General features: G+C 33.9%; 2 protein-coding genes across 2 annotated transcripts; one reads left to right on the top strand and one right to left on the bottom strand.

Moving 5' to 3' along the window:
* Positions 1-57759: 57759 nt before the first annotated feature.
* LOC123655029 (U3 small nucleolar RNA-associated protein 18 homolog) lies at positions 57760-59464 on the bottom strand. Its single transcript, XM_045590877.1, has 2 exons — positions 59247-59464; positions 57760-59123 (listed from the first exon to the last, which is right to left on the bottom strand). Exons 1-2 carry the CDS (start codon positions 59285-59287, stop codon positions 57854-57856), a joined length of 1311 nt encoding a protein of 436 aa, XP_045446833.1. The 5' UTR covers positions 59288-59464; the 3' UTR covers positions 57760-57853.
* Positions 59465-60812: 1348 nt separating this feature from the next.
* On the top strand, positions 60813-129452 carry LOC123655396. The gene is made up of 10 exons (XM_045591210.1): positions 60813-61744; positions 86514-86637; positions 106366-106507; positions 117592-117701; positions 118941-122899; positions 122978-123188; positions 123917-124001; positions 124784-125152; positions 126746-126998; positions 128858-129452. Exons 1-10 carry the CDS (start codon positions 60813-60815, stop codon positions 129087-129089), a joined length of 6417 nt encoding a protein of 2138 aa, XP_045447166.1. The 3' UTR covers positions 129090-129452.
* Positions 129453-144179: the final 14727 nt, after the last annotated feature.

Raw genomic sequence — 144179 nt, 5'->3', positions numbered from 1 at the left:
AACACAGTGATCACGCTGCTCCACTGCGGGTTGGCGGATATATTCCCTACTATGAGTAACGATCGCTATCAGGTGTATATGGTAACAGCCGGGACCGCCAGCTTAACGTGCTCTTTGAGGCACCACAAAGACAAACCATTACCATACATATCAGACCTAAACAAACATTTGTACAAACACAAATATCCAAAACCCGCGACCGTCGGTGTTTGCCACCGACACGGCACACACACCATTACACCAGAGCGATCATCATTTATTAGCGTATTCGGTGCGACAAAGCCAGCCCTGCGGTCACCAACCCGCCTGCCCAGCGTGGTGACTATGGGCAAAACACATGAGTTCACGTTATTTTTGGCGTAAACTTGTGGAGGCCTATGTCCAGCAGTGGACTATATAGGCTGTAATGATAATGATGATCATCATTTGATACCTACCGATATTAATCGACTGCGTAAAAATGGTGAGGTTCTCTATACGACTGCATTTTTTACTCAAAAATTAAAAATATCTTTATTCAAATAAAAAAGGCAATCTTGAACCGTTAAATTTGTGTTACCTACCTACTTCGTAAATTTTTACTGAGCGTACCAGATATTTATGAATTTTCTTCTTGATTTGATGACTATCCCGAATGATTCATACCAACTTTGATATTATTCATTTTATTACTAGTCGAGATAAATTTAAGTCGGTTTTTTTTATTTTATAATAAACACAATTATTGTCATATTTTAAAACTATGTAAGGAAGAGGGATATTTTAAAGTATATATGTATGTACAGTCCTTAGGGGGTCGTCCATTAATCCAACGAGATGTTTTAGCAACTTTTTAACTCTCTGCCCCCCCCCCCCCCACCTTGGTGATGTGTGCTAAAATTTTAGTCTATCCCCCTACCTTCTTGTGGTTCGACATTAACAAAGTAATTTCAATTTTAAAAAGGTTGGAAGAATGGTTTTCATAAATGGTAATTTAAATTTAATCGTAATATTATTTCAGTATGAGCTCAGCCTATTCGAGTCCATAGGCTTGGACATAGGCCTCCCCAAGTTTGCGCCAGACATCCGCAATCCTCATCCACCCTACACCGGCAATCTTACGTAGATCGTCGGTCCAACGGGCCGGAGGACGTCCCACACTGCGTTTGCCAAGACGCGGTCTCCACTCCAGGACCCGTCTACTCCAACGACCATCGGTCCCGCGACACAGATGACCAGCTCACTGCTACTTCAACTTGCTAATTCTGTGGGCTATGTCGGTTACTTTCGTTCTCTCGCGGATAGTCTCATTTCTAATCCTCTTTGAGAGAAACCCCAAGCATAGCCCATTCCATTTCACGTTGAGCGACTTTAAACTTGTGGACCTCCTGTCCTTCGTCACTGTGTGAAGACTCGACGAAGCCTGCCAAACGCCGCCCAACCCAACCGAATCCTCCTATCGACCTCCTTCTCGCAGTTGTTGCGGCCCAGTTGGATAGTATGGCCTAGGTAAATATAATCGTGAACAACTTCGAGAAGGGTACCATCGACCGATACCGGTCTCGGTGTGACTTGGTTGTTAAACATAACTTTCGTTTATCCAAGTTCATACAGAGACCGACACGTCGCTAGGGCTCGTTTATGCCGGCCAGCATTTGGCCTAACTCATCCAACGTCTCCACAAATATGACAATATCGTCAGCGAAGCGAAGGTGAGAGATGAATTCACCGTTGACGTTGATGCCTCGTTCCCAATCCAAGATCAAAAAGACATGCTCCAGCGCAGTGGTAAACAGTTTCGGTGATATTACATCTCCTGTCTTACCCCACGACGGGGGGAAATAGGTATTTTCTTTGTTCCTGGACATGAACGGTCATCGTCGCCGCGTCGTACATACATTTCAGTACCTCGATATATCGCCAGTCGATATGACATCTCTGCAGAGAGTCCAGGACAGCCCAGGTCTCGACAATAACTGCATTCTTATCCAATTCAGGCAAAACGTCTTGAAACCAATTTTAAAAGAATTAGCCGACCATATCTTGGTGGTAGTCCAGTTTTATTAAATTCAAAATATTTTCATCCTCCTACAAATCGGGTCAACTGAGTGTGCATGCAACTACAGCTTTTGTGTGAAACGGACTCTATGTTGAACCAGTAACAACGCAGTCAAAATACTCGGTATTCATTTATTATTAAAAAAAAAAACATTGTACAGCTGTGTTATTTGACTGCGATTTTCTAAGGTAAGATTGGGGTACTTCCCCAATAGGGCTGCTCCAAAATTTCGAACACCATATAGAAATATTATTTCATGCTGTAGCTGCTGCTAGGTAGGTTACCTATCCAGAATTTTAGAACGAGTCAAATACACTTGATTATTAAATAATAGTAAAGCGTGTATCATATCGGAAAAAAAAACCCTTAACAAACACCTTCAATGCGATATTTAATTAATATATCATAAAACTAAATACAAATAAATTTAAAAATAATTATTCTGACGTAAATAAAATTAGCAAATCGATTATTACATTTGTTTTAAAGGGCAGTTGCTTTGTTTATCTATAAACAAAGGTATCATATACATTATACGCGATAAGTGTATTGTTTTAATTCCATAATAATATAAATCCAAATAACTGTCTTAATTTTAATTACTTACAAATGATCGTTAGATTAATCAGTAGTCAAGAAATCAAATTTTTTTGGCATTGAAAAGATAGCATAACATTTTTCTATTAATCAAATTCGTATCAGGGTCACATCAAGCGTTAAAAACGCGTATATAACTGGTATTTAAAATGGAATATAAACGAAAGTTGATAAATAAATGTACAGTATATAATAACTTAATCCTTTGATAAAAGTGGAATGAAGAAAAATGGAAATTTAATATATTTGAAATTCGTAGCTACGTTACATTAAAATGTTATTTTAACTACTTAATAATATTCTTTTAATCTTGTCGTGGCATCTAAGAAATATATCTTCTTCTATCTTCTTTTTTTTATATTTACTTCTCTGTTACATCCAATAATTTTTTAGGTGTGATATTAAAAATATTCTGAGACTTTTTACAACTAATAGGTTGATTTGTATATACAAACTCACGAAGTAAGAAACTTCGAAAATTCACGAGGTTAAGAAATAATTTTCTTCATCTAACTTGTCGCGTGCATATTGTGTTGTGTATTTATTAGTCACTAGGACAAATGAAGACTTCGCGAATAAAGCCCGCCATTTATGCCAAATTTGTAAAAGTCAAGTGTCCGCATCTGCTAAGTTTAAAAAAAATTATACCACAAAAGGTAATTTATCAAATCCTTAAAACTCAATAGTACACACGTAATAATAAAAATTAAAATAGATAAAAACACGTATCAGTTAATCAAACAAGTAAATAAATCAACCAAAAATATTAATTATTTATTATAGAAGTAATATTATTCATGAAAAACTCTATAAAAGGTTAAAATTGATGACGCAAAAATATTTCTAAGTAAAGATTAATCGCGTTGTACATCGGTATAATATTTTAATTACTTAACTAGAAAAATAATAAACTTGTTTGTCTGAAAGGTACATTTCGCGGTGAATATCGACAAGGTTATCGCAGAAATCAGGTTACTTGTCTAACGTTAATAAATTTACTGTGTAATTTTCTGTATAACACTATGAATTAATTAAACATTATTTTCCCGTTAAATTAACGTATAGTTTCATATAATTTTGGCCACGTAAAGCCTCTAGATACAAGGTGAAACTAAGAAAATGTGGCATTAAAATTATTTTGCTGAGCGTTATGTTTATATAAAAATGAAATAAATATTTAAAATATTATCAATCTTTTTTTGTGTCAGTTTATATAAGGCTACAAATATACTTAATAAGTCCTCAAAATTTAATAGACGTTCTCGACCACAGCGAACAATCTCCGTTGTGTGTGTTTTTTATTTCACATGGCATACATTACTGGCAAAACAAATTACATGAAATTGGCACAACTAAAAGCTGTACATCAAAGAATTATAAGCATGTTATATACAAAACAAAGAACGCAATATTTTCAATTACCTATTATTTTTACACGAAAAGACAATGGACACATCCTGCTCGAATGATGATTATCGTCACAGTCATACGAATTGAAGTTGCATATGGAACAGAATATGCACACATACCGTATTATAGACTGCTTTGAACTAGAATACTTTAGGTTTATCACAATAGGAGACAGACAAAAACGTGTCTTTAAAAAAAAATCGAAAAAACATTATATAATTTTGCGTTGTTGTTTCTTTGTACAAATGCGCAAATGTTATAGCCAACATCTCCTTATTTTTATTTGAGCGTTTTGCGCAGCATCGCTTTTTGCATCTGATGTAGCAAGCGGTAATTTTGCTAACACAAAAATCTCTTCCAGGCAACTTTTAGGCAGAGGTGTACCTAACGTAAAAGTGTGGAGATTTCTGCCCTCTCAATACTCCATATTTTTTACTTTATCTGTATAAAAAAGATAAGAAAGAATTATAAATAAAGAAACAAAAATAGACGCTATAAATAAGATCACATACGCAAATACATAACCACATACATACATACTTATCTGATAAATTAAATAAATATTTTTTCAGATAAAAAGTTAGGTTTAGGCTATAAAACATCACGCATCTGGCAGATAATCAATGCTACTACGAGAATTAATAAGTGCATCATAACACTAAGTGTATTTTGTATTTAAATGTCATAATTATATATAATTACATATTAATGACCATAATTGTTAATAATACTTCTATATAAGAGCGTAATGATGTCGTGGAAGGGATTTTCCATAAAAATGACGTAACGAGGAAAAACGTGTAAAAGAGAAACAAGCTTATTTTCATGATTTAAGGTTATTATTTGAATAATAATATCTTAAGAATTATTGTCATTGGTTTGACGACAATATATTACTAATTTGCGGATGTTCATACCTTTCAAGTAAATAAAAGGCGAACCTAAGGTTTCGTGCGTCACTCAAATTCTTTAATGTCTAATTTCAAGAACAAGTTCGTTTTTATGGAAGGTGTGACAACTGTTTACAATATTTCTACCGTATTAAATACGTTTTTCGATTACTGCTAATGCTGATATATAAGTTTGTTTGTTTTGTAATTTTTAAGTTTGTTTGTTTTGTAATTTTAAAACACCGCTGAAATATTTATGTTTGTAATGTTTACGAAATGTATATACCAATTCTTGTTAATATTGACAATATTACAGATAGTTCGACTATCAGACACTCTGTCTACTATTAAAGAGGTAATAAGAAAGGCAATATACTTATACATATATGTCATTTAAATAATATTTTTATTTATGATCATATTGGCCAATAGACTATTATTCGCCAGTAAACTGTAAATGGAGCCACGGGAGGTCGTAAAACCTTAAAAAATACTAATAATTTATTTCCGTTTTAGGTGTTTTGCGCGTAAAAACATTTTAGTGGCTATCTATAAATAAAAATTAATCACCGAAATGAATGTATGTGTAAAACTTCCGACGGTAAACATGCACAAATAATGTTTAACCTTTTTTTTTATATTTTAGGTTCTTGTTTTTTGAAGAATGATCTAAAAAGACTTCGCATTGGCGCAACGGTCACAACCACGGATTGTACCTGTTTCGTTGGCGGTTGCGGGTTCGATCCCCGCACATGACAAACATTTGTATTGGCCATACAGGTGTTTGCCGTGGTCTGGGTGTTTGTGCAGTCCTTGTGGGTCTCCCCACCGTGCCTCGGAGAACACGCTAAGCCGTCGGTCCCGGTTGTTATCATGTACACCTGATAGCGATCGTTACTCATAGTATATCCGCCAACACTCATTGGAGCAGCGTGGTGGATTAAGCTCTGATACTTCTCCTACATGGGGAAAGAGGCCTATGCCCAGTTCTGGGATATTACAGGCTGAAACAAGATCTAAAATTTGAAATAAGGTTTTATGTATTATTCATCTCATTAGGACTGTTCTTTTAAAATGTAATATTAATACCAAAAAATAATAATTGAAATTATTTAAAGAATTTTTGGTGGATCAAATTGGAGACTTACATATGATAACATAAATATATAACATATGATATATAGACCTGCGTATGTTACACGTTGAACTACAAATCTCATTTCTCAGTTTAACTTAATGAGATCGGGAATTTTCATTGTAAAGGTCTAATCGCATACCAATTATCTTCAACGGTGTCAAAGTATCGACTTTCTGGTTCGACGAATCAGGCACATTTCGAGCATTTGCCATTAGCAATTAACCCTACGCTTCGCAATATGATCAAATTAACGCCTATTAAGGTTATCTTGTGCTTTATTCTAAATACATACCAAACGCCTAGCTAGTCATATAGTTTAATTATAAAAGAACATGCCAAAGTGGGAATCTGGAACTATCATTACCCTTTTTATATCTTTAACAGATTACAGCCAACTGATATATTTTTTTTTGATAAATATACATATAAATAAATATATTGTAATATAATCAAGCGGGAATCGAACCCACAACCCGCGGAGCAGAAAGCAGGGAAACTACAAACTGTGCCAACGGGCTAGTCAAAAAACATTATGTCGTCACTAGTGATGGAAAGATCATCCAAATGCATCCTAAAAATGTAATTCATTAAATTTAAATGCAGTGATGCTTTATTTCAATATATCTATATTCTTTTCAACTATTCTAGTGTTATGCGGAAGTTCGAATCTCAGGAATATGGGAACGCAACCCTTTTAGTTCGTTATACTATTTTTATGTGGAATTTGAAGTAACAAATGTGCTTATCAAAAAGATACCGGTTTTTAAGTTTTGTCATAGTCACTTGTTTTACGTTCGTTATTTTGTACGTATGTGTTAATGACGTATTAAAAGTGACATACTATGACTATCAAACTATAGTATTACGCGTATACCTGACGTCGAAATATCCAAACAGCGCACAAAAATATTTTTTTCGTGTAAATTAATGGAAAAACTATGGCAGGTATGTTATTCGTTAAATAAACATTTTACGCGCAAAATAAAACGGGTTTTTCTACGTATTCTTCTCAGTCTATGATATTTCTGTCGCTAGACCTTATTTGTGTAATATAGTCATGGTAAACATCACCGGAACGGTTATAAAAGTAATTAAAACTGTCAATCATCAAGATGCAATTAAGCCGGACTGGGGTAGTACCTCGACCTTACAGAAGATCACAGCAAAATAATACTGTTTTTAAGCAGTATTGTGTTCCTGTTGGTGAGTAAGGTGACTAGAGCTCCTGTGGGAATTGGGGATTGGGTCGGCAACGCGCTTGCGATGCTTCTGGTGTTGCAGGTCTCTATAAGCTACGGTAATCGCTTACCATCAAGTGAGCCGTACGCTTGTTTGTCGACCTAGTGACATAAAAAAATGCATGTAGTTGTCTTAGTTATTATATTATTCGTATTTGCCGATCATAAATGTCTTGTTATCGATAGAAATAATTTAAAAGAGACGTGCGAGTTACTGCAGTTCAATTTTGACAGTCTGTCAAAATAGTGTCATGACTACAGAGGCATGTTACTTAAGTCAAATCCTTGTTCTAGACTAGAAAAAAAAACTATATTCATCTATATCAAGTCACTGTATCTTAATTCGCATCTTCACCTTCACTCACAGTCTCATGGTCATAAATATGTCCTGTCTATTCCATTGGATTCAAATTGTCACATAGTTGACCTCGATTACTCTCACACATACCTTGGTCGTGTAGTTGGTAGCAGGTTAAACTCAGTTTGTTTTGATGATGGATGACAAGTAATTTTTATTTCTTTGCATTAAGGACAAACCTATGTGGTTTTTGTAATGTTGTTATTCATACCTGTAAGTTTTTGAAGGGAATCTTCTTTAAGCGCATGAGGGTAAAATTTGAGAGAAAGGCAACGCGGCAACGAGTCACGCGTCAGTACTGGGATGGGTGACCGCCTGGTTTATACCACGTTGAATACACCGGTTTTCTTCCGATCACCGAGGTTAAGCAAGCGGTCATAACTTGGATGGGTGACCGCCTGGGAACACCGAGTGACATTTGTTTTTTTTTAACCGACTTCCAAAAAAGGAGGAGGTTCTCAATTCGACTGTATTTTTTTTAATGTATGTTACTTCAGAACTTTTGACTGGGTGGACCGATTTCGACATTTTTTTAATCGAAAGGTGATGTGTGTCTTTATTTGAGATCTAACAACTACTTTTCGAGTTATATCTAATAATGCGTTTTTACTTGACGCTTTTTTCGTCGACCTACGTTGTATTATACCGCATAACTTTCTACTGTATATACCAATTTCGATAATTCTTTTTTTGTTGGAAAGGGGATATCCTTAGTTTGGTACCATGATAAGGAAACCAGGATCTGATGATGGAATCCTAGAGAAATCGACGGAAACTCTCAAAAATCCGCAATAACTTTTTACTGGGTGTACCGATTTTGATAATTTTTTATTTAATCGAAAGCTGATGTTTTTCATGTGGTCACATATAAATTTTATGGAGATCTGATAACTAATTTTTGAGTAATCTTTGATAACGCGTAGTTACTTGACTATTTTTTCGTCGATCTACGTTGTATTACTACGATGTAATTGAAGTCGGTGTTTTTTCGTTTGCGAGCAAACAAAATTATTTCATCTACCTACGTTGTATTATTGTCGATGTAATTGAAGTCGGTTTTTTTCATTTGCGAGCAAATACAGCTATTTATTTGTTTTTTCAATCAGTAAGACGTTTCACTTCTGTCGTGTTGACTTTTTTAGGTATGTAAAAAAAAAAAATGCTAGCGATTGTGAGTTTGATTCGCAGTCGTTCGGCACGTAAAGTTGCTGGTCCCTGTTGTTATTATAAACACCTGATTTCGATCTTTAATCAATATAGGGCATTTGACAACACGTTGGCGCTATAATAAAATCGTTTGCTAATACGCTAGGGGTCGTAAGTTCGATCCCCGCTCTTAACAGACATTTATTTCGGCCATATAGATGTTTATCACAGTTTCGGCGCTTGTGCTTGTGTATTGTGTTTTCGGACCTCCGACACAGAAGAAATTCGTACTGACGGTCATTGAGTGTGAAGCTTATAGGGTAAGGTAATATATACGAGTACATATAAGCTTATAGGGTAGAGTTAAGTAAGCTTATAGGTTAAGGGGTAAGTTTATCAAGTTATGAATCAAGAGTGAATAAGCATCTTCAAGGCAAGCGTGTACCATCCTAGGCTGCATCTTCACTTACCATCAGGTGAGATCACGAGCAAGCGCTGGCCTATATATTAAAAAAAAATGTTGAGTAATTATCCGCTAACCTCTAAAGCTCCAAGCCTTCTCTTTTATTAGTATCTCCAGAGATAATTATGTGGCTTTAAACAAAGAAAATATTATGACTTAAAATATTAATTTATATAAATTTGGCCTTAAAATATCTTAGACGTATAAATATATAAAGAAAAACAACACTGCTATAATTGTGTTTGCTCGCAAACGAAAAAAAAAACCGACTTCAATTACATCAACTAGTAATACAACGTAGATCGACAAAAAAATAGTCAAGCAACTACGCGTTATCAAAGATTACTCAAAAACTAGCGATCAGATCTCGATAAAATTTATATGTGACCACATGATAAACATCAGCTTTCGATTAAATGAAAAATTATCAAAATCGGTACACCCAGTAAAAAGTTATTACGGATTTTCGAGAGTTTCCCTCGATTTGTCTAGGATCCCATCATCAGATCCTGGTTTCCTTATCATGGTACCAAACTAAGGATATTCCCTTTCCAACAAAAAAAGAATTATCAAAATCGGTACATCCAGTAGAAAGTTATGTGGTATAATACGACGTAGGTCGACGAAAAAAGCGTCAAGTAAAAACGCATTATTAGATATAACTCGAAAAGTAGTTGTTAGATCTCAAACAAATTTAAATGGGACCAATTGGTACACAAAACCTTTCGATTAAAACAAAATTTGTCGAAATCGGTTTACCCGGTCAAAAGTTCTGATGTAACATACATAAAAAAAAAAAAAAAAAAAAAAAAATACAGTCGAATTGAGAACCTCCTCCTTTTTTGGAAGTCGGTTAAAAAGAGTCATCGGCCACACTTTCAAAACATGTTCACATTGGTCAGATTAATCGAAATCCATTCAACGGAATAATTTGAAGTGGAAAATTTTCCATACAACCAGAATAATGAAAGTTTTATTAATTCAGAATTTAATTAATTCCTTCCTTTTTTAATATCAATAAAAGAAACGACGCCTGCAATACCAGAATCTTCAGAGTCGCATTGCCCTACCCCTGCTGTCAATACGACGCCAAGTATTACACTAATTTTTATTAGTACACACAATACTGCTTGAGAGCACTTATTTGACTATAATTTCTGTAAAGTTGATTTACATACCCACTTAATTAAAACACTAACTAAAGGTAATAAAACTGTTAGATCTAATACATTGTTAAGAAGTTGATTGTAGGTATTGAAGCATGGAATGTTTGATCTTTAACTTACCTGTGACGCCCGTTTGACTTGACCCAAACCGTCACAATCAAGTTAATAGTTCCTAAGTCACGCCAGGGTTATTACACCGTTTATAGATGTTTTCTTTAGAACTGTTTGTTTCTTTTTACATATAAAGTTTTTTTTAAATCGAAACAGTATATCTGCATCGCCAGTATTACCAACTTATTTGATAAATAGTTTACTGGATTTTTAATAAACTATATATAGTAGATTTCGTAATAAGACCGGCTTTTGTAAATTTATACATTTTTACTAGCTGACCCAGCAAACGTTGTTTTACCATATATTACTGAACCCTTAATCCCCCCCCTCCCTTTTAACTTAGGGGTATGAAAAATAGATGTTATTTGATTCTCAGACCTACCCAATATGCACACAAACTTTCATGAAAATCGGTCAAGCCGTTTCGGAGGAGTTTAACTACAAACAACGCGACACGAGAATTATATATATTAGACTAGCTGTGACGCGGCTTCGCCCGCGTTTAAATCATCACAAAGTTTTCCCGGCAAACTTGCCACGATGTCCTTAGATGGCGAAGTGGCTTCTTCCGGACCTGGACAGATATATTATCATAAATAACGGTTCGTTATTAAACAGGTTTGTTATTTTTGTTGGCGTCCTGTCGTGTTGGCGCATTGGCGCGTTGGCACGTTGGCGCATTGGCGTGTTGGCGCATTGGCGTGTTGGCGTGTTGGCGCATTGGCGTGTTGGCATGTTGGCGTGTTGGCGTGTTGGCGTGTTGGCGTATTGGCGTGTTGGCGCATTTGCGTGTTGGCCTGTTGGCGTGTTGGCGCATTGGCGTGTTGGCGTGTAGGCATGTTGGCGTGTTGGCGTATTGGCGAGTTAGCGTGTTGGCGTATTGGCACATTGGCGTGTTGGCGTGTTGGCGCATTGGCGTATTGGCGTGTTGGCGCATTGGCGTATTGGCGTGTTGACCTGTTGGCGTATTGGCGTGTTGGTGTATTGGCGTGTTGGTGTGTTGGCGCATTGACATGTTGGCGTGTTGGCGTGTTGGCGTTTTGACGTGTTGGCGTTTTGACGTGTTGGCGTGTTGGCGTATTGGCGTGTTGGCGTATTGGCGTATTGGCGTGTTGGCGTATTGGCGTATTGGCGTGTTGGCGTGTTGGCGTGTTGGCGTGTTGGCGTGTTGGCGTGTTGGCGTATTGGCGTGTTGGCGTATTGGCGTGTTGGCGTATTGGCACATTGGCGTGTTGGCGCATTGGCGTGTTGGCGTATTGGCGTGTTGGCGCATTGGCGTGTTGGCGTGTTGGCGTATTGGCGTGTTGGCGTGTTGGCGTGTTGGACTGTTGGCGTGTTGGCGTGTTGGCGTGTTGGCGTGTTGGCGTGTTGAACTGTTGGCGTGTTGGCGTGTTGGCGTGTTGGCGTATTGGTGTGTTGGCGTGTTGGACTGTTGGCGTGTTGGCGTGTTGGCGTGTTGGTGTGTTGGCGTATTAGCGTATTGGCGTATTGGCACATTGGCGTGTAGGCGTGTTGGCGCATTGGCGTGTTAGCGTGTTGGCGTATTGGCGTGTTGGCGTATTGGCACATTGGCGTGTTGGCGCATTTGCGTGTTGGCATGTTGGCGCATTGGCGTGTTGGCGTGTTGGCGTGTTGGCGTATTGGCGTGTTGGCGTATTGGCACATTAGCATGTTAGCGTGTTGGCGCATTGGCATATTGGCGTGTTGGCGTATTGGCACATTGGCGTGTTGGCGTGTTGGCGCATTGACGTATTGGCGTGTTGGCGTGTTGGCGCATTGGCGTATTGGCGTGTTGGCGCATTGGCGTATTGGCGTGTTGACCTGTTGGCGTATTGGCGTGTTGGTGTATTGGCGTGTTGGTGTGTTGGTGTGTTGGCGCATTGACATGTTGGCGTGTTGGCGTGTTGGCGTTTTGACGTGTTGGCGTGTTGGCGTATTGGCGTGTTGGCGTATTGGCGTATTGGCGTGTTGGCGTGTTGGCGTATTGGCGTGTTGGCGTGTTGGCGTGTTGGCGTGTTGGCGTATTGGCGTGTTGGCGTATTGGCACATTGGCGTGTTGGCGCATTGGCGCATTGACGTATTGGCGTGTTGACGTGTTGGCATGTTGGCATGTTGGAGTGTTGGCGTGTTGGCGTGTTGGAGTTTTGGCATGTGGCGTCTTGGCGTATTGGCGTGTTTAAGTTAAGCGGACAATAAAATAAATGTCGATGTTTAGCCCGGACGACGACTACTGCGCTCAGTCAGGCGTTATACACATTATATAATTTATATGTATGTATAGCCGGTAGAGATAACTCTAGAAGAAGTTTCTTCCTGCTAACCTGCGGTAGTTGTTTTATTTATTTTTTATTTTATTACTGGACTTTCATTTGGACAAAATATCTGTGTTGTTACGGCAATAAAATATATAGCCGCCCCCTATCTTCCCGTGGGTTTCGTAAGAGGCGACTAAGAGATAACATAGTTCCACTTGGTAACTACCACCTTGGAACTTAAAAAGCCGACCGGTGGCGGGATAACCATCCAACTGCTGGATTTGAAATACACAGGCTGAAGACGGACAGCAGCGTCTTCGGTGCGATAAAGCCAGCCCCGCGGTCACCAATCCGCCTGCCCACCGTGGTGACTATGGCAAACACATATGAGGAGCTTGAACTTGCGGAGGTGGCTTGTCCAGCAGTAGACTGTATCAAGCTAAAGTGAAGATGATGATGATGATGAACACGGAATCGAATATCTGTTTAAGCGTTATATCAAGTCAGTCAGTCAGTCCACTGCTGGACAAACTCCTCACTGAGTTCGCGCAAGACATCCCGGTTTTCCGCAATGTAACAATATTTTTATATATAATTACTAGCTGTGCTCGCGGCTTCGCCGGCATTTAAATCAGTGAGTCACAAAGTTTTCCCGGTAAACTTCCAGTGAAACTCAAAATCTCATCAAAATCGGCTTAGTCGTTCCGTAAACCTTCCTCTTGAAGCCCTCTCTCCATTGGTAAAACCGCATGAAAAGCCGTTCAGTAAATTTTGAGGGAATCGATCACATACACTTTTGGGGACTTATTGTTATAATACACTATTGCCCGCGACTACGTTCGCGTGGTTATGAAGATATGCATTACTATCAAGATGTTTAAGTAAATTATTTTTTTATTTCAGTCACTTGAAATGCTTATCACGCTGAGTAATTTTTTAAAAGGCACAATTTAGTATAATGTTTTAGTTATTTTTATAAAACCTCTCTATACACCACATTTTTAGTTTTATTTTCAGGCTGCAGTATAAATAACCTAGCAGGCGAACTTGTAGCTGCTGTATATGTTTCATAAAAACTATCAACCCCAATCAAACGCTCTTAGCAGTAGAATATCAAAAAATCCGTTCTTAGCGGACATTTAATAACTATAATCTACCTCCCTGCTAAATTTCATCTTTGTCCATCCTGGATGGATGGACCATCCAGCGGTTTTTGAGTTCTCGTGATGAGTGAGTCAGTGACCTTTCTCTTTTATATATATATAGATTACGATGCATTATTTGGACTCCTTTTCACCATCTATAGAGCATACATTTTAAATTTCGTCTCTTACTTTAAAAACATAGGCCTTTCATACAAACTTCAGACCCCCGTTTTATCTTTTACGTCCTATACAAAACCTACTTGCCAAATTTCAAGTATGTAGGTGTTATAGTTTCAGAGATTTCGTGATGAGTGAGTAAACCTACCATCCCCCGTTTTAACCCCAAAAGGGAGTTGATTTCTAAAGATACATTATTTGGACACCTTCTCATCATCTATAAGGCTGCTAATTAACTGAGGTAGGGCACAGCAGGAATTTCATGCTCAAAATATGGAACAGCCCGACTGGGGTAGTACATCGACCTTACAGAAGATCACAGCAAAATGATACTGTTTTCAAGCAGTATTGTGTTCCTGTTGGTGAGTAAGGTGACCAGAGCTCCTGGGGGGATTGGGGATTGGGTCGGCAACGCGCTTGCGATGCTTCTGATGTTGCAGGTGTCTATAAGCTACGGTAATCACTTACCATCAGGTGAGCCGTACGCTTGTTTGCCGACCTAGTGACATAAAAAAAAAAAAAATAAGGCATACATTTTAAATTTTCAGTCTCTTACTTCAAAAACATGGGACTTTCACACAAACTTCCAACCCCCGTTTTACCCCTTTAGGGGTCGAATTTCGTAAAATTCGTTCTTAGCGGATGTCTACGCTCTATAAGGAGCCTTCCTGCCAAATTTCAAGTTTGTAGGTGTTATAGTGTGCTGTGCGGCTACGGCACTAAAGAATTTAGCCACCCCCTCTCTTCCCGTGGGTGTCGTAAGAGGCGACTAAGGGATAACAAGGTTCCACAACCACCTTGGAACTTAAGAAGCCGACCGATGGCGGGATAACCATCCAACTGCTGGCTTTGAAATACACAGGCCGAAGACGGGCAGCAGCGTCTTCGGTGCGACTAAGCCAGTACTGCGGTCACCAACCCGCCTGCCCAGCGTGGTGACTATGGGCAAAACACATGAGTTCACGTTATTTTTGGCGTAAACTTGTGGAGGCCTATGTCCAGTAGTGGACTGTATAGGCTGTAATGAGGTGTTATAGTTTTGGAGATTTCGTGATGAGTGAGTCAACCTACTATCCCCCGTTTTAACCCCAAAAGGGAGTTTATTTCTAAAGATACATTGTTTGGACACCTTTTCATCATCTATAGAGCATAGATTTTAAATTTCAAGACTCTTACTTCTAAAACATAGGACTTTCATTCAAACTTCCAACCCCCGTTTTACCCCCTTAGGGGTCGAGTTTCGTAAAATCCGTTCGTAGCGGATGTCTACGTCCTTTAAGAAGCCTACGTGCCAAATTTTAAGTTTGTAGGTGTTATACTTTCGGAGATTTCGTGATGAGTGACCTTTCGCTTTTATATAATGTATAGATTATAGATTATAATAGGTACTTTTATAGTTATTTATTTATAATAAAAAATTCTTGTATTGTATTACAAATATTATTGTTTATTAAATTTACGTATATTACGTTATTTACGTTTATTTTTTTTGTATAAATGTACGCTTTATAGGCTACACCTACTAAATCTCATTGCATTATGTCTACAGCTGTCATTAACACCTCTCTACCAAGCTTACAACACTTAACTAAAATAATCTTCAATTGTTCTTCAACACCTGTATTTGGTTATATCGCTAGATTAACGTAGTACCGGTCGTCTAGACAACGAAAAAAATTTAATCTAAACATTTACACTAACTTTTAATTACTTATTGTAGTTATGTAAAGCATTGTGTACAGAATTCAATATAATGTCGACCTATGTGTATATTAACGGAGGTAAAGCACAGCAGAAAATTTCTTGCTCAATGGAGCAGCCGGACTGGAGAAGTGCCTCAACCTTACATCACAGCTAAATAATACAGCTTTCAAGCAGTGTTATGTTCCTACGGTGAGTAAGGTGACCAGAGCTCCTGAAGAGAATCGGTGATAGGGTCGGCAACGGGCTTGCAATACTTCTGGTGTTGCAGACGTCTATAAGCTACGGTAATCGCTTATCAGGTGAGCCATACGCTTATTCGCCGATCTAATTATATATAAAAAAATAAGGCTCTCCAATTAGATATTGATCAACACCTTTCTCCTTTTTTTGTTGTTATGTGTATATATTTACACATACATACTCAAAAGCCCATTATTTAATTTTAATACTTATAATAATATAAAAGATTTGCAAATACACAGTTGCACTGTTTGTATAGGAAAATTCCGAAAAACGTCATATTTAAACAGAAAACAAAACGTCTTATACTATTTATTTATAAATATAAAATACATATTTATACTTAACTATCAGTGACGAATTTATAAATAAAACTTAAATGGAATAATACGTTGATATATAAAATCAGCAGACAAGTTGCCTACACCTATTGGACTTGACCTTATATTTCGCAAGCGTGCCGCCTTCCCCAGTCGAGGCACACTCACTCAAACAGTGTTAAACGAGCAACGCGCACGAAGACTAACCATGTTTCCAAATCCGTTCAACAGAAAACATTCGACAATAAGACAAGTTTTCGATAGATTCCTGGACGGTAACAAGAGTGCGCGGAAAAATGCTTTATCTAGAAAGGACAGTAAGTGTAGCAACAGTTCGTCTTGTTCTAACGCTTCGACGTCTAGTCGAAAAATCTTCGGTTTTTCGATTCGTTCAAAGTGAATACGTTTCGTTTCGTCGTAAACCTGGCTGCAGTTTTATGTAATTCGTTCCTCAACCTTTGGTAAGTGACATTCTACTTTACTTTATTTAATAAATATATTGTAAAAATCGCAGAGTATTTCTCCGATACATTCGCAATATTTAATTTTAAAATTCATTTCGTTGCTCAGTTAGTGGCACAGATTATGTACACCTGTGTGACATGAGAGCCCACTTATTGTACGTAATGATTTATATTTTTCTTTTTTTTTTTCTTTTTTCTTTATTTCATTGTACACCCAGATCTGATTACCAAACTAGCCATCCTCTGCTTCTAGTTACATAATCTAATACTCAAGGTACACGAATAAAAGATAATTTTTAGACTATTATTTCTTAGAATATACTTATGTATAATAAATATAAATATTTTTTATGTTACAAAACAATAGGTATCGATAAACTGTGTAAAATATAATAATAATATGAGTATTGATTATTGTTATCGTTTATTCTAGGGTTAATGGTTTTATGAAATATAAACAAAAAAAAGTAATAAAACTCATTTGTTGTCTAGAATTATTTATATCTAATAAAATAAATAATTTATTCTATGTTTATATTTACTTCCTCGTTACATGTTTTAAAGAACTATAAGTTCAAAATTAACATTACAAACGTAGTTAAATGTTATTTAACCTATTAAAATAATTTTTAATATTTAAAATTGCAAATGAAATAATCGATTATTTATTTAACGTTTTAAATATACATATTCATTGATGAAACGTTTTGTTGACATTGACGTGATTTTACAATGTTTGAAAACAAGGTTTTTATGTCATTTTTACACCGATAAACGTCATCCAAATTGAAATTGAAGTAAAACTTCCTTCTTACGCACGCTTGACTTGGGTAGTGAACTTATGATGCGTGACAAGAGCGTTACGAAAAGTGATCAGGCGAGGTGATTGAAAGTTTAGAGGAAGATATGTTAGATGGAGCTAAATAGGTTTTACTTCAGTCGTGTGGTCTAAAGTATACTCGTTTTTATTATCTATTTTTCTTTCTGAATGTCTTAAATTCTAATGTTATTTTTCTAAATCATATTTTTTTTTTCATTTCATTGAAACCTTCTAGAAAATATTACAAAACTCAAAAATTAAAATTAGCGGAAATAGATCCTAACGTTCCCAAGTTTTGTGCCAAGTCTTGCTATATAATATATATCTATATAGTAATTAAAATGTTATCAAACACAATTTTAATAGGTTTAAATATATTGTTGATAAAATTATCTTAAGCGGCCTCTTAGCATTGTGTGTCAGATAACCTATTTGTAGTCTCAACTGTTGATAACAATAAATATCTTCAGACGGTCATAAACAATACATTTAACTTACACTTACATAAATATCTGTGTTATAAGCTGTTAGAATTAAATATATTTTTATTTGAATTATATTTACTTCATAGGTTCGTAAGAAAATATTTTAAAGTAACACGAATACCATATGATTTGACTTGATTCAACCTGTACATCCCACTGCTAAATAAAAGCTTAAGGGTTGACAGATTACCATAAAATGTACACACATCAGCCTATCGCCGTCCACTGTTAGACATAGGCCTCCACAAGCTCGCGCCATTAATGGCGTAAACTCATGTGATTTGCCAATACTCACCACGCTGATCAGGTTGGTGACCGCATATAATCTATAGTAATATTATAAAAGAAACAACTTGCTTGTATTTTTTTACTGATAAACTCTGAAATGTTTGTGCCTTTTCTTTGTATATTCATCATGTAATTTTGCTTATTGGGGTACGTTTTATAATGCGCAAATCAGATGAGCAAATCCGCATCACAAGAATCTTGCATAGGCTATAAACACTTATTTTATAGCTCATTATAAGTAAACAGTAGCCTTAAATATCAATGCGTGTTGTAACATAACATTTATTAGCAAGCAATAATAAAAAACAATATTTTTAACATACACTCATGGTCGTCTATTCCTATAACACAAGTATCAGCAACTTAATACGTCTAGTGTTATAGGTGGCGGTGGCGGCTGATATAGCTACATTTTTTGATAATTACATATAAATAATACATAACCCCTCTGAATCCACAACTCCTGGAGCAGAAAGTAGGGTCGTTGTAAGAGAAAGCTGCGCCAACGTGCTAGTCAATTATCATTGGTATGCTATGATACTCTTATAGAAAAACTTGAAAATACAGTCGAAGAGATTTATAATTTTATTTGAAATATTCGCTATTATTTACGTGTTAATCAAGTAAGTAAATTGATATGATATCGATAAGCACCGTGTATAAAGACAGACAGTACTTGTGAAAAGTAAATAAATACTTATTATATATAGCTTATGATGTCGTACAATATGGTTTTGTACAAAAATGTCATAATTTAACAGGTATGTTGCGAATAACATTAAGTAAACAAAGTTTACGTAATTTTAACGAAGCGTGCTAAAACAGCGAAAATTCGAATCTACGCAAGACTACAATAATATAAAACAATATTATCCGTAATAAAAATGTTTTCTACGTCAACAACAGACACACCCCCAAAAACACCCACAGCCACACACACGAACGCACGTAAATACGCACACATATGTATATACATACATATACAACAAACTAGTTTACTTAAATTTGGGCTGTTATCTGTACTGCTATTAAAATTTATATTTACATATATATTACGATTATGGCACTATAAAACATTCATTAATAATAAGGTTAACTGTGGCAGGGCACAGCAAGAAATATGTTGCTTAAATCTGTAGCAGCCCGACTGAGGAAGATTTCGAATTTACAGAAAATCACAGCAAAATAACACTGTTTTAAAGCAGTATGGTCTTGCTGAGGTGAGTAAGGTGACCAGAGCTCCGTGGGGGATTGGGTGTAGGGTCGGGAACACGCTTGCGATGCTTCTGGTGTTAGACGACAATAATCTACGGTAATCGCTTACCATCAGGTGAGTCGTACGCTTGTTTGCCGACCTAGTTCTATAAAAAAGATAATCGTTATTAGTAAATTTACTATGTTGTTATCCCTGTGTCTATTAGAAGCTTAATATTTATATTTAATTTTTTTTTTTGTATCGTTTGTTATGTTCCGTCTATTGCCACTGTAAAATAGCAGACAAATACAATATATGCAAATTATACTGATATGATTATGTATTTTTCTTTTACCGTCGAATTGTACTACATTCATGAGATATTTCTATTCGTATATACTAATCTTAAAGTTGTAGGTTACTAATTAATATTAATTTACTAATTGAGAAGAAACAGGTCCTACTGGCCTGTTCTTTCTCCCACTGTCAAAGTTTATTACGTCATCCTTCAAATAACGTTTCCACAACTGGTGAAACAGGCCAGGCTTTAATAACAAAGTTATTAAGTACGACAAGATATTATACAATAATGCACAAATTTAAATATGACAGAACCATTTACAATTATTTAATAATATAATTCCATTTTTAAAAATTATTTTTTAAACAGCTACAAATTGTAAAAATATACTTTTAATTTTGCACTTTTCGTACATTAGTGTATATTTCATAGTTATTACGAAAGCATCTCGTTTAAATTTGGCAATGATTTTAAACTAAAACTTGGCGCATTTCAACGCAAATGTGATTTTGTAAGAACGGCTAGACTGTGCTGTCACTAGCATAGAGGTTACGGAGCTCACACACTGATCGCGGTAACGCGTTGTGAGGGACAGACGCTATCAGTGTGAATGTGTGGCTTTTAATTCAATGTTCCCTGGCATATTCTATATTGTACCGTAGTAGTCGAAATTTTAAACTACCAACGGCTGGGCTAAGTTTTTTTTCTCCTATTATTTAAGAAGATGAATCACAATGGTACTGTGTTGCGTTCTTTTTCCTTTATTAATATTCATTCGAACTAAATAATGTTTACGTCTATGCACATTTTATAATCGTTTTATGTTACCAACAATTTTTACATCTCTCATGTTCGGTAAATAGGTTCTTATTACCTCTAGATGGGACTTGTAGGTGACTAATTAGCGCTCTAGGGTAATAATGTAGCTAAAAAAGCCCTAGGGCGGTAAGTAATTAAAATAAAAACTACTTCTTGCTTTCAAAAAGTTCGCGTACATCTAACCATCATACTGGCAATAGACATCATGCATTCAGTCCAATGACCAAAGAGGTCGCTTTGCTATTCAACCTTGTCTTAGTGTGAGTATAATAGTCATCAATTTTAAATATCGAACGGCGAAGCTCAATTTCGATTTTGAAAAAAAAAAAAGTTCTTTACTTGATTCTTTTTAATGATAAAATGTTTTATTCTTGTAATGCTGGTTTTTTTCTACTTACCTCACAATCGAGATTTAAAGCAGAATAGTTAGCTCGGGTGTAAGCATCAATTGCACCCTCGAACTATACGCTGTATATCGCTGCGCTCGTGCGCCTAAATATCTCGGGCTGCGATTGATGCCTTACAGCCCTTAGCTACTAATCTACTATAAATATTGATCATCCTAGTTGAAAAAATTCTTACTTGCAAAAATTTTACAAAAATTTTTAATAAAGAAAAAAATATTGGATATTTTTTAACTATAATTAATCGCAATATTATTATAGAGACATAATTAGATAATCGCTAGCAATTTTTGTTGACATTTCAATATAAGTAGAACCTTCCATAAAATTCTCAGTTCGACGAAAAAAATTAACATTTTTTACGAGTACGGATGTACTCATCTAAAAGGTCAATGCACTAATGTAAAAAATAAAGATCATTATCGACTGACCTCTGATGTAGTTTTATAAAAAAAACAATGTAGCTTTTTACGGTTGTAATCATTTGTCATCTCATCTTAAACAATGGTTAAACATGTCTGAAGTACTTCACGACGCAAAAAATTGTTTCCCCTGACATGTTTAAGACTCTTCTTATCGTATACTTGTCATTTATACAACTTAGTACTTGTTTTAATAAACTAGTTGACCTGACAAACTTGGTATTGCCATTTCTTTGATGAATATATCGATTTTTGTTTTCATTTTATTTTCTTTACAAACCTGGCCAAATAAACTAACAATAACGTACTCAAAAGAAAGAATTATCCTATTTTTAATTTTTATTTATATAGACATAACGTACAACACATATAAGTATATAATATAACGAATAACTTAACTAGTTATAATTCTCGCTTTTTTATTATTATTTAAGGTAACATTTTTTAAAGTAAATATAAAATAAGATTTTAAATTAACATAGTTATTTTTGGAGCTCGATATTTCGACATTATTGAATGTGTTACGAGTTGGTAAATATCCCGTTTTTAAGTAATTTTAGTAATAAATATAGCATATTGTTATTTATAATTTTTATTGTCAAGGTTTTATAACGAACCTAATGATATTTTCTCAATTAACATATTTTTGTGAATTTTACGTTAAGTATTGATAGGATTAGGATTTTAAGATTACTGGTTCTATAACAACTACTTCACTTCTGCCTTTATGATTTGACTTACACACATGTATGTAAAAATAAAGACGTCCACTCGACACTTGCCAGGGGAGGATGAAAACTTGTACCGGCGATTTAAAAGTACACAAATCATCGAAATCCCCATACTACAGAAAAGTATATCCCCATACTACAGAAAGTATTGTATTGCATATACAAACTTTTGTCTAAATGGAATCGACTTATAAATAATTGTCAACGCTCTTCACAAACGTATCTCATGCATTTTACCAAAAATAAATCTCAATTTCCTTAAAAACGTAAAAGTTATTAATTCTTTAATTACTCTTAATTTTACTCACGGTTTAACATGTGAAAATATTTATACAATGCATCGACAATCTTAAGTTAAATGCAAAAAAAAAAGACAAAGAAACGAACTTTTTTATAACATTAGTAGAGATGTATGGATAAATGAGAATATGATAATCGTCGACCTCCACTCAATAACATCCTGTCTCTTATTGCGTGACGAAAGTTATTATATACTCATAATGGTATATAGGTTATATAATAAATAATTGAGTAACTATGAACAATCCTTACGAGATTATACGGCTATTCAATAAACTTTTTGTATATATAAGTAAGATTGATAGCCTTTTAATAGATGAATATAAAAATTGTATTTTATACGTAGTAACTAATAATTGTGTTTAATGGGGGATTTTATTGTTGTTTAATGTTACATTGTTTGAAAATGTTATGGTATTGAAATACACAATACTTAGTATTCCTGTACTTGTACACTGGTTATGAGTATTTTAAACCGACTTCAAAAAAGAGGAAATTCTCAATTAGACTGTATTTTTATTGTGTGCTTCAGTAAGTTTTTACTAGGTGAACCAATTATAGATTATCCTTTTTTACCGAAACGTGGTGCTTGTCAAGTGATCTCATTTGAATTTTACGTTATCTATAATAATAAGTATTAGCTTGACTATTTTTTCACCAACCCACGTAGTATTACTTGTCGATGTAACTGAAGTTGGTTTTTGTTTTAACTAAGCGTTGGCGCAGCGGTCATAACACTGGCTGTTACGCTAGCGGTCGCGGGTCAGATTTCCCCTATGTAGGTACTTGTATCCCACGTGACCCTCCACGAAAAATGAACTTACTATCAGAAAAAAATATAAGATTAACGAATGCAAATGAAACCTTTGTATATTATAAAGTGTTATAAACTAATATACAGAACGTAATTTCCAAGTTAAAATTTAATTTAAAATAGTATATCACCATTTATTCCTGTTTAGTTTAAATTCATCGTCAGCCTAATTAAACTTGATTAGTTCCCAATTCTCAAATCAACTTAATCAAGTTTAAAATTTTAAGATCGTAAATCAAAACCTCTAAAAATATGTATATCCTCAAACGCTGTCACGTGCGTATTAATTTAGTCGCGTATTTCGAGCAAAACCTGTTTTAATTAATAAAACGTCTAATAATATTATTTATATTATCTATAAGTAATAGTTAATAGTTAAGTAGCCTTCATAAACTTTATTATTTTGCGGTTGTCCGATAAAAGATTTTAAAAAACGTTAATTATAAATTTAAATTATTTTTTCATATTATCAATATGTCAAAAAATATTTCTTGACATTGTTTAAACTTTTTTTGTGAAAGAAAAATTTCCATTAAAACCTAGAAAGGTTGGAACCTTCACGAATGCTGTATACATACAATTGAAAATAACTGATTTCTGCCAAGGATTATTGACAAACTTCCTTGCGTTGGCTCAACATCAGCATTTGTGTTAGACGGTTCTGGAATTGAATTGCATTAATGCGGTAATGCAAGTAATTCACAATTGGTTCAAGGCTGGAAAAATGTATTACAAGTTAAAATAAAAATGTATAATTATGTGTATACTCAAACAGTGTCACTATTCAGACTGTGTCGCGGTACACAGGTGTGTCTCGGTTTAGAAGTCGGTGTGTTTGTCACATAGTTAAGTTACTTTTAGTCATATCCTTTAAAACGATATAACAAAAGGAGATCTCAAAATATATATATAGTCAAAGTTGAATAAGATATTTATTCATTCTTAAAAAAAAATTCAATTACTGATATGTATATATGTATATATGTATATATGTATATATGTATTTATAACTTAAAACATAATTATTGAAGGTTTCCGATTCCAATATTCGGATATAATAAAATTCATTGTGTAGTTGGATTGAATAAAATTGATTGTGTGCATAGAAATTTTTTAGTCTCCTTAAAGAAATAAATTTATAAACAGCTTTTTGTAATCGAACTTGTTCACAAAATGTTCGATCTTTGATAGTAATAAACAAATAATTACAAAATAATTTCAGCATATAAAGCGCAGACAGCTTATTTCGTATATCCCAAATAATATATATGTGCCATTTGTAGATAATACTTCAAACTTGGAATATCAGTGTTAAAATATGCTAAAAGTATTATAACGTTATGTCTTATGCGACAAAAGCGCTATTGCACTTTTAGATGAGAATCGGTATTGCGATTAAACGAGAAAATGCTGTCAGCATTCTCGGCACCATTTCACATGGACGTGATTTATACCACATTTATCAGAGAAGATTTACTTTTTAAATTTTCCTTGCAAAAAGTTTTTATTATTAATTAAATTAAAATCTAATTCAAATATACAAATGCTTCTATTTAAAAAAAAAAAAAAAAAAGAAATATAAATATATAAAAATGTTTCTATTTTGTTTTAAATAGTACAAAAATTGAAATAAAAAGTCAGTTAGGGCAATGAACTCTGGTCGATTGCTCACTTGCGTCGATAAACTGGTCTGATAAGCGTGCAATAGGCTGACTGGCTGTCGAAACTTTACTTTCTCGCGATTTATATGGCCCGGAAGGTTTGCCCTTGGACACGTAACATCAAAGACGTTTTATAACATTACGCTGCCCGGTGGGTTTACATGCAATCCTGTAACGTTATAAATACAAAAGGTTGTGAGGGTACATTTACCCTGCGGATGTTTGTTAATTTTTTATGGTAAAAACTATGGCACTGATTGGCGCGAAATTTGGCGCGTAAATGGCCGGAGTTACAAAAAAATTCAGAGTCAAATTTTACCTCCATATTAAAGCTACGAGGGTGGAACCGCGAAGATCAGGTAGCAATATCCTACTTCACGAAAGTTTGTGAGGATAAGATAAATGGACGTTTGTTACTTTTTCTCACAAAAAATAATAATTAAATCTTAAATTCATTCTTAAATTCTTACGAGGTTGGAAATTAAAGGAAAAATCGAGATAGATTTATCTAGATGCAGCCACTAATTTAATTGTTTTGTTTTATTTTACATGATCGTATCTTCAAAACTATTGAGTTCATATGTTAATCAAAATAATTACTACTGCCGCATTAACCAAAGATTATAAAAATAAGAATGTTGAGAAATCAAAATTTCCCACACCAGAACCGTATTTTTTGTGTTATCTAAAAAAATATAAAAAATCTTGAAGCTTATATAGCAGGTTATGCGAAAAAAATATGTCTTCCAGAACCCGATGAGTTCTGGAAGACATATAATTTATTATTGTATCTCTACCAATAATATATTTTATGACATATGTATATTTTTGTTAATTTAAATACAATAAATAATTAAGTGATTATTTTATTTTATAAATCTCGTGAAAAAATAGGTAATTATTAGATGGACTATTGCAAACAGATCAACTAGCCTTATCGACAAAATCTCTTACTATTTTCTGTAATATTTATTTACTATCTTCGATTAAATCTTTATTATGAGTATTATTCTGACTTATACATATTTTTTGTCTGACTTATACATGTTATTATATTTTAACGAGATTTATAATATTGTTATATTTCGATATACGATAGGCAAGATTTTAATTACCAACACTTATTTTTTATTTCATTCTAATCGCTAACACAGATCAAATTTTGAAAATACAAATTATTGATAAAAAGGAATAGAGATTAGGAATTTTATCAAATCGATTATCAACATATAAATATAAATAAAGTGATAAATGTGATAAACCAATAGTTGATGCCATTTGCTGTCCAGTCGCCGACTGTTCGCTAGCTATAAATTTAGAATAATCGAATTTGAATATCGAATTTCTCGACTAATCGGTCAGTTGGTGTGACTATAGTAATCATATTAAAAAGTTGCTTTGAATAATTTTATTGCAATGACTGATATTTTATCTTGTACCTACTGCCAGGAAGTTCTACCCTTGGATATGAGCTGATAGTTCTCAATCAATCAAAGTTTGCTTATTTATATAAACACTTTTATATTTAAACATATATATTATCGATATATGTTGTGTCGTTACGACAGTAAAGAATATAGCCACCCCCTCTCTTCCCGTGGTTTCATAAGAGGCGACTAAGAAATAACATAGTTCTACTACCACCTTAGAACTTATAAAGCCGACCAACAATGGCGGGATAACCATCCAACTACTGGCTTTGAAATACACAGGCCGAAGACGGGCAGCAGCGTCTTCGGTGCGACAAAGCCAGCCCTGCGGTCACCAGCCCGCCTGCCCAGCATGGTGACTATGGGCAAAACATATGAGTTCGCGTCATAATTAATGTTTGACATGAACTTGGGCTTTGACCTATCCAGCAGTAGACTGTCATAGTCTGAAGTGATTATCGATATATGTTGGTGCATTTGGCAGTGACTTGGCTATGCGCTTTAGGCTCGTTGGTCTATCTTAACCTCAATTCTAGGTATAACATTTATAAATGTATGTATTTATTTTTAAAAAAAGTTTTATTTTAAAAGAGTAGATCAGTCGGCTGCTACTTAAAACACCTACGTATGTGCCTATGTTAAAGATACATACATATTTATTTCCTTAATTTATTGTTAATGTTTACGCTGTTAGAATCTTTTTCAATATTTTTAATATATATTTATATGTTAGAATATTTAGCGTATTTGATAACATCACTGAAATAAGTTACCAAATTGCTTGATAATTATTGAACAACTATTTGTATTTCTTTTATATTAAAATGTTTAATTATGTATCGTTAATTTAAAGACAAAAACGGCTAAAAATTCCTTTTATCCTATTCTTTACAATTAAACAACTTTTTAAACATAATTGTGTTTGCTCGCAAACGAAAAAAAAACCGACTTCAATTACATCGACCAGTAATACAACGTAGATCGACGAAAAAATAGTCAAGCAACTACGCGTTATTAAAGATTACTCAAAAAGTAGTTATCAGATCTCAATAAAATTTATATGTGACCACATGATAAACATCAGCTTTCGATTAAATTAAAAATTATCAAAATCGGTACACCCAGTAAAAAGTTATTACGGATTTTCGAGAGTTTCCCTCGATTCCTCTGGGATCCCATCATCAGATCCTAGTTTTCTTATCACGGTACCAAACTAGGGATATCCCCTTTCCAACAAAAAAAGAATTATCAAAATCGGTACATCCAGTAGAAAGTTATGCGGTATAATACAACGTAGGTCGACGAAAAAAGCGTCAAGTAAAAACACATTATTAGATATAACTCGAAAAGTAGTTGTTAGATCTCAAATAAATTTAAATGGGACCAATTGGCACACACCACCTTTCGATTAAAACAAAATTTGTCGAAATCGGTCCACACGGGCAAAAGTTCTGATGTAACATACATAAAAAAAAAAAAAAAATACAGTCGAATTGAGAACCTCCTCCTTTTTTGGGAGTCGGTTAAAAATAAACAAATAAAACTACGGAGTCAAAGCATCTGATAATATTAAAAATAATGATATGTCTCGTATATTTGTCGTAACAAAATCAATTGTCCCCATCTCCTGTAGTTGTTTAATTTCTACGTCACCCCCTCGTTATCAATAAAAACAGTTCTAGGAATGAACTACAAAGTTTTGTGTATTACAAAAATATATTTTAATAAATGCAATGGATCAATAAAAAATAATGCTATCATTAGTATGCTATAATTTTTTTATAATTTTATATGTTTCTATAGCATGTTGTATTTACCGTTATAATTTTAATTTTAAAACTAATTTTTGCAATGTTATCTGTGACAAATATCGTAATAGTGTTATCTAATTGTAAAAATAGCTGGTAAACTTTAAATAAATACAATAAAAAAAAAACAAGTAATGTATATTAGTTTTGACAACATGTCGAAAACGATGAAACAAATCAAATAGTTGAAATAATTTTATTCATCAAATTAATTTCAAGGCTCAAAGAGAGCGAAACCAGAACGTTTCATATGTCGAAGCAAATTGTGGTATATTCTTATTATACAAATTTAAATCAAATATCGTCTAATTTTATTGAGGTGTTCCACAGTAGGAAATATCCCATATTATAAAAAATAAAACGTATTATATTTTGTAAATAACTAAATTGTAAACTTTACTTTGCCGCAAGATAACTAAAAATATAACTTATTACTTAATATTTATGCTTATGACACAGTAAGTTTATATTATTGTGTCTGTATAAATAAAATCGAATCGCTAAAATGTATGTAGATACGCGCATAACTTTTGTGTTTTGAAAAAAAATAATAATAAATAAATAATTATGTACGCACGTAAGAAGTTATACTTCATTAGCTAGCTAACTTCATCAATTACTCTCATCATCTATAACGCGCCAAAAAAGGTATAACTTTAAAAACGGCCAACGCCATTAGTATTTTCTCCTGTGTCCGGAGGTCCGGCAACATACACAACACACAAGCACAAACGCCCAAATCACTACAAACATCTAATAGGTATATTGTCTGTCGTGAGCGACGGTTGAACCCGAAATAAAATCGATATAATAACGCCGGGTTACCTAAATTTAATTATAAAATTATATCATAAAATTCTGCATATTACGAAGTATAACCGTGTTTATACATCAATAAGATAAGGTTTATTATACTTTTATGTCAATTTGATAACACATACTTACAATTAGTGAAATTACTATTTATTTTTATGAACAAATAGGTTATCAAAGAATGGGGTAATTAATGTGTACACATTTTTTTAAAAGGTCAACAGAAGATATTAACCCGAATAGAAAACACTGATAATACATTTGTAATTTAAAACAGAGCAACGGTCACACTTTTTCGAGATAAACGCAACTGGAAGTGACAATATATTGCTATATATTTGTCAGTAGCTGCGCCTGCGACTTCGTCCGCGTTTTGGGTATTTACACGTTCAACGTGATTATTTAAATCAGCATAACTTTTTTATTTATACAGCGATTAACATGAAACAAACACTAAATGTTAAGGGAAGCGAAATTATTATTAGTGAAAACCACATCTAAATTGGATTAGCCGTTTCTGAGATTAGCTTGCACAAACGCACAGGCAAATAGACGAACAGACAAAAATTCTAACAATCATTGTTTTGGGTACTATTTGCGTTGATAAAGGTCTTAAAAATATTTTTTTCTCGTATATCTTGTACAGATAGCAATCCGTTACATTTTTATTACATGTAACGGACGACGACATTAGACTTGCAATGGATAGTCAAAATCTTACGGTGTTGACGCTGCTTGACTTTAGCAACGCATTTAGTACAGTAGATTTTGATTTATTACTAGCTGTCTTGTGCTCTCTTAACATATCTCTATCAGTAATTGATTGGTTCATACTTACTTGTACGGGCGTCGGCAACGGTTGCGTGTCCAGGATTCATACTCTGACTGGTCAATCTGAAACGCTGGCGTGCCGCAAGGTGGCGTGTTGTCTCCCCTCCTATTTTCAATTTTCATAAATTCAATATGCCTCCAAATATCTTCTTTCTACCACTTGTATGAGATGATCTTGAAATTTACTGCCATTCTAAATTGAGTGATCTGCCTATCTGTATAAATAAGATAAACAATGACTTGGACACAATCTATAGTTGGAGTACCTCATATGGACTAAATGTTAATCCTGAACAATTTCAAGTAATTGTAATCAACAGTCCAAAACTAGCTTGTCGAAAAGATTGGTCACTTGTTTCACTTGTCATCTTTAACAAAACTGCTATTAACTTGATGTGATGTGATAACTTGGTGTGATTTTTGATAACTGTCTCTCCTGGTCACCTCAGCTGAACTAGTTGAGCCGTAAGATGTTTGCTGCAATCAATTCCCTTCGTCGACTGCAATATTTCCTTCCACTACCCACCAAAATTGCGTTAGCACAGTCACTCCTTCTAACAATTCTTGACTATGCTGATACTTGCTTTCTCGACCTTAAGGAGGAGCAATTAAATAAACTTGAGCGTGTCCAAAATCTTTGTATACGGTTCATATTTGGTCTTCGCAATATATATAGTTATTTATAGTTAGTTACATATGTAATAATAATAAGTCGCTATTAAAATAACAATAGTATTTAAAAATATTAATCAAATCCATTCTTCTTTTTCAGGAACTCGAAATACTAAACTGGTCTCAGGCGATGTAATGCGAAGTAAAGTAGTAACGGGACACTAAACCCGGTTAAAGAACGGTGTCTCAAGAGGTTTACCGACGCTCCGGTGAGAAGAATAAAAAAGCATTGAGGACCTTTTTGAATAAATCAAATATGTTATGACGATGGTTTACTTTGGCCAAGATGGAGCTAAGCTCTTACAAACATAACAGTTTTTTGAAAAAAAGTTTCATGTTTTATGATAAGGTATATCAATAAATTTTACCGCAGTTCATCATCAAGCATGAAAATGGACGCTTTTAGCGTTAATGTTTTTAAAATGTTTTATTTCGGTGTTTTGAAAAGTGTGTTATAAATTTTAAAAAACATTTTACAAATTACTACACACTGTGTAACATTATTTATCCATATATTCCTTCTGTCTGCAAAGTTTTAACGCCAAATTATAAGTAAAGTTTCCTTGTGTTATTTTCAAACTCCTTTCAAAATGAAATGAACAATTTTATTTTATTATTATTTTTTTTTTTATATATATAATTAACCCAATATTTTTAGATTGTGTTGATTAAATACTTTTATATAGGAAACAGAACTGAAAATAAGAGATTTAATTATTCATATATCTTGTACTTAATTATTATTATTATTATTTTGTTTTTAAATGTCGTTTTTGAAGATCACATTTTACATTTTTTACAAACATTTTTTCGTATTGTACGTCTCTGTCAGTATGTATTTTTAGTTTTCGCACATTTTTTATATAATCTGTGCCATAAATTATAATTATATTAATATTTTGTATATTTATGTATATAATCTTTCTATGATTTTTTATCTTATGTAATATTTGTTTATTATTAATAATTGTCGTGTTGTAAAAAACTGTTATATAGTCATATATAATTATTTATACACCCGCACACACATTTATAAATACTTGTATGTATGTTATACACTTTTTTATTTTAGTTTATGTGTGTATGAGTTAGACTCCAAACAAGATAATAAGCATACTTAGTCGTAAACATATCGTTAGCCAGTCGTTAAGATTTATTATCAAATAAGTGCACGTCTGATGGTAAGGCGGTACCGTAGCTTATGGACTGAGCCTGGAAGCAGTTTTATGTTCCTTGGTGACTAAGGTGGCCAGATGTGGTCGGCAATAGATTTGCGTTACTTCACGTTGTTGCAAGCCTCTGTATGCTACAGTAACTACATACTTACCACCAGGTGGCTCGTGCGCTATAAATAAAGCATCATAATCGCGTTGACGATTCTAATTCTAAAGCTTACTAGCGCTTCATATTCCATTGTATGTTATATAATCTAGGCAAAATAAAATTAACGTATTTACTTTTAACGTTAACTCTTTGAAACAAATAAATTTCAATTGTACTAATTTGATATAGAAAAATGTCCACATGTTTATTCGTATCTAAATAGATATTTAGGTGACTTCCTCAGGTCACGTTGTCATTAAAAATTGGTCAAACTATATTTCAACAGATGCATATACAATACAATTATAACGTTTGTATATTTATGTGCATAACGCATAATTTAATTGATTCTTTATAACTTTAGTATTCAAGTACTTTTATTGTGTATAGCGAAACAATAATATATCGAGGGTGTTATCGACCCCTTTACTTGAACAATCATCTTACGTTCACAAATAAATGAACATGTTATAACATAGACACATATTGGTGGATAGTTGATAATTTAAAAAATTGTCAAGGGACTTTGTTTTTATAAATTTTACCTGCAAATAAAATGTAGCTTATGTTTATGTCAACATTTGCCAAGTCTTACAGTTTTCTGTCTTACCTGCAGGTATTATATAAAGCCAACGTACATTATTTTTTCACTTATGATCAAATAAAAGCACATAGGTATACCACGATAATTACTATCATAGACGTTTATAATTGTACATGCATAAAAATACCTCTAAAATTTCTGTATATAATTATCACATTACATAACACAAAATAAAATCACAGTAAATAGAGATATTTTAAACTATTTTTGTATTGTATAATTACAATTGCTTATTTTTATTTTTTGTTAAATATGGTAATCTCGTGTCATATACGTGTATATTTACGCAAATAATTATAAATTTTGTTCTTCATTGTTGTTTACCTAATGTATATTATTATGTGAAAATTACTTATGCCATTTGTGAAGCTTTAAATAGTGATTAACTATTAATAATGTTAGTTATTTTAAGAATTATAATAAATTATGATATATTTTTTCAAATTTGATTTTAATTTAACGTTATAAAAAGTAAAAACTTTCAAAATACGTAATATTTTTCACTTAATTTACATTAAAAATATTTTTAGAACACATTGTATAGGAATTAAATCTAATAATAACCGTTACATATAACATGGAGTCATGGAAAATAACGTTTATAAATTAAAGACATTTTAGTTCATATTTATTAGTATTGCTATATGAATACATTATAAGGAAGTTATTTTCTGTGGTAGTTTTAAAATTATTTCCTTCAGCATGTGATGTTTTGTTAGATGTTTTTTTTTAAATTACTCTTATGTCAAAAAGTCCCATTACATAAAATGAAAAAAAAAACTGTACCTATTATACAGCTTTTTATCTATTTTTTTTTTTTATCAAAAAAGGTTGAAGTAATACTTACTGAAATAAAAGCCAAATAGCGATATCGCATCAGAGTGGAAGTCAGTAATGATTATCAATTATTTATAGATTCAAATGACATATAAATTTAAACTTAAATCACTTATACATAAGTACGAGAATCGCTCAAATAATTGAAACAGGATGCAATATACCGGATCGAGTTGCGTTCAAATCGATGCAAGCATTACCTTGGTATAGTGAACTATATGTGCAATTTGTGTTAAAATTAATAATTTAGTTTCATACGCCTAATCTATTTTACCAATGAACATAACTATTCATTTATGTTTCACTATCAATTAAGTTGCAAAATAAATAGTAGTTCAATAAAATATTTTAAATTCACAGTTTTGGGTAAGTATAATGCAAATCAATTTAATTAGAAAAAAATGTACGTGTGTGTGCGTGTGTGTGTGTGTGTGTGTGTGTGTGTGCGCGTGTGCGTGTGTGTGTGTGTGCGTGCGTGCGTGTTTGTGTGTGTGTGTGTGTGTGTGTGTGTGTGTGTGTGTACTGGGTGTGGTACGGTATAAGAAGTTATACTTCATTGGCTAGCTAATTTCACGTTGCTAACTTCTTTTTCGTTGACTAGCCAACTTCAGCGTGTCGGTTTTCTGTAACGGTGTGCGCGCGCATCGTAAAAATTTACTCTCATAATTTTTCCCTAATGCAACAAAAGAAGTATAACTTTAAAAATATATAATAAATAATATGTATTTTTTTTTAATTGTAGTTTATAGATGCCTACAACACCAGTACAGCAAGCGCATTTCCAACCATACCCCCGAGTCTTTCCAGGAGCTCTGGCCACCTTACTCAACACAGAAACACAATACTAGTAGAGAGGAGCATTATTTGCTGTGTGATCGTCTGTAGAATTGGGTTACTTCTCTAATAGGGCTCAATAGAATTTATTTACAATAACATCAATCAACTTTTGGACAACTAACTTCGTCTCACAAGTTACGTTATAGTATTCAGACCACTGATAGTACCTTGTCAAAGAAGGTTTGACTATAAATCACAACTAATTAGACTGATTGGCTAAAACACCGTACAAAGCTATTATAAGTAGCGATAGGGCTAATTTGAGTAAATGAATAATATTATTGTTTGACAAAATATTACTAGTCGAAGTAAGAAGGGATTCACCGTGATCATCATCTGTAGATACGAGATATTTTGACGACGTTGCATACTTTACGATCACTTAACGATTTTTAAGGTTTGTTTAGTCCTAACGAGATATTCCTATGGAAAAAAATAGTTTTGTTCCATACGATTAGTAAGAGAAAAAAGAAAAAGAAGTAGTGAAAAATAAAATCAGGCCTTATCTATTTCAAAGTGTATCTAATCTTAAGGAGCTTTGTAATAAACATTTAAAAAGTTTCTTTAAGAAATAAGTATAATTTTTACGATATTTTCATATAATACAATATGCATATTATATACAATATGCAATGCATAGTGCATAAATTTAAAAGTAGAAGAGGATATAGGAACAATAATTAGCACTTGTCTAATGTCTTGTCTTATCTATAATTTGATCTTCGTTCTTCCTTCGTTTTATTACAAGAAGGTAGCGTGAGGCCAGAAACTCTGTGGCCTATAATGGCATATTTACGATTCACCGCCATCTGATTTATAAGACATATTTTTAATAAGCGACTGCATAGATCGCCAAAACAACTTTGTTTTTCTCAAATTTACTAAAGACAATTCTGCTAGGACAAACTTAAAACCAACGCTAATTACAAAAGTCTGTAAAAGATTAATAATATATATAACTAGTTTCAAATATGCAAATAGCAAATGAGGTACAAGGCTGATCAATAAAACGTATATCGTGCAATAATTATTAAATTTACTGATGTAAATTACACAGGAGTTAACTTACATACCAGGATACAACGATAAAATGCTTAAAAACAATATTATTATATAACATTTAAAAATGAATTTCCATTACATTACTTTAATGTTTACACGTTCAGTGTTATGTAATAAGCTAAGACATTGATATACATATTAAATTAATAGTTTTCCTATCTCGTGTTTATAGTTTATGACCCTTTCATTCGACCTAGATAAATTTTCCAATAAATACTACGGCTCGACTAATATTGACACACGCAAAATATAAACCAGCCGATTTCAAAAGATTTGTAAGGAATATTGCTTATAAAGTATTACATATCATATTATTACCCGAGTACGCCAAGGTCAAAAGAAGGATTATAACTTTAGCAGTCTATGTATGTGTATATGTTCATCTATTCCCTAATTTTTCCCAAAGTACTTGTCATATTTAGACAAACGAGGTGTTAGACTGGTGAGGTAATAGGCTACATGGTGTTACGTTATATCGAATGTGGCGCCTCTATTGGACTTAAGTAATGTACAAAAATATTTTTGTCGTAGTTGGTTTTTAGTTTTTAACTATTTTCTTGTTTCAAATAAGTATTATTAAAAAACTATATTAATGTTCTATTTTATTTTTATATAAATATTAATATCAATACATTGGTGATATTGTACATTGTATTTTGTAATTCTGCCTAGGTATCAACTAATTTAATTTTCTAATTCTATTTACAAGTATGACTTGTAACCTACTCGTATATAAAGATCGACTTTTATGTTAGGGGTCGTCTGTTACTCACCTAAGGCTCGGAAGGGAGGCCTTCCTCCCCGATTCGGACAAAATCACGGAATATCACAAAGATTTGTAATAAGATGTCACCTGTATTTATTTTTCTCTGAACGTACGATTTATATACCAAAAAAGCAACCAACAAACACCCTACAACTTTAGTGTCAGTCCGGAAATTTGTATCGTGATTTGTAATCTTCCAAAATTTAATTAGATTATACCATGATTATACCAGTATTTATTGGTAATATTTTGAAAATTTCATTATATTTTGCACAAAGGTAGGTATTCTCGACTCAGTGCTTATATATTTTTTATTATAGTCTAAGATCCCGATGCAAAATCACGTAGATAATCAAACTCAAAGGAGATGGGGACTTTTGGGCCAAAATATAATGAGTAGAGATATGGTTTAAAAAATTGGTCATATTTTTTTATTTTAAAATATAAAATATCAGCTCAATTCTGAATCTGGAAGTGGAGAAAATTGAGAAAGATAGTTTTCGTCAAATTATTTCGGTATCGATTCAACAACAATCGATTACAGAATTCAAAATTACATTAATAGCGAAAATATCAAGTAATATCTGATAAACCAAAATGATTATCGATTTCGTATTGATTTAAAATAAATCATATTTTTAATGACTGCTTTGACAGCTGACTAACAGTAATACTGTGTTCGTCACTCGTTTCATGTTTACTGTTTTCCAATGCATTCTGAGTCCTTTCCTGATATTTATTTATGGTTTCAAGTGTATACCAATATTTGTAATGAGTTTTCAAAAATTCTTTACTAAATATAAAAAACATTAGTGCTACAAGAACTTAGTGATCGGGGTTTTTTATAGACATTGTAACATAACCTCACTTTTACAAAAAGTCTAATAACTCCACTCTCAGATAGCCGAAATATAGATAATTTTCAGCGAGGGATCAATAAGCCTAAATGCATTAATTGGTACCATTTTCATTTCATTACATTTTCGTTATCGTTATATATTTATTTATATATTATATCGTTTCCATCTCCTTTCTACAGTTTGAATATCTACGTGATGAATGTAGTGATTTTGTGACGGGATCTTAGACTATTACTGCGTCACTTCAAATGTCGTAGGTTCAAAGTGTAACATTTTTTACCATACCTTTATAACAGTATTTTGACGCTGTGTTTTTCTTGATATTATCGTTATTTTTCGTTATACGAGTATTTGATTATACTGTGAATATTTTGACAGGGAAGTTAATGGTACTGTTCTGTGTCATTCTATTATATTATTCCAATGTCAACTACGAGTGCAAAAGACACGAAGGTGATTGTACAGTGAGTTTGCGACTTGTTGACTTTGCGAAATCAATTAAAATGGCAGACTTTTCGTTATTAAATCACAACTTAGAATAACTCAAATAGTAAAAAATAACTCTTATATTTTGCACAAGCAGGAACCAGAGACAGGCCACAAACGAAAGAATAACGTAGTTATGACAGATCTCATCACAAATATAAAATAAAACTAATTTAACAAGTTGCTGATAAAATTACCATATGTATAAACGTAGTTTAAATATACAAGCTGTCTCAGCGTACATTCTTTATTTCTTGTATATATTGCTTATTTTTTTTATAATACCGCCTTTGGCCTGACAATAATGAACACAAAAAAAACTATTTTTAAAAAGTTAAGCTCACACGTTGTATTACTTGTCGATGCAAACTGAAATCGGTTTTTTTTTCGTTTTGCGGGCAAATACAATTATTTATTTTATTTTATTTATTTATTTATACACCTACTGATAGGTGTATAATTTATACACATTTATGTAAATTTTAGAAATAATAATTTAACTAATTTCGTTATAATAATTTAAGCGGACATGATTCATACCACAATTATCTGTAAATATTTAGTTCTTAAGGTGTGAATTGTAATAAATGTATATACTCGTATTTCTACTGGCTGACCCAGCAAACATTGTTTTGCCATATATGTTATGACCCTCTTAATCCCACCATCTTATAACTTAGGGGTATGAAAAATAGATGTTGGCCGATTCTCAGACCTATCCGATATGCACGCAAAATTTCATAAAAATCGGTATAGCCATTTTGGAGGAGTAAGGTAACTAACATTGTGACACGAGAATTTTATTTATAAGATTTACGTTATAAAGTCAAGGGTACAATATTACAGTTCTTAAATAATATAATTTTAAAGCGCTAAAAATGACTTGGCAGTAAAAAGTTTCACATCTCTCGGTCAAGCAGATGGATCAATACAATTTATGATTTTCATAACTCACATATCGTTATTTTAAAGGTATACATTATCTGTGATTCAGCCTTGCTTGGAATTGTGCAGTCATAAATACAAAAATCGATTTTTATGTCAACCGCGTGATATCAAGCATGCACGTATGTCATTTTTAACAAGAAACCCAAGGTTCGATGACGACGAGATAAATGTGTATTTTTGTAGTTATTACTACTGAGAAATTTTTAAAAAGAGTGACTGAAGTTTTCGCCGATAATTCTGAACTGAATCCTGGCTACCATAATTAGTTAATTACAGACGAATACACTGATAATAATTTGTAAAATTACAAGTCAAAAGTGCTTTTAAAGTTTATTTGAATAAAGAAATTATTCACTTTATTGTATACAATATGTTAAATGTGCGTGAGATCAAATTGTTATTGTGACAAAAAAATTTAAGATTAAAAAATTTAATGTTTACTGTTTCAAATTCTTATTTCTTACTTATTATAAAATTTAGCCTGTAATCAAAGTATTTGGTAGTTTCATCGAGTCAAGTCAAAAGGAAAGAGAAAAGAAACAGTCATTACTATTTATATACCTGAGGCATAGATCAAGTAAAAAGAATAGATAACGCACTTAGAACAAAAAAGTGAAACCACTTTTTTAAATATGTGTGAGTGAGTGAAGTGTTGACACTTTTTAAAAAAAGTCCCTGAAAATTTTATTAAATGGGGTTAAACACAATTAATTTAATATAGGTAAAATGGGTATGCGAAAATAAAAATCTGTTTATAGTTTTAAATTTATTTACTCCTTTTTTGCTTCAAATTGTTAAATAAATCTATTGCAGCCATGTTTTGATTTAATGAATTATATAAATCTGTGTCAATGAAAATTGCGTTTTTAAGTAATTGATGATTCCTCTGAAGGGCAAGTTCCTGTTTTAAAGACGTCTAACTCTTTGCTGTAATGATTTAATTTTTTTACATTTTTTTTTTTAAATAAAGTTCCTGCTTTTTTAACTTTTCTCTTAGTTTATGTTTTCTAGGTGTATCAAAGATTGAATCTTGGTTAACGACTAATTTAAGACTCATCCGGTAGGTCCTAGAACAAAAAATTCAACATTAAAATACCTAGTAGTAAGTAGTATATACGTGATGGTACTCTGCGAAGTCCACGTTTTGTACCGTACATGTCAGCTTTATCAAAATGGTTTGAACAAACCACACTAGATGAGGATGGCTGTCGTTGTAGTTCATTTCAGCTCAGTCGCACAGCAGCTACCTATTCTATCTATCTCCTATTAAAATATTCGTTGGAAACCTAAAATCATGATATTTAGTAGTAAAATATGAGTAGTTAATTCACAAATTTAAACAGACACAAACGAGTTAAAAATTCATATTGACTTCAATTTAGGTAAAACATAAAATCACACGATAAAAAAAAACAATAATGATGTCCACTTTCTACTTAATTATTTTTCTATGATTGCCTACAATTTACTTCCCGCATTTTGGGCTAATGGAAATAAGAATTACTGGTAACACTCCCTTGGTACGTCATTTCGGGGCATAGAAATTAGAAGTTCCGAATAACCTCAATATTATTTTGGAATAACAAAAAATATAAAGTTTTGTATGTACTTACGTGTGAAACGATATTTCTTCAGACTTTTTGTTCACTTTGGTATTGTTTTTGCACCATTTAATTACAAAAGAACGGCATTTTATAGGCAAAGTTACTGTACGAGGCCCCGTGAGATACTAACGAAAATGAGCGTAGTTTGATGCATATGTGTGCGTGAGTGCGTGTGTTTACTTGAAGGAGCCGAGTTTTGTGGCTTCACTAACAACAAAGGCCTATGATCAAATATCTATGACCTGAGGTAGGGCATAACAGAAAATTTTCTGCTCATAATTTGAAGCAGCCCGACTGGGGAAGTACGTGGACCTTACAGAAGATTACAGCTAAGTAATATTGCTTTCCAGGAGTATTAAATTCCTGTGGCGAGTAAGGTTATCTCCTGGGGGGAATTGGTAGTAGAGTTGGCAACACGCTCAGGATGCTTCTGATATTGCAGGCGTCTATAAGCTACGGTAATCGCTTACCATCACGCGAGCCGTATGCTAGTTTGTCGACCTGCTAGCATAAAAAAGTCTTTGATATGGAAGCATTTCAACCCTTAGTAATTCAGAAGCATTGATACTTATATTCATAAGAATATAAAAAATAAAGTGACGAAGAAAAAAGTGGCTGGAAAACATTTTATGGTATATCTACATGTTATCTGTAGACGAAGAAAGCCAATTTTTCAAGGATGACCAGTGTTTAGGTATATTCTGTCCACCGTCAAGAAATTGCTATCCACCAGGTTATCTCAAATTATATTTGGGAAAGATCATCAGACCACAAAGATACATCAGCGCCATATGCGTGTTATGATTTGATTAATTGAACGATATATTTACATTGATGATATAAATAACTACTGTGAAATAAACAAGTTATTATTAACTGTAAGTTGTAGTATTTATGCCTTGAGATACAAAGAATCAATCGTATTACAAAGAATGCGTTTTTATGCAAAATACATTCATTTTTGAGGTGAAACTTTTTTAGGCGCATCAGGGTAAAACTTTATACGGATGAAACGGCAACGTTTTGATGAAACGGCTATGTTTTTTTTCGATGGCGCTGGAACGGAAATCTAAAGCTTTAAGATTTGTATAAATATAAACGACTTAAAAATTAGTTTGTCAAAGAAGCTTCACTCCTGACATGTGTACTTTGTACGTACGCACATTTTTTTAAAAATTCACTGCTTGTCCTAATTTAAAATAATATATCTCATCATTAAATAACAAGTTTTATTTTTAATAACTACGCGACATAAGCACGTGTTGATAAGGCAGCAACTGCCACGTGACCAATAAATCAAAAGTAAATATTTACGGCATGAATTCGATAATATTTTAACTAGCAAATTTAATTATTTTGTTTATCATTAGCTGTTTAGGACGTTACGAGTTCGATTTTCGTGACATTTATTTAAATTAATAAAACAATATTACATAGGTGAACGGATTTTGTTTCAATTGGTATTAAATTATCCTTAAGGGCTTTCTGGATTCCTTCAAAAGTAATTTTTATGTTTTCATTTTATTACAAGAATGTTTTTGGACGTTAACTCGTCTTTTAGGCAAATTTCATATTAAAGTATTTTTCCCTGGTACGTTCTCATTTTCGTTTATCAAGATGGTACACTCAAGCAGTTTCACTTTTGTCAATATTTTATGCGAGTATTTTGTTACCTGGCATAGAGTTCTTTAGAACATACATACAGAATTTTGTATAAATTATATATATTAAAAAATATATAATTAATGCTCTTCCTAACCTTGGATATTGATAAATTAATTACAATGATATATTGTTATAAAAATAAAAATCAAAAGAGAAGAAAAGCGGAAATAATTGTTGACAGAATAATAACTACTTACGTATAAATTGAAACCTCTGATTAATGATTTTGTTACTTTGTTTAAACTAAAAAAGTAAAATACATTTCAATAAATAAAAAATTACTTTCTTTAAATAATAAATAATTATTTTATTATCTCAACCGGAAAAAGGAGATTAAGTGTTATGTAACTCTTATTCATTAAAACCAAACTAATAGATTTAACTGAATTGAAGATTTTTTTGTTTATTTAGACATATTATTTTCTAATGTTTACGCGAATTTCACTCATTATAATGAAACAACTTTTTCGGATTTTATCGCGGTTTATTAGATTTTTTTACATGTCCAACGTTTCAGATACTTTACTTTTTTCGGTTTCGAAGTCCCGTGACCATGGTTAGTGATTTATTTAGACATTTTAGTCTAAAAATTAAATAAATATATATATATATATACTTTTTAACTTGTTAAGAAGCTGTCTCATAAATGGCGTTCGTGAGTGGTTATTAATTTTAGGGAAATCTAAATGTAGATAAAAAGATAAATTCCAGATAGTATCGAGCTTAAAAGATTATGTAAATTAATTATTTATATTTGTGTTGGTAATCGTCTACGTAAATAACAGGATACATAACTATAAATTCATATTCATTAAATATTCCACTGACATATATAACCCTCTCCACTTCCACAAATTGACCTTACTTTGAAGTTTCACGATACATGCATCGTGCATACAGAATCACGAAACTTGCGATTTAGGTAAGGAAGTTATTAACGCTTAAATATAGCCTTATTTACTCAACGGCCCTAATGATCTTATCTAGACAAGTAATAATTATGGTAATTGTATTATCAAATGTAACTAACAAAAAACTTTAATGTTTAATATTAATGATAGAGATGTTCGAAGTGAAAAGGTTTGGATTGAATAATTATGATTTAAAGGTTACATGGTATTAAAAAATAAAATTTAAAATGTATTTAAGCTTAGCTACAAAATATTCAAAGATATAAAGATTCGACTAGATCATATATAATTATATTCGCAACAAAAAAAATTACTTTTATTTGCATCAAGATGTAACAAAATAAGAACATTTCCAACGTAGGTTGACGAAATAATACGGGCACTTTCTAACAATGCGTATTTAACTGAATATTTTCCCGACTAATTCCATTGCAATAAAACACGATTATACAGGTACTTTTCCACTTATTGTTGTTATTTAATTTATTTTTTCTTACAAAACTGTTTAATAAAGAGAATTTTTATGCTCTCGTTGCATCCATATTGTATTTTATTGTAAAAAGAGGTCTTCTATAGGTTTCATATTTTTAAATTCAGTGATACACCTCTCTTGTACTAAACTACCGTTTCTATTTTTACTGACTTTTATGATTCAATATAATATTTAATATTCCTTTTCTGAGAAAATTTCGCATTTGACAAACGAACCTTCTTTTGACTGAAGACCATTAAAAACTCTTTTTATGTCAACACAATTAGCTTAAGAATATTTCTGTTTATGTAAGACAAGCAAGTTATGTTTTTATCAATTAAGTAAAAATACTCAAAAAATTTAACCGTCATCAAAAAAGGAGGAGGTTCTCAATACAATTGTATATATATATTTTAAATGACTTAAAAAAGAGGAGGAGGTTCATGAGGACTTTGAATGTGTTTGTTGACCAGTGTGATTCCCTACCAATGTATCGATGGGTGCAGCTTCAAAATAATTATGTTTTGGCTCGCAAACGAAAAAAAAACGACTTTAATCACATCGACAAGTGACAAAGTAGGTAGACGCAAAATAGTCGAGTAAATACGCGTTATCAAAGATTACTCAAAAAATAGTCATCAGATCTCGATCAAATTTAAATGGGCCACAAGACAAGTTAGTATCAGCTTTTGATTAAAACAAGAATCATCAAAATCGATATAACCATTGAAAAGTTATGCTGAATAATACAAAGTAGGTCGACAAATAATAGTCACGTAAAGGGGGTAAAGTTATTCGCGTCCGTAGGTACTACCTAACCACTTGCCCCTACACGTGCCCCCTGGGTGGTGCTAAATGAATAACAAGTCGAGAGTGCCTGCGCTAGCAAACCTTGGGCAGTGCCGGCGCGGGCACTCCCGTAACACACTTACACACACATAATATACTCACCTAGAACACCACATTTACACTACACAGTTACACTCCCACAGGCCCCCACACGCGCAAGTGCGTACATACTAAACATGCACCCATACACCTTCTACACACAATAGACACTCACAACAAGGTTTTAACATAACACTTCTGCAGGGATGGTGTGGTCAAGTTCCTGCGGACCTTCCGTCGCAACAATAAGCGAGGGTTGGCCCCAATTGACCACCCGCGTGTTTGTGCCGTGCGCGGGGACCCGTAAGGGGGGATGAAGGAATCCTGGTGGCTGAGCCGAAAGAGCGTCGGCTGTTGTACGTCTCCAAGGCAACACTCCACTTTGGTCTGGATTTCTCCTGACACGGGAGGCCGGAGGCTAGCCACCTTCGGTCAATCGGCTGCGACGTCCCGTCAGAGGGCCGTCAGGCGAGAGCTCTGTCCCGTCGGGGGTGGACGACGGGTGGGACGGTGAAGATCATCTCGCCCAGCTCGGCCTGCTTCCTAGCGGGGTGGGGCTCTATATCCTGAGGTGACTTCTGGCGCTAACAGCGTCCCCACTTGAGGGCTCCAAGGAGGGTGGAAGCACTCTCAGGATGAACTTTATACTACCACTTATGGCTAATAATAAAAATAAAAACAAAAAACACAACACCAAGGCCGCACCCGGGGCGAACAACCCTGCTGGAGCGCCTACTACCAACCAACCGGCTGCACCTCAGGCTCATAACCTGAGTGTTGCGCCAACAATCGAACCGGCTGCACCTCGGGCTCACAACCTGAGTGCTGCGCCAACCCAGCTACTGGCTGCACCTCAGGTGCAGCACCTGAGTGAGGCTAGTACTAGTACTATTGACCTCACTTCTCTGAAGGCAGCAATGCCGACAGCCACCCAACCCTGGCAGGACGAGTCTTGCTGGAACTTGGTGACTGTTAAGAGAAGAGAGGTCAAAAAACGTGACCAGGTGTCGGCTCGCAAGGGGAAGCGGGCTGTAGTCCGTGCGGAGGCGCGGCGAACGCGACGCCCGACTGATGACGGGAGTAGGCCGCTTGAAGCTGCCGAAGGGAACGAAAGGACCCACGCTGCCCCTGTCAGTGTTGCGCTGGTCCCTGGCGAAGCCGGGTCAGCTGCACCTGTGGGGGCACCCTCGGAGGTTGTGGCAACTGCTGCTGCCTGCGCCTCCAAAACCAAACGAGCCAGACGCCGAAACAAGAACGCGACGAAGGTGAGCCACGGGGAGCATCCAAGTCGGTCGAAACCCGCGAAGCGGGACCGACCGGACGACTCCTTCACCCCTCAGGGTAGTGGCAAGCGTCGCAAGCCTACCCATACCATCGGCTCCATCAAATACGCTGACGCGTTAAAGTCTAACGACTACTGCGTCGCGATTATGATGGAACCCTACCACGACCTCTCCAAAGAGCAGGCTGAGGCAATTGAGAGGCAGTTGCAGGGGGTGATGGACGAGGAAATATTCTCGCCCACCACTTCCGCAACACCCGTCGCTGCACCGCAGTTTAGGGGGAAAGCCTTCCATAGTGAGGGCACCCTTAAGATGTGGTGCAGGGACGATTTCGCCCTTCAATGGCTTCGCCGCTCCATAGGGAGGATTTCGTCACCACGCGCGGGAACCAGACTGGTTGTAAGAAAGCAGTCCGAGATCCCGCGGCGCGTCAAAGTAGGGCTGTTGATCCCGCAGGTGGAACCGGAGGATACTCTGGATAAGATCCGCCTGAGGATCATGTGCCAGAACCCGCAGTTCCGCGTCTCCAACTGGGCGCTTTACAATGCGGTGCCAACGGAGGAGAAGGCGACGATGTATCTTCTCCTTGGCATCCCGGAGGATGACGCGGAAAAGCTGAGGGAAGGCGAGCGTAGAATTTACTACAAGTTTGGTAATATCTACGCTCGCTTCCACGATGACCGCACTACTGCACTGCCGAATCTCGGTGCGGACGAGAAGGTCCCTAGTGACCTAGGCAGTGCGAATAACAATGTGGTGGAGGGACAGCCGGGCTCCAGTAAGGAGCCTGTCGTCGACACCGGCTCGTCTGAAGTGGATCCCCAATTTGATCTGGGTGATCTTTCCAAGGATGAGCCAGGTGATCTTGACGACGCCATCCTATCCAGCGATGATGGCGCTGCCAGCTCCACCTAGTAACCAATTAAAAATCACCCAAATCAACCTCCAGCATAGCCAGACTGCGACGGCTAACCTACGCAGATTGCTGGAGGGAAAAACGAAGACCGTGGCCCTGATCCAGGAGCCGTGGATCAGGAACGGGAGAATCTGCGGTCTAAACAACATTGGAGGTAAGTTACTTCTAAATAATAACGTATACCACCCACGCACTTGTATTTATGCACACAGGGACGTGAACATCACCTTAATAACCGAGTTCTGCAGCAGAGATCTTAGAACCGTTAGGCTCCAAAAGGAACCCTCTTCGGGCCTGCCTGATGTGGTGATGGCATCCGCCTACTTGCCGGGCGATGCTGACATCCCCACTCCGGAGCTGGCCGCGCTTGCTGAGTACTGCGAGCGCCAGGGTCTGGAGCTCATCATATCCGCTGACTCCAATGCGCACCATGCGCTATGGGGCAGCAAGGACAACAACCAGCGAGGTGAGGATTTTGTTTCTTTTTTACTCGCAACTAAGCTTAATGTTATTAATAGAGGATCGGAACCAACCTTTGTAACTTCGAGATCCCAAACCATCATTGATCTAACTCTGGCGACAGAGCATGTGTCCGAATATATTTCAGATTGGCATGTGTCTGACGACGTGTCGTGCTCTGATCACCGGTGGATCAAATACAACCTAGAAGTCACGCTGACGTCACCTACACCCCGCCGTAACCCTCGGAAGATGGACCGCGGCAGGTATGAGCTTCTGACAGCGGAGAAACTCAAAGGTGTCGAACTACCCGATAACCATGAAGGCACGGAGGACATTGATAATCATATCAACCAGATAACTGACTGCCTAATCACCAGCTTCGAACAAACATGCCCACTTTCATCACCTAGAGCGCGGCAGTTTTGCAAAGGGCACTGGTGGGGACCGGAGCTCGAAAAGCTACGACGCAGGGTGAGGAAGTTGTTCAACAGAGCAAAGAATACTCGTCTAGAACACCACTGGGATGCCTACAAGCAGGCCCAATATCACTACAAAAGGCGCATCAGAATAAGGAAGAAGGAGTGCTGGAGGCGCTTTTGTACCAACATAGAAACGAACAATCAGGCGAACAGAGTTAAGAATATATTGTGCAGCGAAACGGTGCACAACCTGGGTAACCTGAAAAAACCGGATGGAACATACACCAAAACGGATCTGGAAACTTCAGAACTGTTAATAACTACACACTTCCCAGGATGCCAAATCGAAAGAATTGCGGCATGGGAGGAAGAGCCAAAGAAGACACCTGTAATGGTGGACTGGATCACCGCCAAGAAAATTGTCACACATGACAAAGTAATATGGGCCATCAACAGTTTCTTACCATTCAAGTCGGCAGGACTGGATAAGGTGTTTCCAGGTCTGCTAAGATGGAGTGATAGGAAACTTATCGACCACCTTGTCTCCATATATAGGAGTTGTTTAGCCTATTGCTACACTCCAAAGTTATGGAGGGAAGTGAAGGTAGTCTTCATACCTAAACCCGGCAAAGGAGACTACTCACAACCAAAATCATTCAGACCTATTAGCCTTACCTCCTTTCTATTGAAAGTTTTGGAAAGGCTAATAGATCGGGAGCTGAGGAGCACAACTTTGGTTGAGCAACCCCTGAATCCCAACCAACATGCCTACTCAATGGGCAAATCAACGGACTCTGCCCTACATAAGGTTATATCCTATATAGAGGGCAATCTCCATCACAAAATATCAACCCTAGGCGCCTTTATTGACATTGAAGGGGCCTTTGATAAAACTAAGTTCACCAGCATAAGCCGTGCCCTGACCAAGCATGGAGTCAATAACACGATTGCCGGGTGGATTGACAGCATGCTGAAGTACAGGGCCATCCAATTCACTGTGAATGAAATAACTAGAGGCGTTGTAGCGAGGGGGTGTCCGCAGGGGGAGGTCCTTTCCCCACTTCTGTGGAACATAGTGATCGACGAACTGATCACCTTGCTCAACGACCGCAGATTTCTCACAGTGGGCTATGCAGACGACTTAACTGTACTCATCAGTGGGCCATCTGAGAGGACAGTCTGCGACCAAATGAGGGCCGCATTAAAAGTCGTTGAACAGTGGTGTACGGACCACGAACTAACAGTGAACCCCGCAAAGACGGAACTTGTGATGTTCACAAATAAACGGAATTTAGGGAACCTTAAACTCCCTAAATTATTTGGCACCAGTCTTGCCCTAACCAAGGAGGTCAAATATCTTGGAGTAATCCTAGATAGTAAGCTTCTTTGGAACAGGCATTTAGACTCAAAAATCAACAAAGCCAGCATAATCCTCTGCCAATGCAAAAGGCTCCTCGGCAAAAGCTGGGGCATATCACCTAAAATTACTCTATGGCTTTACAAAACTATTGTGAGGCCTATAATCACTTACGGTGCGGTTATCTGGTGGCAGAGAACAGAACTTACAACCGTTAAAAACAAACTCCAGCGGTTTCAGAGAATAGCATGCTCTGCAATCACTGGCTGTATGCGTACCGCCCCCACAGCAGCTCTTGAGGTTATGCTTGACCTGGCACCGCTTGACTTGTTCATACAACAGGAGGCGGCTATGTCAGCTATCAGGCTGAAACACTTGGGCTTGTGGTGCAACCAGGAGGGTCCACACAATAGACTTTGGAGCAACCTTGTGAGCTATGAGCCACTACTTGCTGCTCCTTGTGATAGGATTCCCAAACAACATATTTTCGAAAGAAAGTACCATATACAACCGTTTGAGGCTGAAAGAGACCAATCCGGCATACGCGAGGTCCGCATCTACACAGATGGCTCCAAAATGGGGTCTGGCACCGGTGCCGGAGTGTACTCACAAGACCTCAATATCACCTTATCACTAACGCTGGGCCAACACAGCTCCATCTTTCAATGTGAGTGTGTTGCGATAACCCATGCAGCCACCGCCGTCCTGTCAAAAGGCATTACGGATTGCAATATCCGTATTCTGTCGGACAGCATGGCCGTACTTAAAGCACTAGAGAGCAATTCGACTAACTCTAGTCTTATATACGAATGTCATCAAACCCTGGAAGTATTAGCCTCACATAATGAGGTAATCCTCCAGTGGATAAAAGGACATAGTGGATCGCGCGGAAACGATGCTGCCGACGAGCTTGCAAGACAGGGGTCCAATACAACGGTTGCCGGCCCAACCATCTTATTGCCGCTACCATTTGGACAACTGCGCTCGTGGGTAAGGCAACGTACACGTGCAAATCACAATGCCCTTTGGGCAAACCAGACCGGCTGTAGACAGTCTAAATTGGTACTCACGGAAGTATCACCGCACCTAGCGTGCCGACTGCTCAGTCTCAACCGCCTGGACATCAGAATAGTTGTTGGCATGATTACCGGCCACATGGCACTCAATCACCAACTATTCATCATGAATGCAACAGACAGCCCTCTTTGCAGGGGCTGTCTGGCTGCTGAAGAAACAGCCGCCCACGTAATCCTGGAATGCGAGGGAGTGGCCGCACACCGGGCTACCATCCTTAAGGAAATAAGGACGCTCCGAGAAGCCTGTGAACGCCCCAGGAGGCTTCTGAGCTTCTGGAAGGAGCTGGGCTGGCTGAACTAGTCGGCCCACTTTTCACGCATAATGGACCACTTTTGCGTCTAAATGCGGAAAACCGAGCCCACTACAATACAATACAATACAAATAGTCACGTAAATACGCATTATTAGATATAACTCAAAAAGTGCTTGTTAAATCTCAATAAAAAGTAAAGGGACATACATGACACACGACTTCTTTCGATTAAAGTAAAAATCATCGAAGTCACCCAGTGTAAAGTTCTTAATTAACATTCATAAAAAATACGATCGAATTGAGGACCTCCTCTATTTTTGGAAGTCAGTTAAAATAGTCAAAGACCTCTTTCTCTATATAGGCGAAGTCTCAGAGCTTAATCCATCATGAGTAACGTTCGCTTTTAGGTGTCTTTAATAACAACCGGGACCGACAGCTTAACGTGTCCGCCGAGGCACGGTGGCAAATAAATAATTGTACAAATACAAATAGGTACTCACTCCAAGTAGGAATCGAACCTGGGACCGCCGGTATGTAGGCGCTAACACAGAACGCTTATCACTAGACTAGAGCGGTCCTCTTAATATGGACGATGCAATGATTTATCTAGGTATAAAATATACATTTCCGGCAACAATATTTATAACATTATATTCGTAGGACACAAATACTCGATTTTAATAAATATCAACCAAGTGTTCGAAGTAATCTTCCGTTATCGTAAACGCTAATTAACGGCTTGGGAAAACCCGTATTTATACATCTGTATGAATGATCGAATATTACGTTCTCGTAACTGACCACGACGAAGGCCGCACAAAGGTAAACAATTTTATTAACATGTCACAGGAAAGTTCGTTTTATGTATATTTTTTTAACTTGATAAAGCAAATTTTGTTGACTGTGAAGTAACTGACATTTTTGTTAGTTAATCATACTCTTTAAATCTTTTTTTTTTTTTGCTGGACATAAGCCTCCACAAGTTTACGCCAAAAATAACGTGAACTCATGTGTTTTGCCCATAGTCACCACGCTGGGCAGGCGGGTTGGTGACCGCAGTACTGGCTTTGTCGCACCGAAGACGCTGCTGCCCGTCTTCGGCCTGTGTATTTCAAAGCCAGCAGTTGGATGGTTATCCCGCCATCGGTCGGCTTCTTAAGTTCCAAGATGGTTGTGGAACCTTGTTATCCCTTAGTCGCCTCTTACGACACCCACGGGAAGAGAGGGGATGGCTAAATTCTTTAGTGCCGTAGCCACACAGCACATATATATATATATATATATATATATATATATATAGATGGATAGATATGTATAAATTTCGTGTCACGATGCTTGTGGGTGAAAAACTCCGAAACTACTGAACCAATTTTTATCAAATTTTGTAAGCATCTGTAATTTGGTCCAATTCGGGAGATAAGGTAGTTTTTATGTCAATTGGATCCGGCAGGTGACGCTGCTATCGGTATGTAAGCAATCAAATTTTGTAGCTGTTTTCCGGGCAGGACAACAGTTACAAAATAAATAAATTGCTAAAATGAAAGTAGCCTAAGCTACTCCTTATTACATCAGCTATCTGCCAGTGAAAGTCCAAATGTCAAAATCGGTCCAGCCCTTTCAGAGATTAGCCGGAACAAACAGACAAATAGACGGAAAGACAGACAGACAGATAGACAAAAATTATAAAAAATATTATTTCAGAATATGTACCATGTACCATTATGCATTTAATAAAAAGCGTTTATTTTAATATTACACACAAACACTCCGATTACATTTATTTGTATAGATATACAGTTTTATTTGCAATGGTAGAGCTATAAATAATGTTGCTTATACGCCTAGTCATAACTCAACCTTCAAAATATCATTGTAAGTATTTATGATTAAACGCGGATTAAACCGCACCGGTCAAGTAGTTTATAAATTAATCGAACCGGTCAAAAAAACAGGAAAACAGGAAGTACCTACTCTAAAGTTACATTTATTGCAATTAAAATACTAATGTTACAAAAATTAAATCTACTATGACCATGTATCTACTTCCTGAGCCCATATAGAATATTGTAAAAAAAAATATAGAGGTTTTGAATCATTACAATTAATTTCTATTATTTATATGTATTTGCCTGGGACTTCGTACCTATCTTTCGAATTTATTCTTTGATATTAAGATATCGACTGTCGGTTGCACGCGATTATATCCACGCGAAAATTAGTTTACCCAATTTCTGGCCTACATGAGGGAATTTAAAAACGCACACGCACAAGGCGTACATATATTAAAATTTAATTCTTCAATTAGTCAAATAATACAAAATTTGTACACACTCGGTCCCTATTTGACACACTTTGTAATTTTCAGGACATATAGTCATATAACTACATTGTTTTTATTCTTATTACATTTTAAAATACTATATTTTTTAGCATTTAGAATACTATTTGTTTTGTCTGCAACATTCTTGTTGTGAAAATGTATGTGTGGTATGGCACAGCAGGAAATATCGTGGTCAAAATATCTAGCAGCCTAACTGGGGAAGTACCTCGATCTTACAGAAGATCATAGCTAAATTTTGAAATTGCTTTTAACCAGTGTTGTATTCTAGTGGTGAGTAAGGTGACCAAAGCTCTTAGGGGCGTTGGGTGAAGGGTCGGCAAACCGCTTGCGATGCTTCTGGTGTTGTAGGCGTCTATATTCTACGGTAATCGCTTATCATCAGGTGAGCTGTACGCTTGTAAAAAAAAATGTTACTGGCCAGTTGATTGCTTTATTAAAAAAAAATGAATATAATAAAATTTATCTACTCTTTCAAGAGTAATGTGCATTAATTTTTTAATTTTTTTTTTTTTACTTTTATTATTTATTAATGTGTGTGATTTGTATCAATGCTATAAATGTAAAATTAAGAAGTACAATATATTTCATTATTATAAATAGGTATATTTCATTTTAGTTCCTATTATGAGCTATCAAACTTTATGTATTTAGGTATGTCAATACAAATATTTATCATACGCAACAGCCATAAGCCAGTGCTGTGACCGTTGCGCCAACACGTCGTCTTAAATGACATTGCTGACCAAATTTCATCTATCTAAATATGATATGATATACAATTATGTGACTAGTCAATCATGGCCAATTAATTGTAAGCTGTATGTATTTTGAACATATAAATAAAATTAATATATATAATAAATAATATTGAAATATTTTTTTTGCTTACAATTATGATTGCTCGTAAACGAAAAATCGTCGTCTTAAATTACAAAAGTAGCTATCGATCTCAATGAAATTTAAGAGCCATTTCACAAAAATCGGTAACAATCCGCGAAATTGTAATATTTTGACGTCGTTAATCTCAGTGTTGGATGCAATAATGTAATTTATATTCTTGAAATATAATAGAGCAACCTTTGTTGTAGTCCATAGTCAGATCAGAATTTTGATTTATATTATGTGTATAAAATTATTAACCTTTTCATCAGCCTCCTCCCTGGGTAAACGGTCGCAATGTATACTTTGAAGTCCTACTTTTCAATAACCTCTACGTTGAAACCATTTTAAAAAAATATCATAATATGTGGAATATAATTTTGTTGTCCACTATCATAGATTTTTATTCCATTTGTATCTCTATTAAACGATAAAAAAAATTTAAAGTTACGAATATTTTCCAAATAAGTACAATTTTAAAAGCGATATTTCTCTTAGAAAACTAAGAAATTTTAACGAACTATCTTCATCAAAATAAACTTACATCATTAAGGAATACAAAAAAAATAATTAAAAGATGTAATTATTTTTAATACATTTTATATTAAATAATAAAATGATAGTATATATTGCCACGCATCAAGCCCGGTAAATCAGTCGAGCGCTAGCGCTCTTAGAGGTAAGATCCACGCCAAATTCTGCGCAGCCGTCTCTTTCGCTCACACGCGCCAAGCGCCTGTTGTTATAGCGGATAAAACGCATTTGATACTTTCATAATAAAATATAAATAAAATAAACATATTACGAAAATGACTGTAAAATAATATAATGATAATTTCTGTAAACAAATGTATAATTTAATTTTCTTTACTCACACTATCAATACAAATAGGCATTTCAATCTGTTTGTCTTGTTATTTGTTAATTAATATGTTTGTCGGTGTCGATGTCATTAAATGCTTTTTTATTCATATCGTAAATATTAGATTCATTCGTAAACTGAAAAAACTAAATCAATTTAAAAAAATTGTTTAATAAAATTGATTTTTTTAATTTTATTTTAAATTTATTGACTGTTGTTATATAACATACTTGAAATTTTTAACAAATTAATTATGTAAAAAACATTTTATACCATAGTTGTAATTTTTATTATACATCAGAAAATGATCACGATGGTCTTCTGGTTGTCACACTATACGTACTAGCACAAAGATCGCGCGGCTCGTACGACTCGCGCGATGCGACCAAATTTACCTAAACTTGCAGAGCGTAAAATTGTGAAATGGCTCTTAAATGGGACCACAAGACGCCCACCGTGGAGGAATGCGTCAATAACGTAGCTCGCGTTATGTTCGCTCGCGCTGACAAAGTTGCGTGCGTACACCTACATGGGATTGCCCCGCTTCATGTCAGACCGCCGGAAGGGCGTTCTCTACCTCGCGAGCTCCTGCAACCACCACCGAGCCGACCCAGCGCGGACAGCGGTGGCAACGATTCGCACGACGCGAGGGAGGACATCCCGTCGTAAATTTGACAAAGAGAGGCACCAGCATTTAGGGATTGACCGACGGTAACGCGAAGACCCCAAGGGCTACAAGACCCTGGCCCATTAGGGCCGAAACAATGTGATCCCGGAGGCAAAGCCCGGTGATAAAAGCTCGGGTAAAGAGGGTGATCCTCGAGGCCCGTACCCAGACAGGCGCTCAGGCCTGCCAGGAAGAGCCACACACATAAGACAAGCATCAGATTAAAATAAGAATCATCTAAATTATTTATAAACAATAAATTGCCACTGCCCTCTAGTGGATAATACAGGTAGCTCACAACGTAAGACGATAGTTCGAAACGAAAATAACGCCATCTCTCGTTACGACAACGACGCGTACGCACCGTTACATAAATACGCGTTTAAATATTTACCATTTTTAACCGACTTCCAAAAAAGGAGGAGGTTCTCAATTCGACTGTATTTTTTTTTTTTTTTTTTTTATGTATGTTACATCAGAACTTTTGACTCGGTGGAGCGATTTCGACAAATTTTCTTTTAATCGAAAGGTGGTGTGTGCCAATTGGTCCCATTTAAATTTATTTGAGATCTAACAACTACTTTTCGAGCTATATCTAATAATGCGTTTTTACTTGACGCTTTTTTCGTCGACCTACGTTGTATTATACCGCATAACTTTCTACTGGATATACGGATTTTGATAATTCTTTTTTTGTTGGAAAGGAGATATCCCAAGTTTAGTACCATGATAAGGAAACCAGGATCTGATGATGGGATCCCGGAGAAATCGAGGGAACTTCTTGAAAATCCGCAATAACTTTTTATTAGGTTTACCGATTTTAATGATTTTTAATTTAATCGAAAGCCGAAGTTTATCATGTGGTCACATTTAAATTTCATCGCGATCTGATTACTACTTTTTGAGTAATCTTTGATAATGCGTTGTTTGATAACGTGTTGTTGTTGCGTGTTTTGATAATGTTGTTGTTGCTTGACTATTTTTTCGTCGATCTACGTTGTATTACTTGTCGATATAATTGAAGTCGGTTTTTTTTTCGTTTGCGAGCAAACACAATTATTAACAGCCAGAAACGCTTATTTGTGTCTACATTTAATTAGACAGCCGTATATAATAATAAATAAATACAAAATCGCTTTAATTATTTAAATAAATCATAAATTCGTTATGAACGTATAAACGTATCGAAATCGTACCTGTTTTAACAGGCTGTTTACATCTGGCTGCGAAGAGGTGCGGCCAGGTGCACAACGGCAACGGTGATTTTTCAGAATCTTTATATATATTACCGTGATGTAGACCACATTTTGTTTAAAAAACGAATGAATGGAATTTTTAAACGTAATTCCCCCCGAGAACTGTCGTCAGATCGCGACACAGCACCGCCGATCTCGGACACACCTCGAAGGTGTGCTGGACGGGGTCCACCGCCGCGCCACAATTTTGAAATGAAGTTTTCCCTAAATATTCATGTTCATGCAGTATTCTCCCAATACTAAATATACATAATTTTTTTTTTTTAGCAAAACTTCGATGAATCCACTAGTTGGCACTGGGATCTTAGACCATAATGCGATAAAAATAAAGACAAAACATTATTTTTGTGTGATTAGTAGCGTAAATTAGGTGTATAGATTTTCACATAACTAATAATTGTTTTTGCTCGCAAACGAAAAAAAACCGACTTTAATTACATAGACAAGTAATACAACGTAAGTAGACGAAAAAAATAGTGAAGGAAATGGGAGTTATCAAAGATTACTCAAAAAGTAGTCATCAGAACACTTTTATTCTTTTACGCCACCTTTGAGTCTTGATAGGAACTACGTGTAAGTCGTATGAAAATTAATTTCTATGGGTGCCATCTATCAACGATATATACGCAAAATTATTTTGCGTTGAGCAACAATAGATGTCGTAAATATTTTTTAGCTTGTGTAATGTGTAATCTATCTAAACTGTAACGGTGCTTATTCCGTAAAAGATCCAATGATAAGCAAAGGTAAAACACCGCCTTTTTTTTTTCAAATAAAGAACATCTTAAATCTTAATTCACCACAATGCTCCATTATGGATGGACTGTATTTTAAAAACATTTAGCATTTCGTAGACGTATAGGTATATTATCTCAGCGGTGCTTAAACTATTTAAAACCACAAACATCTCATCCATTTCCGTGCACTATCCGCTGCACCTGGCTAGACAATTTTTGCTGTCTAAATTGAAAGAACTGAAAAGGGGAAAAAATATTTCAGTCCCTATGCGAAATATTTAGTTGTAATTGGTATATGTTTACAAGTAATCGTATATTGCAATATCATCTTAATAATTATTAAAAAAAAAATTGAACAAACTCTTAGCATGCTTATCTAAACAATTATTTGTCTAACTTATTCATGTACAAAGCTGACAATTATTGAAGCAGATTATTATTAGACATTTAGGACGATAACCGCTATATTTATAAATTTTATTATTCAATACGCAGAGACACTTTCAATCTCTTCCTCGCAGAGACATTTCACGGTATAGCCACGTCACTCTCAGCGTTACTGTTTCACATGGTTCTTTTAACATATTTTTGGAGTTTACTCCTTGATTTTCATATAAGGTATGAAAAAAATATGAGGAGTAAAATCTACTGAACGTATGACCTCGTTATGTTTTTGTTAACGCCATCTATAGTAACACAATCTATCTGATCGATCGGAACCCTTTTCGATAGATGACGTCATTTGATTCGTTTACTTACTACCATTTGATAATATGGTATTATTCTTTTTACTAGCTAGTAGCTATATTATTACCGTTTCTTATAGAGTAAACTCTACTAACAAGAAAATGCAAAAAAGTAGTTCTAACTTTACAATTCAAACTATTAACAGTGTTACTTCTCTTTTTTATAACTACACAGAATGTATAAAATAACAGTCTTAGTATCGTTATTAATTAACAATACTTTTAAAACAAAAGGAATATCTATAAATTAATAAAAAGCATATCATTTTTTTAATTTATTTATTGAGTTTTTACAAATAAAAAAATAAAGGCGAACCTTTATAAGGTACAGATGAAAACAAATTAAAGAGCCAGTAAGAAAATTTTTGTTTGTATGAATAATTTCAGTCACTTTTTTGTTGAAAAATGAGTTTAAGAGAGAGATGTGGGAAAAAGCTAGGCAGCAGCGTCTTCGGTGTGACAAAGCTAGACCTGCCGTCACCATCTTGCCTGCCCAGCGTGGTGACTATGGGCAAAACACACAAGTTAACGCCATTTTTGGCGCGAGCTTGAGGAGACCTGTGTCCAACAGTGGACTATATTAGGCTGCAATGATGATGATGATGATGACATATCACATAATATGATTTAGATAATTTAACTTTTAAATTTTTAGCTAAATTTAGAAGAGTAAACATTCTAGTAATTTTTGTAATGTTTCAATCTATATAAATAGGCACAGTTCTTATTATTTCCAAGTGCCATATAACCACTGTTAGGTGAAAAACTTACTGTTTCAACATTTTGCAAATTTTGTTTAGGAAAATTGTGAAATATGTGGTATGAAGGTATGTGTACAAATTTCACGGCGTTGGGTAAATACCATGACGATACTGACAATATTTCCGTTGTAGAGTTAAAGGAAAGATTAGTTATTTTAGTGGTCAAATGTGATATTGTTTTAAGAGGTAAAGGTTCTCTTGTAGTTAAATTTTTTGTTTCATATATATTTACAATTCCTTCTCCGCTCCCAGTAGCCAGAAGTTGCCCACATGTGCTTATTTTTATACAGGAAGCTGTAACACAGCCATTGTCGTAGAACTTTTGTACCGATCTGTACATTGAAAGGTCCCAAACTGTTATTTCTCCTTCAACTCCATAACAGTATAACAGTTCAGAATTATGACTAAATATCAACGATTCAACATTCATATTGTGCTTCAATGACCTTAAGAGCTCTTTAGATTTAGCACATATTATAAATACTTCATCAAATCCATCACTTACAGCTAAATATTTACCATCTGGGGACATTTGGAAGAGCTTTGGCTTCTTCACTATTTTGGGCAGCTGTATTAATTGTGGTTGAGCCTTTACAAGGTTGTATACACAGTAACTGTGTTGCAATTTTGATGCAATGTATGCCTCTGAGCCTTCGGGTGTAAATTGTGCAGATGTGACCTTCCATTTCTTTAAATTAAAGCTGTGAAGTTTGTTATTGACGTCACCTCCAATCGAGAAAAGTGATACAACACCAGACTGACCTGCTACCAATACTACACTCATTTTAGGATGGAATACAACTGATGAAATTATGGGACCTTCATTGCCAGTCTCGGAGTTAACTTTCGGAAAGGTTTTAAATTCGAGGTTATCTTTTTTAAGGCCTATAGTCTTCGGCTTTTTTAAGTGTCCTACAGTTCGGAGTATTTTATCATCATCATCTTCCTTTGAGACATAGTTAGATACTTTAGCCCAACTTGGAGTGCCAATCAATGTTTCATATTTTTGTTTAAGTTTTTGAACATAAAGGGCCTTACTTTTTATGTCCGGTATAATATCCGTACCGAACTGAGCGTCATCTTCGTCGGTCCACGCAGGTTTTAAGTCCAACTCATTTTCATTTTTTACTTTAGTCGACAAATTTTCAACAAAATTCTTTGATTTATTAAACAGCAATGATGACAATCTGAAATTTGTAAATTTATACATTTAGACTATAATAATTTTAAGACAAATTATTTTATGTATAATTTCGTCTCATCTCATTTTTAATGTTTACTTCAATTTCAACAAAATAGAGATTCATTACCTGCTCTCTTCGTCGTCTATATCAGTATGTTTACGCTTCATTTTCTCTTATTCAACTTATTTATCATTTATATTTTAAAATTTAATCCATATAGTAAAAATTAATACAGAACTTTATAAAATAATTATGGTATCCTAACCTAAAAACATAACCTAACACATTTATCAGTGAATCAGTGTTACTGTAACTGTTGTGACTTTTTGTAATCTTTATTTCACACGAGTACTTGACATTTCATTCAATGCTGCCATATTTAAAAAACTACAAGTGTCAAAATATCGCGATCTATCTTGGACACTCAAAAATGCCTTTGTTGTTATTACAAAACTACTAAGTATTATGAACATAAAACTTTATGAAGATTATATGACCGAAATATTTATATTGTAAAAAAAAAAACTAGAAAGTAATAAACCATCATTTTAATAATTCGATTAACATGAACTTTTGTCTGAAATAATCGTTTGAACTTCCTTTTAGCTCAATGCCTGGTAATAACGTACATTGAGAAATTTAAAAAAAAATGTAATAATATGTTTAGATGTTTTTTTTTTCTATTATTTCAAAGCATTGTGTAACATTTATCATATTGTACAAATTATCACTTAAGCTACCATTAAGGCAACCATGGTGACTTAATATATTGTATCCATAGGTTTAGTGTCGGTAAAGCAGTTCGAAAGCCATTAGTTCGCTTGGTTACCGTCGTAACTCGTATTGAAAGCAAAACACTTTTTCATTTTTTATCTCTTTCTCTTCCGATGTAGTTTAATTATAGCCAGTACTTAAAGTTAAAACAGTAAATTTAACCAATCAGATTCAGGACGGCAACAATATTTACAGGATTTTATTGGTTATTTTATCTATACTAGGTAGCCATAATTACATTATAACCCAACTGATCGTAAAGCTTATAAAGGAACATTCAGAAGAAATAGTTTTAACTACCTTTAACTGTTAGTCGTATATCATAACCGGGGTGATTTCATTCGTTGTTCTTCAATAGTGTTTCACTTTGATGGCATCGCATTGCGAATCCGATATTTTTTTTGTGTTTTTTAGTGTTAATAAAAAAACAATCATTTGTGTTGTAGTATAAGAAAAAACGTCAGAAAAAAAAAGATATTATGAAGTTGGTGAAACTTGTCTTACTTCAAAGATGAAGAATTTTTTTTTCATATTGTGACCTTTTTACATTTTGAAGTGTCAATATGGATTCTTAAATGATTTAAGACACAGTAGTAGTGAATTCTAAAGATTTTATGACCTTTTTGTTATACAATGAGACCGAAAAAGGCTCCGCCATAAAACTATTAGACCCCATTTGTTTTGCCCGCCATATAACAATTAAGGAGATAAGATTGATGACATTGATGAACAAAAAGCGAATAATCGAGGATGGTGCAGTGGTTCCAGAACAAAGCGAGGGCATCGAGCGATGATCGGCGGGTGGAAAGCGATGATAGGTGGGATTACTCTACATCTGCTGGTACCTCGGCAGATCGTCGGTCGGTCGCGTTCAGCTAGTGATCGGGTGGCTTATGTGGCGTGTGATGTTCGTACGAGATGTCCGGCAAGCCGGCGAGTGTGGCCGCGCCGCGAGCGGGCGTGGCTGGCGCGCCGCGCGTGCTGGTGTACGTGGCGGAGGCGCGCCAGCTAGAGGCGGCCGCGGGCCCCGACCCGCCCGACACGCTCTACCTCCACGACAACGTATCTCAACATCTCACTTTGCCCAGAAACACACTCTATCGCCAGCAAATCGAACAGAACGACCAAGGGAGCGCACCTGGTACTGTTTACTTCAAGTCCTTCAATGATCCTGAAGCCAAATTAAACAACTTTGAGTCATCCGAGAACGTCACAGGACAACGGGATGAATTTTTTCCTGCTTCGCAGTCATATCTGAAAGATACGTGTATGAGGGATGAGGACAGTAAGGTCAACGATAGACCTAGCAGTGTGGCTGTGAAGGCGGACTGTGACAATCCTGACTGGACTAACTTAGATACGTACAATGTCAGGTTACCTTTACAGATAGGGGAGCTAAGTGCGTATCAAGCACGATGTCCTGTGAGTGCAGATAATATGTCACCTATGCTACCAGTAGGAGTGCACAATCAAAACCAGGTCAATGATAATGTGGTGCAAAGTGGTGACAATGATGTAATAAACACAAGTGAACGGGAAGTAAGGAAGAGTTTTGTGAACTACCAGTTGCTAGAACAAAGTGTGTCGCATCAGTCTATTGTGAATCAAAGTATAAATATACTGAATCAACAAATTGGTGTGAGTAGATCAATAGTTAGTGAGGGAGACGGTAGTGGTCCCCAGTTGGTCCGGACTCCAGAGGGTGTGATGCTGGCAGTGCTGCCTTCCTCTGTGCTGCCCTCTACCGAGACACCTGAATTAAGGAATGTGCATAGTGAATTTCCTCAAACTATAACTGTGCCGCTAGGTTGGAGAAGAATCATAAATGGTTCGTCGGTTCTCTACATCAGGTATGTTGGAAATATATTTTTTAATTATTATAAAATTTTTCAATATTTTTTTTTCATTCTAGATATTCTAGAAAAGCTATAAATATTAAAGATAAAATTTGACATCTATTGTACAAACTGCCTAAAGTGAAAACTACTATTTTAATATGAAAATGCAATAAATTCTCATATTTCTGTTATGTAGCATCTATATTACTCACTTAATATTTTTCACTTTAATCCATAATGCATATAACATTTATCTAGTGCTCAAGTGCCTATTAGGAGTTTCCATATGTGAAAAAATTTGTAGTGTAAATAATGTTGAATTTAAAAATGTGCACATTCCAAATAGACCTTTTATTTCAAATAAATTTATATATAAATATTACTTACCAAAGCATTATAAACAGAAAATAAAACATACTTATATAAACATGTTAACATTTATTTTATGCATTATATAAAATATGATTTGATGTATACAATTTTATAAATGAATGTTCAGGATGTGCATTTTGTTTCAAATAATTTTTGCATTGATTAATTAAAAATAAGAGAACAGACATATTTAAAAGAATAAAAAATATCCCCAATCAATTTAAATCCACATACAAAATGAGTACAAAAAAACCTACATTTATAGTCTGTATCTAAAAACAAAAAAGTAAACGGCAACAATGCACTATTGGTTACTAGTTAGTTCTGCCTTGATTTTGTATTGGATACAATTTACTAAACGAAAAATATTATTTATAAATATCATAAACTCATACCTAATATAAAAGAATTATCAAGTTTCTGACTTACCGTATTTTATAAATGTTTCCTCTCATAATATACATATGTCCAAAAATATTGATAAGCCAATGTGAAGAGATATTCTATAATTCTTTCTAAGTACACCCAACAATTTTTATTTATTTTTTATCTAAGTATATAAGTTATTTACAATTTATTTGTTTTTGTCTTATATTTTGTTTAATAAGGTATTATAAAATTAAAGTGCAATTCTTATTGTACATTAATATCAAATAATTACAGGTACAGGAACACCAGGTTAGTTATGATTTTTAAATTAAATTATCATATAATTACTGTGAGAAGTATGTAACAATAAATTGAGTAAGATTATCATCGATGAATTAGATTACTTATACACTTCAAAGATGAAATATCATTTATAGCAATTAGGAAGCTTATACCACAGAGCTGTGTAAATAATAATTCTAATGTCAATTTCTTAGTAAATAAAAAAGTGTATTTGTATTGTAAAGGTTTTTTTTTTTAAAGTTGGTGTTTTTTTGAACTTATTTTTGAAAAAACTACATAATCAGCCATACTTTACAAAAGTATGGCTGATCTTTTAATACATTTCTGTTGTTTATTACATTGTTACTTTATTATATACATGACTATATTTTTGTACATGTATTTTCGATTTTACGAGGTTTCCCGAACAAAATGTCCTATTTTGCAAATTGTCAAAGGCATGGAATCGAAATAATTCTTTTAAATCGTGTATTTTTTTAATTTTTCATTCCATATGAGCCTTATATCTATAAGAAAACTTAAAAAATATCTGCAGAATAGCTCCAGTCGTTTTCAAGTTTTGTGCTTAGCAACACTCATTAGCAATTCATTTTTATTTAAAAGATAAATTAGCTGACCCGACGGACCTTAACCTGTCTTGCGAATTGTGAAACGTCTCAAGTTTAAATAGAATTCTTTTTAGATATATACACTAATCGCCATGTATGAAACATACTTTAGGACCTATTCTTATACTTACGAAATATACACAAAAAAAAATCTTAAGAATCGTTCTAGCCATTTCGAAATAGTGCGGTCTCAAACACGATATTTTTATATATATGTAACTCTAATACACAATAAAGGTTTTAATCTATACATTTTATCACAAATGTTACGAAGTATCTCAAAAGAAATTAAAAGTACTGATTATATTATTCAAATTTGTTGGACTTTATCTTATCGCATTCTGTAATACCTACGTAATAACTCCTAACACAAATTTAATAATTAAAATAAATGAAAATTGTATCAATTATAAATAAAGCTTATAGATAATATTGATGATATATAAATCGATAATGAAGTACCAGGAGAGCATACAGACGAAAGAGGTTGAGATCGTGCGTTTACGTTAAATCAATCCGGCACAAGTGGACAAACCAGTCGGGCAGCTGTGCGGACGTAGGTACTGGCGCAAGTGACGAGAGATAAATGGGTTTTAACTGTAATCGTGATATAAAACTGTGTAATTTATGTAAATATTTTCTTCTATAACGTGTTAAATTATATAATAAAGCAATTAAATCAAAATGTTGTATTCAAATAAAATTGATAATTAACGAGAAAAAAATTATCTACTCAAACGTTCACGCTTTTAAATTGTAAATGATTTTATCACTTACTTCGATTTTTTGTTCGAGATGTAGACTCATGCTAAGTTGGCGACTTTATTCGCCGGCGATTCTTGTGGATTTCGAATCGTTTTCATTTATAGTCTTCGTAAAGTTTATACTTTACGAAGAAAATTAATTTTATACAAACAGTTAACCAATTTTCACGCCGACAGGAAAATAGTAATTTGAAAAGATTATCCTCCCACTATATTTTTGCGTAGATTTATTTTGTCTAGTGGTTTTTGTAAATTAAATTTAAGTTTTTTGGGTCGTACTCTCATTGTTTAAAGATAGGACGTGGATAGCTTATTATAGTAATAGGCATTGTTAAAGGGTATTATCATTATATTTAAATAGGTGGACGATGTTGCGCATGGGCATTCTAGCGAGATTCCATTGTAGGTCGCTGTGCTCATTATATTGCTCTTATCTGTCATTGGCAGCAGACTGCTTTGTCGAACAATACTGTTACTCGTGCATCTTGGGCGGTACATAATGACTTAAATCTAAATGTAAATGAGGATATCAAGAGAATAATACTATTGTTATTTTTAATACCAATTTCTGAGTTCACATTTAATCTCTAATTTTTATATATACCTACCTACCTATATATATTTTTAATTTTACTAGAATATTTTGTCTAATACAGGAAATCTTTTTCGTTCTACAGCTGTCCGACGGCGCGGAATTCTTAAGTTGACTTTTTTCTTATCGGTGTCCGCTGCCCAGATTGATTTATTACGCAAATAATAATCTGAGGTCGCTTCTTTTAAAGTTTAGGATTATTTGGCTTCCTTTGTAACGTCATACAATCGCAAAGGATGGTATTCAGAAACCTCACGGGGCGTCAATTGTTTCGATGTATTCCATGGGCGTCACCCGGCATTTTGATCCCATTTACAATTCGTTCCGACTTTCTTTTCAAACGTCACAATGGACCTTGCTCGTAATTTCATTGCGTTTGTCGCTACTCACCACCCGCCGTGTGAACATTTTCATTCTTTGTTTTTGCACAAAATAAGCAATTGAGATTTCTTTATACCCCGGCTAGAGCCTACTCTAGCATTTATCTTTTGGTGCAGTGAATATCTAGTGTCTGTATGATGCCGTATGGCATACGCCAACGGTATTGTTATTTTTGTTTTATAGTAACGGTTGGTCGAACGTCAGAATCTGAATTGATCGTATCTTTCTCTCGCAAATCACATGAAATGTCACTAGCATGAGATAAAACGTTAAAATATAAAAAAAAGAAAAGTGCCATAAATCGTACCGGAGAACGGTTACGTAAGTAGTCGACCTTTTTTGCCTTTTGTGTTTTCTTAAAAGAAATATGAGGTTTACCTGAGGTCGTTAGAAGTCAATAAAACTTTACAATGTTCCTAATTTGAGATTTACGGTCTTCTCTCCTGATGAATGGCCATTGTGTAATGTAATATGAAAATAAAACAAAACCCAATAAACTTTAGTCCATTTTATACGAATATTGTTGGTAACTAGGTACTTTAAATATGGTATAATTATAAGGTATGTTTTGATTAAAAACATACTGTCTATTTAGGCTGGATCAACGAAAGCAATACTTTAAGTAGGTAGGCAATTATTTTAATATCATCTTCTGAACAAATAAATAAAATTTGAGAGTCTGTAATAATAAAATATTTGGCTTTTTACTAAATGGATATAGATGTATACACGGTGCATATACCAAAAAAAAAAACATTTTTTTTTATTTTTGTCTGTCTCTCTGTCTGTTTGTTTGTTCCGGCTAATCTCTGAAAAGACTGGGCCGATTTTCACGGGACTTTCACTGCCAGATAGCTGATGTAATAAGAAGTAACTTAGGCTAATTTTATTTTAGAAATTCATTTATTCTATAACTGCGAACTGAAACATAACTTTTTTGTTAAATCCAACGCGAACGAAGTCGCGGGCACATCTAGTATACAAAAATGGTGACGTGGTGTTCTGAAGTAGAAAGAAGTGAAAAGGGTGGTGGTTAAGAAGCTCTTGAATTGAAGTTGGTTAATCAACGTCGAAACTGTCCAAGTATTCAATGTTAATTTATTCTAAAACCTTTGATTGAAACTGATACACAGACGTATTTGACTACAAGTTACTGCACCCCGCACAATGTCAAATGTTTGTATGCACACACTTGTTGTTTGTCGCGGTGTGGTCGTACGTTTTGTTTCCGGAACCACGCACAAGTTTACATTCTATTGGAGACCGTTAATTGGTTTAATTTTTCTTAAATGTAAAATCATATTTAAATAGGCAATTATGATTTTCGTATTAATATTAGTGATGGAATAATCGGCATCATAATCAAACAAATAGCTTGAGTTTAGGAATACATTGGTCATATTATGTTTTGGTGTTTCATGATTATCAAGAATCTTATATTGCTGAATGGAACAATGGAACATCTAAAACGAAGAATATCGGTATCTATTTTGCCTATAAATATTATTGTGATTAAAAATGTGTTCAAGGTTAACGACGCAATTGTGAACGGCTATTAATAATATACTGAGTACTTTCAAGGTCCTATTCGTTAGTTATAAATACTTTTAATTTTTTAGAGGTTTGACAATTTATACAATTTATTTATTTTACAGTAAACTCACATTCTATACTCTTATAAACTGATATATTGATTATGGTAAATAGTTGATGCTACAATGGAAAAAATAGTGGTTATTTAATTGTTTTATCTGAAAAAAATCATAATGAATTTAGTAATCTATACATACCTATAATAAAACGGTAGGAAAGTCAAAACTGTACATTAAATATTTTTTTAAAGAATACTTGGGGTGTGATCTTCAATCGATACCGAAGCCAAAAATATAGCTTTTAGAACTTTTGTCTGTATGTCTGTATGTATGTCCGGGATAAACACAAAAAGTACCGCATGGATTTACTTCAAATTTGGCACGAATATTATTAAGAAGTCGGGTCAACATATAGGCTACATATTATCATGCTATCACCTACCGGGAACGAGCAGTGAACCTTTATTTCCTCAACGCATTCTGTAACAACGTGTAATCTAATGACGTACATTTGAATGTTGTTGTTATTATGTTAATAACCATGCTATATAAGCTAGCTTCACACTATAAAAATAACGCGATATAAAGTAACTAAGCCGATAAACATCATTAAATGAATTAAGCAGACAAAACAATTTTAAAGCAGCGCCATCTATGAGATTTTTTGTAGATATGAAATGTAAAGAAGAAACGGGTAAATCAATGCTATTTTAAGAGGTATAATCGTAGGTATTTTTGGCACTGTATAGCGTTCACGCAGACGACGTCGTGGGCACCAGCTAGTATCGAAATAATTGTATTAACTATTTGTGCGTGTGTTAGGACCTACTCATGTTTTGCCAAAGTATAAAAATGTACATTAAAATGTTTACATTAGAATATTTATATTAGAATATTTATTTAAGCATAAAAATGTACATTAAAAATATACATAATAATATTTAGTCCAATAAAATGAAATTTGTTTACCGGACGGTACATATTTTCTAGAGTAATTTGGGGTCCGAAATGTAAAGCTTGTTTTTTTCCATATCTAGAGATGATACAGAACTTTTAATTGCGATCTGTTTTATCTTCGTTTGAGTAATTATAAAAAAATCGATGATTATAGTCTATGGAAATTATCCAATTCTCTTAGAAGATCAACACACCATGTACCTCTATTGAGACAAAGTATTGGTACCTGGGCTAAAAGCTTTTTGTAAATAGTAGAGATGTTTGCGCAGTTCCTAGAGGAGATATATTAACAAAATGAACTAGATCATGAATCATATCCTAAACATGAAATAAATTCTATTGTTAATAGTGAACAACAATTGTCATTGCCTCTGCCGTTAGTCACACCAAAAGAAGTCTGGAAAACATTATAAAAATTGCAGCAAAAGGGAGCTCTCCAGCCCATGATCTAATAACAGCTGAAGTTCTTAAGCAGTTATCAAGGAAAGGCATTAAGCTGCTTACAATAATATTTAAAGCGGTTCTACACCTACAATATAATCCCTTACTCTAGAAAGTCACTACCATAAATAATAATTAAAAAAAAAAAAAAAACCCGCCTGCGTGAAGAACAACTAATAGAAAATCAACTGAAAAAGCTGAAACAAGATAAAAATTCAATATGCACACAAAGGCAGCGAAGTAAATAGAAACAATATCAAACATTTTGTGCTGTACATTTAAAATATATTAATACGGTAGTCCTTCAAAACTTTATGCAACATCGTAGATAACATGCAGTCGGAGACATGCACAAAGAGAGAATGATTTGACTTATCCTTCAATTTCATGCCTCCGATTCTTGTTTTTTTTTAATTATTATTTTATTTATGTCTTTTTAGTCAGACAAATTATGTAATCGGTTCAATTCATTAAAACAGTTTACATCATGTGGTTGATTAAGTAATTTTTTAGAGTCAAGAGAACTGATAGCAAGCCCGGAGAAAGATCTCACTCTGCTCAAAGCAACGTAAGCCTGACCTTTAGCAAATAGGTGACTGCTTAAGTCAACAACTATTAGTTTTAATATAATGAAATTATTATTAAAATTATTTGTTTGTATTTGGTATTATGTATTTGTTATTGATTTTATTAATGTACTTGTAAATTGGTGTGACATTTATTAATTTTTATTTGTAATTTTAATTGTATGTTTTTTTTAACCATTGTATTTTATTAGAAAGGCTACACCCCGAAGTTGATCGTCGCCTAGGAGGCGAGTTTGGCATGGTATAGGAGTGGGAAATAGCAAAGTCCACATTTTTTAAATTTTAATATTGTATTTCTTTATTAGTATTACGGTAATAATAATCATGATATACCTTTTTAAAATCGTTGTATTGTGCCCTTCAATTTGATACCCATATTGTAGTATTCGAGAAAAAAAAATTTTTTTCATTAACTACAAAGGCTTCGCGCAGCCGCCATGTTTGATTTTTTTTTAATGTCACCTATCTAAGAACACTTGGGGAGCTAAGACGAACCTAACGATTCCTCAATTATGTAAATCCGTTCAGTGGTTCTGTAAATATGAGGTAGTAAAGAATATTACATACAAATATACATAGGGGAGACCGGGGTAAGATGGGATATTTAAGACAAAAGACGTCATAATATGAAAACCAAAACGTTTATTAAAAATCTCTTACAACCAAAGAACACTTAAAGTTTTAGTTAAAATAATTATAGTCTTTTATTGCACTAAATCACGTACATTATGGCACATAAAGGAACTAAATGACACATGTCAAATATCCCGTCTTGCCCCATGATCGGGGCAAAACGGGAAATTCTATGGGGCATAATGAGTACAGATTTATTCTGGTTGGCAAAGCTCACATATGTCATATATGTGCATCTTCATCGTTTTCGTCTACACCTGCGCAGGAATTATGGGCCCAGCCATGACACACGCTGCAAATAACCCATCCTTCAGTGGACTCTGAATATAAGTAACCACAATATATGCAGGGACAATCATTTTCATCGTCTTCAGATGAATCTGTGCCACTTTCTTTTATGCGTCTTTTGCTTTTATTCTTTTTTTCAGATTTTTGCTTTTGAGTCTTTTTGTTGTCAGGTTTTTTTTGTCAGTCATTTTATTTACTTTTTGTCTTTTATTTATTTCGTTAATAAGATCATTCTTGTACGGAGAAGCTGTAAGTATTGCAGTTTTACCGCGTCTTCTTATTTTTCTCTCTTTGGTTCTTACTTCTTTGGGTATGGCTATAATATTTTCTGGGGTCACGGAAAACGAAGAATTTGATGGCTGTATTTGTCTCTCATCATCACCCGCACATCGAGCCTTTCTCACTCGACGTTCCAAAGTCGATTTTGGTACGTTATATGTAGTTGAGGCTCGAAGAAATCCCATTGTCTCAGAAAGCACAGCTCTAACAGCTCTTCTCATATCGTCTTCTTCCCATGTTCCACGATCGGTTTTACGTTTATAATTTCGTACCATTATAACTGCAAATAAAAAATATTGTTATTAAATAGATGTTTAAAAAATCTACACATAAGGGGTAAAATGGGATACTATCCCATTATGCCCCGGCCTTCTTGCCCCAGCATACATATTATGGAAAAGTACTAATAGTTCTAACCTACAAAATTATTCAACAAAAAATTTATCAAAATTTGTTACTTGTACGCTATTACAACAAGTATGCATAAAAAGGTTACATTAGCAATGATGCGTACCTTTGTGCACACCGATCCAAAACAGAAAACTTCATAAAAATCCTCCAGAAACCAGTTTTTTCTCGCGGCGCGACCAAAACACTATCTGACATGTACGCACCGCTTGGACTCGTGTGACGCGACTGAATATCGTTCGAATGGCGCCGTGTGCGACTCTGTTGCGATCACGAGTCACGCACACAAGCATATTTCCCGTCTTACCCCGAGCCTCGTTTTGCCCCGGTCTCCCCTACATACAAGATACACGCGAAAAACATAACCCTTCCTTGGCAGTCGGGTAATAACAATGATAACCAAGCCGTCTCAAATCACAGACTAATGTATGTAACCTCCACGCAGGTAGCAACCAATTAGTTTGCTACCTGTGATACTAATGTGGTTTAAAAGGCTATTTCATACAAGCCTATTGCCAATTTTAGAACAAAAAAAGTATTTATAGATCATCAGGTTAGGTTTCGTGCATATCACAGTTACACAATACGACAAGCTCTGGAAGAAATAAAATAAAAAAAGGGATAATGCTGAGCTGTCCTGTTAGATATCCAGCAAGCTTTTGATAAAGTGTGGCATAAAGGACTACTGTGCGAACTCAAAACCTGCTTACCTAATACAAAATGTATGCTTCTAAAATCCTAGTTGCAGGGAAGGTTTTTCCAAGTAAAGTACGATGATCATTTGTTCTCACTAAGGAAAATAGAGTTGGGACTGCCACAAGGTTCCGTTCTCGGACCCGTTCTGTACACCATCTACACAGACGGTATACCCACATTAGAAGAAGTAATGACTACTACTTGTGCTAATGATACTCCACTGCTGGCTACAATTATATCTGAACAAAGTTGGTTCCTGTCTAGGAAAAATTAAAACGAGTGTTGCAAAATGAATATTATTAATGTCCGCAAGTATATTAAACGGGATTATTCTTCCAAAGATAAACGCAGTCAAATACTTGGGAATGCATTTAATATGAATCAAGGTAAATAGAAAACAGGCGAACAGAAACTTGGATGATCTGCATTGGGTTATAGGAAGGCAATCTTCAATATGGACCTATAGCATGGAACTCTGGAGTACTGCAAGTCACTCAAACATCGAAATATTACAACGTTTTTGAAATAAAATTCTAAAGATCTTAACAAATAGGTATACTATGGTTCATTAAAAATAAGGAAATAAATGATTATATCGAATCGGCCACAATTCAGAAGAAGGTAAAAAAATCGTGTACAGAGTACAGAAAAAGACTAGAAGAAAACAAGAATAAACTGGCTACATCCATGCTACGCACTGATAACAATGTGTATCTTTTTAAGAGGCACACACTGGCCTATATTTAAAAAAAATGTGGCAAGGCTGTTTCATTTCTAAGAGAAGCTAAATCAATGGATTTGACATTCTATAAAAGACATGAAAAGTCCAGCAAATCTGATTATAGCAACTGGCTGATTACAGGTAGATAAAACAATTAAAAAAACGTACACAATTATCCAAACTAAATAATCGTCAATCTGAGGGCAAAAGCAAGAAAATTTACATTATAAGACAAGACAATAATATTTTTTTGCAAAACCAATATCAGATTGCGTAATTGCTGGATAATCGAACTAGAAAATAATCATGTAAAGTTCATAAAACTAATGCACACATAATGTATTGTGTTAAATAAAAAATCACATAGTAGACATGTTTGAAGAAGACATTAATTTACAATCTTGTTGAGTATACAACGGTTAATCGTCCGAAATAACAGATTAGCAGAGTAAAAAGATCATATGCGCATTGACCTCCGTCGATGCTCAGACACGGAAATAATACGTCTTACGTAAGCCAGTCGAACATTTTTTATTGCCCTCATTTAATGAGGCACACTACCCACGCTGGGTGGAGACTGGGACCAGAGTAGTTAACAAATATACGATACAAGCATTATGTTACGGCTGTTCGTCTCGTTAATTGAACTTATGTTTGCAGCGAATTATTTTTTCGACTCGTTTCACAGCTCTTGACGTTTGTTTTCTTTTATATTGTATATTTTGTTCATTCAGTAGGTACATTAGCTCGACCATTAATTACCGACAACAGAAAGATTTAGTCTATCTTTTTTATTTGGAATCGTGCAAAAAATTAACTCCAGCTAACTAGTATGATGATTATTTATTATTCTTGTTTTTGCTTCGTGAATTGTTTTGGCACAATTGATAAGTGACTGGCGTATTTGATTAAAAGCTATTAGTCATTTTTTATTTAGAATTGTTTAGAACTAGACATTCAAAGTTTTAAAAAGTCTTAAATGTTAATCGGTTTAATTTTTTGAATATTTGATATGGATGCTAAAGGGAATGATTTTTAAATTTGACTTGTTTTGAACTTGACAACTCAGGTATTATTCATACCTATATAAAAATATACCTTAAAAGATTATGAGAGATCAATATTTAATTATTATTTTTTGTATAACAATAATAAAGCACTTCAATATATTTAGATTACAGGTGGAATAATCGTTCAACCTTAGATAAAATTTATTCACTATTAGATGTTGTCCTAGTGTGCTGTGTGTTTCTAATGCAATAATTACAACACAACTATAAGCGCAGTCTACTTTCCGCATTGAAATTAGTACTTAAAAATACACGACGTGTATTGTTCATGGTTGACAAACGAATCGACAAGCGAATAGGTCTGCGGTAGCGTTTTGGTTCGAGTTAATCGTGATTTAACTGATAACGTCAAGCAGATTAAAATCTAAACTGCCTTTATTATAGCATGTAACGAATTTTAGTGGGTAATTTTAATAAATGCTATTTTTAACGAAGCTGAAATTACTGCAGTTTTGGTTAATTTTTTGTTCACTCTTTGTTTACTAGAGTTAAGTAGTTAGACAAACTGAATAAAATACTTTAAATAAAACATAATCTCGCGTGATCTAACAAAAGCAAACTAAACAGCTATTATTTTCAGTGTTACTATGCTACATGGTATAGAAATGTTTATTTTAATATAGAACATATTGTTTCACTGCGTGTGTAGCCGCCATTAATCATGTATCTCATAACAAATGCTGATAAATAAACACTCAACATAATGTCAAGCAACGATGTGAGTCTGCCGGATGCTTTGTACTCACATGGTCTGCAGACGGACAGAACAAAACGAAACGTGAGCTCTCCGCTTGTTCCCACAGACGTTGCTAAGAGGTTCGAGTCAAGGCTATTAAGCGAATTTAACAAAAACTATTTACGTTTTAAAAAGAGGACATGCGTTCTCAGGGACTGTACACGCCTGATACCGGCCACCGTTCCATGCAATGGCAGGTGCTCGCCGAAGACCTGAACTTGAATAGACGACATTTTGTGTGCCGTTCTTGATATAGTTTTCTCGTTTATGTATTTTATTTTCTGCGCTAAGTTGCTTAAACATCTCGTTGTGACCTTGAAATAATTTGTGCTAGACGCTATTAAACTCGTATTGTCCATATAAATAACTTTTGTTTTTTGAATATATTTTGTTCTTTCGTCCGACAAGAATGTTTATGTTTTCTTTATATAAATTCTATCTGATAGATGTATCGTAGAATATAATTAGCGAATCGGTGCAAGCAGGTAGCTTGCGCAGCTCGTGTGCCTCTTGCAGGCCATTCACCCTTTCCTACGATTACTGACGTGTTTATTAGGTACGTATTAACCGTGTTTGTGCGATTATTATTAGAAATTTGATATTATACATGATCGAGTACATAAATGTTGAATCGTGACTGAAACCAAACGTTTCAAACCAATTTAGCACAACATAACAATAAATTGAAACTGCAAATAAATCTAATTATCAAAATCAATTAAAATTATTACATTTATTTTCAAAGCGTCGTTTCCAGCTCGAGGTCGGTTTGTAATCGTCGCTGTCTATAACCGATGTTTAAATTATTCATTAAATTATTTAACAATGCAACCATCTAAAACCAAATAGATACTGCATATGGATGTCTTGTAACACGATAATCGGTAAATAGGGTAAACGGGGTAAACGAAACAGCAGGTTTATTTCCCCCTTCGTATCGAATACCTTATTTGTGGTGTCACATTAATAGTTTATTAACAACTGACAACGGGACACTTACGGGGACTATTTGGGGAGTCGTTTCAACAATGTCGTCTTAACTTTTGAGTGGCAAGCTTTCGACTTTGTCACTACTATCTACGTTTTTGTATTTTTGACGAAGTAAGATTTTTCGGGTTTAACAGTTTCTAAAATTCCGATTTAAAAAAGTAAATGCTTTAGATGTTTAGTGGAACCGTAATTCCAGTGGGCTTCATATTATTTAAAAAAAAATACTTTTTTGTTTTTATTTTGTGATTCCGATTATTTTGTAGCAAATACTAATCAAATTTTTGTCAGTGACAATAGTTATATATTTTTTTTAAACTTGACAACAAAACAAATCTTAACAAAACACATAAACTTCAGCTTTATAATATTACTAGCTTTTACCCGCGGCGTCGCTCGCATTGAATTTTTTTTAATAAAAAGTATCCTATGTTACTTCTAATACCTCCAAGAATTATGATGATTGTGATGATCGGTTAAGTAGTTTTCGCGTGAAAGCGTAAGAAACAAACTTACATTCACATTTATAACATTAGTAGGGATAGTGGATCTAAAGGAAGCACTTATAACATTATATCTTATAATTAGAATTGTCTTATTTACAATAAAGTTTTGAATGCTTTTACGTAAAATTTAATTTAATTTACAATTTTTGCAATATATAAACAAGCTCTTAATTTCTCAGGCTACTTATTTCCTTTAAGAATAAAAGACGTTCCCTTGTGGCAACACGAAGTTGATTAGATAAACTAAATCACAGCGTAGGTAATGGCACCTACGAGTGACGTATGTACGTATGTAATGAGGTTAAATCTGTATAAACGTATCTTGCTTAACATTAGCTACTTTGAAAAAGTATTAAATATTTGAATGTTCAATAAGTAGGTACCGGTTAATATAAAATATTTTAAAACATATTTTGTAATTACAGTCAATGAGTGATTGCAACTATTTAATATGTTATAAAATTGATCTATACGAGTATATAATGCTAGCTGATTTTTATCCACTTCGCTGGATGTTAAACTTTTCCTGTAGACTTCGAGATTATGCACTTCTTATAGCTTGAGCCCAGCGGCGTCGTAACCTACGTCAAACTTTAACCAGGAATAATGTAGCATTTACCTAATGGTGAAATAATTTTTATAATCGGATCAGTAGTTCCGTTCCATACATTCTAAACCTACAAACTCACAAACTTTTTCTTCGGAACGAAAAGGAACTGAGATCAGCACTTTAATGTGAATCGGGCCTAACTATTTCTCGTGCAAAAATTCTTCTTGAATTTGACCTAAGACCTTACATCCAACGATGTGTTACATCAAACATTGTTGCCTATGCTAAACAGTTGTAAGTATGTAAACAGCGAAGTACTACTAATTATTATGTAATGAGGAAAGTTAATTTGAATATTGCGTGTAAATTACAGAAGCGATAATACAACATATATCAATAAAGTAATTATTGTACTACGATTGCGTATTGAGTCACGTAAGGGTTTCCCGATGTGACTCACTGGCTGCGTCCTACGGCAAACAATAATGAAATATATTCAAGAAAACAAATGAACGTCACGCGACTGGGTATTTAATTTTAGGTTTTGTAATTAAGGCATTTTTTTCCTTTTGGGAATTGCAATGTTCAACTATAAAATGGATAATTGTTTGGTATAGTGCCTGTGCTGTATAATAGTGGTGGAGGCCTATGTCCAGTAGGTGACTGCGAAAGGCCGCTGTGATGATGATGATAGTGCTTATATCAAGACAAAATCAAATAACCTTAATTTAAAGTTTTTTCAGAGATAAGATTTTTTCGCACGTATCAGTTAATGTGTAATTTGCCTCTTCGGAAACAATGACCTTCTGAATGATTATTGGAATGTTAATATAAGCCCTAAACAAAAAAATATCTAAACACCTAAGTATCTACATATCCCTGTAATTAAATAAGACAAAAGCCACAGAACCAGCTGACGGAGTTACATAACATTTAGAAAATAAGTTTGAATAAAGCCATTACATAAACGCTTCATCAATTATTGATGTCAGAAACGTATTGTTTTGTAAATTACTGTTACCTGGTATTCAAATTGATAATACATCTATCTCCATTTGGGTGAGGTGTCATATGACTTTTGTGTTAAATATTTGATTTATATATTATTCTTGCGGTAAAATAATGTTATGTAAAGACTATAGGTTTTATTCATTACCATACGAAACTTAAGATGAATAATTTTCGAGAGTAACGTTAACTGCTGTTTCAGCATATTGCAGTCAACTGCTGGACATGGGCCTACTTTGGCCTAGTTAGCATAGATTTAGATTTTTTAAAAGTAATTTGCTATAATTATATGATGGTTATATATTAGAATGAAACGGTTGTCAAAATGTTTATATATTGTGTATCATTCGATAAAAAACGGTGGAAATAAGCTATTTACTCAATTAAAAAAATAAAACATTGATGCTAAATATCTTGTTCATCATCATCATGAAAAGAATTAAAGCGATGTTTCGAGTTACTCGCTTTCAAATTAATATCTCTGAAACAGATCGACACCGAAAAAGCTTAGTTAAAAGTCTTCAAGACAGTAAATATCGTGATTGAAAAGCTTTTATAAAGGAAAGAATTTGATAGAGAAACGTTTAAACAAAATTACCATCCATTATCCAATTTTTCTTTCATACAATTTATCAAAGGAAACTAAACAAGAGCGAACAACATTCGAATGCGATCAGTTTTACATAATTTGTCCAAAACATCCAGAGTCATCGAACCTCTGTCGAGTCACGAATTCTCGACTTTATTATTCAAGTGTATTGAGCCGGTCGAATTGGTGGGGTTCATTTAAGAGCGGTGATGGTATATCGATGCGTTGGTTAGGCGCGCGAGCTACAAATTGAGCTTTTATTTATTCATGCGAGGGGACGAGGTTGATATGGGTCGGGGTCGTTCGATAAAGGACGTTAGCCGGCCCATCAAAGAACTCGTACCCGTGTCTAAAGATCCGCTGCGAATATCAATCAGCAGATATGTCACCAGGCCCTTTGATAATGTTGTTGGGACCCTTTAAGAAATTGTTTTGACACAGTAGTTAACAGCTTTTGGGGAATTGATGTTGTATATGACATGTAGACGTGTATCTTTTTCGTCTACCAGTGATTGTATTACGCTAAGGTAATCATTACATATTTATATGTGCTTAAATATAAGTCGTCATAAAAATTAGTTTTTTATGATTTTTTTTAAGGCATATCTAATAAAAAATTTATATGGATTATTATGAATCTTGATCCATGGTAAATTCTTATGTGGCAGCTGAGTTGGCTTAGCGCCAAAGTGTATTATACATTATATGCCTCGTTCGTGGAACACAAAGGAAACGAGATCAATCACCGAGCATGTCTAGTTAGTTCTATGTCCAACTTATATGTCTATGACACGACAAATATACAGTTTAATTCGCACCATTTTATATTATTCTATATATCTAATTGTTGAGCTGTTCTAATTGTTGTATTCACTTAAATGATTTGTCAAGTTGTTGTTGTTGACGATATAGCTGCATTTCTATTTGTTTTGGTTTGTGAAAACTTTTTAGGCGCGCTTCATTCACTGTTCGTGTTTTAATATGATCGGTGATTTTAGCTGTGCTCAGTGGTTTTATTTTTAAATCTTCAGCTATCTATATGCCAAGATTCATTGTTATCGGTTCATTAGATTTTTGCAGAAAAGAGTATAAAAACTTCTATTTCTTCTTGTTATTTACCATCTTTACGTATCTTTGCATTTATGGTATTAGACAGATAGCTCTCAGATATAATTTTTATTTCTATTTATAGTAAGTATAGTCAAAATGTTTTTTTTTTTTGTTTTGTGTATCTACAACGTATTCTAGAATAAATTTATTTATTTGTCTATTTTAGTCCATTAGGTGAAAATCAGATATACATATATAGTGGTATTTGGGTTAAAAATATATATCAATTTTTGCTTTTCTGTTCCCTTACACATTTCTCAAAACTCGATTATGCAGGTGCTTCCATCGGGCATTTAAATGAATGTTTTGTCGTTGAATAGATAGTGTTCATAACCACAAATAGTTATGGATAAAATAATAAGAAAATACACAAAATTGAATATTTATTAAACTTCAAACAAACTAAAATAAAAATATAAGAAGGTGATTTTCCTTAAAGATATAATTGTGAAAGAAAAGATATAACATGTATACAAAATAACTTTTAATTTAATGTATTTATTATATGTAAATGTATTATTATTTGGTTGATTATCGAGTTATTTAATAATTTTAATTCATATTTCGGTACCTCATTCATTTTAGTTGCTATGTTGGTGAATGTACAATTGTTAGATATAAAAAATAGTATTATTTATTTAAATATATTCAATAAATATCAATAATGTTATACAAATCAACATGGAAAGTACCTCTTTGGGCAACGTATAAACTTTCAGACTTAGCGATGAAAATAAATGCTAATTTATGGTAAGGTAATAAACGAGTATCGTACAAGGCGATGTTACAAGTCTGTGACTTTTTTTTTATTAACAAAACTATTACATACTACATTTTTAGTTATATGTACATTATAAGTATAGACAGATGAATGCTTATAAAATACTGAAAAAAACTCTCCATACTCCTCAAATGTATTAAAGTGTCGAACATGTTACAAAACATACAACAACAACGGACAAATAAGTGTATTCTTCATTACGCTGTTATTACATTTAGCGATAAAGATATAAGTGCTACTTATACAATATACCAAGGTAGTCAAATTCAGTCAAATTACTGCCGAAACTTTTCAGTAGACTTGAGAAAACAATTGAAAAAACAGCAAATTGATCTCAATTTTATGGTACGAAGATTTTGTACTCGGAGAACTTTCTAAAACGATTACCTTTGGATAAATGTTTTCTACATCTCATCAATCTATCAACGGCCTATCTGATCAATCAATCTACGGTAGAGTAGATTTTATAGCTATAATTTTTGCAATATTATGTATGAGTAAGCGACATCAGAATCTGTTTTTACAAAGATAATATCTTATTTACTCATCACGTAGTCATGTTTATCATAAAACCGTTTTTTAAACGTTTTTTTTACCTGCACAAAAAAGAAACAACGACTCGTTTTAAAATAGAATGCTTATTTTGTGTATTTCTAGTCGTTTCTTCTATTTTTGATGTAAATTTCGGTTTGGTGTTTTATATGTACATATCGCTGTGACCAGGGTTAGCACGATTTTGATGTAACTCGCGATTTGATTTAATAAAATATTTTTTTTTCTATATATTTTATTTTCTTTCATTGAAATATACATAAAATTAGACAATTATATTTTAGACTAGGATTTTTTACACCTAAGACATCAATATAATTATTATAATTACTATATCATCATCATCATAATCAGCATCATCATCATCACCGTCATCATCATCATTATCTCAGCCTATCACAGTCCACTGCTGGACATAGGTCTCTACAAGTTGGCGCCAAAAATGGGATAAACTCATATGTTTAATTACTATACAATTATGATTATTATAAAAAAAAAAATAATTGTGTTTGCTCGCAAACGAAAAAAAAAAACCGACTTCAATTACATCGACGACTAATACAACGTAGATCGACGAAAAAATAGTCAAGTAACTACGCGTTATCAAAGATTACTCAAAAAGTAGTGATCAGATCTCGATAAAATTTATATGTGACCACATTATAAACACCAGCTATCGATTAAATTAAAAATTATCAAGATCGATACACCCAGTAAAAAGTTATTGCAGATTTTCGAGAGTTTCGCTCGATTTCTCTGGGATCCTATCATCAGATCCTGGTTTCCTTATCATGGTACTAAACTAGGGATATCTTCTTTCCAACAAAAAAAATATATCAAAATCGGTACATCTAGTAAAAAGTTATTGTGGATTTTCAAGAGTTTCCCTCGATTTCTCTAGGATCCCATCATCAGATCCTGGTTTCCTTATCATGGTACTAAACTATGGATATCTTCTTACCAACAAAAAAAGAATTATCAAAATCGGTACATCCAGTAGAAAGTAATGCGGTATAATACAACGTAGGTCGACGAAAAAAGCGTCAAGTAAAAACGCATTATTAGATATAGCTCGAAAAGTAGTTGTTAGATCTCAAATAAATTTAAATGGGACCAATTGGCACACACCACCTTTCGATTAAAAGAAAATTTGTCGAAATCGCTCCACCGAGTCAAAAGTTCTGATGTAACATACATAAAAAAAAAAAAAAAAAATACAGTCGAATTGAGAACCTCCTCCTTTTTTGGAAGTCGGTTAAAAAATGCTAGTTTTTGTTCCAGTCCAGTTTCAGTTTTCAATTCCTAATCGGGGTTTTTTAATTTACTATGAACGATTCCAAAGGCTAAAAGCATTCTTTCCACAGCAGCTTAAGAAGCTTCTGCCCCAAACAATTGCTTACCCATTAAATCTTTTATTGTTCCTCTTCACTAAATATATTTTTTGTGACATCTGATTTTGTTAAAAAATTGTGAATTATTCGATTTTTTTTTAAATCATGAGATTTGAATCCGACACAGATTGTGACTAGAGATGAAACGGATATCCGGTAACTATCCGGTATCCGGCCTACCCGGCCTTGTTTTCACTATCCGGCCGGATACCGGATAGTAATTCAGTATCCTGCCGGATACCGGATAGTAATTCAGTATCATCATTATTGGCCTTAGTCCGTCTATTGTAGACGATTTAGTGTCAAACAGACACTGTGTCGCCTAAGACACTCTTTAGGAAAACACAGAGTTGCCTAAGCTCTGCGTCACCCTCTCGACCTCACTGGCTAGGCCCACAGGAACGACGAGTCGATACGTGTGGCCAGTTCGGCTGCAGGGGTCTTTCGCATTTTAGAGCTATGCCACGAATGCTTGACGGAGACCCCATTTCGGGTTTCAAATGAAGTTTTCCTTTTCCAGGACCCTGATGATTTTGAGCCAGGTTTATCCCTCGGTCGCCTTTTACGACCCCCTCGAGAAGAAAAGCAAGTGTGTGTGTGTGTGTGTGTGTGTGTGTGTATGTGTGTATGTGTGTGTGTGATACACCAAACAGCTCGCAGCAGCATTTTCGCCGGATATCCGACGGCCGGATATTCGGCTATTCGGCCACATGGTCGGCCGAATATCCGGTATCCGGTATCCGGCCAAACCGATATCCGTTTCATCACTGATTGTGACTATCACTGTTTTTTATTACAGTTACTAAGCACCTGCATCATTTTAAAATTGTATATTTTTTTATCATCATGCATCGTTTAAAACAATCTATCACTGTAGCCTATCGCTGTCCACTGTTGGACATAGGTCTCAACAGGTTCGCGCCAAACATCCTGGCTTCCTCAACCCTCATCCAGCCACCGCTAGCAATCTTACGTAGATTATCGGTCCAGCGGACTGGAAGGCATCCCACACTGCGTTTGTCAACACACGCTCTCCACTCCAGACAAAAAACAATTATGTAAATATATACCTATATGAAATTATTTCGACGTGTGTTGCGACACTATTCGCAATTTATGAAGATACATGCGGCCTCTTTAACAGGTGGTCAGTCGTATCTGCTATTATTAGATGTAATAACGGTTCGCAACTTAATCTCATGTTAATGTTAGTAAATATGTGTTGGACCGGTAATTATCCATTGAATTTATGTAATTTATTCATACTAATTGTACGAATGGAATAAGACTAACACGAGAATGGTTAATAAACAGACTATCTTATAGAGTATACTTAAGGTTTTCTAGCCGTTGTAATGAATAGAAAATGTAGGTTGATCGTGTTATGTGTATCTGGTAAGTGCTAATTCGTTTTAATCTAACATGATAACATTCGCCACCTAATAATTATTTGGCATAAATTACGCTAGTCTTTAACGGATAGACTGTTAAGTTAATTTTAACGCTACTAAAAAAACGGTACATAAAGCAAATGAGTTTTAATATTTTTATTCGTCGATGTACGTAATAAACAGTTGAAAGTATCCCTTCGGATTATTTTCAGTTCTCAAGGCAGAGAATTGTCTTTGACATTGTCATATACTTTGTAATTTTGTTCAAAATAGTTGTCATCGCTTCAAGTTAAATAATTACTATATAATTCTTCACGAACTCGTTTTATTTTAATTGCATGTAAAGTATGATTAAAGTATTTCTGCTGTTTGCTTGTACCGTTTAACAAAACGTAATAAGCCCATTGTTGATAAAACTCTCATTTTTTATTCGTAACCTTTCGTTAAATTATTTATTAGTCATTATAATCCTAATAAGAGTCTAATAGCTAGGTTCAGTAATAAAATATAAACGTAGGTATATGTAAAGTCTAAAGTTTTACTATGATATAGCGACAATTTTTTTTTAATATTTTTATTTGCTTGTTATCACAACTAAAATTACAGTTTGAACTAGCGCGACTTTATTAACAAACAACCATTAACTTAACGACTGCGGCACTGCGTTCATAAAGTAACCACGAACAAATAAAATTAGTTCAATCGATCATTGTCAATTCCATGATCAGTTTGTTTACCCGTTGGCGCAGTTTGTTGTGTGTGCTTTCTGCTCCCCGGTTTGCGGATTCGATTCCCGCCTGAGTGTGGGTCTAACATTTGTATTTATCGATTTAAATATGTATTATTTCTATGTATATTTATCAAAGAAAAAATAATTAGCTATAAAAGTGGGCTGTTACCTATAACATTAAGTTGCTTAGCTTAAGAACAGAGTAGACGACCGTGTGTATATGTTAAAAATATTTATAAAAAAAGTAATGAAAGTAATAAAATTGTAATTTTTATTCAAATTGAAAACAATGAAAGTAATAAAATAAAATTATTCATATGATCTACATGTAGATTAATAATACCGTTGAAACGGTCTAGGTATCGTTCTAAACACCAAGGGCATCAGTCGACAACTCGACAGATGTTTGTAATTGCTTAAGCATTTCTTGTATCTGTCGGCTCGGTTTTCTCGGAAACGTTTGGTTGAATCATCGTTTACAATCGTTCATTATTTCTATTTGGGATTGGACAATTTTTTCATAGTAAAAAATATTAAACACTTCGTGAATGTCGAGCAGGAAAGATCTATCATATTTCTTAACTTACGTTTGTGGTTATTTTTGCTTCGCGATCATTCTCATTCATACGTTTTAATAAAGGAATGTTGATATAATAGATTTATATATAGCTAATGGGTTATAAAGTGCATGAATTAACGGTTAAATTAATTACGCTGATATGAATTAATTTGTCCAAAATGATACCGTATCAGCACGCATATTTGACAAGCGATATTACCTTGTATATTGCTCATACACGTTATTTGTGTTAAAATGTTATAAATTTCCCGTGTTTGGCGGAAACTAAACGATACAACGCGTGCAAGGTGTAAAAGGGTTCGTGTGCTAAGTAATTATTATCGGCAGCTGTCTATGTACACGCTCCCCCAAACGTATCATGCGATCCAAAAAGCAAATTTCGCCTCACGCTGGTTGACCCGCTGCGAACACGCGTATGTAGTGGTCAAAGCCGCATAGGCATCGTATTAAAAAAAAAAAAAAAACAAACAGAATCAAAAAAGCAAACAAATCCTTTTTTTTGTGGTCGCGGCTTTCGTTTACCGCGTTTTCCAGACCGTGAACAATCGCCGTGTATTATCATGTGAGGCGCTTATGAAAGAGCCTGTTTGTAAATCGTAGCGAGTACTTACACTGACAACGTATGTTCTGTCATCGTAAAGGGATTGTGTTGTTTGCAAATTAGAGGTAATAGCTCCCCGAGGTGCGGCGCATCCAGATAGAGATTGTTCACGCAACCATTCCTTTTAAATTACTAATATGGAAATTAGACAAGGAACAGAAGAATATTAATATTACTTTAAATAATAATGCTATATTTAATTAAATATCTCAGAGGTAAGAGGTAGAAGCAAATGGGGTTCAAAAATCAATTAACCGGTGTAGAATGACCGGGCAGCAGTCATTTGATCGTGGGTTTGAGCGAACATGGTTGACTAGGGACTATGAGGTTGCATCGTTCCCTTTCAGCAAATACCCTTTCAATCGCTTACACGAGTCACTGCTTCTCACCCTACTCAGCTCACTATATTAATTAGAAACTACGTTTCGTATATCCAATATATAGAAATGTTTGTAGCGACTACGAGGAAATAAATGGAGCGAGAATTATTCAAGGCACTCCACTTGAAAATTCAATAAATTCTCCTAGAACTAAAGTAGAAACATTTTATTATTTGTAGATATTGTCTACTATAAAAATCCTGTCGTTCTACATCGACGTAAATCTCTGGAATAGTAGTATTCTTTTGTTTTTCGACTCACCGACAAATATTGCACTAGACGGTAAAATGTACTGTCTCGAAATTAAATTCTATAAAATCATACTGGATAAATGTCAATTTCAATTACGATAAAATAAGTCGTCCTTTTTAAATCCGCAAGGAGAAGCATGCTTGGCTTAATGTCAGTTATTATCTTTCATTTTATAAATGGTATCCTTTATAATAATAACTTGATAATTTACACTTTATTATACATGTAACCGCAATGACAAGTTTTTGTTGCATAATTATAATAACACAGACACTCGCTCCGTATTAAGGTTTTCATTTATTTTTTACGCATTCCTTTATCGGTATCTTGTTATTTTCCGTTCAGACAACTCACCGTATGCAAATCGTTCCGTAATGATAATATATGAAATTCAACTCAAATATAACAATTATTTAATGAAATTAAATTGCATTAAGCTCTTATTGATATTTTTAACTCGTAACCGTATTGTCATGCGGAGAGCTATTTATCAGACGAAAAGATTTTTCGAACTTTAAAGTATCTCTTACGTCCTGACCGATAAAATTCCTTTAAAATATTTATCGTGACTTGAGAATGTAATGGGTACACGATTTTCACTAAGTCTGCAAAAAAGCCTGCCGCATCGGAATTCGCAATCACGTAATCTTGATTCTCTTATTTGATCGATTCACTTGAATCTGGTTTCAGATTAAAAAATGACTATGTTAAATATTGTTTTATTTTTTATTTTTAAAAATGTACACACATCGTGGGATGATTTTATTGATGTAGATAAAAATATGACCGTGAACTAGGAAGATTAAATGAAAAAAGGGCATAAAATTTTATAACAATGTTATGATAAAAAATATACGACGGATAAATTAGTTTATTTATTTTAACAAGTCCAAAAATTTGCTCAACAAAAAGCAATAGTATAATAATTGATGATAAACAGCATTTTATTTGACAGGAAACATAAATCTGTATGAAGTTGATACAGTAATCATTATTATAGTTTATACTATGTAAGATGTCCTTGTAACGCCTACGTTATGCTTAATATTTCTCCTTTAATATATTTAATACAACGCCCTGCGGTCACCAACCCGCCTGCTCGGCATGGTGACTATGGGCAACACACATGAGTTCATACCATTTTTGGCGCGAACTTATGGAGACCTGTGTCCAGCAGTTGACTGCGATAGGCTATAATGATGATGATGATGATGATGATGATGATATTTAATAAATAAATTAAGTAGATAACTAATTTTTACTATTTTATTATAGTGTTCAAAGATGTTCATTTATTTTTCAATTTCAAACGTGGCAGCGGTAAAGTTTTTGTTTGATTAGAATTTATATATAACTACGCAGTAGTAGTAAATAGAATTAAATAATTCTATTTACTGCTTAAACGAGGACACTTTAACTACCTAAGGTAAAGTATTGCGATGTAGGAAAATCAATTTTAGTAGAAAAATTAATATTTCTGTTACAAATTTATCTGTCACTGACATTCCAAATACGAAAGTGCTATAACTAATTTATGTATAAGTAAAAGTAAATAAACGGAACGTTTTTCTTCCAGTCCCAGTGGAACAGCGTTGAGTAACCTAACCCAGCTACGGGAGTACCTGCAGACCGCCGGTACATGTAAGTGCGGCCTGCCCTGCCCTCTGAGACCGGAGACAGCTTTTAGTTTCGATCCAAAGGTAATTTTAATTTAGTTTTATAGATCTACTAGCTCTGCCCCGCGGTTTCACCCGCGTTAATTTGAGGATAAAAAAGCCTTCCGCGGTAAATGGACTTTAAAAGCACCTTCGAATCGTCATTTTACAAATCATTTTTTTTTTTAAAGTGAAGCTACGTGAAGAAACGTGTGTGAACCGACTGTATTTTTTTACAAATATATGTGATATCTTGCAGGAAATACAGCGTCACTAAGGCCACATATCATTATCATTTATGTAATCCTGCACCGAATAATATGCTTTTGCTATCATCCAAACCAATTAAAATGTATCACTTCACGAATCTTATGAACAGGAAATAATGATTATATCTTTTGTGGCTCTTCTTAATTATGTTCTTTATGGTAGTAATAATAAATGATAACAATTTATCCTATGGTCGTTATGAAATTTTATCGTTTTATAAAGTCTCATTTAGATAACGTTATTTATTAGTCGTGAAAGCAGCTTTAAAAGTAAAGGGTTAATTTAATTACGATGTGCTTCTACTGCGCAAATAGACACTGTTTTTATTATGCTATTGAATTTAAAATGAATGTAACTTAAAAGAAAATGTCTATAAGTAATGACCTATACAAGCGGAGAAGTAGCCTTTTATACCATTTAGCTCGTCGAGTCAGTCAACTTTTTTCGCAATGGGAATGATTTGACAAAGGCCGGTTCAGTTGTAGCGATGTGTTGAGTACAGCTTGATTCGAGTCAGACTCGATCCCCGCTTTGGACTCGTATACTCGAGTACGCCGGACTCGAGTCCAGGACTCGAATCCGAGACACAAGGCCAAGATTCGAAAAAAGTCCGTTTATGATGTACGAGTAGTGTTATCAAAATATTAATTTTATTTTTTTATGGATATATCAATTCGTTTGTAGAAGGATCGCATTGAAAAACGGTATTTATTTGTTCAATTGCCTGTAGTGGTATATCGTCGAAGTAAAGATGCACTAAATTTATCTGAACTTATAATAAACTCAAAAATATAATAAATTGAAACTGTTTATTTTAAAAATTCCAGTAAAGCCTTCAACGCGATAAATCTTTCATTTTATAAGATAAATAAATATTTTTCCTCCTTGTTTACCTATAAGTTTGTTTTCCATTTTTACATAAACCTTATAATTATCATACCTTGATTCCAATCTTGTCAATTATCTCGAACAAGCAAATGAATAATGTATTATAATTAAAAGTATACATTTACAAATAGCATTTATATTCAAATAACGAGACAAATCTATTATCATTTTGTATAAAGATTTTATTTGCAAATGTCTTTATATTGATTGATTACTTAATCGATTTAGCCTGTAACGTCCCACTCCTGGACCTATATTTGGCCATATAGGAGAAACTTAATCCACAACGCTGCAGCTTGTGGAATATCATTATTATGTAAACGTATTTTTTAAAAACATTTTTACACTACTGTATATACCGTTATTTAGTCAGTAAACAGATTGGTATGAAACAATTATACGTTAAGTAGTGACTACCAAAATGGTAACTAAATTGTCCATTCCTCGAATCGAAAACATTGTGCAAGGAAAAAAGTGTCGATACTTTTTAGGCGACATCATTCGACCATCGGACAAAAGATCGTAATTAATGTCCATAAATGTTTTTTGAGCTATTGGTATTTATTGTGATCGTATTCAAACAGGTTCCATCAAGTAATATCGTGGATATGAGTAATGTTAACAATGCGGCGCGATGTGAAAGTAAACATGTTTTGGTTCGTTTGGCTCAGACGCTCGGTATTGTTTTGTTTTTCGAGTTGAAACTCGGTAGGTGAATGATTAAGATCATTATTTAGGGTTCCCGAAGATTATTAATGAAACTTCATTCAGTTTCGTTCTTTGTACCATCTTTTCTCGAAGGGCTGTTTATGTATTATTGAAACCATTAAATTGTAGGTAGACATTTCTAATTTACAACTATTTCGAAATTAAAAAAAAAATATTTTGTTATACATACTCAAACTATTTCATTTCGTTACATACGACCTTAGTACAACACGAAATATTACTTAGCATTCACCTTGATACGCCTGCTGTTATAACTTGTAGTGCTCCGTTAATAGATTTCGTCATTTTAATAATAAAAGAATAACGTTCCAGGCATTTGATATGTGTTTATAACTTTAATTGGCAATATGTAAAAGTATTTATCGCTGAATGTTTTTAGTTTGTCAATAGGATCTTAATTTTAAACGAATTGAAACCGTCTTCGGAGTTTTCCTTACAACGCATTTACGACAAATTAATTCACTAACGACTTCAGACTTTGACTTTTGTGGTTTTCACACACATGGTATCTTCAAAATATCTAAAAAGTTAGTCGCGGTATGTAACCGAGTTGTTATCATCATCATCATCACTTCAGCCTATCGCAGTCCACTGCTGGCCATAGGCCTTTCCAAGTTCGCGTCAAACATCTCGGTTTTCCGCAATCCTCATCCAGCCTACACCACAATCTTACGTGGATCGTCAGTCGAGCGGGCCGGAGAGCGTCCCATACTACGTTTGCCAACACGAGCTCTCCACTTCAAGGCGCGTCTGCTCCAGTGGCATCGGTCCTGCGACATAGGTGACCAGCCCACTGCCACTTCAACTTGCTAATTCTGTGTGGTATATCGATTAATTTCGTTCTCGCGGATAGTCTCACTTCAAATCCTATCTTTGAGAGAGACCCCAAGCATAGCCCGTTCCATTGCACGTTGAGCGACTTTAATCTTGTGAACTAGTCCCCTCGTCAGTGTCCACGTCTCGGCAACTCGAAGACTTGTCTTCAAGATTGTTATTATATTGTATTCTAATTTTAAATTTTGAACTAAATGATTTGTATACAGAACAGATTAATATTTAATTTATTTATTTATTTTAGATTACGTAGTCTATAGCCTTTTTATTTTGTTTTAATACAAAGTCCCACCACATAATTATAACAGTCATTAATTTTCTTACCAACGAACTTACGAATGTAAAATATTGATGTATACATACATATATATGTATATTGTTATGGTTGTTCTGACGCGATTAAGTGATGTGCTTCACAACGTAAATAAAATAAAAATCGATACTTACATCGAGTTGCACGAAACAAAATTAAAATTTAAGTAGAGATTAAACTTATTTAATCACAAGAATTTCATACAATTCTTGCGATTAAATTAGTTTAATCGCTACTTAAATTTTAATTTCTTTTCGTGCAACTCGGCGTAAGTCCTATAGATTACGAGTCAATCGTGAAAACAATCCAGCTCCATTTAACTATCTTTAGATATTAAATTTTAAAACCACTGTTTTTACTCGATATTTATATGATTATACAAATGATAAAATGACTTGGCGTTTGATGTTATGACTAAGTTATCTTAATATAATATATAAATTACGCGTCACGTTATTTATTCGCAATGGACTCCTAAACTACTTAACCGATTGATCCAACTTGAAAGATAGGCTACATTTTATTTTGATACCTGTAATTATTATATCTAAGAAAAAATAATAATAAGGCGTTACAAAGTTCGCCAGGTCAGCTAGTTCATTTATATAGTTATAGTTCAACAAGATCAACTCGGTTCTTTTTGATTTTTCAACTATCATAAAAAGAAAAATACAAAAATATAATTCTTTAAAATTATTATTGTATAGTATCGCTCGCTATTGGTTCTATAGTACGCGTTGCTAATATGTATTAGGGCCTGTTTCACCAGTTATCGATAACGCTATTTGACGGATGACGATACAAATAGACTCTGACAGCGGGTAATAAAATACACTAGTAGCATCTGTTTTTCCTTAATTAATAAAATCCAACTTTAAGATTAGTATATACGAATAGAAATATCTCATAAATATCGTAGAATTCGATGGTAAAAAAGAAAAATGAATCAAATACTTTTTAATGTCGGATACTGTCATCCGTGACATAGTGTTATCAATAACTGGTGAACAGGCCCTTAGATAGTAAGCTAATGGTTACACTCGAAGACCAATATATAAATTAATTAATATTTTATCGACAAGATAAAATGCCAATGTTTAAAACGTTAATCGTGATATCGTGAAACGAACGTCCATGAACCAAATGCATACGTTAATATTAAAATGACATTTTTTACAGTCAGAATTAATAAAATATTATATCAAATGAATTAAATGAAACGTAATTAAGAACTCTTTGATATTTTATTTTGATTCACGGCGTAGCGTATTTCAACGATAGGGTATCGTCGCGTCGTCATCACTCGTGTAGTTATTCAGAGCACACCCATTGCCTAACAAGTGAGTCGTTATAGCTTGGCCCACTTTGTGTTTACAGTGGTCTCTCTTTGCAATACTACGTACGTTTTATTTGCTTTGATAATCTCGTGTAGAACAGGCTTAGAGCCCTTCAATTTTTAATGTTGTTTGACTTGGTATGAGATCTGAAGTTGTTCGAGTAGTTATTAGTCGGTGCTAGCGTATTTAAATACGTTCCGCAATGAACGTAGCTATTGTTTTCATTATTTAATTACTCTTCAGATGTTTTGATATGAGCGCTGAAATGTTTTTACAGTTTTTTTTATTGCTAACTTTATCTAATTTTAGTATTTTCGTGATTTGATAAGAAGTCTACGTTGGCGTCGTTAAAATAGTTAAAGCGAAATATATGTGCATCTAAACGTTTATCCTCGTCGAAATAATAGCTTATCATTAAAATTTGCACCCACGTGTTTATCCAAAGTGTAGTTTACGTCCCAGTGATTTCGTAGACAGTCGGCAAGATTCCGTCAAGCCAACAGTTATGCCGCATGCAGTTGAAATTTGCATGCAACTAAACTTCCCTCTCGTTCGTTCGTGTGATTCAATAAAGGTGACGCTTACCTAGTCGCTTCGGACAAGTTAATTCTGTCAAAGCTCTGCGACCTCGCCTTGCCTTTGTGTGCACTTGAAATGTACAAATTGCACCGCGGTCTGGAGGGGGAGGTCGGTGCACTCGACGCCCCCCGACGGCCGCCCTCATCGATTCCTCTTTGTTTAGAGCATTCGTCTTGAGATGCACTCATCTAGATCTCGATTTCACATTCAGCAACATCGAATCGATTCACTGGTATCTCTTTCCATCTTGTCGTTGATGGATTGAGTTCTGTACATATATGCGAATGAAACGAGACTCGGCGCTTGTGCCGTTTTGATTTAAATTAAAACCTGAATCGATCCGGATTATATCATCACTTTTATTTATTTTTATTCAAAATACAACAACATTTATAGTTAAGTAATAAAAATTCTTTATAACCTTAGTCTGTTATCAGTATTATATTAGTATGAAATAAAAGCGTGATAATTTGATTATCAAGCTCAAATAATACGAGTAATTTGAAAAAGACTACTGCTTTAATTACTATATATTCATAATATATTTCATAGAAAACAGATTAATATTTTTGTAAATAAATTTTTATTTGTCGATGATTACGAATCATGTTTTATGTGCTTTTAATTGTGAATGCAAACAAAACGATTATTTCAACAGTAATGCATATTTATTGTATGTGGTCATGTGTTATGAAGTTTTGTATAATGACTTAATATAACTGTCTATGACCGACCCCGATAGGTATATAATATAGGAAACCTATAATTGTAATATATCTGACATATTTTTATCGAATATTAATATTAGAATATCTACAAGCTAAATAGTTTTAATTATTGTAGTGCATATTTATTTTTAGGGCACTAAATATAAATTAATTCTCTTCAATTTACTTATATTTCCTTAAAAAATCTAAAAAATTCTTAAATATTTTTAAATAAATAAATAATTATTCAATTTTATTTAAAATTAAAAATTAAAAAAAAAACTTGTCTGTACCTTAGTAATTTTGTTTCGTACTAAAAATATAAATAAAACTAGTTTTTAACCGACTTCCAAAAAAGGAGGAGGTTCTCAATTCAACTGTATTTTTTTTATGTATGTTACATCAGAACTTTTGACCGGGTGGACCGATTTCGACAATTTTTTTTTTAATCGAAAGGTGGTGTGTGTCAATTGGTCCCATTTAAATTTATTTGAGATCTAACAACTACTTTTCGAGTTATATCTAATAATGCGTTTTTACTTGACGCTTTTTTCGTCGACCTTCGTTGTATTATACCGCATAACTTTCTACTGGATGTACCGATTTTGATAATTCTTTTTTTCTTGGAAAGAGGATATCCCTAGTTTGGTACCGTGATAAGGAAACCAGGATCTGATGATAGGATCTCAGAGAAATCGAGGGAAACTCTCGAAAATCTGCAATAACTTTTTACTGGGTGTACCGGTTTTGATAATTTTTAATTTAATCGAAAGCTGATGTTTTTCATGTGGTCACATATAAATTTTATCAAGATCTGATAACTACTTTTTGAGTTATCTTTGATAACGCGTAGTTACTTGACTATTTTTTCATCAATCTACGTTGTATTACTTGTCGATGAAATTAAAGTCGGTTTTTTTTCGTTTGTGAGTAAACACAATTATTAGAATAATTATGGTTCGTCAGATAACAAAGTTCATTATAATGTGTGCATTTATAATGTTAAATTAATACGTATGTTACTAATAAACCTACATTTATAAAAAACTTCTTAAACTTTAAACTTTCCTGTTTATAAATCTCTACTAACGCACTTGATTATGTTTTTGTTTGTTCGTTACAAAGTAACGCGCTTGTTTAAGATCGGGGATAATAAAAATAATTGGCTGTTGTAATGCTGTTTATTGAGCTAATTTTTTAGGCTAAAGCAAGATCCGTAGTTATTTCTTCTAAAGGTGAAGAGCAATAAAAGCAAACGCAAGCGAAACCACGCGGGCTGCTTAGTAAAAATGAGTTACAAAATTCTTACCACTTGTAACATTGAATGGCACAATAAACCGGATTTACTGTGTGAATATCATGTACTATAATCTACATAAGATTTATATTAGGTAATTTCGATGTGAATATTTTGTTAATGTTGATATAAATGACTAATTTGACATTTATCACATTAAAATATTTTATATGTTTATCAATAACACGATGGCATTTAGAACATTAAAATATTCAGTGTTATCACCTTGATGATCAAGCTTATTTGTGTTAGCAATTTAGATTTAAAATAATTTGTGTAACTAAATTTGCCTTGTGGTTTTAATTTAATTTTGATGTTTATCAGATTCGTTTATGGTTGAGCCGGACACGGTTCGTTCACGGCCCGGCATCCGCAAACTGCAGTTTAAACTCGGTGAGATAAAATTAAAAAAATAGTCGGTTTGTACCTATAGAGATATCGCATGTTGATTCATAACAAAATGCTGATTAGTTTTCGTTTTTGATTTGATTTCGAACTTGTCATCACAAAATAACTAGAACGCAGGCATCGTTGCCTAAGTTAAGAGCCTCGTACCAGATTGGAACCGATAAAAAACTGATCTCGAGATCCATATTATCATATATGTTTCGTCGGCGAGACGTGAGGTGATATTCTAAAGTCGTTCAAGCCGTATATGTTTCGTCAATAGACCATATACAGACAGGTTGAATACAAGCGGGACGCATTCAATTGAACTACAAAAATTACATATACATATTTTCTAAGCAATTAATGTGCAAGAAAAAAAAAAAACAGAAAAATCAGTTGAGATCTCTCAACAAATCTCAGACAGAAATCTCAGTAATAGCAATAGTTTGGGCACACGATAGATTTTTTAAATTGTGCTTAAAAAATCTATAGAAAAAAATATATATCGCCAAACTATAAATCAATCTTGTACCAAAGCTACTGCTTCTATTTTCCTAATTTTTTTTAACATGTAGCTTAGAATCGTATGCAGTATATTTGGTCTAACTTAATGCCTTTCGCTTGTATCCATTCTGTATAAACGAAAAACAATTTTTGAAATCGCACGGTATTCACGAGCCTATTCCATCGATTTCGTGGTGAACGGTCGTGAGGCAGCCGTTGATCCAACTGTCGGCGATATCATCTCGGCAACACGTTCAAACGCTTGGACGTTTATGGACCCATTACCTTATTGTTTACGACGGACGATTCTACACCTTATGCAATACTTCGATAAACCGAACAAACACGTCGTAAAGAGTGTCAGTTACTTTATATATATTTTTTTTTGCGAATATACAAAGTCGTGACGTGTCTACGGTTCTCGTGTCTACAGTTGTAATTTCAATGATTGGTATCAACAAAAGGTCCGCAGCGTTGCCTTTCTTTGTTGCAGATTAAAGGTCTCGCTTTTCCGCGTGGCAACATGTTTTCAAGTGACATTTTAGGATCGATGGAGGTCAATCGTTTTCGATTGTTCCTCGCAGTTAATGTTTTTTTTACTACCCGTTTCCGAGTTTAAATTTATATATTGTACATAAATAAAACCTTTTGTCAAGTAAAATGCAGTCGTGGAAAAATTAAAAGTCAGAAATTAAAATTTTACATCTACAGAAGTTTATCGTACATAAGTTACAACTACGTTAGTTAAAAAAAGTTAATTAAAATAATACATTGATGGAAAAAAGGTAATCAATCATACACAATATAAAATAACCAATGATAATTTTAAATAATACCGATAATGCTTGTACTATGTAAATTATAACCGTGTGTATTAGAAAAGTGGATTATAGATTGAGTAAAGGTGTTATCAAGACTAATGAGTATTGGATGCTAAATTTATGTAGTGGACTCAAAAGTTTATTTATATTAATAGTATCGTATAAAAATAAGGTTTGCGATCGAGTACCTATAATTGATGAAGTCTAAAAATACTTAATTTACTTAATTGATTCTTTCGCTATTACAATGTTGTGTTATATTACGCTACGACTAATATAAGCAATACAAGTATCAAAGCAACAGCAAGGGATATTTGGTACAAAATAATTTTGTAAACAAAACTTGCATATATAACGTTAAGAAAACTTTCAAAAACCCTTAGTTTTCAGTTTGATTTTCTTAATACACATAAAATTACTCGAATCGTCATAAGTTTTTCGTATGCCTAATAAAAAACGATAAGTGGATCGGTGAAAGAAATCGGTATATAACTATCTTAGAACAAGTATTTAAGACGTTAAATTGGTTTCTTAACTGTCGATCCCAACTTTCTCATGTAAGGTGAAAGTGCCGACCGAGCAGAGAATACTTTGGTCCATAGAGTCGGATATACGTTTGTCTTATAATCGACCGTATGACTATGACAATAAGGACCATCTATGTCTGTACACGATGGTCCGTCCCTGACTCCACGATCAGATACCGCGCCTAGTTTGAAATAATAACGTGGAAGATTGTGTACATTTCAATAAATTGTGTTTCATCTTTCTAATTTACATTATAAATTATCTAGCCATCTTATGTAATCTATATCACACAATGAAATTAGTTTTCGTCATTATTTGATTAAATTATAACTTCAGAAAAGTATTTTGTAGTTTTATTTTACGCTTTGATTATTACGTAAATTAAAAGATCGTTATCGCTCCGGATTGTATTGTGTATATTCATACGATTATTTATTTCGATAGTAACATTAGCTTGTATTTTTTTAAACATTAATTAATATGATAATACGTTTTAAGCTACATTTTTTTTTTCAAATTGAACTTGACTTTAACTAGACAGACAAACATTACATTTTTTTTCTTTTGGCATTGACTATCTAAAAAAAATAAATAAAATTAGAGTGTCTGTTTGTAATATTAAATTAACCGCTTGTTACTAAATGCACATATATAATTATGCCAAAATAACATTTTTACAATTTTTGTCTGTCTGTCTCTTTTTGTTCCGGCTAATCTCTCTTCTAATAAACGGCTGGACCGATTTTGACGGAACTGGCATTTAGCTGATCTAATAAGAAGTAACTTAGGCTACTTTTATTTTAGAAATTTATTTATTTTATAACTGTGAACTGTTAAATAACTTTTTTGTTAAATTCCACTCGGACGAAGTCGTGGGCACAGCTAGTGTTAAATATATTTCAAAAAACATTTTATTTAGGTTTACTAATAATGTCGCAAGAACGAATTCTTGAAATACAATATCTTCTGTTAATCATACTTTCTCGATTTCGCACAGAGCAAGGGAACAGTCGAACACGGAAGAACGTATATTAGTCATTCAATCCAGTGTTGCTCGTCCGCTTACAAAGATTCAACTTTCATCTTTTGTTTTTGTCTGTATTATAACACAAGTAAGTAGGTCTTCGAATTAGCATTTATAAAATTTCACTTTGGTTTAGTTTCTTCAAATGTACATAAATGGTATTTACTTTTTGTCGTTATCAGTTTTATTTATAAAGAATAGGTGTAGTAGTGTATTGTTATATACTTAAAATTACCATTAAATTTAACATTACTAGGTAATAAATTACGCTTCTATAAAAGAAATAGATTAGAACTATTATTATTGTTTGACATACTTATATGTTTTATTATTTTCACTGATGGCCATAATGAATTTAACAAATAAAGATGTTGGAATCTCCGCGTCGCTAGCCCGTACTTGGATCTGCAGCCATCGGTTGTTATAAACGATTCTATTAAATGGACTACATCATGTTTTATAAAAATAAAAATAGAGTGAACTGAGCTCATTGTAATCTTAGAAGTTTTATTAATTCAGAAAACATTTATCGTCATCATAAATAACATCGTTAGTTAGTTAATTTTGAGTGTCTAAAATACTCTGAGGATACAATCACTAAAGGTGGGCTCATACAATTCACCAGGCGTTTGTTATACAAGTTAACACGCCACACATGCCACAATAAAATGTGCCCAGAGACAGTTGGTGCGACATACTTCGGCAATCCGATGGCGCGATAGGGGCCGAGGCGGCTTACACTACACCTTTGTTTATTGACCATTGTGAGATCTACCGATGGCCGAATAGAATGGACCCATAGACAACAATGAACCATATCGCAAGTGAACAGCTCCTTCAGCTAGTAAATTCAATAGAATCATGCCTTGAAGAACAATGTTTTAACTTCTCTACTCATGATGTCTCATCCTAGCATAGACATGGAAATTAAATTATTAATATCTTTGTTCAAGTTACTTAGTGTATAATTAATTTGTCTTAATATACTTTAAACGACTTCATTTCCATTAAAATGCAACAATTGTTGCTGTTAACGTGTGCCTGTGCTTTTGACGTGGTAATAATGTTATATTAATGTTTGGTCTACTTTATCACTTAATTGATAACCGATAGATAGTAATCGTTACAAAAAACGTCATTAATTCCCTGCTTCATATCACGCACGATTAATCCTTAGACTACTTATTATGGTTACGATCACCGTGGTAACGTTTTGTAAATTATTCTTAGAAACGATTGCTCTTTACTTTTTTTTAGAAGAACATTTAGTGGGCGAATGTGTTTGCCGAGACTCGACCTGAATAAAGATTACCGGAGGGGAAAGTCGGAGCTCTTTGCGGCCACTTATCTTTCGACAACAAGATAATTACTCATGCAGTTTTGTGGTAACATATATAAACCGCGTATTAGCGCCCCTCGTACTTAAACATTTACACACGAGTGTATAATTAAATGGACACATTGACTGTGTAAGCGGAGCCAAAAGAAGGGTCTCCGTTCCGTGCTACGTAGAACAAACGGACACTGTTACTTTTATTATTAACGTAATGAAATATTTTGACATGTTTTATGCATATAATTAGGTAAACACACTAATTATATATTTTCATAAGAAATTGATGTTTTATTTTTTTGAACGTGTTTTTGTCTGATGGTGGCAGAAAGCATATTTCTAGAACTGTTACTGTGTAAGTCTACTTTGACACGTGTAACGAACTTTTGGCCGGTATGCCTCGCATCCTGATGCGAATGTGGGGGCACACAGACACACACATACGGCACGGACAAGTTTGGCACCAATAAATGTCACCATTAATTAGTGAACAGCGCTTGACGACGAGTCGGACAAATTGCACGACATTCATCATCACGTTAAGTCGATATGATTGAAATCGAAAATTCAATCTAAAAATTCTGAACTGGTTTGTTATTTGTATTATTTTTTTTTTCCATTATTCGAAGCATATAATATAATGGTTGTTAAAGCCGCAGTAATTAAAGCTGAGACGCTGAATAAGTATTTAAACGGTAGTTTATTTTTTTTTTCTCTTCTTTTGTCCGTTGGAAATAAAGCTCTTACAATGTATTTGACGAGTTATAAAGGACTAAAGTGCCGGTAATGAAAAGAAATATTTAAGTTAATGTTAAGTGCTATTTGTAATCGAAATATCGTACGTGAACACATGAATATTAATGACCCAATATACCAATTACGATGTTCGATGCATATAATCAACAAGGATTTGTGACGTTAATTTGACAGGTGAATCAATTTATAGACCAAACAGTATAATATGCAGAACAATGAATTATTCAAGGGCGAACTGTACCTATTAATTAGTGGTAGTTAAATTGTCATGCTCAGAACGGGGAGTGCCTGTCACTGTCCTGCGACATCCATCAGTCTGATTGTTTCTATATAATGACCAAAATTATATATAACGTTGATCGTGAGTACTTTACAAAATTGACTCTTGTTGCGATGGATATAATGGCTATAGTAGAACGGTATATCGATCATTTAATTTGGTCTATGGTCGGTTTTCGATCTAACTAGTGATTATGATTAAATACTACTTTGTTACGATTGCTTATTTTTTGTAATTCGTGTAAAAGGATAGTAACGATTCGGTAGTCATTTTGTAATAATGTCATTAAAAACCGAGTTTATTCTATGCAAAAATAAATAGTAAAAAAGCATAAATCCGGTTTTTTTATAAATATAACTTTTTCTTTATTAAATGTCTAATTACAATACTGCTTCTTTTATTATAAAATTGGATAAAAGAATAATTTATGCTTGAAGGTATTGTGACATGATTACAGTTAACTTTGAACTCAGACAAGAAGATTAAAACGACGCAAATCAGTGTCAAAAGGGCTGTAAGTAATATACCTATGACTATTTAATGAAATTTAACGTTTTAAAAGTAACATTAATTTAATTATTTAATTCAAAGGAGGTTTTTGTGAGGCTTGTCATTGTTTTCTAAGTATTACAAGGACGAATGTTTCTTTATGAAATAGGAAGGTACGTTTCCATAATTAATTTGAAGGTATATACAAGTTTTTTTTTGAATTATAAGCCAAATGATAAACAATTTTAACGTTAACTTTATAGATGTTTATTACAGAACATGATTAGCTTAAAATATAATATTTTTTACTATTAATTATTAATTTACACCCAGTGGTAAAAGTCCGAGTGGAAATCCTATTCAGTCTTACTGGACTATACCTACTTGTGTACGTCTACTACTTGTTGTGTTTATCTTATTAATATGATTATGATGCGCAAACAAAGTGTGCAGGTGAAGAAGTATTCTCATTAAAACACTAATAATTTACGTAGCCTTAAATGATGATACTTATACGTCCTTGAAAGTTATACAAGATGAGAAAATAAAACAAATGTTTAAGTATATATTCAGCAACATTTTTCACCATCTTTGGTACAAATACCTTGAAGGTATTAAACGTTCGTGGATAGAAACCATAAATATATGTTCGTAAGTTGTCATCCCGCTGACTTTTAAATAGACGTGTTAAATTTCCTTATAAGATATAATTGCTCGAGTCCGTTAAATTCCAACGATCATTCTTTACATTTAAAAAATGTGAAAATAAAATTGTAGCTCATTAAATGCTTACAAGAAAGTGAAGTCCAATAAACCTCAGCATCAGCTTCCTGTCAGTTGATTTTTAAAGAATAAACGATAAGTAGTGTTTAAATTCAGCTACGTAGTTGTTGACTTTAAATTTATCGTAATAAGAGTGTTTTTTTAATGAATCAATTTTTCATAATGCGTCTGAATCTCACTGCAGTGTTGTGTTTTTTAATTCTTGTACTTTTTGAACTTTTGCAAACAAGAAAAAATATTTTCCTCGTCTTTGATTATCGCGATGCGGTCAACGAACCCCGTTTCATAAGGTTTCGTAGATGCTTGAACCCTTATAAGTACCTCATATTTTTATCGTTATATGCTACTTTTTCTCGGAAGTCTTTAACCCCTAAAGGAGTATTGTTTTTATTTTTTTATGAAGGCATTTCATTACACCGTGTTTACCTTTTTTTATTCTATAATAGTATAATAATAGTATAAACACGTATTAACATAACGCATAACATGAACACAAGTGTATATAGCATTTTTATGTAAATTCTCGGAATCAATGTTCTTTTACATTAGCTCTAAACTTTCATTACAGCCTATACAGTCCACTGCTGGACAGAGGCCTTCACAAGTTTACGCCAAAAATAACGTGAACTCATGTGTTTTGCCCATAGTCACCACGCTGGGCAGGCGGGTTGGTGACCGCAGTACTGGCTTTGTCGCACCGAAGACGCTGCTGCCCGTCTTCGGCCTGTGTATTTCAAAGCCAGCAGTTGGATGGTTATCCCGCCATCGGTCGGCTTCTTAAGTTCCAAGGTGGTTGTGGAACCTTGTTATCCCTTAGTCGCCTCTTACGACACCCACGGGAAGAGAGGGGGTGGCTAAATTCTTTAGTGCCGTAACCACACAGCTCTAAACTTTGTCATAATTAAATTTTAAAGTAAAATACCTAAGGGTGCCAACACATCACAGACATATGTATGTAATTATGCTATTGATAATTCCTAATCATACATTCGTCTTATCGCAAATATTAATTTGCAAATAAGTATTAGTATTTGCGTAATATATGATTATGCAAACAAACAATAAACCAAATCGAATGATTGATTGATTTATGATAATACGTTAATTATTATAGCGTACATAGTGATAACAGTGTGAAGTGTGTGTGTGCTTTTAGTAACAGCACGCTAAGCATGTTGAGCTGCCGAATAACTAACAAAGTATGTTAACAACGTTTCTAGAACATATTAGTATCGCAAACAAATTAAAGAAACGATCTATTTCAATTTGAAACGAAACTTGTTTTTTACTTGTAGTATTTTTATATTTTTCCCGACAACTTTAATTTGTATATGTTTTGTATCGATTCCCTGATTCGTATACTACAATAAACTGTATTCAAAACAAGTGTCGATCTTTTATAATGCATCATGACGCCTATTGCCTAAAAAAAAGGGTAGTGAATGAAAGGTGAGCAATTAGCAGAAGATTTTTTTAAAACGTCCCTATATTAAGAACTACCGTTTGCATTAAAAAAGTTTTTATGGTAGTTAGCTTGTTTATTGAGGACGGTTATAGGCCATAAAATATCACTCTACGGCTCAGAATCGTGGTTGTAACCATAAAAGTCAATCAAGCCGGCGAGTATCGAAACGGGAATGTAATATCTGGAAACGTTTAGTAGCTAGTTAAAACGTTAAATGATAATTGTAAGTTGCAATTAAAGACATAATGGATTGTTTGACTAAGGTCCGGTGCTTATAATCGTGTTGATTACGAACCGTTAAATTTAGGACAAGTCTTGTTCGAAGTGTAATTGGGAAGGCACGTTTATAAAACAGTTAGACGTTGTTAATTTGTTAAATACATTGAAGGTTAATATTTTGTTTTAAAAGGGAAGTAAAGATGCTGGTTGTTTAGGCCAGTATTGTAATAGTCGTTTACCATTACAAACAAAACGTCCTTTCAACACGAGTATCGGGACGGGTAAGTAATTTTAAAGGAGTGGAAGCGTAAACATGCGGCGTGTAACCACAATAGCTTTAAACTGAGCCTCGCAATCGCAAAGTGCAAAATAACACGAAAACAGCTGTCACCACAAACGTGATTTGGGTAATGTACCTATTCGTTTATTTGACACTTGCACAATACATTGAAATATAAATATGCGGTACAAGGCGACCAAATAACAAATAAATACCAAATATAACTATTTTATGTATATAATATAGACTTATATACACATATAGTACCGTTATATAACCGAATATGCACAAAAATAGCAGACGAATACGAACTTGTTTCTGTACTATATATCAATTGAATATTAGGTACCTAGAATGTCTCTTTTACTTCGCTTCGCTCGCTTCAGCCTTTAATATCCCACTGCTGGGAATAGGCCTCTTTCCCCGTGTAGGAGAAGAATCAGAGCTTAATCCACCACGCTGCTCCAATGCAGGTTGACAGATTTATTTATTACTATGAGTAACGATCGCTATCAGGTGTACATGATAACCACCGGAACTGATGGCTTAACGTGCTCTCCGAGGCACGGTGGGGAGACCCACAAGGATTGCACAAACATGCAGACCATAAGTTTATCATGTGCGGGGATCGAAACCGCAACCGCCAGCGCAACAGCCACAAACGAGTGCTGTTACCGTTGCGCCAACGCGCTCATTCACTTATTGTTTGAAAAGTCACATCGTGTTTTAATCAGACTTCAATTAAATGTTTGAAAAGCGAATGGTTGTTTTTTTATAACAAAGAAGTTAAACTAGAACCTTGATCGATGAAAATAGGTACTCATTTTACATACTCGTCATCGCCAAGTGGATGAATGAAATGGCCAGTCGTAGTCATATACATATATTTAAAGAGGAAAATGGAAATTAAGATGTCTAAACAAGAGAATGAATTAATGTCGTGAACAATGTTTATTGTCCTTTCACTCCCATATCTTCTCTATATATATTAATAGGTGAAACAAAAACTTTGTACCCCTTTACGAAAATTGCGCGGACGGAGGAGTATGAAATTTCGTGCACTTATAGTTTATATACAGAAAACAGAATGCTAATATATTTTTTAATTATGCATACATTAAATCAATTATAAAAAAAATAACATTACACACACTACCATGCATTTGACGTTGTACACACGTATATCTTTTGTTTATTATTATAGATGTATAATCTTTGTTCTTTGACAACAGAATCTTTATAATGTTTAAATTTATAATTTAAATTAATTATGCTCGAATATCGACCAGTGGTTAACCACTAGTGTTTACAAATATCACAAAGTACCTAATACTTGACGAAACTAAGTACCGATGACAGTAATAAGTGCATTAGCAGTAAAAGTTGTCGTTATACGACTAACACCATCACATCCGGATGTTTTCGAGGACAAAGTACATGTTTGTTTATCGGTCTCGATCAGGCGGAAAAGTTAGGAGTATTAATTTATATTAGTTTGGAAAATTTATAAATGGTTGAAAGTGTTGGACTTGACTTGTAAATCAATAAATGAAAAATATACGTTAAAGCTATTAATATCTAATGAAATATTTAAACAGGAAGATGCTGTTTAGTAAAACCCAGTTGTGATAAATTATACTAAATGTAGAAAAGAACAGATTCTTTCATAGATATAACGAAGATTTAAGTTGCAACATAAAACGGTTACACCCACTTCTAGTTGCTTTACAAGCAGACCACATAACATTAAACTGTTGATTTATCTCTACGTAAAATTTGCTCGATTTATTTTTTTATCCGACATCGTTAAACCATGGAATTCAAAATAATCGATGGTTAAAGTTTATGTTCCGCACTGAAGCGTGTCATTAAATTAGAATCTGATCGTTCAAAAAGTTACTTTGTCATCGAAACTCCACGAATTACCAAACCGTATTTAAAGTAACGTGTATGATATTGATATGTTTTATTACTATTGTTAAAGTAAAATAGTGGCATAACGGTTTTCAAACTTACTGTAGTAATTAAGATTTTTACTCGTTTTCATTTTTATTAGTACGAATTCAACAATATATTGAATAATGTTTTACGCTTTCGCTTCTTCCGTATACGTAACACATACAGGGGCGTAATTGTGTATACTCTGTATAGTATTCTTTGTAAAAATCCTTTATAAATTGAGTCATAATAAACATACATAAAATGTATGGTAAATAAACGAACGTTGATTAAAAAACTTTTATCGTGTAATTCTGAATTTACGCGCACCGGAATTCAGTACAAAATATTTGATACCGTATAATACACCTACTCGCTGTTGTTTAGCTGTGTCAGTAAATGCCGTGGCAATTTGTGTGTGCAGCCATGCAGAGGGGGCGCTCATCCGTAATGAATGTCGAATGCAATCACACTTCCAACAGCGCATCTGCGTGTCGCTTTTATTGAGTGGATTTTACTAATTCATCTTATCTAAAAATAATGTCGAGTAGCATTTGTTGATAAATATTTTAATCATCTTATAACGTATAGTTTAAAACAACGGGTAAAATCATAAAATTTTGTTCACGAGGTCTTAATATAAAGATGGTAAAGACTAGTCTGGAAATGCCTAAATGGCTATAAGTAAGTTATGTTTTTTGACGTGTGTTATGTTATATATAATTATGGTGTACAATAAAGTATAAATAAACAATTAAAAATAAGATCGATTAAAACGATCTTTCAAAAGCTTAATTGGACGATAAGTTTGTAAGGAATTACTACCGTGTCAATTTATTTAAAAATAATTAATTAATTGTTAATTACATTTTAAGATCTACTTCAAGCAAGCAGGTTCTTTTGTGAGTACTAATCCGAACTTATGAGATTATATTATCTTTCTAAGAAAACGACGTCTTACAACAATTTACTTATATAAAGCCGATAAATCCTTTAAATACAATGTGAATATTTTTTTAATTGAACTGCTAGATCCTATGAGTGACGTATTGAAACGAACAAACACGCAATAAACTTTATATTGTTAGTAATGACAACTTCATATCGAGATACATATTGATTTTAACAATTATTATTTATATCTTTAATTTAGGTTGGTAGTAATTATGTTATACAGCCAATGATTTTTGATACTTGTACAAAGAAATTATGGAGTTTTGATAAAGCTTTTTAATAATAAATCAATATTTATGTTTATATAAAATCGTGCCTGTTAAATATTCTCGAAGTCTCCGAGTCCTATAATACTAAATTAGCATAAACTAAATATGGCTGTGTCGAGACCAATTATTAAGAAATTTTAGTTATTAACGGTAATTTCAACGTAGATTACATCATGTTTTATTGCTTTAAAGGTAATTCGTACGCAATTAATCTCGAAAATGAGACGTAAATAATAGTCTGTAAAGTAATTTGAAAAATTGGATAATGATTGTATTTTGCTTTCGTAATATAACTTCGTAATACTACGCTGTAAATGTATACCTATTATTTCTTCGATTAAATAAACTATTTATTTATTTAAATCATTATTTGGATTATTTTGTGCAACGGTACTTTTAAAATGTTAGGTTTCCTCAACAACAAAAATATATATATATATAAATATAACTTATGAATATCTTATTAAAAGTTCGCGTTACTTCTTCAAAACGGTTCGACCAATTTTTTTTTTTGTAGATATAGGTACCTATTGTACCTATTTGTTAGGTCTGAGAATAGATCGTAGGATCGTTTTTTATACTCCTAGGTGATAATTGTATCTACGCGTATGGCGCTAGTCAGCTAGTAAAAGAACTACGAGTATAACAGACAATAAAATGTATACCTAATCGTATTGATTACACAATAATGTTTTACGTTGTTATTTCAATAAATTACAGTTAGAGATCGTAAAACGCGTCTGTAACATTAATGACCTATAAAAAGTGTCAATCAATCGTCCTCAGGTGGTGAGCAAGCCGTATCAAGTGGCGGCGGGCGCCGAGCTGACCAAGTTGTGCAACCACAAGCGGAAACTCCTTGCGTCGCTGCAGTCACGTGTCCAGTCGCCGGTCACGCCGCCTCCCCAAGCGATCGACCAGATAAAAGGTAAAGTACTATTATATCACCTAATAAAACCATTGAGGTAGGGCGACTCCATTCAGTCTCCACTCCAGCAGCCTGACTGGGGAAGTACCTCGACCTTACAATAGATCACAGCTAGATAATATGTCGAGGGGTAAGCAGCAACGCGTTTCCGTTGCTTCCGGTGTTGCAGGCCTATAGGCTACGAAACAGCTTACCTTCATGTAGCCCATACGCTTGTTTGCCAATCTTCGTATATGTGTATATCCGTATGTATCGATCCGTTGTATATTAAAAAAACTAGTACTTGTAAACACTAATATACTACGTTCGTATCGTTGCCTAGCAACGAGTTTGATGATGTCAACAAAATATAAACAGTTCCGAAAAGTGTCTATAATACATTTGCGTTAGGACAATAATGTGCCATTGTTATCTATCACATAGCTTAGACTAACCTCTTAACCAATTAAATCGTAGTAATTTAGATTGCCATGTTCAAATTAACCAGTTGAAGGTAAATTCAAACACGCGTTCTTATTTAATAAGATTTAATTGATCAATGGTCGCGGCTAAGTGACAGCGATGAGTTACTTAAACTCGTTATTATTTTCTTTTTAGACTATAGATTTAACAGAATATTTAAAACAGTTATTCGTTTGTATTATAATAATTGATACTTTATAAAATGTTACCTAACTTAAACTTTAAGAAAAACGGAAAAACAAACAGAAGCGTAAAGAGTAAAAAATAAAAGTAAGCATCCTTTGTTCTTAGGTTTCTTTGATGGAGAAGCCATTTTATGAACACTTTGAAATCAATTTGACTAAAGCTTAATTGTTTTGTTTGTATATAATTACTGTCTTTTTTTCCTTATAACATACTTTATTAAATTATTAACAGAGTAACATAAATCTATATATTATATAATTACGTGAAGAAAAATCTTTGTACCCCTTTTTTAAAAAATTGCAGGGACGGACGAGTACGAAATTTCGTACACTTATAGTTTATATAGAGAAGGAGTGCAGAATATGCTAATTTTTTTTTTTTAATTGTGCGTAAAAATATATTAAATCAATAAAAAAAAAAAAAAAATTACACAGATTACCATGCATTCGACACACACACGCATATTCTATATAACTCTTTTGTTGATTGTCAAAGTCAAATTATTATTTTTTTTAAAAAGGTTCTTTATTTTAAATTTTTACCCGAGTAGAAAAAAGGTCAGGCTCAACCAGATCATGTATCTGGACCGGATCAGGATAGAATAAGGCATGCCTGATCCGGCAAGCTCTTTCAGGACCAGGTCCGGTCCAGACAAGGATAGCCTGATATAAAATATAATCAAGTATGGTAAGGCATAGTGGATCAGGACCAGGTCCGGTCCAGACAAGGATAGCCTGATGTAAAATATAATCAAGTATGGTAAGGTATACTGGATCAGGACTAGGTCCGGTCCAGACAAGGCTAGCCTGATGTAAAATCTTACCAAGTATGGTAAGGCATACTGGATCAGGACCTGGTCCGGTCCAGATCAGGATGGCCTGAAAGAAATGACGCGAACTGAGCCTGAATCGCGCTATTAATGTTTTTAAGCGCACTTAGTATATATACAGTTATCAGGACAATCTAGCATCCAGTAGTCCATTTCTACACAGTGAAGCAGTCGTAAGTAATAGGAAATAGTAGTTAGTAGTTAATCATTAGAAGTTAATAAATAAAATTTAATTAATAATAATAATTAATTAATAACATAAAAATAAATAAAAATAATTAATATATAAAGTAAAAACATAAATAAATAATACATTGGAAAAAATAAACGGAAATAAATATTATAATAATTATGTTAATACATATTTATATCAATTCGCTTTTTTTTGTTAAACAATTTTTTCAAAAATATACATTCGTGTTTTTTAAAAGGACCGAACCGAACCCGCTGATCAGGATGAGATGAGATTTCCTGATCAGGTCCAGATCAGGAAATCTCATCTCATCCTGATCAGGTCCAGACCAATCATCTGCGTTACATGCCTTATCTAGTCCTGATCAGGCATGCCTGGTCCGGTCCTTCTAAGGAAGACGAAAAAATTTCTACTCGGGTAATTGTGGTCGAATTTCGACCTCTGGGCGACCACTAGTATATATAACTACGTTTATATGATAACTACGTATATATGTGATATATAAATCTATGTTATTTCACGAGTAACGTGTCAGCTTGTAACATCCTACTGCTAGGCATAGGCCTCTTTCTCCATGTAGGAGAAGGATCGGAGCTTAATCGATCACGCTGTACCACTGCGGGTTTGCGCATATATTCCCTACTTCACTTCAGCCTATCGCACTCCACTGCTGGACATAGTCCTCCTCAAGTTCGCGCCAAAAACGGCGCGAATTCATGTGTTTTGCCCATAGTCACCACGCTGGGTAGGAGTGTTCGTGACCGCAGGGCTGGCTTTATCGCACCGAAGACGCTGCTGCCAGTCTTCGGCCTGTGAATGTCAAAGCCAGCAGTTCGATGGTTATCCCGCCATTGGTCGGCTTTATAAGTTCCAAGGTGGTAGTGGAACTGTGTTATCCCTTAGTCGTCTCTTAATACACCCACGATAAGAGACGTGCAGGCTATATTCTCTACTGCCGTAACCACACAGTTCAGATATTCCCTACTGTATATTCCCTACTATATATATTCCCTACTATGAGTACTTAACGATTGCTATCAGGAGCTAATGATAAGAACCGGGACCAAAAAATAGTATTTATTGATTGTAAAATTTCTATAATAATATTAAAAAGCAAAAAAGTTTGATTGTTTGTTTGGATGCGCTAATCTCAGGAATTACTGATTCGAATTGGAAAATACGTTTTGTTTTCGATAGCTCATTAATCGAGGAAGGCATAATCGTAATTAAAACACAAGATTTTAGCACGTTTTTCCACAAATTAACACGAGTGAAATCGGGGCACAGCTAGTTTTTATATCTTTTTATAATTGATTTCATCTTTAACAGTGTATTTAAAATCTAAACGAACAGTTGAAAAGAAAATCTTTTTTAACGTGAACGGAATTACTTTTTAAGAAATACTTTTTTTTTAAATTGCAGTCTGTATTTTATTTTACTTTATAGGACCGGAACAGTACGGTAGTCATCAATGTGGCTGCCTGGTGTCGTAACAAAGTAAAATGCAATATACGATTATACGTATAATACAAACACCGTGAATCCTCTTTCTATTGAATAGTAGCGACCCGCCCCGGCTTCGCACGGTTGCAAAAACTATCAGTGTTCCTCTACGATATTTTATGCATGTATTATACATATAAAAACCTTGCTCTGGTATCACTCTATTTTCTAAATAAAATCGCATCGAAATCCGTTGCGTAGTTTTAAAGATCTAAGCATACAGACAGCGGGAAGCGACTTTGTTTTATTATTGTATGTAATGATATTCGACAACCGTTCTGGTTAAGTAGTTGGATTAGGCGCCTTAAAGTCAGGGGTCACGGATTCGGTTCCCTCTAGGGGCAGACAGTTGAACTTCTACAAGTTATTCAATTATAGTTATTCTGATCTCGGTGTATATAACTGTCGTGCCTCAGAGAGCAATTAAATTAATCGGTCCTGTTTATTATCGTAGATATCTGATAGCGATTGTTATTTATAGTGAGAAATTTATCCGCCAACGCGTCAAGGAATGGCGTGTTGGACTGAGATCCCCACCTACCCTTCTTTTCATATCCTACTAAGATATCTTCGCTCAGTATTGAAACGTTCGATCATTTCAATGCATAAGAAATACAACAATTATTTTATATCCAATCGATTAGTGCTATCAATATAAGTCAAACCCTTGTCCTTGGTCTTATGTCCCTAGTTGTTTCGTATGCCTTTTATATTGAAGAATTATTATGTAGTAATATATTAATTGTTTTTTTGAAGTAAAATGTTTTTTTCGCACGCTTGACTTGGAGAGTAAGCTGGTGAATGCGTGACGAGAGAGTTACGAAAAGTGTGATCAGACGAGACGAAAGGAAGTTGAGAGGGTGATATAAGTTGGTAAAAATAGAAAAAGAGAGAGTTACGTTTCGTAAGTTTTACTTCAGTCGTTTGGTCTAAAGCACACTCGTTTTTTTTTTTAACATTCATTAAATTTTAATTACAGAAACTGTGTCACTTTAGGATAATTTATTAGAAAAGTGGTAAAACGATTTGTTGATAACGTACTGCGTTTTAAATACGAAGAAAGTATTAAGCTTTGACTAGCCCGGTGGCGCAGTTTGTAGTGGCCCTGCTTTCTGATTCGCTGGTTTTGGGTTCGATTCCCGCCTATGTCCGAGTGTTATATTTGTTTTCATTAATCTATGTATTCTTTCTATGTATATTTATCAACGAAAAAAATATTTAGCTATAACAGTCGGCTGTTACCTATACCAAGCGTTAACTGAGGTAGGGCACAGCAGGAAATTTCCTGCTCAAAATATGGAGCAGCCCGACTAGGGTAGTACCTCGAACCTACAGAAGACCACAGCTAAATAAAACTGTTTTGAGCAGTATTGTGTTCCTGTTGATGAGTAAGGTGACCAGAGCTCCTGCGGGAGATTGGGGATATGGTCGGCAACGCGCTTGCGATGCCTCTGGTGTTGCAGGCGTCTATAAGCTACGGTAATCGCTTACCATCAAGTGAACCGTACGCTTGTTTGTTGACCTGGTTATATAAAAAAAAAAAAAAATCTCAACGGTAGAACCTAGTTTAGATTATATGAAGGTAGCTTCAATATCCATAATTAAATGAAACAACCCATAGGTAATGAACTACTGATCAGTTTTTATGATACAAGTCCAACGTAACTATTATCCCAATACACAAATACACAAAAGGTAAGTTTTAAATCCCTTTAACGTTTCAAACAATATCATAAAAGCCAAAGCGATTATTATTACATTGGAAAGGTATTCATTGTTGTTAAGGTGTACAATGCATTACGTAACAGTGCCGATCGATGCCTTTCGAATAGGACTCGTTTGCTTTAGTTCGTACATTATTATCCTCTTAGCGTACGGGCAGGCGTTACGATGCAATCTCCGCATTCATCCCTCTCATCCAATTACACAGTGTGAACCCAATAGGATTAGTACGGGATACGACAGGCGACTTCGATAGCTTGTTTTGTTACTTACCTTATTTTGACGATACCGTACCTTATTGTGACGGTATAAATGATTTTTTGTTAAGTTGGATTGATTTTGATGTTTTTTGTTTCTTGTTTATTTTATATGAATGTGAATAAATGTACTTAAGTACTCAGTGATGCAAATATCGCTATCAGATAATGTGTTAATAATTTTATAACGCCAGATTAAATGATAAATATGTACATTTATTATATTGTTGTTTTTAAGTATTTAAATGATAATTTTGTTTTGAGATATGTAACCTGGATTTAAATTTTTTTAACTATATTTACCTACTTCGATGTAATATAGATATTAAAAAAATATCATATGTGTACGTTGCTTAATTAATTTAGAAATATCGTATCAATATTTCCGTTAATATTATTTGGCAAATTTCACAAGAAAATAAACTGTAAACACAGCGCGCAGTGGGATTACGTAGTATGAGCAATTTGTAATATAGCCTTGCCGGAGCAGGAATATGTTTACCGTGGTAATTATATGTTAACTATTATATTTGTGTAATATTAAGAACATTAAAATTAAATACATTACGGTACTCAAAACACGTTATAGCGAAACGAAACCGTAAAGAAATAAAAAAGTAAATAAAAAGAAAATGTCACGTGGGAATGAGTCAAAGTTAAATTGCCATCTATTTTAAAGAGAGGCAACACTGAAAAGTGGTAGCCGGGAAGAGTTGTTCCTTGTAACAAAGAGGGTAGAGCGATCTCTTTGTTGTTAAGTGGCGGAGGGAGGCAGCGGCTTGAATAGGTGGGCAAGTACTACGTCAGCGTCAGTCCGTTTGGGTGTAACAACCTGCAGCTACCGACTCCCCGTGCCACCCGTGTGTTTTTATTCACTTATGCTAATTTTACAACATTGTCGCCTCCCGTTTAAAGATTTACTTGACCCTTTCAAAGGACACGTGTTTTATTTGTATGGACTCGAGGATAAACATTTACTTGACCTTTTTGTTTTTACTTTAACACGCCTTTATTAATTATCTAATGTAATCTTACAGTAGTACAGGCGATTGTGTGTGAATTTAAAACGTATTTTTATATCAGTTAATAATGACTCATATATTGACGCGTCACTTCAATCAATATAAATATGTAAATGTGTCTCAAATTATCGTTTATATTAATTTTATCTCAGGAAATTAATAAGCAACTTAAATAGATCACAATATACCTAATAGACCGTGTTCAATATAAGAATGAAAAAATCAAAACTCGTAACGCATTGACGTAAGAAATTATACGAAATGGCTTATGATAATTTTAAAAAGTTACTTATGAATTTTCCTTAAATAATTGCCTCGATGTCTGTACAAAAAGAACGTTAATAAAATAAAGTATTTAATGAGTTCTTTGTACCGATCGTATTTAATTTGGTTACTTAATTTACATCAGGAGGCAAAGTCTGCGGCACCAATTATGTATATATATTTGTTTCTTTTAATAAATGCTTTTAGTACCAGTCATGTATCTGGAACCTGTTATTCAATGATTATATTCGTAAAGACGTAAAATCACTATCTTAAGGATAAGATCGTTTTTTACATTGTTGTTTTTATTGTTGTGTAAGTTTGTATTTTGCTGTTTAGTAAATATTATATACTTAATTAGATATTGTACTCAAGACTGCCAACAGAACTCTATTAAGTCCGATTCTTATACGACCGTTTAATCTTTGTTATCGCAATAACGACGTTTAATATTCTCACAGAATGGGTACCCATTATTGTGATATGACAAAACGTCATAAAATAAAATAAAATTAAATTAAAAAGTGGCATGGTGCCATAAAATATATGTGTTTATTGTAATTGCGTTAGTTTTTTTTTTTTTTTTCTTTTATATAACTAGGTCGGCAAACAAGCCTATGGTAAGCGTTTACCGTAGCCTATAGACGCATGCAACACCAAAAGCATCGAAAACGTATTGCCGACCCTGCCCCCGACCCTTCCCAGCAGCTCCGGCTTGAGAACAGCGCTATTTAGCTTTGATTTTCTGTAAGGTTGAGGTAACAGTTGGGCTGTTCCAGATGGCTGTGGCCCCACCTGTGAAAAAGACATTGCTATACACAACAATGGTAACTGTTTTCGATGAAAATTTTGATTTATACTTATCAGTTAATATCTATAATAATGTGGTTAATTTTATCGAATTGACATAGTTTTGTTCAGATCTAGGGTCAAGGCATTTATTTCAATATTTATTATTTTTTGCTTTATACCATAAGTTATTATTATAATTGACATGACTTTCTACACGAGTGTTTTGAATAATTAAGCTCATATTAGACTTAACATAGATATGATTGAATATGACGACATGTTGGCCCAGTTGTCACAGTAACTAGATAAATTACCGCACTCGAGAGTCTTTTATACGTCATACAGATGAATGCTTTAATCTGGACATCTGTGTCTATTGCTGTGTATGTTTCCGGACTTTCGAAACAGGATTACCAATTTCTTGGTTTCTCGAGTGTCAAGCGTTTATTTATGCTTATTTAAATTATGTATATTAATTTACCCGAGACGTAAATATAACAAACAAAAATATTTGTAGGTGTCTATTTAACATTAGTTAGTATGCACTTGAACAGATTTCGAGACATTTTAGTATGTCGCCGAGGATAAAAAAATAAAAAGGTTGGAAACCGAACATTAACTCTGCTTTAATGAAAACACTTTTGCGTTTGAACGAAGCGAGAAGCGTAACAGCCAACTCGTAGTAACGTTCAGTAAGCGTTTAGAATACGTTAAGGAACTCCGGAAAATGTTTGCGTAATCTTTTTTTAATTAAACGCCCGAAATGTGTACGTAACGTTGTATATGTTTATATGATGCTTTCAGTTATAATGTTATTTGATTTTCTTATTTTAAATATAAACATGGACGTTTTGTTGTTCGGCGTATTTGCCTGTTACTCTGCTTTATTCTTTAAGATATCTACGACTGTTACATAAAACATGTACTATACTAAAAAATAATGAAGTAACAATAAAAAAAAATTATGTTTTTCTAGTTCGTGAAGTGATTGTTCCGTATTACTCGGTCTGGGTTCTTATTATCATATTAAGTTCTTCACAAACGTAAAGTACTAAACATGTTTTTTTTTTACACACAAACGACGCCGTTACTGTATTAATTTAAATAAAGTTACTTAAATATGAGTTTAGTATGTTACTGTAGCAATTTAATTTGTATCTTAAATAGCTTTCATGTTTTAAGCTGAATTTTCTATATGTCGTCGTGGGTTACATATTTGTTGTTTTATTAAAAGTGTTGTATAACGAGTTTATTATCAATACTTATAAAATATATTCCATGCTATGATATATAAGACTTCATATAATACTCATGAAACATAAATAAAAGCTAATACAGTAAGGAATTCTTTACTTGGAATATCCAGCGAGAGTTACAATAATGAAATTGCGAAAAGACAAAGCCTTCCCCTATTCTACGACATAAATAAACTATTACTTGTTTTATAAAACTTGTAGGCTAACTATTCATTCAACTCAAGAGAGCAAGTTTTTATTGCTTTTTATGTAAGAAAATATTGCTTCAAGTACCCTACTCGGTAGGTACCTTTCTCTGACTTTTTTCTTTATATATTACACAATATTATGTCAATGGTTATAAAGCTAGCACGTTATGAATAAATGTGCGTTTTAAAAACACACGTAATCGCATGAAAAGATCCCTTTGTTATCTAATTACAATATTGAGTACTCAGTACCGCCATTGACCCAAATTGCCGCTGATGTATTCATTTATTATGTTTGTAATAAATAACAGCTCATAAAACACATTTGAATATATCAGCCAAGTTGTGATGACGTTCAGGAGGCGTTTAAGAATACGTTAAGAAGCTCCGGAAAATGTTTACGTAATCTTTATTTAATTAAACGCCCGAAATGTGTAAACTGAGGTTAGGGCATTGCAAAAAATATTCTGCTCGAATCTATACCAGGTCAGGAGTAGGGTCAGCAACGTGCTTGCGGCACTTCTGGCTTTGCAGGCGGCTATAGGCTACGGTAAACGCTCACCATCAGGTGAGCCGCACGCTTGTTTGCGGAGCCGTAGATGTTTAAAAAAATGTTACTTATCAGTTGATTTCTTTAAAAAAAAATACATTAAAATGTATCTACACTTTTAAGACTAGTACATGATTTTTAAATGCTATTAAAAACAATATTAATGTATGGCAAGCGTGTGTCCAATGACGTAATACGCTCAAAGTTCTAAAATCGTTAATCGTAAACGGCGATCTGTTTATAAAATATATAAAAGTATGTTAAAGAACGTTACGTAAAGTATCGTTAAATCGCTGCTGAGTTATGATAAGAGTCGGACCCGAGAAAGACCGAAGAGATTACCGTTCGGAGTGGACAAATCGGGAAGTATACGCGGGCGAGCCGCAGGATTGCGTAATTACCGTAAAGGAAGTGGGCCGTTTAGGCAAACAAAAACGTCGGCGACTCGATCAGCGGCGGAACAAAGGGCGTAATTTGAAACAATCGGCCGTGGTGCAGGGGCGGCGCGCACCCCGCCGACTATTGATCTGACTCGCGCCACCCGCCACCCTGGCGTTGGCGCCTCGCCGGCCACCCCGCCCGACTCCGCATACAACTCGTATTTTAATTGCAAATCTGCCAGATAATGCGCAAATAGATAACGCCATTATACCCAGCTCGCTTATTATTTAGCGCTATCGAATTACGACTCTTTTAAATTTTCTTATTGATTGTGCTGTAAAAGTGCTCTTTGTGTGTGATTGTATCATGTTTTACTGTTTTGATTTGTTAAATACAGTTTCGGAATACTATGGAATGTAAAAAGAATGATTTATGGATCTTTTGTCATTGTTATATACTAAAATGTGATATTATTAATTGACAAAAAATGTAATAAAATTATGTCATTAAAACAACACAGATTTACATATGACTTTAATTACGTAACATAAATTATATTATTATACTCAAAGTAACTTTAAATGTCTTCACATTTACCCCAAAAATAAAATTAACAAATTTGATAGAACTTGTTAGAAAGTTACATTCATAAAACAATCGTTTTTCTTGCTTCATAGGCTTTTTGCCGATTAGAACCGCAACGCTATTTGATTGAAAGGGGAAAATTGTTACGTCATAATGGCGAATTTTCACTGCGGCTGCGGTATTACACGCCCTCTGAGGTCTTCATGAAGCTCTTAATTAGTCGATACTGTTATTTTATAATAACCATTTCGTTATAATTGAGTTTTATATAAATTAAGTCTATCATTAATAAACGTTTCATTCTAATTTAAAATTTAATTTGTTATTGTTTTTCGATTTGACCTTTCATCTCGATTCTTTGTTTTATAGATGCTTAATTCGTACTGGGGTTTCAGTAAGATACGAAACAAAGAAATTTCGCATCAGGATGCCAAAAATAAATTAACATAACAATTTAAAGTACCATTAAGTTAAACCGAAACTGTTATTATATTCCGTGCAATTTACTCGAGCACAATGTAAGAGATATTATCTCCTTTATGTATATTAAAGCAGCGTTTACTGAAATACGTCATTTAATAAGGACTGTCGTCAAGTCTTGCATTGTTTGAAGATGCTAGGACGTCTAGAGAGCAGTGTAAAGTCATGCGGTCGCTCGCCTCTCGACCTTTCTCTGATCGCCAATAGTCTCTGTGAATAGATTAGACGCTGTGAAAGTATTTTTTATCTATTTTTTTTCTTTCGTCGACTAAAGTAAACTTTATTTTGATGTCTTCATTACATAGCTCTTTTGTACTTTAAGTATAATCTATTTTTAGATAACATTTGATTTTTATGGTACAGTAAATTTAACTAAGTATAATTTTTTTAAAGACGTCGCTCCTCACGTTTCAGGTGCTGTGCCAGAAACTAAGAAGAAAATGAAGAAACGTTCTGGATACATGCCCACAATGAGCGTGTCAAAAATGATGGTACAAAGGGATAGACCCCTCAATGAGTTCAAGGTATGTGCTCGTTACGTATTCATAGCTGTGATAAGAGTTGAACTCTCGCCAAGAATTTAACTTGCAACCACTTTTATTACCTATATCGGCAGCGAAACCGTATTTCCATAATAATTCAGTGATTTCTGTTATTATACTTGTATGAGGTTAAACTTTATTTTTATACTGTTATCCGAGTTTTTATATTGTGTTGTTAAATATTAGGAGTCCATATATTCATCACGCGTCATTTAATTGCAACTCAGTGTGGGACGTCCTCCGGCTTGTTGGACCGACGATCTACGTAAGATTGCCGGTGTAGGCTGGATGAGGATTGCGGAAAACCGGGATGTCTGGTGCGAACTTGAGGAGGCCTATGTCCAGCAGTGGACTGCAATAGGCTGAACTGATACTGATAAATATTAAATAAGAATCAAATGCATTGAATAAACCCTATTTTGTTATTTCATATTCTGTTGTATACTAGCTGTGCCGCGGCATTTCACCCGCGTTAATTTGAAGAAAAATGACCTATTGCCTTCCTCGGTAAATGAGCTATCTTACACAAAAAGAATTTTTCAATTCGAATAAGTACTTCAAGAGAATAGCGCGAACAAACAAACAAACACACTTTTTAGCTATATAATATCACTATAGATGTATAGATTTGCTTGCAAAATTTGGCGTATTTAATAGAAAATGTTTGTTTTTGAATATCATATGTCATCTATCATATATTCGCTTAAACCGAAAATAAAAATATCATCATATCAAAAATTTCGATCTAGCGGGTACTTCGTTCCATAGCTTAATTGGCTAGAGCGCCGCCACGGTCAGTCGGAGACGCAGGTTCGATCCCCGCTGGAGCGGTCAATTTTTGATTTGATATTCAAAAATGTTTAGAATTCCTAATGTGTGGGTAACACAAAAATAAAATCGTACATAGAAAATGTTTGGTTATTTTATATCTATCTACTATCTAAGCGGGAGGTACCCGCGCGCGGTAAACACGTTTTTCCCGCGTAAATCCTGATTTCGTAGAAATTTCAAAATAACGAGTAGCCTATATGTTGCTCCACAATCTCCTCTATCTTCTAGTGAAAGATATATATATATATATATATATATATATATATATATATATATATATATATATATATATATATATCTTTCACTATATAGATATATATATATATATATATATATATATATAATATTATGAAGTTATATTATACTAAAATTTTTTCCTTTCTATTTCAGCCCGACGTTGATCAAAAGCGAACTGCATCTCCGGGTGCTATGAATCGTTCTAATATGCAACATTGTATGCCATATTCACAACAAAACATGTCAAATGTAGTACAAGAAGATGTTAAACAAGAAACTCTTGTACAAAGAAGCTCGCACTACCTCACAGTTAGTAGTGGTTGGATCACTCAAAATCCCGAGAACATTGAGCCAGGACAAAAACATAGTCCACAAATATCGGGCCCTTTAAATAATCCTCTCAATATGGGTCTTCCAGTTCTTGGCACAAACGGACAAGTCATAGGTGTCAATACAGGATACAATAAACATTCTACGAACGTAAAAAATACATTGAATTTAACACCACATAATATAGAGCCGGAACATAAGGAAGAAGAAAATGAGCTACAGGCTAATAAACAGACCTCTAAGGAAGAAGAATCGCAGATTTTCTGCGGCTTAAACCAACCACTCACACCAGAGGTTATGCAAAAGATAAACGAGCAACAGCAAATATTTATTCAAAGAAATCAAAAACAGATTGAAGTCATGAAGGGATACAAAACACAGATATCAGAAAATATAAACCAGAACAAACAAGCACATATTCAAAGCCAATATGTTCCTCAAGGTCAATTAGTAATACAAAACGGAACTGTTGTTAAGACTAATTCTGCGAAAACACCTCCCTGGCAAGTGAAAAGAAACGATTCTAATCCTCCAAATTCTATGCCATGTCCTAGTCCAAAGTTGCAAAAGGCTGAAAACGTAGATTACGATGAAACAAATATAAGTGCAATAGAAGAATCTTCATCTTCTAATTCGTTTTCAAATAACGAGCAAATATTAAACCCAAGCATGTGCTCTCGTGTACCGCCTTTGCCACAACACTATAATATGATGGGACAACAATGGCCTGGCATTGAACTTAACAAAAAAAGAGTAAAGAATAATAACAAAACATCCAAAAAGAAATCTATTCCAAATGATAAAGCTATATTTGGAAATAATAATGGCTTAAGACAAATGCAAGATTTGAAAGGAAAATCCTGTGACGATAATACGAGGAATGCTGTGCCGTCATTCATGGATGATCCAAACGGTTACTTAGCTCAGCAAACAGTTTTACTGAATAACACTATATCGAGACAGGTTGGAATAAACAGCCGATATGATGTCAATCAATTTGAAAATTCTGCCAGTATATTTAATGCACCAAAGCAAAGTGACAACAATTGTAAACCTAGTAAATCTGGAGAGCCTATGAATTCTTTTAGAACTAATATTGTACCCAATTCGTCACCTTCACCTAATAATACTCCAGATAGTAGCTTAGTTCCAGAAAAGACAGCTGACAATAATGTTCCACCTTGCTGCAAGGGTTGCAATGTGTCATACAAAGGAACATGTTCAGATACACCAGAAACGAGAACTAAGTTTATGAAACAACATCACGCCAATGTTTATGGGATAGATTTAGAGAGCGCTGTAGCTACATCTAGTCCCAAGCACGGATTCGATGATAATCCTGTAACATCTTCGACATACATAGAACGAAATCTCATGATGAATGATAACTGTGGGCCAATTCAAGCTGGCATTGTAAGTACCAGTAATGTGTCTCCAAACGACACGTTACAACCTCCAGAGCTTTCGCCTACTTTATCTACCAGTTCTCGGAATACGGATACACCACACAGCAGTGGCAGTAACTCCCAACTGCAAAATAATTGTACATTCCCCGTCCCGAGCCCAGCTTATTCCAATCCGAGCTCGAGTAGGGATAACTTTAACAGCAATCCTTCAACACCTAGTAGTAATCACACATATCCATACAATTCGCCCGGCCCGTCAAATAATCAGGCAATATCTGGTAATCAAGTAATGCATTTCATATCAAATCATAATGTTAACAAAAATCTGATGGAAGTGGATAACATATCAATGGTGGGTGTTAAACCGGGATTGAGGAATCAACACGAATTATATAGATTAGAATCTAAAAAGAGAATAGAAAATACAATGCCTGGATATTGTCCTCCGCCACATTTAGGAGGGGGTCCTGCGCATTCTCTTATACAAGCCTGCTATATACAAACCTTTGTGACTACAATGGCGAGTGGATTTTCTGTTACACGAGATACAGTGACGTCTGTTCTCGCTGGAAAAGCTAATACTGCAACTACGTCTATTAATGCCTCACAAGCAAATTTTGTTAGACCTCCTCCTCCGCCGAGTGTAAATTTAGCCACGACTTACGCCATACCAAACAATCAACCCGATCCATTTATAAATTCGGTCAATTTACCTACAAGCTATCCGTTACACATAGCCGGTACAACAGCTCAAAATATGATAACAAAGTCTCCTCTTGAAATGGTTCAGAATGTCATCAGCAGTTTACCATCAAAACCAGAAACGAGCAACTCGCAAACGACATCGATAGTTCAAAGGAGGTCCTGTTCAAATACACCAGGACAAATCCTTATTTCGTCGACTGGGCAAATAATTGTATCAAGCAATCAAATGCCGCCACCGCCTCCTAAGAATACTACGTCATTATCTCCAGTAGGATCAAATGCTGTAACAAATGTAACCACGTCAGTGACTCAGGTGGTCCCTGCCGTCGGTGGAGTGCCACCAATTGTTAATCAACCTACCGTAGTCGTAAATACTTTACCAACGCCTTTCGTCATTCAGCCACCTATTATGACAGTGGAAGGTCAAGTTGTCCAGCAAAATACTGTTCTACCACAACTAGTGACTAGTGGCTTAGTATCTGGACAGCAAAGCACTGATACATCACGACAAATTGAAGTCAAAAATGGACAGGGCTTCGTACAAGGCGTAGCAATGCTTTCACCGGAAAGTCTTAAGAAAAGGAGTAAGAAAAAGAAAAATCAGACTCCCAATATTACTAACGTGTTGCAAATTACTGCACCCCAACAGAATCCCAATAGTCTAATGGTACATCACTCTTCTCCGCAACATAATTCTAGTCCCCAATTTTCACCTCGCGGTTTCCAACTGTCGCCTACAAACAACATATCACCTACACCGATGTTACAGGCACTCACAATCGTGCCCGGTAAATCCGGTACGCCTGCACATATTGTAATGAACGGACAAGGAAACACAAACAACTTTGGATCACAACAAATTATAGCTAATACGTCACCATCACAACAAATTAATTTACTGCAGCCCGTGAATCTAATAAATAATGCAAGCAATGTTATGTCGAACTTTCCAGCCTTCCAACAATTTATTTTACCGAATCTCGGTGGAATGGTCATGACAGCGGATGGAACGGCTATAATTCAGGATAACTCTACAGGAATGCCAATGCAGCTACAACTGCAGACTGTCAACGGCCAAAACGTCTTGACACCTGTACAAAATCCTGGACTTTTTACGGCAGGAACTAATAGTGGCGTAGTTATCAGAGCTCAAAACCAACAGGGTAAGATAATACAATCTCAACACAGTCCAGGTGCTCAGTTTCTTTCTCCTAACAATCAAGTAATGGTCAACAGTCCAAACTTCAACGGTCAATTAAGTCCATTACTTGCAAACCTAAGTCCCACGAACGTCACATTCAATACGAGCCCACAAATGAGATCTGGTAACGTTCAGACTCAAGAATTTATTCAGACCAACCAACTAGGTCAGACGCTAATGGTACCATTATCCCCTAAACAAGTTCCCATATCCGCGACGAGTAATAGAACAAACTCCACTTTCGTTCAAAATACGACAATAGTTCAACAACAAACGACCTTAGTATCGAACTCTCATAACACACAGATGTCGTCAATAAATCTACCGGGGGGTAACTCGAGATTGAGCATAGATCCAAACGTTTTGCTCAGTCAAAAGTCTATTACTAATCAGAAGAGGTTCAATCAGACGATCGGAGAGAGCAACGTATTAGAGCTTAAGGATGATAAGAATTCTGGAACGTTCGATCATTCAGCGAAGGAGGACATAAAGATCGATGGTCCTGAAGGATACGCGAGGTTGATGCAAGAACTGGGGGGGTCGGGCGGTGTAAGACACTCTGTTTCAACTCAAACTCTGGGCCAGAGGGGGGGCAAGTCCCCTAACACCGCGGGAGGGTCCCCTCCCGATACAACTACTCACAGTCCACTGGGTGCCTTAGATGCAGCCCCTAGTCCTCGTCTATACGCTTCGGCCTCACATTCTAATTACGCTGACACGACAACTAAATCGCCAGAACCTGCGGACATACATTCCTCGGTAAGTTACATAATTATAATAATAACATATTGCACATACCAAGGTTGGGTGGTAGAAAATGCATTAGCGTTAAGCCCGCCTTTTGTACACACTTTTATTAGTAGTTGTATTTATTGTACAATAAAGAATTTAAATAAAGATTAATAAAAATAAAATATCAGAAATAAAGACTAGTCCGTTAGCGCAGTTTGTAGTGACCCTGGTTTCTGCTCTGGAGTTGTGGGTTCGATTCCCGCCGAGCCTGTAGGTTTAAAAAAAAAAAAACACAGGCGGCCGTTACCTATAAAACAAACATTAAGTTGCTTACCGTAGAAACGAGACAGACGACCACGCGTATATGTTAAAGATATATATTTACTTATAATTTTAAATAATATAATGTATAGTTGTGGGTGTCGTAAGAAGCGACTAAGGGATAGCACAGTTCCACTACCACCTTGGAACTTAAAAAGCCGACCGGTGGCGGGATAACCACCCAACTGCTGGCTTTGAAATACACAGGCCGAAGATGGGCAGCAGCGTCTTCGAATAGTAAAATAACAATAAGAATAACACATTGTCTTTGTTTTAAAAATAAAGCTGTTTCGAAATAATTGTTTTATTTCAAATGAGTCGCTTACCATCAAGTGGGCCGTAAAAAAAAGAAAAAAAAGTCAGACGTAGGGAAAACAGTTTTGGGCAGTTGGTAGTTAGATTTATTGCTATATAAAAATTTACTATTTTTACAGGCGATGGTGCAGTGTGTGTCAAGTAGCGAGCAAGACATGGCGGAGTCACACGATCGAATATGGCCCCAAGACTCCGATTCACAAAGTTAGTTTATTTATATACTAGCTGTGCCCGGGGCTTCGTCCGCGTGGAATTTAAGAAAAAAATTATTGTTCAGTTCGCAGAGTTATAAAATAAAAGTAGCCTAAGTTACTCTTTACTACATCAGCTATCTGCCAGTAAAAGTCCCGTCAAAATCGGTCCAACTATTTTAGAGATTAGCCGGAACAAACAGACAGACAGACAAAAATTGTTAAAAATGTTATTTTGGTATATGTACTAAGTTACTCTTTACTACATTAGCTATCTGCCAGTAAAAGTCCCGTCAAAATCGGTCCAACTATTTTAGAGATTAGCCGGAACAAACAGACAGACAGACAAAAATTGTTAAAAATGTTATTTTGGTATATGTACCGTGTATACATCCATATGCATTTAGTAAAAAGCGTTTATTTTAATGTTACAAACAGACACTCCAGTTTTATTTATTTATATAGATATTTTGTCTCAAAATTTTCATTATCTACTTTATATTTACTTTTTAAAGCGGAAGAATTTGTTTCTGTGTTTGTTTGGTAATGCTCATTTGAAATCAGGATTTGGTGAGCTGTTTTCATTGTTATTTGCGTGTGAGAAAAACTATTTTATCGAAGTAGGTTTCTGACTTAATTTTAGGGATATATTTATAGGATACAGAAATAAATTTTATTTATGTAACTAACTAGTTAAATTACAAGCTATAGTACTTTCGTCTAAGTCGTCTCAAATTCGTATCAATACCAGAACCCGTTACATATTAACGTAAGACATATCTTTGTACTTTTCAGATATGATGGCAAATATACAAATGATGCGTCTTAATCGTGCTCACAATCCTGTGGAATCAAGTGAAATGCAATACAATCAAAATATGAATTCATCCAACAATAGCCAACACGTACTACCCATGACGTCAACTCTTTACGATCGGCCACAGACCTATAAAAGAAAAAATGACTTTGGCGATGGTTCAACTTACAGAAATGACAAAATAATGAGAACTAATTATGGAATGGTTCATGGTTTGCCAAAAGATTATGAAACTATGTCGATTAATCAAGATAAACAGCAAGGAAGACGATTTTCTCCGTCAGGGAGTAATTCTGACAATTCCAACGTTCAGAAAGTGTTTGATAGACATTTAGGTTCTGGTGATGGTAAGTGAAATTTTTGTTGTTTAACTTTATCTGCGCTTTAACTCTTTGCTGCTTATCCAACTGCAAATAAATGTGGGAACGCTATTCATTGGCTTACCTGATATTTTGTATTTTATACACATCCACGAATTACTATTCCACATTTGTCCGATTGAAGTAGTTCTTTGTACAATTTTCTTAAAATTTTATACGAAAAAAATGTTTGGTTACCTGTGGATACATTTCAGCTCATATATAAAATATCTATATAAAATCTATTAAAAAGCACTCGACTTACTCTCGTTCCCTTAGTCCATTCTAAATTTGCTTAAATATACTAATACTATGTACAGACCCATCTCACGCTTTAGTCACAGCTAACAAAATTCAAAATTTTATTTAATGTTGTGTCTTGTATTGGTTATCGATTGTCGTACGTGCGATCACACAAAATTAAAATTTCATGCGTGACCCGTTGTTCTTTGTGAGCGACAAACGTGAGATCGCGACGCGAAAATATCAAATCTCTATGCCTATAATATATCCAAAATAGCCGCGTAAATTCGTCTACGACAAAAGCTAAATAGTACGCGACTAATTTACATACGAGCACATACTATTATTATTGTAAAAGTGTTTGTCAATTCTAAGAGGGTAGATACACAATATTCATGTTAAAATGTCGCTTTTTTCTCTTCGCTTACAAGTGACAACGGGTCAAGTCACTATCACCAAGACGGTCGTACTGATGTGTATTGTGCTATATATTTCAGCTTCAACATAATGCGATATATTTGTCATTGGTTTTCTTTTGGTTGGGTTAATACAAGATACAGCTGTTTATAAAGGGTGTACTGGAAACTAATCAGAACTATGTGCGGCGTCCGAACGCTATCACAGTGGCTTTCTGTCGCTTTCCATTGCACCGTTCTCGAAGTAACAAAAATTGGCTCACACATTGGGACTCCATTACTAACGCATCATTGTAAAGCCATCATTCTATCTGTTCATTGTTGTAAGTAAAGCACATTTTCATATTACTGTAACCCTCTGCTGGCTCAGGGAATAAATACTTTCACATGTGTATAAGTCACGTTTATATTTTCCTTCAGACGAATTTTAAATAATGATATATTATTTTATTTGTTAAAGTATTTTTTCCTTTGCCATACTTGTCTAAGACTGCAACCGATGATTTGTGATAACGCTCTTTTTTAAATTACTGTCCTAATTCACACTTACTGCAAATTAAGCTTATAATAAAATGTTATTGCTCATAGCTTATGCAATATTTTTAAGATGTAATAATTTTGTATAAGGATTTTTACTTAAGATCAAAACAGTTTTAAATTATTTTAGCCAATTTTTTTTTATCGATTAATTATTTTTATAAGAATATTGTATAAAATTAACACATATTTATAGTTTGAAAAAATGTAAAGGTGTCGGATTGGTGAAGGCTAGATTTAACATATTATGATTTTTTAGAAGACGTCAAAAAATATCTGTTACAATCAATATTGTTAAAATGAGCAAAAATTGTAACAGTAAATTGGCATCTTCTAATAAATTTAACAAATTGGACGGGAAGCTAAAAGATAATTCGATCGGTAGATTCGAAGAGCGAAGACGAGTCGGACGACAAGTCGAGCGATAAATCCATTCGGAAGTTTGATATTGGTGAACTAGTTTGGGGACCGGTTAAGGGCTATTCGTCTTGGCCGGGGAAGTTAGAATCGAAGGTTTCGGAAACGAAGTGGAGAGTCAGATGGTTTGGGGACCGGAGCCCTAGTGAGGTGGAACATTCGAAATTGCTCACCCTCAGTGAAGGACTCGAAGCTCACCACGCTGCCCGAACGCGACACAGGAAGTGAGTGACAAATATCGCGACAGGCGACTGAGAGACGATCAATTGTTACCGACGATGATTATAAGTTGCAATTAATCAGCAATCACGATTAAAACGTCAATATGCGGTCGTTGATTTTCGTGTTTGATCATTTTTAACACGCGTAAGGACAAAATATGTAACTGTTTTTAGTGAAATTGACAATTGCAATTGATTGTCTCAATATTGTCGTTGAATCGTTGAGATGTGTGGACTAACTGCATTTGATTTTTAAATTCTTAATAGTTGGTTGTACAAAGTTGTGATTTTAACGTAATTAAGTTAAATTAATTCTTAACTTACCTAGTAGTAGTCGTTCAAAGCTATTATAAGAAGTTATATCAATATTTTTGTTAAAATCATCTGATCATTGTGATTGTATAATTTTATAAAAGTTGGATGCATTAGTCTGCTTATTTTTCTATGAACTATTTGGAGATTACGCTTTTTATATTTTGTAAGATGTAGAAGGATTCTTAAAGTATGTTTGCATTCGTTAAAAAAAAACGTAGTCTCCAGGGTTTTAATATTGAGTGATCATTCTAGAATTAATAAGAACAATGTTAAATTGACCCAACCGAAAGTGAATAATTAAAAGTCTATTCTGATGATTATTTATTAGTGTTGTTATACCTAAAATACACTTTAAAAAAATACGCAGATGCTTTTTAGCAAATTATACAGGCGTAATAAATTGTAATAGTGAATTAAGTCTACTGCTTTTTTTACTTGACATGTGTGATGCGAAAAGAACACTTAAGGGATGCCTCGTACGTATGTTCTTTGACACTTTTACTCGTACTACTTACTACATGATTGCTATCGAGTAGTAGTTTTAAAGATTTTTTTGTTTCATGCGAGGATGAGAATTAACTATATAATAATATTTTAAAATTACATTGTTACGACATGTATTGTAACACAAGTTTGAATTTTAAATAAAAATGAGTAAATTCACTATTAAAATTTATTATACTAAACATGATAGCGCTAATATTTAAATTGGACGTCTAACGACGACGCTAATCAGTACACTGTATCTGAGCAAAGTAACATAGCGATTGAGGAATTATGAAAATGGTAAATGTAAAAACGTGATCATATTATAGTTCGCGTCATGTAAAAAGAACGCTAGCCTTGAAGCTGCGCAGAAGCGATTTATCGGTCTATTTGGTGGTACGGTGTAGGGGGACGGGAGTGTTTATCACTGTCGCATGCTTGCCGGTGTGCTATTGGTTGACAGCGGTTGACAGTTCGACGTCGACTCAAATTATTATCGCGCACAAAAGTTTTAAATTACAAAATTCTCCATTTACTATTTATTTCACTAAAAAACAATTATCAGTTTATCATTTTAAACACATAAAAACTATTAAGATACGAATATCGAGAGTACAGATAATTATTATTTTTGAATACGACATTTCAATAACTAAAAAATTTGTTATTGCTTTTGTTTAAAAAAAAATTGTGATTTTGTAAAGTGATAATTATTATACTTATTTAGTCCGAATTATTCGCACTTGTATTTCTAGTATTTTTTAATGTACCTACCAATAACCATTATACGAAGCCGCGAGTGAAAGCCTAATTAAAAAATAAAACAGTAGTACTTGTGCGCGAGTATACCCATGCGCAAACGCACCCCCTCCAGTTTCTTTCAGCGTTCTTTTTACATGACGCAAACTATACGTATCGATTGTTAAGTTAATTTTACAAATCTTGAGACGTTTTGACAATCGCTATGTCATTTTGTTACGTTTAATTATTTCAATTTTGGACTAACACATTATTCAAATTTGGAAATAATAAATATTAATATTTTTTTTTTTTTTTGTAAACAGGAGCAGAAAATTAAACTCGCATCTAGAGAATGCGATACAAGAAGCGATGGCTGAATTAGATAAAAAGACAGAACAAAAGGTACAATCAGGGATCAGTCAAGACGATATAAACTCAGACGTCATCACAGAAACGCCAAAACGAAGTAAGACGCATCACAAGCTTAAGAGCAAACATAAGAAGAACCCGGCAAAGGTTGACGGTAATCGTTTGAGGAGCTCTCGATGACTGGCGCCGTTTAGAATCTGAAGAATGTTCTAGAAAAGCCCATTATAGAATATCGATGTTTTGTATGTGTAATGTCGGACATTTCGATGTTTTATGCTATATTGTGTGATGAGTATATCTTTCAACATATATAATACAGTAAGAAGTTTTAAATTACATAAATTAACAATTCGTACAATTAAATAAGGTTATCGTATTCGTGTTATGTATTGAAGGAATTTAAGCGTTTAAGAATTTTTTCCTTCAATATATGAACGATTGCTTTTATTAAACAATAGATTTTTCTTATTAATAAATAGGAACATATTTATCTAGCATATACACAGCCTAAATCTAAATGTCAGTAGTAGAATTTTATTCCCCGTAAAAAAAATCGTCATGTCACTTCGAAGGTGCCACAGTCCAGGAGTTACGAGTATTTAATGTAAATATTTAATATTTCAGTGTTTTAAAAAAGGTTAAATTGATAGAAATTTTTAGCAGCTAGTTTTAGACGTGATCGAATCACTTATATACATATTAAGTTAAGTAAATCCCTGTGTTGAACGTCAGTCATCTGTTATATTATAAGGAAATCTATAAGCATATGATAAAAATAAAATTATTATTTTAATAAACGTTTCTTTCACATAGTGATGGGGCGGCTTCTCAATATGTAAAAATATTCGGCAATAACAGATTTATTGATTGCGTTCTCTTAAAACTAATTTACAATTCGATCAGAAGATAAACGCTATCCTATTTTTTCTCAATAATAGTAAAAGGAGTGGCAAGTGAATTTTTTGACGAATAGAAATCAGTTTTTTGAAGCGTAACTTACTCAGTCCAACAACCCGCAATAAAATGGGTAACTTTGGCTATTATTATCGACATTATGTACAATTTTAGTAACATGTAAATTAAATAAGAGTGTGCTATATATATCGTGTACATTATTAACTTTTTGTTAGAAAATAATAACATGATTTCTAGTCAAAACATTGAGCATATTAAATTGTAGATAACGCGAATGAGATAATTGACAATAAACGGGCCTGACGACCTACTTTTTACATTATTAAATGCAGTATTTATTTAATTTCGGACAGTATAATTGTTTGCGGGAATGTTTAAAGTACTTTTGTTGATATGAAGAACTCGATAGTTTTTAAGTTTGTATGTTGGCAGTAAACAACATGCGGGGGTGACATTTCAATATAATTTTGTTGGTAGAAGTACGCGTTCGTACTTTTATTATAAAAATGTTGCTCTTCAAGTTAACGTCGGATCGAGTTTCACTGCGCTTAACCGACTCACAAAGGAGATGATAAAGTAATTTTTAAATGAAATTACTTTGAGTTTTATATCTTATATTTAATTAATAATTTAAATAAATAAAGTTGTTTCATTTGATAATTACTTAATCTCAATCTAATATATTTTGATGTAGATTATAGTTTTTTTTTTTTTTTTGTTAAAAAATTTATTATTTTAATACATTTTATACATACGATACTAAATATAATATTTATATCAGTAATTAAGGCCTATACGCGTTGTTAGTAGATATAGTTCCCATGACATTTTAAAATGTATCAAAACAGGCCATAAATGTCATCGAATTTGAACAAAAAAGTTTTTATTATTGATTGTGATAAACATATTCGGGGATTTTAAACGTACATTCGAGATTTTAACGTTTATACCGTAAGCTGATATTAAACGAACATCACACAACCGTACCTCGATTAATGATCTTCCTCACTATAAGTGTCGCTATTATAAGTTTCGATTTATCGGTACAAGGGAGTATTTAATTTAAAAAAAAAAAACATTTCTAAAATGCTTTCGTAATCACAAATAATATTATATAGATATTAAAATGAATGTTTATTTCTAAAAAATCGTAGCTAGTTTATTAGATCATGTTTCGCATGAATAAATTTTGATAGATAATTTGTTATCGGCGATCATTGTTAGATGATATTTACTTCTGAAACGATTTATCATAAAATTATGATGTCGATCGGCGATGGCTTACTGTTTTATATTTACGTATTTTAAAACTTAAAATTAGATTCCACATAAGACATGAATAGATGTCCTCCGGTGTCGTATTAAATGTTATAATTGTTTATTGAAATCGTATAATAATAACTCCAAGAAAACGGTATTATGTAAATATTATTGTAACTGTAGTTATGTATAGTATTGTATTTCAATGAAATTAATGTTTTATAGACTAATGTACAACATAAGATTATTTATTTGTTTTGCTGTGTACATATTTTTTTTTTTTCAATAAAATGTACCTGTTTTTAATTTATGATTTGATTTTCTTCTTCCACTTTTTAATTGGAATAATCACTTGGCGCTCTCCAATTTCCTGAAATCTGAGACATTATAAAATTGTAAGTTCTTCATATTTGAGGTTATGCTTATATTAATTGAGAAGTTGCTAGAACGAAAATATTAATTTTAACTTCGCTACGTAAGCATTAAATCTATAAAATAATTATCTAAACATTTCATGTTGTTTTTACAATTTCTGAAATGCATCGTTACAAGTATTTGTTTTGCGAGTAATCTAAAGGAGTTTGTATAATATAAAAATTAATTTAACTTCTTCTTACGTCGGTATTGTATATACGTCTCTTTGATGTCATCCAAATAAAAAATAAAGTCATCAAAAACACAATGAAGGTATTATACTACTTACTACTAATCTAACAATACTGATTATTTATTTCAAAATTTAATGACGAGCTTTTTTAAGTGTATACGTTGTACTAATTATTATAAACGTAAAAATAATGCAGTTGAAGAAAATATTCTAAAAAAAAAACGAGTGTGCTTTAGACCACGCGACTGAAGAGAGACTTCTTTAGCTCAATCTTACGTATATTTCCCTCTCAACTTCCGTTTACCTCGCCCGAACACATTTTCATAACGCTCTCATCACACATTCACCAGCTTACCCAAAGTCAAGCACGTGTAAAAAAGTTCTACTTTAAAACACTTTCTAAGGTAATTCTTAATTACATAGGGTATACATAGTACATACGTGCCTAGTGACGTAGCCTTACCACTATAGAAGCGGTCAAAGTGGCAGTAGGCTCACCTTTGTCGAGGGTCGATGGCTGCTACAGCAGATGTGTCCTTGAAGAGAGGAAATAGTAAACGCAGTGTGGGGCGCTGAACCATTGATTTGAAAAAGGTTTACTGGTTTATAAGATTTGCTAAGAACCAATATATTTGGCATTTAAAGGTTTCATCTGTTTTTCAATGTTCTTAGTGTCCAGCAGTGGACTGTGATATAAGCAAGTAATTTTCAACCTCCTTATATTCAAATTTTTTGGAGTGAAATTACTTTAAAATCGTAATTTCAAACTCGATAAGACAAAAATATGTGTTGTCATATATTAAATGATGAGATCAAATACAATTTTGCATTACGCTTTCGATCTTGTTCACGAGACCGTGATTATCGTCGATAGAATAAATCGCAATGACCTACCGTCCAACGAACGACTTAAAAAGTTTCACTTTGCATTGTGTATTGTAATTGCACACACACGCACACACACTTTTTTATATAGCCATGGTTCTGAACATGTAGGTTCTGAATAGGTAGATGGATATGTATATCACTGCTTATGGTGAAGTATAAGGATAAAATACTATATAGATACTAGCTGACTCCGCAAACGTTGTTTTGCCATATATGTTATTAACCCGCTTAATCTATATTCTATTTACCTTGTTCTCTAACTAACGTTTTCTGCATTTATATAAATAAACTCTTTTGATTTATTATATTAAATAATTTATCCCACCCCCCCCTTATAACTTAGGGGTATGAAAAATAGATGTTGGCCAATTCTCAGACCTACCCGATATGCCCACAAAATTTTATTAAAATCGGTCGAGCCGTTTCGGAGGAGTTCAGTGTTTAACACCATGACACGAGAATTTTATATATTAGGGATATCTAGTAAGAGCTTTCTTATATATCTAATTTCCCTGGCCAAATTTTCGCAGTATGTTGACTACCATTTTTTTTAATAGTAAGATTACTTTGTTTTATTCTAACTAAACTTGTATATTTATATTGTACCTACACCTATTTGAAAAAAAAAATTTGGTTAAAATTATCTCAAAAATAAACTTTCCTGTCAAAATTCAACCAGACGTAAGAGTGTTTGATTCGAAAATGAATATTTTAACCACTTTTTAAGCAATTTTTTTTTGTCTTCTAAAGTCTAACACTTACCGTATCTCTATTAATCTAGTTTTCACATCTCTTATCGTCGGTTTAAGTCATAAGAGACTATCGCTGAATTTTTTTAGGTTTCTTATTGTGTTAATCAATTTTATAGTCTATTCAGTGTCGCTATCACTTAGCTAAGCCACGACCACAGAGTAATTAAATTGTATTAAATTAAAACGTGGCGTTTAAATTGATCAGTTGAAGTAGATAGACCACTCAGCCAGACCACTCGATAGGGTGGCTAAGCTGAGTAACAGTGACGATTCACTATTTTCTCACTCTGCTCTGCACTCCTTCTCTATATATAAACTATAAGTGTACGAAATTTCATACTCCTCCGTCCGCGCAGTTTTCGTATAAAGGGGTACAGTTTTTGCTTTACGTATTAATAGGTATATAGGCTATACAAAAAAAAATGTTACAGTTATTTACCGAGTTTTATTTTATTTAAAAGTCGCCACGATATGGTAAAGGACAGTTTTATTTAAGAAATAATTACTTTTATCAAACCACTATAGAATTATGTAAATGTAAATAACAAAAACGAAAATTCCTACTAACAAATTTCTATACATAATATGTAGTTATGTACCTACCTATTACAAAGAGAAACAATTATTTCGCTCAAGACATCTATAAACAATAACAACTAAACGACAGTAATACATTCTTCAAAAAAAGACTCCTACATTACATATGATACTCAATCATGTGCAAAAACACAGAACATAACTGACATTGAAGGACATAGTGATGCATTAATGAGACAAACTGTACATAATTAGTAGGTACCTAATAATGCATCTTAGACGCACACTATACACAATTAACCTGTCTTATTCTACTGAATTTAAGCAAATTATCACAATGTTACAATACATCTACTAATATCTATAATATTGTATAAATTAACACGACATAACTACGATCAGATATTGTCTCGATAATGATTTGGCTGGAGGCCAAAACGTAGATCAAGCTTAATTAGACTGGAATCGTCGTCATAATTAAAAACGTGATATTATAATAACCAGGATTCTTATCTATTAGGTTTCCAATATTATTAAGTAATAACAGTGGTAATGAGTCCGTGCATCCTCGAATATTCATTCGATTTGTATTTAAATTTTATATCGTTCTCGGTAAATTTTCTTAGCAAAAATGCGTTGCCAATGTAGGTATATTAGGTATTATTTAAAAGAGTAGAAAAAGCTTGCCAAAAAGTGAGAGATTTATGCGCATCTAATTATAAAATAATGTTGTAACAGCAAATTATTGAGTTGAGTAAGTGAATTTCAATTAAAAAAAAACAACCGTTATCGAATAAAATATATAACATCTAAGTATATAGTATGTACCGAAACTAAATGTCACATTAAAAACGATCTTACACATACACGGAAACGAGATAAGACAGAGAAAAACATTTTCCAGAGAGTCGTTTATTCTGATTACGCGCGCATTTCGCATTATCAGGAATTGTGTGTAAAATTCGCGCCTACAAACAACAATCGGAAATCCCGTGTCGAATCATTCCTATTTCAGCCCGAGTCACTTAGCTACGTAAATAGAAACAAACGTCATTCTTCTTCTTTACGCGCGTCGAGGCTGAAAAGAATGACAAACGAGTTAAAAGAATAATGGAAAGTAAATGAAAACAGAAAAATCGCTTTTGTCAACCGTAACTTCTTTTATTGTCGTCATTCGCAAACGCTCTCACGCCGCCTAAGTTATAATGACTTCTCGAGACAACCGGTCTATTATGAAACGTAAATATCACAGAAGACTGGTGTATACTTGTAAACATTGTATGTTTCGCATTGTATCCAAATAGTTTTTTGGGAAACTTCTGGTTTGGAATGTATTATATCGAAATTCTGTTTTTGTTATGCTCAGATCTTTATATCATATAATTATTTATTACTTATCATTGATTATTCTATATAGGTATATATAAATTTGAATGCTTATCTGCATGTCCTTTATAAAATCGTAAACTATGCATTTGAGCATGTCATGATTTTCAGCAGTGTTGTGCATGAGCCCACAAAGGTTTCTGAGTTGGTACGACCAAAAAATAAAAACTAAAAAAGCGTAGCAACGCGCGCAGTTATATACCTACTTATAAAAGTAAATGCTTCTTGTAATATTTAAGTAGCTAAATCATTTTTATACGACATTTTAAAGAGTAACAATTTAGTTTGTCTTGTGATTCAGGTAAAATGGTAAATTCGAAATATCTATTTGTGCAAGTAAGGAACTTTAAAAGTGCTGGTAGCAGACTAAAATTTTCGGCTTGAAATTTTTCTGCATTAGTAGGTAGGTAGTAGATATAGGGAAAATGGGCATATCGATTTAATAAATATATTTTATTACATTATACTACTTTTTATAATTAATTAATACAAATTTATTAAAATTGATACTCATCACTCATCACTTCAGCCTATCGCAGTCCACTGCTGGATATAGGCCTCCACAAGTTCGCGCCAAAAATGGCGTCAACTCATGTGTGTTGCCCATAGTCACCACGCTAGGCAGGCGGGTTGGTGACCGCAGAGCTGTCTTTGTCGCACCGAAAATGCTGCTGCCCGTCTTCGACCTGTGTATTTCAAAGCCAGCCGTTGGATGATTATCCCGCCATCGGTCGGCTTTTTAAGTTCCAAAGTGGTAGTGGAACTGTGTTATCCCTTAGTCGCCTCTTACGACAGCCACGGGAAGAGAGGAGGTGGCTATATTCTGTACTGTCGTAGCCAACGAAATTTATTACAATGCTTACAAACAAAGCTTATTAAAAATTGATACTACAGATGTAAAAAAATCACATTTTTATTTTTTATTTTGTATAAAAAGCATAGGTATTTAAGATACTCTTAGTATAATTCCATAAAACAATAGCTACATACGTCGAGGACACTTTAACCTTTATTTATTTATTTTACTTTTATTCAAATTTTTATGATATTTTTCATAAAATAGATAATATAAAAAGAGATTTTCTAATAATTAATCGAAGGGTCAATTACATTGTATGTATTTCAAATTTCTTTTTACGTTTGAACGCTGTTTTAGTAGGAACCTAACGATAACAATCTTAAAACATCAGGTTATAAACACTAACGCAAGTGAAAATAAAATTTAATCCTGAAACGTGCCTGAAGCTTAGTCGAATTTATTCTGCAAATTTTCGACACTCGCAAGGGAACCAAAACCTACAGGTAGGTACTTCCTGTAAACTCAGAATCTTGAAATTTGGTATGAAGCAACGTCTTGTAGCACAGATAAAGAATAAATTTTTAGTTATATCGTAAAACAAAAATATTTTTGGCCAGTTTTTTAATTATATGTATTGATAAATATTTAATTTTGTTTAATATTGTTTAATTGCTTAGACTGATATTATAGAAAAGTTTTCGACTTATTATCCGTTACCGCTTATAACATTAACTTATCACTGAAAGAGCAAAGACGAGTTATACAACTTAATATCGTTTGAAACTTTTGCTACTAATATGCCGATATAACTAACGCCAAAGTCGTAACTAAGAAAAGTTAAGGCTTAGCTACAAATGAGATTTACGGAATAATACGTTCATATTAATCAACTTTACTGCATATTGCAAAATTCTATCAACTTAGCACAAAAGACATCTATTATGTAGATTTAGTGATGCTTGGTTTGAATAAAGTTAATTTGTATATTTTTATTTGCATCTTGCAAAATAGATAAAAGTTTTGAGATATCAGAGAAAAAAATATGCGGTTTACCGGATCTAATGTAAAGTGAGGTAGGAAACAGAAGCCCGACAAGGGAAGTACTTCAACTTCTCAACTCTTCAGCCCTCAAATAATGTTGTGTTGATGTGGTGAATAAGGTAGCCAGAACTCCTGGGGAGGATCGGGGATAAAGTCACCAACGCGCCTGTGTCATCTTGTGGCAGGCGCCCATAGGCCACAGTGATCATTATCAGGCGAACCAAATGCTTATTTGTCATCTTTATAGAATAAAAAATACACAAGTGAACCACTCAGAACAACAAATGCGACGGTACCACAAAAAATATAAAAGATAAGTGTACTCACTATATATAAGAAAGATATCTCAATGCAATACGTTAGAACATTATCCGTTAAAATGTGGTACAACCAGGCATCAGAGCATGTCATTACCCTTATTCTAAACTTTTGCTCGCAAATGCAAAAAAGACTAATTCCATTGACAAAACAATACAACGTAGGTAGTCGGCGAAACAGTCAATTCAATACGCATTATTGGGGATAACTCAAAAAATACTAATCAAATCTCATTTAAAAATTTAAATGAGGTCACATGGCAAGCAACAACTTTCGATTAAAAACAATATTTTTATTTTTAATATTTTAGTCGGTTAAAAATGTAGCAAAATATTTTTTTAAAACATAATTTTGTCCTCGTTTCTCTGGTTAGTACATTTTTATGTATCTATGTTTAGTTGCCTTTTATAGCGTAACATAGCGTGAAGTTTAATAGCCTATAAAGTTTGTCAGATAGAGAGAGATCATTTTTTATTGAGCGATAACGACAACCGTATCTCGTCTCTGATTAACTAAGTGACACGAAGATCATTCGTTATTTATACAATGACTAGTTATTTAATTTGAAACTAAACAAAAACGAAATTACTCTTTTGACTCATATATCAGAACACTCGTTAATGCTTACAGTTATGTTACATCATACAATCTTAATTATATCATCTGATTTTATCAGACGATAATTTTAACGACATCGACATGTCGTTGATAATAATTACCCGCCACCGATAATGCCATATAGTGACGCGAAGCGTAAAATGATAAAAATAATGGATAATTAGCAGGAAATTCTGATACTAATAAATAATACATATTGCACAACAAAGGGTTTGTGACAACGTTTTTATTTTTATAATGCTTATAGTCCAGGATCCAGGCTTCAAGCTTATTTTCCGTAAGTAGCTTCATTTTGATGAGACGCCCAACAATTTCCTGTGCGAAAATTCTCGATTTTGGTAGCTAACAGAGGTAGCAAGAATAAAATATGTCGATTTGATGATTCTCAAAAAATTATTACTAACTGGGTTTTTTATTAAATCTGGTGATTATTATCTAAATTAATTTAAACAATATTTGTCCAACAAAATGTATGGTTTGATCAAAGAGTCCCCTTCTTCCAACGTGTATTGATAACGAGGTCACCAAAAATGATTACTAACCAGATGTTTTTTTTTTACTTAGTTATTATTTATACATATATGAAGCTACGCACGGAAAATTAGCTTGATAAAAATGGACCCTGGTTCCTGGACTATTATGCCTTGTACACCAAAAATAAATCAATAATTGCATCTATAATTTAAGGTGTCCCATAATGTCGTCGAAACTATCAGAGGATTCATTATTTTACGAAAAAAACTATGACTACTAATAAAATCTGAAAGTATCGTAATAGATCCTAGTAAACAAAAAAACCTTTAGCCTTGATATTAATATAAAATAAACTAATATAGAGTATGAAGAAAGAAATATTAATGATTTATTACTATAAAAATATTTACCACAAATAAAACGTTTGGCTAACAAATAAAAACGGAATTGGCGATATACAAATTAGCGGCTCACCCGCTGCAGGCGATTTATATAAACGACCAATAAATATTCAAGAGTAATTTACCCATCTCAATGAAGGGCTAAACATTTTTTACGCCCAATATCTCAATAATGTTTAATTTACATACTTATATGAAAATAAATTGATAATATAAATAAATTGATACACAATTTTCTGAGTTTATTACATTTTTAATTAAGCGTATATTTAAGAATGTAAATGTTTAAAATTTTAAGAGATTCTTGGCTCCTTTGAGTTAAAAAAACCGCACCTAATTTTTTAGCTGACTTAAAAATTTACTCAATTCGACCGTATTTAAACTATACAGGCTGTCTGACTGCTGGTAGAGGTTGCCAGACAGCTAGTATGATGTCCAAGAGAGTATGACAGATAACACAATTAGGTGTCTAAAAACGGGCCTACCTGAAATTCTTGTTTTCCCGACTTTGCTAGTTCTCGTACCATAAGATAATATGATCACAAGTAAAGATATTTTAAGTATTATTTTGATATAGTCCTACCTTTTTAACCGACTTCCAAAATAGGAGGAGGTTCTCAATTCGATTATATATATATATATATATATATATATATATATATATTTTATTTATGTTACATCAGAACTTTTGACTTGGTAGACTGATTTCGATAAATTTTATTATAATTGAAAGGTGTTTCGTGTCATGTGGTCCCATTTAAATTTAATTGAGATCTGACCAAGTACCTGTTGAGTTATATCTAATAATGCGTATTTACTTTATTGCTTTTTCGTCACCCGACGTTGTATTAAAACGCATAACTTTTAACTGACTATCGATTTTGATGATTCTTATTATCTTCTTTTATCGAAAGCGAATACTTGTCATGTAGTCTTATTTAAATTTGATCGTTATCTGATGACTACTTTTATGAGTAATCTTTGATAACGCGTATTTACTTGATTGTTTTTTTTGTATTACGCCTCATAATTTTTTACTAGGTGCACAGATTCTGATGTTTCTTTTATAAATCAAAAGGTAATACTTGTAGCTACATACTTGAGCACTTTTTGAGTAATCTTCGATGACGCGTATTTATGAGACGGTACAACGCCACGCCATCGCCACACTAACGCCATCTATCTGACATCATTAAAATTACTTCAGTGAAGAATCGATCCAAGGCTGTATCTACTATAATGTTGTGAGCTGTATTATCAGGGTAGCAATTTATTCTTTATAAATAATTTTGATGATTCTTATTTTAATTGAAAGCAGATTCATTTGATGGAGATCTGATGACTACTTTTTGAGTAATCTTTGATAGCACGTATTTAGTTTACATATTTTTTCGTCTACTTATGCTATATTACTTGTCAATGTAATATAGCATAAGTATATAATATATTTGAAGTCGGTTTTTTTTCGTTTGCGGGCTCCCACAATTATGTCTAATATAAAATTTAATGAATCAATTTTAATAGTCTCTTTTTCTGTGTTAAATAAAATATATGAAAATTATTCTACAGCCTTTACTTTACAATTTTCAGGCTGCAGTTTATCGTATGCCGTTATAGTCTAACAACCGCTCTGAAGTGGCGCGTGTGCGTGTATGCGCCTAAACACAGGTGCTTTGCGGGTTCGACTCCCGCACTTTAATACACTATTTGTACAAATATATTTGTTTACAGTCTTTTTTTACGATAAGCTGTAGGCCATAGTTGTTATCATAGTTACCTAATATCGATCGTTATTCATAGTACTTAGGTAATATCCGCCAACCCGCAGTGAAGCAGCGTGGTGGATTAAGCTCCGATCCTTCTCGTACATGGAGTAAACGGCATATACCCAATAGTGGGATGTTACAGACTGAATCGTATCGTATCATATAAAATTTTTCGATATAATCGTTTTAATTAAAGCATGTATGTTAAAAGTCCGTTAATATAGAATAATCAGTTAATGCTAAATAAAAATAAACATAAAAATGTATCATAAAAACAATTTCAATAAATCGTTTTATTCATTTACTTTGAATACAACTACTTAAAAGTAAGTTATGGCCTAAGCTGTGCCCAGTAACGAAAATGTAGTTCAGATTTATATTAAGATTACGTAAATACGCCACTTGTGGTGTAGGAGAAATTTAATCGAACCAATTTTGAGTGCCCGTATACTAGGAATCTGCAGTATAAATCTTTCAGTTCATCTCGGGTTGCTATAAAAAGGAAATAAGTCCAAATCTAACGTAAAAAGAAAGAATGGTGTTTTTCTATAAAGGTTATATCGATCACTATTAACCTTCTAAAATTATTGTAATTTGGTTTTTGTCGGTAAATAACTCACTTAGATACATTAAAAAGTTTGTTTGCTAAAATTTATTAATTGAAACGAAATGTTAATTTATATATAAAACAGTGTTAACAGAAATAATACCATAATAATATAAATACACTACCTGTGCCCACGACTTCATCCGCGTGAAATTTAACAAAAAGTTATTGTTCAATTCTAAAACAAAAGTAGACTAAGTTACTCCTTATTATATCAGCTATCTACTAGTGAAAGTTCCATCAAAATCGGCCCAGTCGTTTCAGAGATTAGCTGGAACAAACAGACAGACAGACTGACTAAAATTGTAAAACATGTTATTTTAGTAAATGTACCGTCTATACAACCTGTATACAACCGTGTGTTCATCTTGGTAATGTGCTCCAAAATTTCGAGCAAGATATGTTTGCTGCATCATATGCATTGCTGTCAGCGTTTGATCAGATACAGATATACAAAAAATAAACAACAAAAAATAGACAATCAAAAACATGGAGTCGTTAGAAATACAGTTCGGAGCTAAGTGAAAATTACATACCAACACTTCATAATTTGCCTAACGTATATATTACTAGCGACCCACCCCGGTTTCGCACGGGTGCAATGCTGATACTAAATATACTACAGAATGTCTTTATTTATAGTGTGAAGCTAGCTTATAGCATAGATATTAACATAATTATATAACTTAGGCCACTTTTGTTTTAGAATTGAATATTAAATTCGTGCCAAATTTGAAGTAAATCCATGCAGTACTTTTTGAGTTTATCCCGGACATACATACAGACAAAAGTTCTAAAAACCATATTTTTGGCTTCGTCATCGATTGTAGATCACACCCCAAGTATTCTTTTAAAAAAATATTCAATGTACAGTTTTGAATTTCCTACAATTTTATTATATGTACAATAAGGTAGATATAGGAAAAACGTAACTACAAAGTAAGGTGTAGGGGGACATCCATTAATTAGGTGAGCTCAGAATGGGAGAGGGTTCCAATGAAATCTTTCCAAATCTCATTTAAACCGAGGGGGATAATCGAAAATTTCACATCAACTTCAAAAAATATAAAATATAACAGATATAAAAAATATATATATTTTGAGCGCTCATTTTGCCCTCTAAAACAAATCTAATGGCAATTAAAATGATTTAGTTTTTGCTTTGAATTTTATTTAATTTAAGTAAATTAACAATGGTATACCTGAACAGCTTATTATTTTCCCGAATGATAAAAATAAATTTAGTTTAAAATATTTTTGGTTCAAGCTTATCTCACCTAAGGGGGGGGGGAGCAGTCTAAACTGATCAAAAAATGGCTCACGTAATTAATGGCTGTCCAGGTAGGCTTAGGTAGTATCCATTCCTGGCAAGAATCTTAACTTGTGTAAACAAAAACATTTTACGAGAATTCGGTAACCACCATTATAATCCAGAAAGCAATTATCTTTACATGGGTAATCAACGTCTTAATTTTGTTAAATATCCGCACATACATATAATTACATATGCATGTAGAATAATAAAACCATATTCTGTACGTTTATTGTTAAAGTCAAAATAAAGCAATATATCAGGGTTTTTGCCTATTATTTATGAAATATAGTATATAGCATTATATATTTCATAACCAGACATAGGCCTCCAGAAGTTCATAGTCACCACGCTGGGCAGGCGGGTTTTGGTAACCGCAGGGCTGGCTTTGTCGCACCGAAGACGCTGCTGCTCATAGTCAAATTTTAATCTTAAATTTTTTTAAAAAGTTTGTTGTAACAGGTACACAATTTTAAAATATTTTTAATGATAAACTATAAAACGCTATCTCAAAATAATTACTTCTTGTAAAATATATATGACTATTAAGGCCCTACTTTATTTAAAGTACTACATAGAAACTTACTTTCCCATTCACATTTGTAGTATATAATTTTTGGTTATATTTTGTGTATTTATCACTTGTTAACAAAACACCCCTTACCGAGCAGGAGCAAATAGATGTTTTTCAAAACAGTTACCAAAAAAGACCTAATAAAAATTATCTCGAAAAAAAATATATGGAGCTACAAGTTAAGGGCTTATCCGCCGCAAGCGATTTATTCAAACGAGCAATAAATATTCAGAAGTAATTAACCGCCACTGTCGATACTGCGCTGTATATTTTTGCCAGCCGACGTTCTACGGCCGCGTTAAGCCTCACAAAGATAGATTAACAGCAATTGAGGCGTATAAAAAAATCTTGCTTTTAAAATCGTATTTAAGCATAAACTTAATAAATCCATCGTTTCTTTAGCTTAGAAATGTTTGCAGTTCGCTGGCTTTCAAGTGTAACGTTTAAAGATTTGAACATTACCTACTTGTCATCTGCTATGTTTAGATATACTGCGATGGAACCTATGACAGCGTACGCGAAGTAATATTTTTTTTTTTTGATTGCAAATTAAAAAAACGACTTTATTTTACATCATCATTATAGCCTGTACAGTCCACTGCTGGACATAGGCCTCCACAAGTTTACGTCAAAAATAACGTGAACTCATGTGTTTTGCCCATAGTCACCACGCTGGGCAGGCGGGTTGGTGACCGCAGTACTGGCTTTGTCGCACCAAAGACGCTGCTGCCCGTCTTCGGCCTGTGTATTTCAAAGCCAGCAGTTAGATGGTTATCCCGCCATCGGTCGGCTTCTTAAGTTCCAAGATGGTTGTGGAACCTTGTTATCCCTTAGTCGCCTCTTACGACACCCACGGGAAGAGAGGGGGTGGCTAAATTCTTTAGTGCCGTAGCCACACATTACATAATTATTTTACATAGATAAGTAATACACTCTACGCAGTCGATAAAAATAGTCAATTAAATATACATTACTAGGCGTAACTCGAAAATGACTTGTCATTTTTCGCTCAAAT

The sequence above is a fragment of the Melitaea cinxia genome, chromosome 7 (genome assembly GCF_905220565.1).
Source record: "Melitaea cinxia chromosome 7, ilMelCinx1.1, whole genome shotgun sequence".
Classification (NCBI taxonomy): Eukaryota; Metazoa; Arthropoda; class Insecta; order Lepidoptera; family Nymphalidae; genus Melitaea; species Melitaea cinxia.
The sequence above is the reverse complement of the archived record's forward strand: the minus strand, read 5'-3'. Positions and strand labels throughout refer to the sequence as shown.

Coding starts and splice junctions, on each gene's coding strand:
- LOC123655029 (XM_045590877.1), bottom strand. CDS start 59,287: ATGAAGCGTAAACATACTGATATAGACGACGAAGAGAGCAG. Junction 59,124..59,246: donor ATAGACGACGAAGAGAGCAG/GTAATGAATCTC, acceptor TACAAATTTCAG/ATTGTCATCATTGCTGTTTA.
- LOC123655396 (XM_045591210.1), top strand. CDS start 60,813: ATGTCCGGCAAGCCGGCGAGTGTGGCCGCGCCGCGAGCGGGCGTGGCT. Junction 123,189..123,916: donor CTGCGGACATACATTCCTCG/GTAAGTTACATA, acceptor CTATTTTTACAG/GCGATGGTGCAGTGTGTGTC. Junction 125,153..126,745: donor ACATTTAGGTTCTGGTGATG/GTAAGTGAAATT, acceptor TTCGATCGGTAG/ATTCGAAGAGCGAAGACGAG.